General features: G+C 44.5%; 2 protein-coding genes across 2 annotated transcripts; one reads left to right on the top strand and one right to left on the bottom strand.

The window, feature by feature from the left end:
* The first annotated feature begins 109,425 nt into the window (after positions 1–109,425).
* Positions 109,426–111,332, top strand: LOC138672982 (uncharacterized). Its single transcript, XM_069761466.1, has 2 exons — positions 109,426–110,110; positions 110,431–111,332. Exons 1-2 carry the CDS (start codon positions 109,755–109,757, stop codon positions 111,311–111,313), a joined length of 1,239 nt encoding a protein of 412 aa, XP_069617567.1. The 5' UTR covers positions 109,426–109,754; the 3' UTR covers positions 111,314–111,332.
* A 162-nt stretch (positions 111,333–111,494) lies between these two features.
* On the bottom strand, positions 111,495–112,814 carry LOC138672983 (uncharacterized). The gene is made up of 2 exons (XM_069761467.1): positions 112,666–112,814; positions 111,495–112,560 (listed from the first exon to the last, which is right to left on the bottom strand). The coding sequence occupies exons 1-2, from the start codon at positions 112,758–112,760 to the stop codon at positions 111,645–111,647; spliced, it is 1,011 nt and encodes a 336-aa protein (XP_069617568.1). The 5' UTR covers positions 112,761–112,814; the 3' UTR covers positions 111,495–111,644.
* Between the last annotated feature and the right edge of the window lie 31,365 nt (positions 112,815–144,179).

The following is a 144,179-nucleotide window of genomic DNA, read 5'->3' as shown; positions in this document are numbered from 1 at the left end:
TAACATAACAAAAATGTCAATACATTGGTATTGTCAGTGGCAGGCATTGAAGGATGTCAGCGCATAGACTAAACATTGGTGGAGCTGTGAGATAATTTTGCAAGTGGTAGAGCACTGTTTGAGCTGGGGTGGGGGGAAACTGTCTTGTGGCCGGCGGTACAGGCCCAGGGCCCCTCATATTACAACGGTGTGTCTGACGTTGGGTGCGCACCACCACCGCCAGAGACACTTTATTGTACTAGGAGGGACCCAGTGGCAGTGCCGTCGACCAAAAGCGGGCTCACCCACCTCTTCAGACAAACTGCACTCTCACGGGTGCTGCCGCCAAGTGTCGATACCACGGCCCCGTGTGGGGAGTTTGGCCATTTAGTGAGGTGTAAACATGTCGTATGCTGGACAATCAGGTGCAGAAAATTACGAGATTGGAAAAGGCATTCAGAATAGTCCACAGGCAAGACCTTTTCATAGGAAAGCTAGGTGTCAGCCGGGCAAGGTGGGGCAAAAGATTTCGAAATCCAGTTGTGGTTCATTTTAATGAAGGTTAGATCATCTACATTTTGGGTAGCCAGACGAGTCCTTTTTTCTGTTAGTATTGAACCTGCAGCACTGAATACTCTTTCTGATAGGACACTAGCTGCCGGGCAAGCAAGCTCCTGCAATGCATATTCTGCCAATTCTGGCCAGGTGTCTAATTTTGATGCCCAGTAATCAAATGGGAATGACGGTTGAGGGAGAACATCGATAAGGGATGAAAAATAGTTTGTAACCATACTGGACAAATGTTGTCTCCTGTCACTTTGAATTGATGCTGCAGTACCTGTCCTGTCTGCGGTCATAGCAAAATCACTCCACAACCTGGTCAGAAAACCCCTCTGGCCAACGCCACTTCTGAATTCTGCCCCTCTAACTCCTCTGGTCTGCTGGCCCCTGCAGCTCGTGTGAGAACGATCACGGGCGCTGTGTGCAGGGAATGCCAGAAGCAAACGGTCAACAAGAGTTGATTGTTTGGTTGCTAATATTAGTTCCAAGTTCTCATGTGGCATTATATTTTGCAATTTGCCTTTATAGCGAGGATCAAGGAGGCAGGCCAACCAGTAATCGTCATCATTCATCATTTTAGTTATGCGTGTGTCCCTTTTGAGGATACGTAAGGCATAATCCGCCATGTGGGCCAAAGTTCCAGTTCTCAAATCTGCGGTTGTGCTTGGTTGAGGGGCAGTTTCAGGCAAATCCACGTCACTTGTGTCCCTCAAAAAACCAGAACCCGGCCTTGCCGCGCCACCAATTTCCAGTGGCCCCGGAAAAGCTTCCTCATTAAAAATATAATCATCCCCATCATCCTCCTCATCCTCCTCCTCCTCTTCGCCCGCTACCTCGTCCTGTACACTGCCCTGGCCAGACAATGGCTGACTGTCATCAAGGCTTTCCTCTTCCTCAGCTGCAGACGCCTGATCTTTTATGTGCGTCAAACTTTGCATCAGCAGACGCATTAGGGGGATGCTCATGCTTATTATGGCGTTGTCTGCACTAACCAGCCGTGTGCATTCCTCAAAACACTGAAGGACTTGACACATGTCTTGAATCTTCGACCACTGCACACCTGACAACTCCATGTCTGCCATCCTACTGCCTGCCCGTGTATGTGTATCCTCCCACAAAAACATAACAGCCCGCCTCTGTTCACACAGTCTCTGAAGCATGTGCAGTGTTGAGTTCCACCTTGTTGCAACGTCTATGATTAGGCGATGCTGGGGAAGGTTCAAAGAACGCTGATAGGTCTGCATACGGCTGGAGTGTACGGGCGAACGGTGGATATGTGAGCAAAGTCCATGCACTTTGAGGAGCAGGTCGGATAACCCCGGATAACTTTTCAGGAAGCACTGCACCACCAGGTTTAAGGTGTGAGCCAGGCAAGGAATGTGTTTCAGTTGGGAAAGGGAGATGGCAGCCATGAAATTCCTTCCGTTATCACTCACTACCTTGCCTGCCTCAAGATCTACAGTGCCCAGCCACTACTGCGTTTCTTTCTGCAAGAACTCGGACAGAACTTCCGCGGTGTATCTGTTGTCGCCCAAACACTTCATAGCCAATACAGCCTGCTGACGTTTGCCAGTAGCTGCCCCATAATGGGAGACCTGGTGTGCAACAGTGGCAGCTGCGGATGGAGTGGTTGTGCGACTGCGGTCTGTGGATGAGCTCTCGCTTCTGCAGGAGGACGAAGAGGAGGAGGAGGGGGTGCGAACGGCTACAGCCAATTGTTTCCTAGACCGTGGGCTAGGCAGAACTGTCCCAAACTTGCTGTCCCCTGTGGACCCTGCATCCACCACATTTACCCAGTGTGCCGTGATGGACACGTAACGTCCCTGGCCATGCCTACTGGTCCATGCATCTGTTGTCAGGTGCACCTTTGTGCTCACAGATTGCCTGAGTGCATGGACGATGCGCTCTTTAACATGCTGGTGGAGGGCTGGGATGGCTTTTCTGGAAAAAAAGTGTCGACTGGGTAGCTTGTAGCGTGGTACAGCGTAGTCCATCAGGGCTTTGAAAGCTTCGCTTTCAACTAACCGGTAGGGCATCATCTCTAACGAGATTAGTCTAGCTATGTGTGCGTTCAAACCCTGTGTACGCGGATGCGAGGCTAAGTACTTCCTTTTTCTAACCATAGTCTCATGTAGGGTGAGCTGGACTGGAGAGCTGGAGATCGTGGAACTAGCGGGGGTGCCGGTGGACATGGCAGACTGAGAGACGGTGGGAGATGGTATTGTTGCCACCGGTGCCCTAGATGCAGTGTTTCCTACTACGAAACTGGTGATTCCCTGACCCTGACTGCTTTGGCCTGGCAAAGAAACCTGCACAGATACTGCAGGTGGTGCGGAAAATGGTGGCCCTACACTGCCGGAAGGGATGTTGCGTTGCTGACTAGCTTCATTGGCCGAGGGTGCTACAACCTTAAGGGACGTTTGGTAGTTAGTCCAGGCTTGCAAATGCATGGTGGTTAAATGTCTATGCATGCAACTTGTATTGAGACTTTTCAGATTCTGTCCTCTGCTTAAGGTAGTTGAACATTTTTGACAGATGACTTTGCGCTGATCAATTGGATGTTGTTTAAAAAAAATGCCAGACTGCACTCTTTCTAGCATCGGATACCTTTTCAGGCATTGCAGACTGAGCTTTAACCGGATGGCCATGCTGTCCTCCATCAGGTTTTGGCTTTGCCACGCGTTTTGGGCAAGATACGGGCCCAGCAGATGGAACCTGTTGCGATGTTGATGCCTGCTGCGGCCCCTCCTCCTCCGCTTCAGAACTGCTGCCGCCTGCACCCTGTTCCCCCAATGGCTGCCAATCGGGGTCAAGAACTGGGTCATCTATTACCTCTTCTTGTAGCTCGTGTGCAACTTCGTCTGTGTCACCGTGTCGGTCGGTGGTATAGCGTTCGTGATGGGGCAACATAGTCTCATCAGGGTCTGATTCTTGATCAGCACCCTGCGAGGGCAATGTTGTGGTCTGAGTCAAAGGACCAGCATAGTAGTCTGGCTGTGGCTGTGCATCAGTGCACTCCATGTCAGATTCAACTTGTAATGGGCATGGACTGTTAACTGCTTCACTTTCTAAGCCAGGGACGGTATGTGTAAAGAGCTCCATGGAGTAACCCGTTGTGTCGCCTGCTGCATTCTTCTCTGTTGTTGTTTTTGCTGAAGAGGACAAGGAAGCGACTTGTCCCTGACCGTGAACATCCACTAACGACGCGCTGCTTTGACATTTACCAGTTTCACGAGAGGAGGCAAAAGAGCTAGAGGCTGAGTCAGCAAGATAAGCCAAAACTTGCTCTTGCTGCTCCGGCTTTAAAAGCGGTTTTCCTACTCCCAGAAAAGGGAGCATTCGAGGCCTTGTGTAGCCAGACGACGAACCTGGCTCCACAGCTCCAGACTTAGGTGCAATATTTTTTTTCCCACAACCAGCTGATGCTCCACCACTACCACTACCCTCATTACCAGCTGACAATGAATGCCCCCGGCCACGACCTCTTCCACCATACTTCCTCATTGTTTTAAAAACGTAAACAAACTAACGGTTTTTGTTGCTGTCACACAAATTACACGGTGAGCTATAACTTCAGTATGATTTAGCTACCCCTTTACAGGTGAGTGAGACCACAACGAAAATCAGGCACAATGTTACACACTCTGTTGTTGGTGGCAACAAATGAGAGAGATGCCACACACGCAGGACTGTGTTTTTTTAAGGGAGACTTTAGGAAAAAAAAATAATAGAATAAAATGATTTTTTCAGGAAGAATTTAGAAACCAAATAAAATAAAATGATTTTTTCAGGGAGAATTTAGAAAACAAATAAAACAAAAAAAGGCTTTCTATGGCCCACTGAGTGAGAGATGACGCACACAGGAGTCAGGAGTGGCACACAAGCCCAGAGGCCAATATTTATCTCCCACTGATTGATGTAGTGATTTTTTCAGGTAGATTTTGGAACCCAAATCAAGCTAAAGAAAATAATAGGCTTTCTATGGCCCACAATTGGAGAGAGAGAGAGAGATGGCACACCCAGGAGTCAAGACTGGCACACAAGCAGAAAGGGCAATATTAATCTCCCACTGATTTGTTTTTTTTTTGTTTTTTCAGGGAGACTTTAGGAAAAAAAAAATAGAATAAAATGATTTTTTCAGGAAGAATTTAGAAACCAAATAAAATAAAATGATTTTTTCAGGGAGAATTTAGAAAACAAATAAAACAAAAAAAGGCTTTCTATGGCCCACTGAGTGAGAGATGACGCACACAGGAGTCAGGAGTGGCACACAAGCCCAGAGGCCAATATTTATCTCCCACTGATTGATGTAGTGATTTTTTCAGGTAGATTTTGGAACCCAAATTAAGCTAAAAAAATAATAGGCTTTCTATGGCCCACAATTGGAGAGAGAGAGAGAGATGGCACACGCAGGAGTCAAGACTGGCACACAAGCAGAAAGGGCAATATTAATCTCCCACTGATTTGTTTTTTTTTTGTTTTTTCAGGGAGACTTTAGGAAAAAAAATAGAATAAAATGATTTTTTCAGGAAGAATTTAGAAACCAAATAAAATAAAATGATTTTTTCAGGGAGAATTTAGAAAACAAATAAAACAAAAAAAGGCTTTCTATGGCCCACTGAGTGAGAGATGACGCACACAGGAGTCAGGAGTGGCACACAAGCCCAGAGGCCAATATTTATCTCCCACTGATTGATGTAGTGATTTTTTCAGGTAGATTTTGGAACCCAAATCAAGCTAAAAAAATAATAGGCTTTCTATGGCCCACAATTGGAGAGAGAGAGAGAGATGGCACACCCAGGAGTCAAGACTGGCACACAAGCAGAAAGGGCAATATTAATCTCCCACTGATTTGGTTTTTTTTTGTTTTTCTTTCAGGGAGACTTTAGGAAAAAAAAAAAATAGAATAAAATGATTTTTTCAGGAAGAATTTAGAAACCAAAGAAAATAAAATGATTTTTTTCAGGGAGAATTTAGAAAACAAATAAAACAAAAAAAGGCTTTCTATGGCCCACTGAGTGAGAGATGACGCACACAGGAGTCAGGAGTGGCACACAAGCCCAGAGGCCAATATTTATCTCCCACTGATTGATGTAGTGATTTTTTCAGGTAGATTTTGGAACCCAAATCAAGCTAAAAAAAATAATAGGCTTTCTATGGCCCACAATTGGAGAGAGAGAGAGATATGGCATACCCAGGAGTCAAGACTGGCACACAAGCAGAAAGGGCAATATTAATCTCCCACTGATTTGTTTTTTTTTGTTTTTTTTTTCAGGGTGACTTTAGGAAAAAGAAAAATAGAATAAAATGATTTTTTCAGGAAGAATTTAGAAACCAAAGAAAATAAAATGATTTTTTCAGGGAGAATTTAGAAAACAAATAAAACAAAAAAAGGCTTTCTATGGCCCACTGAGTGAGAGATGACGCACACAGGAGTCAGGAGTGGCACACAAGCCCAGAGGCCAATATTTATCTCCCACTGATTGATGTAGTGATTTTTTCAGGTAGATTTTGGAACCCAAATCAAGCTAAAAAAAATAATAGGCTTTCTATGGCCCACAATTGGAGAGAGAGAGAGAGATGGCACACCCAGGAGTCAAGACTGGCACACAAGCAGAAAGGGCAATATTAATCTCCCACTGATTTGTTTTTTTTTTGTTTTTTTTCAGGGAGACTTTAGGAAAAAAAAAATAGAATAAAATGATTTTTTCAGGAAGAATTTAGAAACCAAATAAAATAAAATGATTTTTTCAGGGAGAATTTAGAAAACAAATAAAACAAAAAAAGGCTTTCTATGGCCCACTGAGTGAGAGATGACGCACACAGGAGTCAGGAGTGGCACACAAGCCCAGAGGCCAATATTTATCTCCCACTTTTTTTTTTTGTTCCAGGGAAAATTTATAAACCCAATAAAAAAAATAATAAATAGGCTTTCTATGGCCCACTATCTGAGAGACAGAGAGAGATGGCACGCTTAGGACTGGCACACAAGCCCAAAGGCCAATATTAATCTCCCTTTTTTTTTTAAGGGAGAATTTATAAAACCAAAAAAAAAAAAATAAATAGGCTTTCTATGGCCCACTATTTGTGAGAGAGATGGCACGCTCAGGACTGGCACACAAGCCCAGAGGCCAATATTAATCTCCCACTTTTTTTTTTTTTCCAGGGAAAATTTATCAACCCAATAAAAAAAAAAATAAATAAATAGGCTTTCTATGGCCCACTATCTGAGAGAGAGAGATGGCACGCTTAGGACTGGCACACAAGCCCAAAGGCCAATATTAATCTCCCACTGATTGATTTATTGATTTTTTCAGGTAGAATTTAGAACCCAAATAAAGCAAAAAAAAAAAAAAAAAGGGCTTTCTATGGCCCACTGAGTGAGTGATGATGCACACAGGAGTCAGGAGTGGCACACAAGCCCTGAGGCCAATATTTTTCTCCCACTGATTGATGTAGTGATTTTTTCAGGTAGATTTTAGAACCAAAATCAAGCAAAAAAATAAATAGGCTTTCTATGGCCCACTGAGTGAGTGATGATGCACACAGGAGTCAAGAGTGGCACACAAGCCCTGAGGCCAATATTTTTCTCCCACTGATTGATGTAGTGATTTTTTCAGGTAGATTTTATAACCCAAATCAAGCAAAAAAATAAATAGGCTTTCTATGGCCCACTGAGTGAGAGATGACACAGACAGGGATGGCACTCTAGCAGAAATGTCAATCTTAATCTCCCACAAAAAAAAAAAAAAACAGGGAGTGTCCTTCAATTACTATCTCCCTGCAGTAATCTCAGCCAGGTATGGCAGGCAGCAATAAGGAGTGGACTGATGCACAAATTAAATAAAAAGTGTGTACAAACCAAAAAGATAGCTGTGTAGAAAGGAAGGAACAAGAGGATTTGTGCTTTGAAAAAAGCAGTTGGTTTGCACAGCGGCGTACACACAGCAATGCAGCTATCAGGGAGCCTTCTAGGGCAGCCCAATGAGCTACAGCGCTGAGGGGGGAAAAAAAAAAAATGTAGCTTCCACTGTCCCTGCACACCGAAGGTGGTGTTGGGCAGTGGAAATCGCTACAGCACAAGCGGTTTGGTGGTTAATGGACCCTGCCTAACGCTATCCCTGCTTCTGACGAAGCGGCAGCAACCTCTCCCTAAGCTCAGATCAGCAGCAGTAACATGGCGGTCGGCGGGAACTCCCCTTTATAGCCCCTGTGACGCCGCAGACAGCAAGCCAATCACTGCAATGCCCTTCTCTAAGATGGTGGGGACCAGGACCTATGTCATCACGCTGCCCACACTCTGCGTTTACCTTCATTGGCTGAGAAATGGCGCTTTTCGCGTCATTGAAATGCGACTTTGGCGCGAAAGTCGCGTACCGCATGGCCGACCCCGCACAGGGGTCGGATCGGGTTTCATGAAACCCGACTTTGCCAAAAGTCGGCGACTTTTGAAAATGAACGACCCGTTTCGCTCAACCCTACTGATTATTAACAAAAAACCACAATACTAACAACACTAATATACTTACCAGTGGTGACATTATACACATAGTATCAGTGTACAGGTAATGCAGAGATGACCAGTGACATTATACACAGGAACTTTGTACATAGTATTCAGTATGTAATGTAAGTGTACAGGTAATACAGTGACATTATACACAGGAGTTCTGTATAAAATGTCAGTGTACAGGTAATGCAGTGATCACCAGTGACAATACAGTATATACACAGCTCCTGGTTATATAGTGTACAGGTAAGGCTAGGGTCACATTGAGTTATGTGACCGCGTTAAACAGACTACGTTACACCGCAGCAAAACGCAGTGTAACGTAGTCCGTTAACGCCGCCATTGCCTGTAATGGCGAACGCATCGCTAGCGCATGCCCACATTGGGCGTGCGCTAGTGATGTGCCGTCATTTGAGTGACCGGCCGCGAACGCTGCTTGCAGCATTCGCGGTCCGTTCCTCACTAGCGCAGATCAGGGATCTGCGCTAGAGGGATCGGCTAATGCGATCCCTTTTGGGACATTGCGTTTAGCTCAGTCCGTAGCGCTATGCGCTAAAAGGACTGCCCTAATGCAATGTGACCTTAGCCTAATACAGTGACCACTGGTGACATTATACACCGGAGCTCTGTACAAAGTAAACAGTGTATAGTGTCAGTGTACAGGGTACACACTGTGTCAGGACTCGAACCTAGCAACTCTTGTGCACCAGCTCTTCCCTTTGAGCTATTCAGCTTGCAGGACAGTTCCTTTCTAACCCAGATACCAGTACCTGTGTTGTTCCTGATTGTTTTCACCCTGAGTTCCTGATTGGCTCCATCCTGAATTCCTGATTGCCTCAACCCTGATAAAACACCCTACTTAAACTTGGCATTGCACTTCCTTCCTTGCAAGATTATTGAGCAACCAGCCATTAGTCATTGCATTTCCAATTTTTCCAAAATTTAATATGTACTGTGAGGATAATGTATAATATAAGTTTTAGTTTCCCTTGCCAGCACATATAGGGTGGGCGTTGACCCCCTTCACTCTGTGTTTTGCTTTCTGGAATGTGTGTGTGTGTAGAAAAGGTTTTATTGCTCTGGCTGTAAATTCCAGGATCTGAGCAACTTACTCATCCCTCCTCCCATTTAGAATCAGCTAGAACTGGTCTGATATCTCTCTAAAGGCAGAAAGTTATTTGTCCTCTTATAGTAAGATATTGGGCCACCGATTTGGGCTAGGAAAATAATAAGTCCGTTTTGCGAATCTCCATTGGCAGATCTGTCAGCCACTGTAAGCATGAGCCTCTAATTCCAACAGGGACAGAGTACAGATTTCTCCGGAAACGGGCCTCCCAACAAGCCCGAATTTAGTCTCATTAGAAAGCCAATTTTAAAATAAGCTGAATGCTGGGTGTGTTATGATTCTGACATGTTCGGGAACGAACATACAAGAATTATACGAATTGTTGGAGAAAATTGTACAGCTGAGGAGAGGGGAGGGCGATGTTAACCCAACCCGTTTAGTGATGTCACAAGGCTGCAGCTTTTAAGTGATTACACTTAACCCAGTCTTAGTCTGAGTTTTACTTGAAGAGCTGTTTCTATCCAGACCTCCTGATGCACTGGGACATTTGGGGTTCCGCCTACCAGCATGGTTTTGCCTGAAATGAACTGAGAACATGTGAGTTTTACCTTTTCTCATTTAATCCCGTTATTTTATAATTACCTTGTACATATTTTCAATTGTCTCTTTTGTAACATCTTTATATGCTTTTTTAGAAACACTGCATTAAACTTTCGGAGTAAAATATATAAATTACTAGTTTAGTTCTCCTGTTCTAAAACCTACTCTAAGTCTAAGGGAATTAAGCTACTGTTTTGGGTTAGCTTCGGACCCGTTTAATCGAAGCTGGTGGCAGCATACCGTGTGCTCTGCCTTTGGGAGTCATTGTAGTGATGGCGGCATTGATAATTATTGTTCCTGCCTGAGTGGGAGTAGTTATATCACCTCGCTGCTGCGTGCCCAATAGCCAGAACATAGCAGGCAGCCTTTCTGGTGACTAATTACCCTAGGTGCAGTACCTAATCTGACCTGAGGGTAAGAGGGGCGCCAGAGAGCTGCAAGTTCAAGCAGAACTGTAAAGCGGGATATACATAAATCAATGCAGTTCATGGTATATTGAAGAGCAGTGGGATAACTAAAATAAACCCCTGCTGTAATCTAAGAGGTCAATAGCATTGTGTGTGTTTTTTCATCACATTGTAGCAGTGGAGGGATAACTAAGATAAGCCCCCCTGCACATGTGATAGCCGTCTGTTGGCCTAAAGTCACCCCGATCCGTGACATAGGGGTGACGGTCACGGTGTGTATCTCGTGACATATTGGTGGCAGCGCGGTGGTATCTTAGAGCATTAGTGATTTGGTTTGAGCAATTATTCCTCTCACTTAAAACTTGCAAAGTTCTTGCGAGGATTCTGCGCAAATAAGTTTGGAGAACGAACTCAGTGTTTATTAGTCCTGAGACAATTGTGTGTACTGGTAATTATCCCTTCCCTTTCTCTTCGTTTTTCTATCCTATCTTTTATTTGGCAACCATGGCTGCGAAAGGAGAAACCTGGTACGCCCAGCAGAAGAAGGACACTCTTGCTGGGATATGCACGTACCATGGCCTGAACTCCCATGGAAAGTCCAAGGCTCAAATGGTCGCTGAACTGGTGCAATTTGAAGCAGACCAAGCCAGGCCACAGAGCCCTGAGGCCGCAGAAGCCAGCACGAGCAGAGGTGGTGCTGCCGCAGAGGTTCAACCACTGAATGCCAGCTCTACTTGCAACCAGGGGAGCGCAGATCTCCGCCTGCAGCTGGCTCTGCAACAATGCTCCACAAAAGACACAGAGAGACATCTGCAGCTGGTCCTGCAATTCGAAGAGGCTGAGAGAGCTGAGTGGGAGGCTGAGAGAGCCGAGCGAGAGGCCCAGGCCCAGCGAGCTGAGCACCAAGCCCAGCAAGAACATGAACGGGAGATGCTCCGGCAGGGGGGATGCCCTCCAGCGCCCGGAGCCGTGAGCCCATCAGCGCTCAGATACCGAAGCCCCGACCTGATCACTTTCCTGTTATGGAAAAGGATGGGGAGTTGGACACTTTTCTGCGGGCCTTTGAGAAAGCCTGCAGACAGTACCAGCTGCCTACAGATGAATGGGCACGATACCTGACACCAGGGCTAAGAGGCAAAGCTCTGGAGGCGTTTGCTGCTCTCCCTCAAGAACAAGATGGTGACTATGAGGCCATCAAGCAGGCTCTGATAGCCAAGTACCAGCTTACACTCGAGGTGTACCGTAGAAAGTTCCGGAACCTCCAACGTGGCCCACATGACAGCTATGGCGATGTGGTGCATGGACTCAGGACCCACTTTAACCAGTGGATCCAAGGACTGTCAGTGACCACCTTTGACCAGCTGGGAGACCTGATGATCAAAGACCAGTTTTTACATCTTTGCCCAGCTGAGGTGCGACAGTTCGTGATGGACGGAGAACCCAAAGACGAAAGCAGCGCAGATTGCCGATGCCTATGAGGCCAACCGTAGATCGGAAGTGCGGAAGCCAGTCACCACCAGCTGGAGAGGGGGTAAGCCTGCAACCAACACCAGTACCCCTGCCAGCCAACACACCAGAGGTCCTGTCCCTGTGGCCAACAGCACCAGACCTACCACCGAACCTCGCCAGTGTTTCATCTGCAAGCAGACTGGTCATATCAGTCCCCACTGTCCAGACAAGAAGAAGAACCCCCCAAACAAGGCCCCAGGGCCTAATGCAGCAGTTCTTTTGGTGGATGGGGTGGCTGGGAGGGTGTGTGACAACGTACAGCACGTCACCGTGGGAGGCCATGTCGCTACAGGCCTCAAGGACACCGGGACTGAACGAACCCTCATCCGGCCCAAACTGGCGGCCCCTGAAGAAATCATTCTGGGGAAAACCCTAACTGTCACTGGGATTGGGGGCATCAGCTGTCCCTTGCCAATGGCCCGAATTTATATTGACTGGGGTGCAGGGAGCGGGGTGAAGGAAGTGGGGCTGTCTGAAAATTTGCCCACTGATGTTTTGTTGGGGACTGATTTAGGGAGGATGGTTGCATACTACGTCCCTGATACCCCTCCCCAATCTGCTAATAAGGGTAACATTAACCCTGATGATGATGATGATGGGAAATCGCATGTGTTACCTGACCATGCTTTATCATGTAATGATGCATCTGATAACCATTTTGTCCCTAGGATTGATGGTGAAAATGTTGTACCTGTGCCAACTGAACCTGATAATGATTTTTCTGTGAAAGTTGATGTGTCCATAGGTACAGGAATGCTCAGCCCCGTCACTCTGCGGAGTGAGACGGCTGAGGAACCCCTAGCAGGGGCAAGTGTCGGTGCTACAGGAAATGGGGAGAAGCATCGGAACTGTGAGAAAGCTGATGCCATGAAATTGACCAGTGCCACCAAGGAAGGTAACTGGCCCATAAGTTGCACTGCCCCTGAAGTGTTGAGGGTGGATGGGGAGGTAGCACCCATAGCAGTGTCGGCTGATGGGTCTGTGGAAATCCCCAGGGAGACAGCCTACATAGCTGCTGTCACCCGCAGTCAGAGTGCCCGGAACGCAGATAACTGTCTGCCTTCCAGACCCTCCTCAGTCATCGTTGTGACTGAACCAGAGGTGGACCCAGAGCAGGTCCCAGAGGGTTCCCGTGGGCAAGGGACCCTGACATCGCTTCTGACTTCTCCTAGCCAGGAGTTTCAGGCCGCTCTGCACGCAGATGTGAGCCTAGAGAGTTTGAGACAACTTGCCGAGACACCCACCTCCGTGACTGATAAGGAGAGGGTGTTCTGGGAACGAGGAACGAGGAAGGTTGTACCGGGAGACAGTACCCAGAGAATCACAAAAGGAGTGGTTGAGGGAAATACAGCTGGTCGTCCCGCAGCAATTCCAGGGTGAGTTGTTACGGATTGCCCATGAGATCCCGCTAGCTGGACACTTGGCGATCAGCAAAACTAAGGCCCGGCTGTCTCAACACTTCTATTGGCCTAAGATGGGGACAGATGTGTCAAACTACTGCCGCTCCTGTATCACCTGTCAAAAAGTGGGGAAGGCGGGGCCTGCTCTTAAGGCTCCCCTGATCCCTTTGTCAGTGATAGAGGAGCCTTTCCAGAGGATCGCGGTGGACATTGTGGGCCCGCTAGCCGTCCCCAGCAGCTCTGGAAAGCAATACATCCTTACTGTGGTAGACTACGCTACCCGGTACCCAGAGGCAGTAGCTCTGTTGTCAACTGGGGCAGATAAAGTGGCGGATGCCCTGTTGGCTATCTTTTCACGTGTAGGATTTCCCAGGGAGATGCTTACTGATCAAGGGACCCAATTCATGTCTTGCCTAATGGAGGCTCTCTGTAAGAGAATGCAGGTGAAGCACCTGATATCGAGTGCGTATCACCCACAGACCAATGGCTTGTGTGAATGCTTCAACAGTACCCTCAAGCAGATGCTACGCATGCTGGTTGAGACCCAAGGGTGTGACTGGGAGCGGTACCTCCCACATCTGCTATTCGCTTACTGAGAGGTTCCGCAGGCCTCGACGGGGTTCTCCTCCTTCGAGCTCCTGTATGGCAGGCGAGTCCGGGGACCCCTTGGGTTGGTCAGAGAATCCTGGGAAGAGGAGCTGAACCCTTCTGAAGTGTCCATAGTGGAGTATGTCATGCTCTTCCGTGACAAGATGAAGACTTTGACGCAGTTAGTGCATGACAGCATGACGCAGGCTTAGGCTGACCAGAAGCACTGGTATGACCAGAACGCCCGGGAGCGGACCTACCACGTGGGTCAAAAGGTGTGGGTGCTGGTCCCCGTACCAACAGATAAGCTTCAGGCAGCCTGGGAGGGCCCGTACATCATCCACCAACAGCTCAACCCGGTCACCTACGTGGTCACGCTTGACCACATTCGGGGTAGGCGAAAGGCCTCTCACGTCAACATGATGAAGGCTCATAACGAACGTGAACCTTTCGTCCTACCGGTCTGCAGCTTGCCTGAAGACGGGGAGGAAGACACCCTCCTGGACATGCTGGCCCAAGCCAAGGCCGGTGGGTCCATCGAGGATGTGGAGGTAAGCGCCTCACTAACCGAACCGCAGTGGTCGCAGTTGCGGACCAAGCTGGAACCCTTCCGGGCCGTGTTCTCCAACCGACCTGGAAGGACTGAGTTAGCAGTCCACGAGGTGGACACCGGGAATCATGCCCCACTACGGCGAACACCTTATCGAATCTCCGACCAGGTGCAGCAGGTTATGCACCAGGAGATTGATGAGATGTTACAGCTGGGGGTGATTCGACAGTCAAAGAGTGCGTGGGCCTTACCTGTAGTTCTCGTGCCAAAGAAGGATTGGACCACCCGGTTCTGCGTGGACTGCAGGGGGCTCAACGCCATTGCAGCCTCTGACGGGCACCCAATGCCGCACATTGAGGAGCTGCTTGAGAGGTTAGCTGGTGCAAAATACCTGACAATAATGGATCTGAGTCGAGGATACTGGCAGATTCCCCTGAGCCTCGAGGCACAGGAGAAGTCCGCCTTTATCACACTCTTTGTACTGTATGAGTCCACGGTCATGCTCTTCGGCATGAAGAATGCCCCTGCCACTTTCCAGCGGATGGTCAAACTCCTGCTTCAGGGACTGGAGGAGTACGCAGTGGTGTACTTGGATGACATTGCCATCTTCAGTTCCTCCTGGGAAAAACACCTGCAGCATCTCGAGGAGGTGCTCAGGGGAATTCACCACGCTGGACTGACTATCAAGCCGGGAAAATGCCAGATGTGCATGAGTGAGGTCCACTACCTGGGGTAGGCAGGGCACCATAAAACCAGAGCCTGAGAAAGTGGGAGCGATCGTGAACTGGCCCACCCCCAGGACCAAGAAACAAGTGATGTCCTTCCTGGGCACTGCATGGTACTATAGGCGCTTCGTGCATCACTATAGTAGCCTGGCAAAACCTTTGACGGACCTCACCAGGAAGAAGCTACCCCACATCGTCAACTGGACCAATGGCTGTGAGGGGGCCTTCCAGGCATTGAAAACAGCACTGTGCAACACCCCTGTGTTGAAAGCAGTCGACAGCAGTCGACCGTTCTTGGTACAGACCGACGCCAGCGAGTTTGGCTTTGGTGCTGTGCTCAGCCAGGTTGACTCGGAGGACCAAGAGCACCCCGTGTTGTACCTGAGCCGGAAACTTTTGCCGAGGGAAGTGGCCTGCTCCACCATCAAGAAGGAGTGCCTGGCCATAGTCTGGGCCCTGCAGTGCTAGCAGCCCTACTTGTACGGTCGAACCTTCACTGTGGTGACTGACCACAACCCTCTGCTCTGGCTAAACGCCACGTGTGGAACCAACGGCAGGTTGCGGTGCCTTGCCCTTCAGCATTTTGACTTCACCATTGAACACAAAATGGGGAAGGGAGCATGGCAATGCAGATGGACTGTCCCGCTCGGGTGAACCTGTTGAGGTGCACATGGAGGAGCATCGAGTGGTCCTGCCTCCGTAGCGCACACCAGAAGGGGGAGGTGTGAGGATAATGTATAATATAAGTTTTAGTTTCCCTTGCCAGCACATATAGGGTGGGCATTGACCCCCCTTCACTCTGTGTTTTGCTTTCTGGAATGTGTGTAGAAGAGGTTTTATTGCTCTGGCTGTAAATTCCAGGATCTCGGCAACTCTCCTCTCATTTAGAAACAGCTAGAACTGGTCTGATATCTCTATAAAGGCATAAAGTTCTTTGTCCTCTTATAGTAAGATATTGGGACACCAATTTGGGCTAGGAAAATAATAAGTCCATTTTGCGAATCTCCATGGGCAGATCTGTCAGCCACTGTAAGCATGAGCCTCTAATTCCAGCAGGGACAGAGTACGGATTTCTCCGGAAACGGGCCTCCCAACGAGCCCGAATTTAGTCTCACTAGAAAGCCAATTTTAAAATAAGCTGAATGCTGGGTGTGTTATGATTCTGACATGTTCAGCGATATGCAATTTTATAGGCACTGATGGATAATTCAAAAGAAAGCAAAGAAGGGTCTTAGCCCAAAGACACTTAGCTTCCAGCCAATCGCCCCGACGCGTTTCCCTGTCATACGGTTCATCAGACAGGTCTGTCCATGCATCGGGACACCTGCATCCATGGCATAACTGGTTCTACACCTTGCCTCCTGATGAACCGTATGACGGGGAAACGCGTCGGGGTGATTGGCTGGAAGCTAAGTGCCTTTGGGCTAACACCCTTCTTTGCTTTCTTTTGAATTATCCATCAGTGCCTATAAAATTGCATATATTATAATTTTATATCAGCTTTGATGGACTATTTATCAGTATTTTAACCAGGCTTTAATTGTTTGGTGGTTTGACCTCCCCTTTGTTTATCCTCTATTTCTTCTGGAGTCCTATTGAATATAGGTTTGTGTGTATCTATGAAGTGGCCATCATAGCCAACACATTATAGGATTCTTCATGGCTATATGCAAGTGCAATTTTTTAGCTGTAGCCTTTTTCTGGTTATTAGGAATTTATGCATGGGGGAAGTAAAGTATTTTGTGCATTATAACTTTCTTTTTACCTAGTGCTTTCCTTTCATTTCTTTTATAATGCTTATTGTTTTCCCACCTATAGCTTGATAGGAATTAACAGGGCTAGCTGGGGATAGCCACCGTTGAGTGGGGACGCAAAAAAAATCGCTTCTATCACGGTGCCAACCTCCACTGGCAGGAAGGGACAGCAGCCAAGCGTAGGGATACTGCTAGGTTAGGTGCACGGCTAGATCTATTGTGTTTCACTGGGATTAGGTATTTTAAATGATTACGCTAAATAAAATATTCTTTTAAGGGACTACATGTTACACAGTTGATTATTTTCCCTGACTTTATATTTTTTCTGTGTTCGTATAATATAAATTACTTATGTGGTATTACAGTTGATAAAAGTTCTTATGTGGTAGGGATGTGTGTTGGATAATGTAGGAAAAAATGTTTGGTTCTCCAGTCAGTTCAGATCTATTGAAAGGATCAATAGGTCTTTTCTGTATTGGTGTTTGTAAATAGACATAATGGGGTCATATGCAGTAAGTTGTTTTAAACACGCACATTTTGAGCTAATAGAGAGATGTTTTCAGCTAATGATACTTATCTAGAGTGGAGAGCTGCCACAAAGAGTGTTGCTTGCTATAAAGGATAAAGCCTCTCTGTGCGACAAATGGATAGCCCATTGATTTGTCTGTGGAAGTAATGAAAGAAAATGAGGCACTTGCCACATGGGTTTCCTATAGCTTATGACTAATTGCTGAAGGACTAGAGTACTTGTTATCAGCTTGTTGTCCATGGGACCTTTCTAATAAAAAGAGACTACCAAAGCTGGACATCCTCCTGCATTGACAATGTAGTTTAAAAGTAATAGTATATACAGCTCTGGCAAAAATTAAGAGACCACTGCAAAATGTTCAGTTTGTCTGATTTTTCTCTTTATAGGAATATTTTTTAGTAAAATTTAAATTGTTCTTTTATTCTATAAATGTCTGACAACATGTCTCTGAATTTCTAAGCAATAATTTTTGTATTTTTATTCTGACAAAGAAAAATGGTCAAAATTTAAAAAACAAAACAAAAAAAAAGTGCTTTCAGACCTCAAATAATGCAAACAAAACAAATTCATAATCATTTAGAAACAACAATACTAATGTTGTAACTCAGGAAGAGTTCAGAAATCAATATTTTGTGGAATAACCATGATTTTTAATCACAGTTTTCATGCGTCTTGGCATGCTTTCCACCAGTCTTTCACACTGCTTCTGGCACAAAAATGTAAGCAGTTCTTCTTTGTTTGATGGCTTGTGACTATCCATCATCCTCTTGATTACATTCCAGAGGTTTTCAATGGGGTACAAGTCTGGAGATTGGGCTGCACATGACAGGGTTTTGATGTGGTGGTCTCTTAATTTTTGCCAGAGCTGTATTATATATTCTTTTCTACTATAGCTTCTGTTCAATTCTTAACAATGCAATTCTATATTTTAATGTCTTTTATGTCTCTGTATCAGAATACTTGTCCACTATTTGATCTCCAGTTTTTTCCTTCGCTCCAAAAACTTAAAATAGAGTATTAGATTATAAGCTATGCATATTGAATACAGAGACTGATATAAGTGATGACAATGACAAGCTACGTACATTGAGGACAGGGACTCATATAAGTGATGTTGCCTCTAAATCAGAAACACAAAATAAAAAATTATACCTGATATACTAGAAATGCCAACCCATGTCAACTTCTTTGATAGTTCTTTTGTCTAGCACTTGTCTAAGTTAGTAGTTATACTTGTATTTGCCATTTTAAATTTTGTCATCCGACATTTCAGATAATTACAGTGTAATAACACATTGATTATTGAAACCATAAATACCAGAGATGATTGTGCTGACGTGTAGCAGAAATTGAACCATTAATTTCTGCACTGTGGCTTTTAGGAAGCCTTAAAGAGTACTGTCAGCAAAAACCCACTTATATAAAAAAAAAATGTAATTACGGTCTATGTTTGTTTACTTGTTTTAGATAGATACTGACTTTCAAAGCAGTCAGTTTCTATCTAAGACCTTTTGATTATATACTTATTTTTCAATAGAAGTGTGATAGCATGGCTTCTCATTTATCCCTTCGCACTGCGCATAACATAATTGGCAGTAATCTCTAGTGTTAGGATATGGTTTTGCTTTGTTAAAGGAGTTTTCCCTCCTGGTGGTGCTTCCTTGTCCATAATTGTTACACCCTGGTCTCTGCCCTGATTGGACTAGTCTCACACCATCTAGAACAGAGAGCAGTGTGATAGTGATAGTGAAGTTCTGCAGAGAGGCAAGGAAAAATTTGAGGATGCAGGACAATGGGTATAAGGGCCCAGTGCAGGGGACATAGGAACCCAGGATGGGTGAAAATAGGGGCCCAATATGGGAAACATAGGGGCGCAGGATAGTAAACATAGCTGCACAGGATGGGGAATATAGGGGTCCAGGATGGGGAACGTAGGTGTTCAGAACAGGGGACATAGGAAGCCAGGATGGGAGAAAATAGGGGCCCAATATGGGAAACATAGGGACGCAGGATAGTAAACATAGCTGCCCAGGATGGGGAACATAGGTGTTCAGAACAGGGGACATAGGAAGCCAGGATGGGAGAGAATAGAGGCCCAGTATGGGAAACAGGAGCCCAAGATGGGGGACATAGGTGACCAGAACAGGGGACATGGAGAGTGAAGCTGTGGAGAGCAGGGGAAAGCTATTTGCAGGAGGTGAAGCGATTGTCCCCCGATGCAGTACTTACAGTATCATTCTATCATTTATCATATACATTCTCTCGGCACTAATCAGTGAGATCTCATGATAATTTGTGGGATCTTACTATTTAGTGAATAGAGAAAGTAGAGGGTTTCATATTCATCATATATTGCACTGAAGATGTGGACATTGCTTCACTTATTGAGAAATGTTGTCTCCTCCACTCCACAGCTTCACAAAAGTGAGTGAATTGCCTGCTTGTTAGGGAATTCCCACATGTATTCAGGCTGTCTAGCAGCCACAAATCATGCAGCTGCGCCAACAAAAAGTAAATCTCCGAGCACGCCAAAATACTCTGAGGACACCCGGGCATGCTCGTGAAAACCCGAGCAATGACTATACTCGCTCATCACTAGCTGGAATGTGTAGGGGTACTATGGGGGCCATCATAATGTAGGAGTATCATGTGTGTTGAGGGCTAAGAGGATATCATACTGTGGTACTATATTGAGGGCCATCAAACTGTTGCCATTGTGGGGGCCTCTGTTATGTTTGCTAATGACAGGTGTTATTAAGGCAATCCAGAAACACAGTGTGCTTAGCGATCAGAGCGCACACAGTGATCTGACAAATACCCAAAAATACAAGAACGAGCTCTGAGACGTGGAAACTCTGTAGACTGCACACCTGATCCTATCCTAAACACAACTAAAAGCAGCTGTGGATTGCGCCTAACAACTACCTAGGCAACTCGGCACAGCCTAAGAAACTAGCTAGCCTGAAGATAGAAAAATAGGCCTGACTTGCCCCAGAGAAATTCCCCAAAGGAAAAGGCAGCCCCCCACATATAATGACTGTGAGTAAGATGAAAAGACAAAACGTAGGGATGAAATAGATTCAGCAAAGTGGGGCCCGATATTCTAGGACAGAGCGAGGACAGTAAAGCGAACTTTGCAGTCTACAAAAAACCCTAAAGCAAAACCACGCAAAGGGGGCAAAAAAACCCACCGTGCCGAACTAACGGCACGGCGGTACACCCTTTGCGTCTCAGAGCTTCCAGCAAAACAAAAGACAAGCTGGACAGAAAAAAAGCAACAAAAAAGCAAAAAGCACTTAGCTATACAGAGCAGCAGGTCACAGGAACAATCAGGAGAAGCTCAGATCCAACACTGAAACATTGACAAGGAGCAAGGATAGCAGCATCAGGCGGAGTTAAGTAATGAAGCAGTTAACGAGCTCACCAGAACACCTGAGGGAGGAAGCTCAGAAGCTGCAGTACCACTTGTGACCACAGGAGTGAATTCAGCCACAGAATTCACAACAGTACCCCCCCCTTGAGGAGGGGTCACCGAACCCTCACCAGAGCCCCCAGGCCGACCAGGATGAGCCGCATGAAAGGCACGAACAAGATCGGAAGCATGAACATCAGAGGCAAAAACCCAGGAATTATCTTCCTGAGCATAACCCTTCCATTTAACCAGATATTGGAGTTTCCGTCTAGAAACACGAGAATCCAAAATCTTCTCCACAATATACTCCAATTCCCCCTCCACCAAAACCGGGGCAGGAGGCTCAACAGATGGAACCATAGGTGCCACGTATCTCCGCAACAACGACCTATGGAATACATTATGTATGGAAAAGGAGTCTGGGAGGGTCAAACGAAAAGACACAGGATTGAGAACCTCAGAAATCCTATACGGACCAATAAAACGAGGTTTAAATTTAGGAGAGGAAACCTTCATAGGAATATGACGAGAAGATAACCAAACCAGATCCCCAACACGAAGTCGGGGACCCACACGGCGTCTGCGATTAGCGAAAAGTTGAGCTTTCTCCTGGGACAAGATCAAATTGTCCACTACCTGAGTCCAGATCTGCTGCAACCTATCCACCACAGAATCCACACCAGGACAGTCCGAAGACTCAACCTGTCCTGAAGAGAAACGAAGATGGAACCCAGAATTGCAAAAAAATGGAGAAACCAAGGTAGCCGAGCTGGCCCGATTATTAAGGGCGAACTCAGCCAACGGCAAAAAGGACACCCAATCATCCTGGTCTGCAGAAACAAAACATCTCAGATATGTTTCCAAGGTCTGATTGGTTTGTTCGGTCTGGCCATTAGTCTGAGGATGGAAAGCCGAGGAAAAGGATAGGTCAATGCCCATCCTACCACAAAAGGCTCGCCAAAACCTTGAAACAAACTGGGAACCTCTGTCAGAAACAATATTCTCAGGAATGCCATGCAACCGAACCACATGCTGAAAGAACAAAGGTACCAAATCAGAGGAGGAAGGCAATTTAGCCAAGGGCACCAGATGGACCATTTTAGAAAAGCGATCACAGACCACCCAAATGACTGACATCTTTTGAGAAACGGGAAGGTCAGAAATGAAATCCATCGATATATGTGTCCAAGGCCTCTTTGGGACCGGCAAGGGCAAAAGCAACCCACTGGCACGAGAACAGCAGGGCTTAGCCCTAGCACAAATCCCACAGGACTGCACAAAAGTACGTACATCCCGTGACAGAGATGGCCACCAGAAGGATCTAGCCACTAACTCTCTGGTACCAAAGATTCCAGGATGACCAGCCAACACCGAACAATGAAGTTCAGAGATAAGTTTATTAGTCCACCTATCAGGGACGAACAGTTTCTCTGCTGGACAACGATCAGGTTTATTCGCCTGAAATTTTTGCAGCACCCGCCGCAAATCAGGGGAGATGGCAGACACAATGACTCCTTCCTTGAGGATACCCGCTGGCTCAGATAAACCCGGAGAGTCGGGCACAAAACTCCTAGACAGAGCATCCGCCTTCACATTTTTAGAGCCCGGAAGGTACGAAATCACAAAGTCGAAGCGGGCAAAAAATAACGACCAACGGGCCTGTCTAGGATTCAAGCGCTTGGCAGACTCGAGATAAGTCAAGTTCTTATGATCAGTCAATACCACCACGCGATGCTTAGCTCCTTCAAGCCAATGACGCCACTCCTCGAATGCCCACTTCATGGCCAGCAACTCTCGATTGCCCACATCATAATTACGCTCAGCGGGCGAAAACTTCCTGGAAAAGAAAGCACATGGTTTCATCACTGAGCAATCAGAACCTCTCTGTGACAAAACCGCCCCTGCTCCAATCTCAGAAGCATCAACCTCGACCTGGAACGGAAGAGAAACATCTGGCTGACACAACACAGGGGCAGAACAAAAACGACGCTTCAACTCCTGAAAAGCTTCCACAGCAGCAGAAGACCAATTAACCAAATCAGCACCCTTCTTGGTCAAATCGGTCAATGGTTTGGCAATGCTAGAAAAATTACAGATGAAGCGACAATAAAAATTAGCAAAGCCCAGGAACTTTTGCAGACTTTTCAGAGATGTCGGCTGAATCCAATCCTGGATGGCTTGGACCTTAACTGGATCCATCTCGATAGTAGAAGGGGTAAAGATGAACCCCAAAAATGAAACTTTCTGCACACCGAAGAGACACTTTGATCCCTTCACAAACAAAGAGTTAGCACGCAGGACCTGAAAAACCATTCTGACCTGCTTCACATGAGACTCCCAATCATCTGAGAAGATCAAAATGTCATCCAAGTAAACAATCAGGAATTTATCCAGATACTCACGGAAGATGTCATGCATAAAAGACTGAAACACAGATGGAGCATTGGCAAGTCCGAACGGCATCACTAGATACTCAAAATGACCCTCGGGCGTATTGAATGCAGTTTTCCATTCATCTCCTTGCCTGATTCTCACCAGATTATACGCACCACGAAGATCTATCTTAGTGAACCAACTAGCCCCCTTAATCCGAGCAAACAAGTCAGATAACAATGGCAAGGGATACTGAAATTTAACAGTGATCTTATTAAGAAGGCGGTAATCAATACACGGTCTCAGCGAACCATCCTTCTTGGCTACAAAGAAGAACCCTGCTCCCAGTGGTGATGACGATGGGCGAATATGTCCCTTTTCCAGGGACTCCTTCACATAACTGCGCATAGCGGCGTGTTCGGGCACGGATAAATTAAATAATCGACCTTTAGGGAATTTACTACCAGGAATCAAATTGATAGCACAATCACAATCCCTATGCGGAGGTAGAGCATCGGACTTGGGCTCTTCAAATAATCCTGATAATCAGACAAGAACTCTGGGACCTCAGAAGGGGTGGATGACGAAATCGACAAAAATGGAACATCACCATGTACCCCCTGACAACCCCAGCTGGATACCGACATGGAATTCCAATCCAATACTGGATTATGGGTTTGTAGCCATGGCAACCCCAACACGACCACATCATGCAGATTATGCAACACCAGAAAGCGAATAACTTCCTGATGTGCAGGAGCCATGCACATGGTCAGCTGGGCCCAGTATTGAGGTTTATTCTTGGCCAAAGGTGTAGCATCAATTCCTCTCAATGGAATAGGACACCGCAAAGGCTCCAAGAAAAACCCACAACGTTTAGCATAATCCAAATCCATCAGATTCAGGGCAGCGCCCGAATCCACAAACGCCATGACAGAAAACGACGAAAAAGAGCATATCAAGGTAATGGACAGAAGGAATTTGGACTGTACAGTACCAATGACGGCAGACCTAGCGGACCGCTTAGTGCGCTTAGGACAATCAGAAATAGCATGAGTGGAATCACCACAGTAGAAACACAGACCATTCAGACGTCTGTATTCCTGCCGTTCAACTCTAGTCATAGTCCTATCGCACTGCATAGGCTCAGGTTTCACCTCAGGCAGTACCGCCAAATGGTGCACAGATTTACGCTCGCGCAAGCGTCGACCGATCTGAATGGCCAAAGACAAAGACTCATTCAAACCAGCAGGCATAGGAAATCCCACCATGACATCCTTAAGAGCCTCAGAGAGACCCTTTCTGAACAAAGCTGCCAGCGCAGATTCATTCCACTGAGTGAGTACTGACCATTTCCTAAATTTCTGACAATATACTTCTATATCATCCTGACCCTGGCACAAAGCCAGCAAATTTTTCTCAGCCTGATCCACTCAGCCTGAACATTTCTAAAACAATCCACAGCGAGGAGATTGGAACAAAACAAAATCCTCTAAACTGAATGCTTGCAAACGCCAGAAGCCTGACAAACAAGATGGAAGAACTAGAAGCAGAAATATCTACAGGTAACTTTGACATAGTGGGAATAACCGAGACATGGTTAGATGAAAGCTATGACTGGGCTGTTAACTTACAGGGTTACAGTCTGTTTAGAAAGGATCGTAAAAATCGGAGAGGAGGAGGGGTTTGTCTCTATGTAAAGTCTTGTCTAAAGTCCACTTTAAGGGAGGATATTAGCGAAGGAAATGAGGATGTCGAGTCCATATGGGTCGAAATTCATGGAGGGAAAAATGGTAACAAAATTCTCATTGGGGTCTGTTACAAACCCCCAAATATAACAGAAACCATGGAAAGTCTACTTCTAAAGCAGATAGATGAAGCTGCAACCCATAATGAGGTCCTGGTTATGGGGGACTTTAACTACCCGGATATTAACTGGGAAACAGAAACCTGTGAAACCCTTAAAGGCAACAGGTTTCTGCTAATAACCAAGAAAAATTATCTTTCACAATTGGTGCAGAATCCAACCAGAGGAGCAGCACTTTTAGACCTAATACTATCTAATAGACCTGACAGAATAACAAATCTGCAGGTGGTCGGGCATCTAGGAAATAGCGACCACAATATTGTACAGTTTCACCTGTCTTTCACTAGGGGGACTTGTCAGGGAGTCACAAAAACACTGAACTTTAGGAAGGCAAAGTTTGACCAGCTTAGAGATGCCCTTAATCTGGTAGACTGGGACAATATCCTCAGAAATAAGAATACAGATAATAAATGGAAAATGTTTAAGAACATCCTAAATAGGCACTGTAAGCGGTTTATACCTTGTGGGAATAAAAGGACTAGAAATAGGAAAAACCCAATGTGGCTAAACAAAGAAGTAAGACAGGCAATTAACAGTAAAAAGAAAGCATTTGCACTACTAAAGCAGGATGGCACCATTGAAGCTCTAAAAAACTATAGGGAGAAAAATACTTTATCTAAAAAACTAATTAAAGCTGCCAAAAAGGAAACAGAGAAGCACATTGCTAAGGAGAGTAAAACTAATCCCAAACTGTTCTTCAACTATATCAATAGTAAAAGAATAAAAACTGAAAATGTAGGCCCCTTAAAAAATAGTGAGGAAAGAATGGTTGTAGATGACGAGGAAAAAGCTAACATATTAAACACCTTCTTCTCCACGGTATTCACGGTGGAAAATGAAATGCTAGGTGAAATCCCAAGAAACAATGAAAACCCTATATTGAGGGTCACCAATCTAACCCAAGAAGAGGTGCGAAACCGGCTAAATAAGATTAAAATAGATAAATCTCCGGGTCCGGATGGCATACACCCACGAGTACTAAGAGAACTAAGTAATGTAATAGATAAACCATTATTTCTTATTTTTAGGGACTCTATAGCGACAGGGTCTGTTCCGCAGGATTGGCGCATAGCAAATGTGGTGCCAATATTCAAAAAGGGCTCTAAAAGTGAACCTGGAAATTATAGGCCAGTAAGTCTAACCTCTATTGTTGGTAAAATATTTGAAGGGTTTCTGAGGGATGTTATTCTGGATTATCTCAATGAGAATAACTGTTTAACTCCATATCAGCATGGGTTTATGAGAAATCGCTCCTGTCAAACCAATCTAATCAGTTTTTATGAAGAGGTAAGCTATAGGCTGGACCACGGTGAGTCATTGGACGTGGTATATCTCGATTTTTCCAAAGCGTTTGATACCGTGCCGCACAAGAGGTTGGTACACAAAATGAGAATGCTTGGTCTGGGGGAAAATGTGTGTAAATGGGTTAGTAACTGGCTTAGTGATAGAAAGCAGAGGGTGGTTATAAATGGTATAGTCTCTAACTGGGTCGCTGTGACCAGTGGGGTACCGCAGGGGTCGGTATTGGGACCTGTTCTCTTCAACATATTCATTAATGATCTGGTAGAAGGTTTACACAGTAAAATATCGATATTTGCAGATGATACAAAACTATGTAAAGCAGTTAATACAAGAGAAGATAGTATTCTGCTACAGATGGATCTGGATAAGTTGGAAACTTGGGCTGAAAGGTGGCAGATGAGGTTTAACAATGATAAATGTAAGGTTATACACATGGGAAGAAGGAATCAATGTCACCATTACACACTGAATGGGAAACCACTGGGTAAATCTGACAGGGAGAAGGACTTGGGGATCCTAGTTAATGATAAACTTACCTGGAGCAGCCAGTGCCAGGCAGCAGCTGCCAAGGCAAACAGGATCATGGGGTGCATTAAAAGAGGTCTGGATACACATGATGAGAGCATTATACTGCCTCTGTACAAATCCCTAGTTAGACCGCACATGGAATACTGTGTCCAGTTTTGGGCACCGGTGCTCAGGAAGGATATAATGGAACTAGAGAGAGTACAAAGGAGGGCAACAAAATTAATAAAGGGGATGGGAGAACTACAATACCCAGATAGATTAGCGAAATTAGGATTATTTAGTCTAGAAAAAAGATGACTGAGGGGCGATCTAATAACCATGTATAAGTATATAAGGGGACAATACAAATATCTCGCTGAGGATCTGTTTATACCAAGGAAGGTGACGGGCACAAGGGGGCATTCTTTGCGTCTGGAGGAGAGAAGGTTTTTCCACCAACATAGAAGAGGATTCTTTACTGTTAGGGCAGTGAGAATCTGGAATTGCTTGCCTGAGGAGGTGGTGATGGCGAACTCAGTCGGGGGGTTCAAGAGAGGCCTGGATGTCTTCCTGGAGCAGAACAATATTGTATCATACAATTAGGTTCTGTAGAAGGACGTAGATCTGGGGATTTATTATGATGGAATATAGGCTGAACTGGATGGACAAATGTCTTTTTTCGGCCTTACTAACTATGTTACTATGTTACTATGTTACTGAATTAGGCTCATCGTACAGCAATCCGAGCGCCAGGAAAAACGCATCGACACTACTCAATGCAGGGTCTCCTGGCGCAAGAGAAAATGCCCAGTCTTGAGGGTCGCCGCGCAAAAAAGAAATAATAATCAAAACCTGTTGAATAGGATTACCAGAAGAATGAGGTTTCAAGGCCAGAAATAGCTTACAATTATTTTTGAAACTTAGAAACTTAGTTCTATCTCCAAAAAACAAATCAGGAATAGGAATTCTTGGTTCTAACATAGATTTCTGATCAATAGTATCTTGAATTTTTTGTACATTTATAACGAGATTATCCATTGAAGAGCACAGACCCTGAATATCCATGTCCACACCTGTGTCCAGAATCACCCAAATGTCTAGGGGAAAAAAAAAAGTGAACACAGAGCAGAAAAAAAAAAAAATGATGTCAGAACTTTTTCTTTCCCTCTATTGAGAATCATTAGTCTGGCTCCTTGTACTGTTATGTTTGCTAATGACAGGTGTTATGAAGGCAATCCAGAAACACAGTGTGCTTAGCGATCAGAGCGCACACAGTGATCTGACAAATACCCAAAAATACAAGAACGAGCTCTGAGACGTGGAAACTCTGTAGACTGCACACCTGATCCTATCCTAAACACAACTAACAGCGGCTGTGGATTGCGCCTAACAACTACCTAGGCAACTCGGCACAGCCTAAGAAACTAGCTAGCCTGAAGATAGAAAAATAGGCCTGACTTGCCCCAGAGAAATTCCCCAAAGGAAAAGGCAGCCCCCCACATATAATGACTGTGAGTAAGATGAAAAGACAAAACGTAGGGATGAAATAGATTCAGCAAAGTGGGGCCCGATATTCTAGGACAGAGCGAGGACAGTAAAGCGAACTTTGCAGTCTACAAAAAACCCTAAAGCAAAACCACGCAAAGGGGGCAAAAAAAACCCACCGTGCCGAACTAACGGCACGGCGGTACACCCTTTGCGTCTCAGAGCTTCCAGCAAAACAAAAGACAAGCTGGACAGAAAAAAAGCAACAAAAAAGCAAAAAGCACTTAAGGTACCGTCACACTAGACGATATCGCTAGCGATCCGTGACGTTGCAGCGTCCTCGATAGCGATATCGTCCAGTGTGACAGGCAGCAGCGATCAGGCCCCTGCTGTGCTGTCGCTGGTCGGGGAAGAAAGTCCAGAACTTTATTTGGTCGCTGGACTCCCTGCTGACATCGCTGAATCGGCGTGTGTGACACCGATTCAGCGATGTCTTCACTGGTAACCAGGGTAAACATCGGGTAACTAAGCGCAGGGCCGCGCTTAGTAACCCGATGTTTACCCTGGTTACCAGCGTAAAAAAACAAACAGTACATACTTACATTCAGCTGTCTGTCCCTTGCCGTCTGGTTCCTGCACTGACTGCTGGCCGTAAAGTGAAAGCAGAGCACAGCCACAGCGGTGAGTCACCGCTGTGTGACTCACCGCTGTGTGACTCACCGCTGTGCTGTGCTTTCACTTTCACTTTACGGCCAGCAGTCAGTGCAGGAACCAGACGGCAAGGGACAGACAGCTGAATGTAAGTATGTACTGTTTGTTTTTTTACGCTGGTAACCAGGGTAAACATCGGGTTACTAAGCGCGGCCCTGCGCTTAGTTACCCGATGTTTACCCTGGTTACCGGGGACCTCGGGATCGTTGGTCGCTGGAGAGCGGTCTGTGTGACAGCTCTCCAGCGACCAAACAGCGACGCTGCAGCGATCCGGATCGTTGTCGGTATCGCTGCAGCGTCGCTAAGTGTGACGGTACCTTTAGCTATACAGAGCAGCAGGTCACAGGAACAATCAGGAGAAGCTCAGATCCAACACTGAAACATTGACAAGGAGCAAGGATAGCAGCATCAGGCGGAGTTAAGTAATGAAGCAGTTAACGAGCTCACCAGAACACCTGAGGGAGGAAGCTCAGAAGCTGCAGTACCACTTGTGACCACAGGAGTGAATTCAGCCACAGAATTCACAACAGGCCTCATGTGTGTAGTAGAAATTTGGGGATATCATATTGAGTTTGGGGGAATTGTGGGGGCCTCACATTGCATGTGAGGTCACTGTGGGAACATCTTTCTGTGTGAGGGTCACTGTGGTGGGTTCAGAATGTGAGTGTGGGAACTGTGTGGACATCATACTGTGTTGGAACACTGTGGCAGCATTCAAATTTCTTTGGATTTGTTTTTTTTGTTTTTTTATTTAACGGTTCTGTCTGGTGCAATCCCCATTAGGAAATGTGCTCCACTATTGTTAATGCCATCCAGTGCACATCTTGCCACATGTATGCAGTCCTTGACCAGCCGGTCGAGGGTGCATACTGCTGAGCGAGATGTGAGCACGTTGTGCATTTGGAAGCCCAGATTCTGGATCTAAATGTGCAGCTGGCAACACTGAAATCCATTGACAACATGGAAAGGAGTCTTCTGCTCACTGAGCAGACGCTCAATGGGATAGATGAGGTGGGGGATGGTAGGATGGAGCTGCAGGACAGTGAAGTAGCAAGCTGGGTGACAGTTAGAAGGCCGGGTAGAGGGAAGAGTGCCAGGGAGGCTAGTCCTGATCTGGCACACCCCAATAAGTTTGCTAAGTTAGCAGATGAGGGGGGTGCCAGTACAGGGGTAGCACTGCTGCAGCAAAGCATGTCCTCTGAAAGCCGGAGGAGTGACTGCTACAGTAAGGAGGGAAATAGGAGAGCAGGGCAGGCCAGACAGGTACTGGTAGTGGGGGACTCAATTATTAGGGGAACAGATAGGGCAATCTGCCACAAAGACAGGGATCGTCGAACGGTGTGCTGCCTACCTGGTGCTCGAGTCTGACACATTGCTGATCGGGTGGACAGATTACTGGGAGGGGCTGGTGAGGACCCAGCGGTCATGGTGCACATTGGCACAAATGACAAAGTTAGAAGTAGGTGGAAGGTCCTTAAACATGATTTCAGGGAATTAGGCTGCAAGCCTAAGCAAAAAGCAAGGACCTCCAACGTAGTATTTTCCGAAATACTGCCGGTACCACGTGCCACGCCAGAGAGGCAACGGGAGATTAGGGAGGTTAATAAGTGGCTCAAGAATTGGTGTAGGAAGGAGGGGTTTGGGTTCCTGCAGAACTGGGCCGACTTCTCAGTTGGCTACAGGCTCTACACTAGGGACGGGCTGCACCTCAATGGGGAGGGTACAGCTGTGTTGAGGAGAAAATGGCTAGAAGGTTGGAGGAGTGTTTAAACTAGGGATTGGGGAGAGGGTATTCATTTTATAGGAGGGGAAGATTGTGCAGATAGAGACCTGGGCACAAATAAGGAAGTTGGGAGTGGCGGTGGCATGGGGGGTGGGGTTAGAACAGTTAATAATTTAAGAAAGAATAGAGGTACAGAGAGGAACATCAAGTGTATGTATACTAATGCCAGAAGCCTTGCCAACAAAATGGACGAATTAGAATTAATGTTCTTAGAGCATAATTATGACATGGTGGGGATATCTGAAACGTGGCTGGATGAGAGCTATGACTGGGCTGTTAACTTGCAGGGTTATAGTCTGTTCAGAAATGACCGAATGGATAGGTGAGGGGGAGGGGTGTGTCTATATGTAAAATCATCCTTAAAACCCATCCGGCATGATAATATAGGTGAGTCTAATGAAAATGTAGAGTCCCTGTGAGTGGAGATAAGGGGAGGGGAAAAAATAATAAATTACTGATAGGGGTTTGTTATAAATCTCCAAAAATAATGGAAGCAATTAAGAATATCCTCGTAAAGCAAATAGATGAGGCTGTGACTCAATGGGAAGTCATTTTTATGGGGGACTTCAACTACCCTGAAATAGATTGGGGAATGGAAATCTGCAGTTCCAGCAAAGGTAATTGGTTTTTGACAACTATGAGAGACAATTACCTTTCACAACTGGTTCAGGACCCAACAAGAAGGGGGGCACTGCTAGAACTAATATTAACCAACAGGCCAGACCGCATATCAAATAAAAGGGTAGGGGTCACTTAGGGAATAGTGATCACAAAATAATAAGTTTTCATGTATCCTTTAATAAGATGTGTAGTAGAGGGGTTACAAGGACACTAAACTTCAGGAGGGCAAATTTACAATGGATGACAGAGGATCTTGGTGCAATTAACTGGGACGATATCCTGAGACATAAAAATACACAAAGAAAATGGGAGACATTTATTAGCATCCTGGATAGGACCTGTGCACAGTATATACCGTATGGGAATAAACATACTAGAAATAGGAGGAAACCAATATGGCTAAATAGAGCTGTAAGGGGCGCAATAAGTGACAAAAAGAAAGCATTTAGAGAATTAAAGGAAGTAGGTAGTGATGAGGCATTAAATAAATACAAAAAATTAAATAAATTCTGTAAAAAGCAAATCAAGGCAGCAAAGAGACAGAGAGACTCATTGCCAGAGAGAGTAAAAATTATCCCAAAATATTCTTTAACTACGTAAATAGTAAGAAACTAAAAAATGATAGTGTTGGCCCCTTTAAAAATAGTCTGGGTGAAATGGTGGATAAGGATGAGGAAAAAGCCAATATGCTAAATGACGTTTTTTCATCAGTATTTACACAAGAAAATCCCATGGTAGACAAAATGACTAGTGATAAAAGTTCCCCATTAAATGTCACCTGCTTAACACAGCAGGAAGTACGTCGGCATCTAAAAATCACTAAAATTGACAAATCTCTGGGCCCGGATGGGATACACCCCCGACTACTGCAGGAATTAAGTACAGTCATTGATAGACCATTATTTTTAATCTTTAAAGACTCCATAATAACAGGGTCTGTACCACAGGACTGGCGTATAGCAAATGTGGTGCCAATATTCAAAAAGGGGACAAAAACAGAACTCGGTAATTATAGGCCAGTAAGCTTAACCTCTACTGTGGGTAAAACCCTGGAGGGCATTCTAAGGGATGCTATACTGAAGTATCTGAAGAGGAAGAACCCAGTATCAGCACGGGTTTACTAGGGACCGTTCATGTCAGACTAATCTGATCAGCTTCTATGAAAAGGTTAGTTCCGGACTGGACCAAGGGAACCCAGTGGACATAGTGTATATGGACTTTTTAAAAGCTTTTGATACGGTGCCACATAAAAGGTTGATACATAAAATGATAATAATGGGGATGGGGAAAATATGTGTAAGTGGGTTAAGAGCTGGCTCAGGGATAGGAAACAAAGGGTGGTTATTGATAGAGCCCACTCGGACGGGGTCGCGGTTAGCAGTGGGGTACCACAGGGGTCAGTATTGGGCCCTCTTCTTTTTAACATATTTATTAATGACCTTGTAGGGGGCATTCCGAGCAGAATTTCAATATTTGCAGATGACACTAAACTCTGCAGGGTAATCAATACAGAGGAGGACAATTTTATATTACAGGATGATTTATGTAAACTAGAAGCTTGGGCTGATAAATGGCAAATAGCTTTAATGGGGATAAATGTAGGGTCATGCACTTGGGTAGAAGTAATAAGATGTATAACTATGCGCTTAATTCTAAAACTCTGGGCAAAACCGTCAATGAAAAAGACCTGGGTGTATGGATGGATGACAAACTCATGTTCAGTGGCCAGTGTCAGGCAGCTGCTACAAAGGCAAATAAAATAGTGGGATGCATTAAAAGAGGCATAGATGCTCATGAGGAGAACATAATTTTACCTCTATACAAGTCACTAGTTCGACCACACTTAGAATACTGTGCACAGTTCTGGTCTCCGGTGTATAAGAAAGACATAGCTGAACTGGAGCGGGTGCAGAGAAGAGCGACCAAGGTTATTAGAGGACTGGAGGGTCTGCAATACCAAGATAGGTTATTACACTTGGGGCTATTTAGTTTGGAAAAACGAAGACTAAGGGATGATCTTATTTTAATGTATAAATATATGAGGGGACAGTACAAAGACCTTTCTGATGATCTTTTTAATCATAGACCTGAGACAGGGACAAGGGGGCATCCTCTACGTCTGGAGGAAAGAAGGTTTAGGCATAATAACAGTTGTGGGTTCTTTACTGTAAGAGCAGTGAGACTATGGAACTCTCTGCCGTATGATGTTGTAATGAGTGAATAATTACTTAAATTTAAGAGGCGATTGGATACCTTTCTTGAAAAGTATAATGTTGCAGGGTATATACTAGATTCCTTGATAGGTTGTTGATCCAGGGAACTAGTCTGATTGCCGTATGTGGAGTCAGGAAGGAATTTTTTCCCCAAAGTGGAGCTTACTATTTGCCACATGTGTTTTTTTTGCCTTCCTCTGGATCAACATGTTAGGGCAAGTTAGGTTAGGCTATCGGTTGAACTAGATTGACTTAAAGTCTTCCTTCAACCTTAATAACTATGTTACTATGTTACTATGTTTATTAAGCAAAAGATGTATAACTTCAACCAATTAAACATATTGACTTAAATTGGCATCTTTGATACATAAAACAAATCAAAGTAGGGCAACTAGTCCACAAGAAATGGACAAATTAAAAAGCATATTGATTGATAAGCTTATTATCTTTTCACAAAAAAGGCTAGCAAATGTAAAAAATACAGATGTGTGGAAGTACCCTTAATATGTCCTTTCTCTCATGGGTATTGAAAATATTATTTTTCCTTTCTATCATGGAGTAAAGTTATTTTAAAGTATTGTAGTTTAAGAATAAAAAACTGTTGCTAGTAAATATTTTTTTTCTATTACATTATTTTATTTCACTTGGAAAAATAAGATTTAGAAATTCAATCAAAGCTTGAGTAGCAAAAAGATGCCGCATTGTTAGATTGTGAAAAATCAATAACTATCAAGAAGACATCCCTGCAATGCCACTGTAAGTCAGATAATAGTCAGTCTGTGGACCGAAAATAAGATGCATTGAAAAGTGACATTAATAACCCTCTTGTTACTGAAGGGTCAGCAAATGATCACTTTGCTTTTGCTCTCACACATGTAAATGGAAATCCCACTCTTCGCTATTGTATCATATTTGCTTTCAAGTAAGGTATAACTTATATCACTGCAATCATGATTCTAGAGATCAAAGAAAATCAAAAACTCAGTTGTTTTTTTCCAGACCATTGTTTAGTTGTATATAGTCAGTACATGGCCTACATCAGTTTCATGCCGTGAAAAAGTCTCCAATTAGTAGAGTACAGTGGGGAAAAAAGTATTTAGTCAGCCACTAATTGTGCAAGTTCTCCCACTTAAAAACATGAGAGAGGCCTATAATTGACATGATAGGTAGACCACAACTATGAAAGTCAAAATGAGAAAACGAATCCAGAAAATCACCTTGTCTGATTTGGCAATATTTATTTTGCAAATTATAGTGAAAAATAAGTATTTGGTCATTAACAAAAGTTTTGACTCTCATAGTTGTGGTCTACCTATGATGTCAATTACAGGCCTCTCTCACCTTATAAGTGGGAGAACTTGCACAATTGGTGGCTGACTAAATACTTTTTCCCCCCACTGTATATATAAGAACTACCTACAATGTAGGCATTTATAGTGAACCAGTGTACTAATGTTAGAATTTTAATGTAATTTTTATTACTATGGATCAGGGGCGGATTATCAGAGGGTCAATATGGGCGGTAGCCCAGGGCCCAGTGGTATGGGGGGGCCCTGGGCTACCACACAGATTGACCCTCTGATAATTGTCTGTGAATGCCCGCCGGCCAGTAGCATAGCACAGCACGCCGATATAGGTAAGCTCCACTGTAGTGCAGAGAGACATGATCTCCCTGCACTACAGCTGTCTGTTCTATAGACCGGGACGCTGAATGCCGACCTGGAACTGTACCTCTGCTGCAGGGATCAAACTGCAGACACGCCCACATTGCACGCTGTGTCTGCAGGGGAGACCTCACAGCACAGGGCACCGGCTTCTTCCTGCTGAGAGGAGCAGGAGAAAGTCAGGACGCTGCTTCTTCCCTCCTTGAGCCCTGCATACAGGAGCAGGACAGGAGATAGGACGACGAGGAGCTCAGGCTGCGGGGGCTGGAGGTGACTGCACTGTGCAGTGAGGAGGAGGCAGGACACTGTTCCCCTCCTGACAAGTCCCTGAGGTCTCTTTCAGTCTCCCTCCCTCTCTGTCAGTCTGTCAGTCCCTCTCTGTCAGTCTCTCTCTGTCAGTCTGTCAGTCCCTCTCTGTCAGTCGCTCTCTGTCAGTCTGTCAGTCCCTCTCTGTCAGTCTGTCAGTCCCTCTCTGTCAGTCTGTCAGTCCCTCTCTGTCAGTCCCTCTCTGTCAGTCTGTCAGTCCCTCTCTGTCAGTCTGTCAGTCCCTCTCTGTCAGTCCCTCTCTGTCAGTCTGTCAGTCCCTCTCTGTCAGTCTGTCAGTCCCTCTCTGTCAGTCCCTCTCTGTCAGTCTGTCAGTCCCTCTCTGTCAGTCCCTCTCTGTCAGTCTGTCAGTCCCTCTCTGTCAGTCTGTCAGTCGCTCTCTGTCAGTCACTCTCTGTCAGTCCCTCTCTGTCAGTCTGTCAGTCCCTCTCTGTCAGTCTGTCAGTCCCTCTCTGTCAGTCCCTCTCTGTCAGTCTGTCAGTCCCTCTCTGCTAGTCGCTCTCTGTCAGTCTGTCAGTCACTCTCTGTCAGTCTGTCAGTCGCTCTCTGTCAGTCCCTCTCTGTCAGTCCCTCTCTGTCAGTCTGTCAGTCCCTCTCTGTCAGTCCCTCTCTGTCAGTCTGTCAGTCCCTCTCTGTCAGTCGCTCTCTGTCAGTCTGTCAGTCACTCTCTGTCAGTCTGTCAGTCGCTCTCTGTCAGTCTGTCAGTCGCTCTCTGTCAGTCCCTCTCTGTCAGTCTGTCAGTCCCTCTCTGTCAGTCTGTCAGTCCCTCTCTGTCAGTCCCTCTCTGTCAGTCTGTCAGTCCCTCTCTGTCAGTCTGTCAGTCGCTCTCTGTCAGTCGCTCTCTGTCAGTCACTCTCTGTCAGTCCCTCTCTGTCAGTCTGTCAGTCGCTCTCTGTCAGTCTGTCAGTCGCTCTCTGTCAGTCCATCTCTGTCAGTTTGTCAGTCCCTCTCTGTCAGTCTGTCAGTCCCTCTCTGTCAGTCCCTCTCGGTCAGTCTGTCAGTCCCTCTCGGTCAGTCTGTCAGTCCCTCTCTGTCAGTCGCTCTCTGTCAGTCTGTCAGTCACTCTCTGTCAGTCTGTCAGTCGCTCTCTGTCAGTCTGTCAGTCGCTCTCTGTCAGTCCCTCTCTGTCAGTCTGTCAGTCCCTCTCTGTCAGTCTGTCAGTCCCTCTCTGTCAGTCGCTCTGTCAGTCTGTCATTCCCTCTCTGTAAGTCTGTCAGTCCCTCTCTGTCAGTCTGTCAGTCCCTCTCTGTCAGTCGCTCTCTGTCAGTCTGTCAGTCTGTCAGTCACTCTCTGTCAGTCTGTCAGTCGCTCTCTGTCAGTCTGTCAGTCTGTCAGTCGCTCTCTGTCAGTTGCTCTGTCAGTCTGTCAGTCGCTCTGTGTCAGTCGCTCTCTGTCTCGCTGGAGGACACACTGAGGCAGATTGCTGGAGGACACACTGGGGCAATGCTGGAGAAACTGGGGCAATGCTGGAGACACTGGGGCAATGCTGGAGACACTGGGGCAGATTGCTGGACACACTGGGGCAATGCTGGAGGACACACTGGGGCAGATTGCTGGAGACACTGGGGCAGATTGCTGGAGACACTGGGGCAATGCTGGAGACACTGGGGCAGATTGCTGGACACACTGGGGGCTATGCTGGAGGACACACTGGGGCAGATGATTGCTGGAGACACTGGGGCAATGCTGGAGACACTGGGGCAGATTGCTGGACACACTGGGGCAATGCTGGAGGACACACTGGGGCAGATTGCTGGAGACACTGGGGCAATGCTGGAGACACTGGAGCAATGCTGGAGACACTGGGGCAGATTGCTGGACACACTGGTGGTAATATGCTGGACACACTGGGGCAGATTGCTGGACACACTGGGGCAGATTGCTGGACACACTGTCTAGGGGCAATGCTGGACACACTGGGGCAGATTGCTGGACACACTGGGGGCAATATGCTGGAGTCATACACTGGGGCAGATTGCTGGAGACACTGGGGCAATGCTGGAGACACTGGGGCAATGCTGGAGACACTGGGGCAGATTGCTGGACACACTGGGGGCAATGCTGGAGGACACACTGGGGCAGATGATTGCTGGAGACACTGGGGCAATGCTGGAGACACTGGGGCAGATTGCTGGAGACACTGGAGCAATGTTGGAGACACTGGGGCAGATTGCTGGACACACTGGTGGTAATATGCTGGACACACTGGGGCAGATTGCTGGACACACTCGGGGCAATGCTGGACACACTGGGGCAATATGCTGGACACACTGGGGCAGATTGCAGGACACACTGTCTAGGGGCAATGCTGGACACACTGGGGCAGATTGCTGGACACACTGTCTGGGGGCAGATTTCTGGACACTGGGGCAATATGGACATACTGGGGCAGATTGCTGGACACACTGGGGGTAATATGCTGGACACACTGGGGCAGATTGCTGGACAAACTGGGGGCAGGACTGGAAGCAAGCATGGGCAGAATGTAGACACAGGGCAGAATGAAAGACATGGGGCAGGATTGGATCATGGGGCAGGATTGATACGATGGAGACAGATGGGGCAGGATGGGGAGATCATATGGTGTAGAATGGATACTCATGAGTGCAGGATGGGAGAACATATGGCTGGAGCGAGGAATGAGATACATGGGGCCAGGGTGGGGAATATTATTACCATAGGGGCTAATTAAGGGATATTGTTACTGCAGTGATGTACCGTATTTTCCGCTTTGTAAGACGCACTTTATTTCCCCCAAATTTGGGGGGGAAATGTGGGTGCGTCTAACAAAGCGGATATACCGCTTACCATTACAGGCTGGGAGGAGGGGGTGTCCGCCGCCGCTACCGCCTGCCGCCGCTGTCGTCCGCCGCCACTGCCGGGGTTGTCCGCTGCTGCCCCGGGTGATGCTGAAGGCTCCGGTGCTGCGGGGGGCTCTGGCGACATTTTGTGAAAGACCAGAGCCCCCCGGCAGTTCTTCCATGCGTTCCAGTATGACTAATTCCGGGAAAATGGCCGCCGGAATCTCGGGAGATGAGATTTCAGCGCTGAGATCTCATCTCTCGAGATTCCGGCGGCCATTTTCCCGGAGTTAGTTCCAGTATGACTGACTCCGGGAAAATGGCCGCCGGAATCTCGGGAGATGAGATTTCAGCGCTGAGATCTCATCTCTCGAGATTCCGGCGGCCATTTTCCCGGAATTAGTCATACTGGAACGCATGGAAGAACTGCCGGGGGGCTCTGGTCTTTCACAAAATGTCGCCAGAGCCCCCCGCAGCACCGGAGACAGCCCTACAGCACAGGAGCCCCCTGCAGACCCCTCATCCCAGCCTGCAGCAAAGGAGCCCCCTGCAGACCCCTCATCCCAGGCTGCAGCACAGGAGCCCCCCTGCAGCACAGGAGCCCCCTGCAGACCCCCTCATCCCAGCCTGCAGCAATGCTCCACTCCTGCCTCCGGCAACGAGCCTGGGACCCTGATCCACCACAACCACAACCCCTGGTAAGTAATAAGACGCATGGATTATAAGACGCCCCACCAATTTATTAAAAAATAGTTTTTTCCTATTTTTCTCCTCAAAATTTGGGGTGCGTCTTATAATCCGGAGCGTCTTACAAAGCGAAAAATACGGTATTTATTTTATTTTTTGAGTATACTGTTTTAAATGGGGGGGCGGTCCTGACACTATATCGCCTTTTTTTCTTCATGTGGTGTAATGTAGAAGTTGTGAAAAATTAAGTAATGTGTTCTGCAAGCGGAGCTCGAGATAACTGTGTTATTTCCTGCAGAAACGAGTCCTGGCTGGAAGAAATGATGGTGGTCTGTGCTGGATGAAAGATGAAGGACTTCACCTAGAGACGTCACTGGTGAGTCAGTGTTACCTATACACTGACACTATACACTGTATACTATATACAGAGGTCCTGTGTACAATGTCACCAGTGATCACTGTATTACCTATACATTATATACAGAGCTCCTGTGTATAATACCACCAGTGATCTCTGTATTACCTCTACACAGACACTGCATACTAAGTACAGATCTCCTGTGAATACTGGCACTTATGGTGATAGTATTGTGCTTTTTTTGTTTGTTTTTTTATTACTGATCAGTATTGTAGTATTCAGTCACTATGTGGTGGTAATATGTGGTCTGGAAATGGTGTTGTGGTATTTGTCCATTGTATGTGCTATTTGGTCACCAAGTGGTGGTAATATGTGGTCTTGACATGGTGCGGTGGTATTTGTTCCTTGTATGTGATATTATTCAATCACTGTGGTGGTAATTTGTGGTCTGGTCATGGTTCGGTGGTATTTCTTCCTTGTATGTGATATTATTCGATCACTGTGGTAGTAATTTGTGGTCTGGTCATGGTTTGGTGGTATTTGTTCCATGTATGTGATATTATTCGATCACTGTGGTTGTAATTTGTGGTCTGGTCATGGTTCGGTGGTATTTGTTCCTTGTATGTGATATTATTCGATCACTGTGGTTGTAATTTGTGGTCTGGTCATGGTTCGGTGGTATTTGTTCCTTGTATATGATATTATTGGTCAAAATACACCTAAATTGTATTGCAGATTTTAACAAATATTTAATAGGTTACAGTAGAGTAGGGCCCGGCCATTTTTCTGGAATAATCTGGTTCGGCTATATCATGACCCCGTCACATGACCCCCGTCACATGACCCCCGTCACATGACCCCCGTGACCGGGGGGCCCACAGTGTCTGAACAGCCCGGGGCCCTGGCTACCCTTAATCCACCCCTACTATGGATGGGCGGAGACATGGAAGTTCAGGTTCTGGTACCCGACCCAAACTTTCTTCCAAAGTTCTTTTCTGGTTAGGGATGAGCGAACGTGCTCTGTGATATTCGGATATCACTTGAGCATTTAGGTGCTTGAATGTGCTCATTACTCAGCAAACATTGAGCGGTGCTCGATTTCAAACTTGAATCCTTGCCCCACATGTTTGGTTCCTGTAAGGCCCCTTTCACACATCAGTTTTTTTGCCGTCAGTCACAAACCGTTGGCTGGACGGATCCATTGCAGATTGTGAAAAACTAATGCGACGGATCCATTTTATGGAAGGATCCAACTAGCAGATCTGGGTAATTGGATCGAAGCATGCTCAGTTTAAAAAAACAGAATCCGCCACCGGATTCCATCATATGACGGATCCAGCGCCATAGGCTTCCATTCTAGCAAATGACAAACGGACGATGTCATTGTCCGTTTTTTCGACGAGCACAACAAATTTTACTTTGTCCGTTGTCTCCAGTCGCTGGACAAACATTTTTTCGAAAGATCCGGCGAACGATGGATGAAACGTGAGGCCATCCATCGCAATCCATCGCTAACACAAGTCTATGAGAAAAAAACATCAGGCGGCATCAGTCGCCGGATCCGTTTTTTCAAAATTTGACAGATTGTGACTGATGGCAAAAAACTGATGTGTGAAAGGGGTGTACACAGCTAATAAGCATGTGCGTCATTGTAATGCCGTAGCCATCTTGGTAGTGGCATTACTGTGATTGGCTGGCTGTGTGACATACTGTAATCAAGGGTTATAAAAGAGTTTGCCCAGTTTGGCACACTGACACCATTGCACAGCTCTGTGATAGTTCGTATTGTAGGGAGAGAGTGCTTGTCCTGGCATGTGTGTGCACAGTATAACAAATCAGAGGCCTGTAGTGTTGATGCTGGTGCTGAGGCTGAACCATCATACTAACAGCCCTTCTAAGGGCTAATTGTTTGCTTTGCTGTTTGTATCACATGCATTTTGCATTTAGTCTAGGGAGGGAGAGAAAGTTGCAGGAGCACGGACAGTGGGAGAATACAGTATGTAGACAGGGATTAGGGCTTTGAAGTCACTTGCAAAATATATAGCTGTGGCATTTTTTGTGTGAAAAAATTGAATATAATATGTTATTGTGTGATTAATTGTGTATTATGTGGTTTGTGGTACATTTTGGTGTTATATAACACTCCAAAAAGTGTTGTCATTTTTTGGATTAAATCACCCATAGAGTATTCCATGATCTAAGGTACATTGTTGTGATACAAAACCTCCAAAAGAGTGTTTAATATTTTTGCTTAGTTAAATTTCTCGCCTATATGGTATTCCATGGTCTGTTGCACATTGCTGTAATATCTACCACTCCAACAAAATCATGCAAAAATGTGGCTGGGTTAAATCTCTCACCGATATAGTATTCCGTGGTCTGGGGTGCATTTTTATGATATATAGCACCCAAAAAATAGCGTTTAAAAATGTTGTGGGGTTAAATTTCTCACTCAACCAGTATTCTGTAGTCTGGGGACTACCATGGGGGCTATTATACAGCGTGGGGGTTATTATAATGGTTGATGCATAATATAGGGGCCATCATACGGTGTGAGGGAACTACTGTGGGGGCCATTATACAATGTGGGAGCTAATGTGGGGGCCATTATACAGTTTGAGGGGTACTGTGGAAGGTCCTCATAGAGTGTGAGAATCCTCATAAAATGTGGGAACTATTGTGGGGGGCATTAAACAGTGGGCTACTGTGGGGATCATTATAAAGTGTGAGGCTATTATACACTGTGAGGGCCATTATACAGTGTGGGTGCTACTGTGGGGGTGAATACACAATGTGGAGGCCATCATACAGAGTGAGGACTGCTGTGGGGTTCATTATACTGTGTTTTGATGGTGCAGTGAGGACATCATACTGTGCATAGCAAAGCTGTGGGGACATCATATTGTGTATGGGAAACCTGTGGGTATTAGACTGTGTATAAGGGAGCTGTTGATATCAAACTGTTTATATGGGACCTGTGGACCCATCATACTGTTATAACAGAACTGTGGGGGCATTAAACTGTGCATAGGAGAGCTGTGGGCCCATCATACTGTATATATGGGAGCTGTGAGCTCATCATACTGTGCATAAGGTACCTGTACATGAGGGAACTTTATTAAATGCTAAATAGGTACTTACGTAGCATTATTGTTATAGGGGCACAGCGTATTGTGACTGTCAAAGGTGCACATGGGACATTTTTACTTTCTAGTGGAAAAATGTGGACACTGTTTTCTAAGGCACTTGCACAGGGCATTCATATTATTCTAGGGGCAACTTTACCATGTAGAGGACGCAAAGGAGACATCTTACTTTGTAATGGGCACAATGGTGTGCTTTATTATGTGGGGCAATAAGAGGGGCACAATTGATGGACCAGATGGATGGGCACCGACATCTACTTCAACTTAGATGCCGGTAAGTTGGAGCTGGGAACTGTTATGGACTGGTGTAATTAAAAATGAGCTAGCTGGACACTTTCAGGTTGAAGATGGACTTAAACTCAAATATCAAACCTATTGCTATTGCTTTTTAAAAGATGTTATCTTGAAGCAGTGGAACAAGAAAAAGTCTGCATCTTTAAGAAAAAGAACATGCTTTTTTAATGCAGGACACTTCTTCATTGCATGGAAGTACTCCTTGGCCAGCCAGTAAAGGCCTTACATATGAATGGATAATGAAACAGTGCCCTTCCTCATATAACCTAAACCTTATTGGGAACTTGTGCCCCTTCTAAACTTGAACACCTCTCTGAGCAGTGTCTGGGAGGCTGTGGTTGTTGCTGTCCAAAAAAGTTGATCGTCAACAGGTTAAGAAACTGTTAGACTCCATGGACGGAAGGCTTGTGAATGTTATTAACAAGAAGGGAAGGGGGGGGGTTATAATGGTCACTGATATTTTTAGGAAATGTTGTTTTCTAAATCTTGATTTGTTTGGTTATTGTTGTCACTTTGACAGATTAAAATAAACAATTGAGATTTGAAAATTTTCATTTTTCATTGAGTTGCATAATAATTCTGAACACTAATAGCTGTCCAATCATTATGCAATGTCAAAGAGAAAAATTAAAAATCATAAGTCATCTCCAGAAGGCTACATATCAGCCTCACATTGAATATATGCGATTATTTATAGCTGTGGAAGAGGGAAAGAACTAACACGTCAACCTCCATTGAAGTCGGAATCCACATTGAACATATGGAATTAATTACAGCTGGGGAAGAGAAAAACTAATCATAACTGGGGAAGATTTGTTCTGGGAAAAAAGACACCAAGACTGGGATTCATTTATGCAATGGTGGGGATCTACATTTCCCAGGAATAAACTTCCTCTGATCAAAGCTTGGCTCTAAGACATTTTGGAGCCAGAGATCAGTGATGAATATTGGGGTTTGTATCGATCCGATATTTATGGTAGATATATTTTCAGTGTTGTAGCAAAGGGACAAACAGAACACGTTCACTTACATGTAGATTAAGACCATCAGAACCCCTCCAACTTAATGCTGGACCGATGGATGTTGCTATCTGTGCCATGTTTCATCTTTATAGGCAGGTAAAATCGCAATGAGAAACATGACAACAATATCTATCACTGGTGACTTTCAGGCACAAAGATCTCCTGTAGGCTAGGGATCTCATAAAATTCGAACAAACCCAGCACATCACATAACCAGCCCCCACATCAGCTCACCAAGGGGAGGTATGTGTGTGTAACTTTGATTTAAAAAAAAAACAGAGTTTGGGGTTCATGTAATTTTGTTAGTCCTGGAAGGTACAGCTTGTTGTGGAGTCTGTCTATTTTCCTAACCACTACCTCACTCCGCTAAGCTCTGAGCCATTTCCATGACATCAGGTTTCGGAATATTATTTTGTTCTGCCTTTTATTCTATGTAACTGTATATATCACATTGTTTTGTTCCCATTTTGTATTATGTTTGTATATTTTTTATAAACACTGCCTATCTTTCCAGATTTATTATATAAAATTTAATAGTTCTGTTCCTCTTGCTCTCTAAACCACAAACCTGAAGCTTTACGCTACCTGTAATGAGTGTCCAATCAGCCTGTATAAATGATTAGTGGTGGGTGGCAGCTAGTTGTTTGTTATTGTGGAGTTGGCAGTGACCATACCAGGGTAAATATATTCAAAACATTGGAATCAGAGGTGTATATACCATATGCTCACTGTGAGATTCCCGATAACCGGCCTATTAGTGGAAGCAGTGGAAGCCTTATACATCACTCGGCAGTCAATTGCGTAATTGTCCCGATGATAGGAGACCTCACCTTTATTTTCTTATATTTTCAGGATAATTAACCTTTTGGATTGATGGACAGAACTGTAGTTGTTCAATAATAAACTTAATAATTAAAAATACAAATTGCCTAATAATTGTGCACACAAAGTAGAACGTAAGCTCTTTTGATCAGCTGGGTTGTCTCTCTCCTTTTTCTAACTTTCTCACGCAATTTCAATATTTCCAGATCTGCACAAATTTATTCACAGAAAATCAGATTTTATGTGAAAATCTGGAAAATATGGCAAATTCAAATTTCAAAAGATCTGCTCATCTCTATATCGGAACTTACCATATTTCTCAATTTCCAGCAGCGTGCAATTCTCCTTTTGCCGAACTGCTGTTTTTAGACACTGTAACAGTCCGCGAAACGCCTATAGTCAGTAACACAATATCTGAAGACAAAATAAATAAGCAACTAAGGGGAAGGATCATGTTACGGTCTTTCTGTCTCATCCTGTCTGTGATACTCACGTTCTAAGAAGGGAAAGAGTACAGATACTGTAAGTGTAGGCCAGTGGCGGACACTGACAGCTTTGGGCCCCTGTGCAAGAAATGTGTCTGGGCCCCCCTCCCTGCCCAGCATCATACCTCCCAACTTTTGAAGATGGGAAAGAGGGATAAAGTTTGCGGCGCGCAACACGTGCCGCGGCAAATTTTAGGCCACACCTCTGACCACACCCATTCATAACTAGTCACACCCATATCCACATCCCAACCACAGCCATTTAGCACTGCTGATCACACTGTTTCATAAAGAATAATTATAAACAAAAAAAATGGCCACACAGTGCTCCATACTGTATAATGGCCCCATATGATGCTCAATACTGTATAATGGCCCCATATGATGCTCAATACTGTATAATGGCCACACATGATGCTCCATACTGTATAATGACCGCACATGATGCTCCATACTGTATATTGACTGCACATGATGCTCCATACTGTATATTGGCCGCACATGATGCTCCATACTGTATATTGGCCGCACATGATGCTCCATACTGTATAATGGCCACACATGATGCTCCATACTGTATAATGACTGCACATGATGCTCCATACTGTATAATGGCCGCACATGATGCTCCATACTGTATATTGACCGCACATGATGCTCCATACTGTATATTGACCACACATGATGCTCCATACTGTATATTGACTGCACATGATGCTCCATACTGTATATTGACCGCACATGATGCTCCATACTGTATATTGGCACCACTGTACTATGTGCACATATATAGTGTTACACGCACTGAGCACTGACCAGGCTGCAGGAACTCACATTATAATATATATCTGATATATAATGTGGGATGTCCTGGAGCCGGGCTCAGGGTCACACAGTGCAGGGTGAGGATCACTGTGACTTATTGCTGCAGCTTCAGCTTACATGCAGATCGGGTGACGCTGGAACCGGGACCTTATCTGTCTGTAAGTTTAAGATGGTGCAATAAATCTCAGTACAGAGAGATCTACAGAAAGCAGATAAGAAAGCAGGAATGAGATGAAGCCCTTCACATACCTCCTGCCCCGACCCCATGGCTTTCTAACTTCATCTCCCCTCTCCAGGCCTCCGGCAGAGTGAAACAGGCGCGCAGGTGATGTCAGATCAGCAGACACACAGCCTGCTGTCTGCAATAGGGGGCCGGCACTTGTAAACTGCTGATACAGTGCGGGGCTGCCCTGCACCGATCTACTGCAGCAGCAGAAAGCCGGTCCCCTGTATGCCCCTGCCTGCAAGGGCCCCCCTCCACCTCTGGGCCCCGGTGCGGCTGCACCGGTTGAACCGGCGGTAGGTCCGCCCCTGGTGTAGGCTATAGGTCAAAGAATACTGCATAACATCCTACCTCCAAATTGTAAAAAAAAACACTTGTATACACACGTGGTCAAAATTGTTGGTACCCCTCGTTTAATGACAGAAAAACCCACAATGGTCATAGAAATAACTTGAATCTGAGAAAAGTAATAATAAATAAAAGATCTATGAAAATGAACAAATGACAGTCAGACATTGCTTTTCAACCATGCTTCCACAGAATAAAAAAAAACTCATGAAATAGGCCTGGACAGAAATGATGGTACCCCTGAAAATAATGTGACAAAAGGGACATCTTAAATCAAGGTGTGTCCACTAACTAGCATCACAGGTGTCTACAATCTTGGAATCAGTGAGTGGGCCTGTATATAGGACTACAGATACTCACTGTGCTGTTTGGTGACATGTTGTGTATCACACTCAAAATGGACCAGAGGAAACGAAGGAAAGAGTTGTCTCAGGAGATTAGAAAGAAAATTATAGACAAACATGTTAAAGGTAAAAGTTATAAGACCATCTCCAGGCAGCTTGATGTCCCTGTGACTACAGTTGCACATATTATTCAGAAATTTAAGATCCATGGGACTGTAGCCAACCTCCCTGGATGTGGCAGCAGGAGGAAAATTGATAGCAAATCAAAGAGATAGGTAATACGAATGGTAACAAAAGAGCCCAGAAAAACTTCTAAACATATTAAAGGGGAACTTCAAGCTCAAGGAACATCAGTGTCAGATCGCAACATCCGTCGCTGTATGAGCCAAAGTGGACTTTATGGGAGACGACCAAGGAGGACACCATTGTTGAAAAAAATCATAACTAAAAAAAAGACTGGAATTTGCGAAACTATATGTTGACAAGCCACAAAACTTCTGGGTGAATGTCCTATGGACAAATGAGACAAAAATTGAACTTTTTGGCAAGGCACATCAGCTCTATGTTCACAGATGGAAAAATGAAGCATATCAAGAAAAGAATCTTGTCCCTACTCTGAAACATGGAGGAGGCTCTGTTAGGTTTTGTGGCTGCTTTGCTGCATCTGGCACAGGGTGTCTAGATTCTGTGCAGTGTACAATGAAATCTCAAGACTATCAAGGGATTCTAGAGAGAAATCTGCTGCCCAGTGTCAGAAGGCTTGGTCTCAGTCACAGGTCATGGGTCTTACAACAGGATAGAACAGGTCTCCCCGAGGCCAATCATCTGTGCCTTTATAGCCTTTTTACTAGGCACTGCTCCTAATAGCCAGATTCCTACTCCACACTGATGAGGGGCAAAAACCCCGAAACAGCTGTCTGTGGATGGATACCATGCTTGGCATAGGTGGCTTTTCTTCATAGGATGCTGCCCTTCCCGTGGTTGTTCCTTCCCGGGGAAAGGCCTGGCTATACACTGCTTGCGTCGAGAAACACGTGATGGTGTCTCCGCAGCTTCTTTACATGCATCTGCATATTTCCCATAAGGGATGGGGGCAGTGTTCTGGAATCACTGCGTTGAGAAACACGTGATGGTGTCTCCGCGGTGTTGGATGTTTTGGTCTCCCCGAGGCCAATCATCTGTGCCTTTATAGCCTTTTTACTAGGCACTGCTCCTAATAGCCAGATTCCTACTCCACACTGATGAGGGGCAAAAACCCCAAAACAGCTGTCTGTGGATGGATACCATGCTTGGCATAGGTGGCTTTCCTTCATAGGATGCTGCCCTTCCCGTGGTTGTTCCTTCCCGGGGAAAGGCCTGGCTATTCACTGCTTGCGTCGAGAAACACGTGATGGTGTCTCCACAGCTTCTTTACATGCATCTGCATATTTCCCATAAGGGATGGGGGCAGTGTACTGGAATCACTGCGTTGAGAAACACGTGATGGTGTCTCCGCGGTGTTGGATGTTTTGGTCTCCCCGAGGCCAATCATCTGTGCCTTTACAACAGGATAATGACCTAAAACACAGCTAAAAACACCCAAGAATGGCTAAGAGGAAAACATTGGATTGTTCTGAAGTGGCCTTCTATGAACCCTGACCTAAATCCTATTGAGCATCTTTGGAAAGAACTGAAACATGCCATCTGGAAAAGGCAACATTCAAACACGAGACAACTGGAGCAGTTTGCTCTTGAGGAATGGGCCAAAATACCTGTTGAGACGTGAGAAGTTTCATTGACCGTTACTGGAATTGTTTCATTGCAGTGATTGCCGCAAAAGGTTGTGCAACAAAATATTAAGTTAAGGGGTACCATCATTTCTGTCCAGGCCTATTTCATGAGTTTCATCTTTTTTTATCCTGAGGAAGCATGGTTGAAAAGCAATGTCTGACTTTCATTTGTTCATTTTCATAGATTTTTTATTTATTATTACTTTTGTCAGATTCAAGTTATTTCTATGACCATTGTGGGTTTTTCTGCCATTAAACAAGGGGTACCAACAATATTGACCACATGTGTAGCTGCCAAATCAGAAAAGGTGGAGGTAGTCTAGCTAGGTGGACTAAATAGCTGCATGAGGCAATGGTGCTGTAGACTTGACAGCCTGCTCAGCTGATCAGCTATAAAGGAAAGGACAGATTCAGATGTAAAAGAATAAGTTGTTTACGTTCAGGATAATTTTTACAAATTGATAATTTTACATTTACACCTGAAGGTACATTTATTTGGTTGGATAAGGTTAAACAAACTTATTTAAAGGAATTAAAATATGAACTATGAGGATTAACAGCAAAAAAAACCTATAATCTACATTACACATGGGCAAAGACAGAGGAGAAAGGGGATTTACTGAAGTACAAAAAATCGTGCACTGTATAGATAATGTCAGGTTGAGTTACTGTTATCAAACTTGCACAGATGGCTGGACAAAAGGAGTATGAAAAACTAATTACAGAAGCACCCCGATTCGGAGCAGATGTTGGTAAGAATTTTTTTTATTTATTGAATTATAAATCTGTAGAGGTTTACTTGGCAAGATAAGGATGTTATGCTCTAAACACTTGAATCATTCTACACCACGGATGCCGGCTGAAGTGAAGCAAACTTTATGGCGCTACTAGGATGCTATTTCACTTTAAAAATAACTATTTTTCAATTTTTCTGTTATTTGTATGTTTTCCGGTACCAAAAGCAAGGTGTTTGATGCTTAAAATGGTCTCTAGCAAGTATTAGATAATGTAAAAACTAAACCTGTTGCAGCTTACTTGCTCTCATCAATATTACAGCAAGAGCAAATTGCACTATTCATCTTCTTGTGGAATCATCTCCTGGAGAGCTGGCTAGTTTTAGTTACACATTACATCAATGCACATCCTCATTAAAATAAAAATAATTGTTTTAATTGTGGGGTAATTAGTTGTCACCTGTTGAGTAGAAGGCAACTGATAATGTTTTATTGTTTGATAATAAGCACACAAATCACTAGATTGCATTTTGCTGCGTGGAGTCTCAGTCCATGCAGTGCAAAGAAAGAGCACGGCATTGAAAAACACGGTGAGTAGTATTTTTTTTTGTTGTTTTACCAGTAAGTACTTGTGGCCATCATACTGCATGGGAGTATCTGGGATCATCACACTGTTTGCAGGTCTCTGGGATGACTCATAATACAAGGGCGCTGTTGGTTGCATTATATTGTGTGAGGGGCATTTTACTGTGTGGAGGAATGTAGGGGCATCACATTGAGTGGGGGAGCTATGGTGGCTATTATGCTGTGTGGGTGGTGTTTTGGGTGCCATCATGTGTTGGGGGCCTGTTGGGGCCATCATGCCGTGGAAGCCATAATACTGTGTGTGGTGGGGGATGTAGTGGCCATCATACTGTGTTAAGGAATCATACTCTGTAAGGACTGTGGGGGCCATTATACATTGAAGCGGGATCATACTATGTTTGTGTCATCAAATTGTGTGAGTTCTGTGAGATGCATCATACTGTGTGATGGCTATTGAGTGCATAAGACTGTATGATGAGTTGTGTGGAGTGTCATACTGTGTTGGGGATTACTGTGGGAACTTCATGTGTGTGAGGGAAATGTGGAAGTATCATACCATACATGCAGCAGGTGTAACTGTGGGGGTCCCATAATGAATGTTGGGAAACTGTGGAGACATGATCCTGAGTGGGGGGCACTATTGCTGCATCATACTGTTTGGGGCACATTGGGTGCATCATTCTGTTTTGGGGGCATTGTGAGGACATTATACTACTTTGAGGGCACTGTGATAACATTATACTGTGTTGGGGGCACTGTGGGGCATCATACTTTGCTGTGGGCACTATAGGTTCATCTGTAGGGTACTGCTGTAAAATTCATTGTGGGGGTATTATACAATTTGGGAAGAATTATTGTGGCCACCATAATCTATGAAGGCAATGAAAGAGTACCAAAGAACTTCAATATGTGCAAAAATACAGTGTAAGTGCAGCAATACATGTTCATCTCCGTATCTGTAAATGTTGGGAGGTTTGCCCAACCCTTGCACCTTTTACCATAACCATGTTTAGTCTGTCAAATATTGGTTTTAGAGGGGAAGGGTGCCCAATTAGGACTTTGATAAGAAGCCCTATAGCTTCAATAAAAAAAACCTTCTCGTAGCCTAGAAATTTTGACAATATCTACTGCAAACCTTTTCAAGATGAACCAATGTTAACAGACAGTCCCTAACCTATACTTCTGCCGCCTCACCATCGCCAGAGCTGCCGCCTCGCCATCGCCAGAGCCGCCGCCTCGTCCCTACCTTCTGTCTCTTCCCCACTTTCCCATAGAATGTAAGTCCGCAAGGACAGGGACCTCTCCCCTTTGTACCAGTCTGTCACTGTATACCTGCTTACTGTAATCGATATCTATAACCCTGTATGTAACCCCTTTCTCATGTACAGCCCCATGGAATTAATGGTGCTATATAAATTAATAATAATAATAATAATAATATACTTAAAGGGACTCTGTCACCTGAATTTGGAGGGAACAATCTTCAGCCATAGGGGCGGGGGTTTTCAGATGTTTGATTCACCCTTTCCTTACCCGCTGGCTGCATGCTGGCTGCAATATTGGATTGAAGTTCATTCTCTGTCCTCCATAGTACACGCCTGTGCAAGGCAAGATTGCCTTGTGCAAGGCAAGATTGCCTTGTGCAGGCATGTACTACGGAGGACAGAGAATGAACTTCAATCCAATATTGCAGCCAGCATGCAGCCAGCGGGTAAGGAAAGGGTGAATCAAACACCCGAAAACCCCGCCCCTATGGCTGAAGATTGTTCCCTTCAAATTCAGGTGACAGAGTCCCTTTAAAAGGTCCCCCATGCCCCAGAACCACCAGCTGTTGTGTCTGCATATGTAAATACCCTTCCTAACAGTCCCTTTATTACATTACATACATAATCAGATCTTTAGAAAAAGTATTTCTGAAGTCTGTTTATGATATGTAAATGAGGGCTTGGAATAGTCCATGGGGCGTCAATGTCCCTAGACTAGTTGGCCCACTTAGATGTTATCACTCAGGGGTTAAACACAGTTTTCAGCCTATGGAGAGTTTGAAAAAAATTGATTCTGAAAGAACCATTTAAATACTAGAAAATATACCAAATCATGTAACATTTCTAAAGAAAATATACAAAGTGCAAAAGTCTCTGTACATCTAATGCTGGCTGTAGGAAAGATGTGACTATTGCAGATAGCAACTGACAGATTACTGTTGGACAATTGAAAGAGATGATCCAATCCAGGAGTACAAGAAACAAGCAAAAAAGCGTTGTCACTGAATGAGGACCAACTTTTGTAGTGCAATTTCTGAAACTGTTTATGTTTGTTTAAACTGGTTTAGATATTTCAATTGTTGCTAAGTTCCCTCTAAATAAATGTCAGAAAATTGACATAACAAAATATTCTGTATCTTTATATTTGCAAAATAATTATGTTTTAAAGGGAACCTGTCACCCCGTTTTTTCAGTATGAGATAAAAATACTGTTAAATAGGGCCTGAGCTATAACTCGAAATAACTTACCAAAGTCGCCGTTTTCGCCTGTCAATCAGGCTGGTCTGGTCAGATGGGCGTGGTGACATCGCTGTTTCTTCCCCCAGATCTTGCATATCTTTCTGTTGGTGGCAAAGTGGTGGCATAGTGGTTTGCGCATGCCCAACTTCTGAATCCACTGTGCAGGCGAAGAAAAAACACGCGATCGGCGCTCTTTCCCTGGTGATCGGTGGGGGCAGCCATCTTCCTGAAGCTGCGCGTGCGCATATGGAGTCCTCTGCTGCCCGGGGCTTCAGGAAAATGGCCGCGGGATGCCGCGCGTGCGCAGATGGAGATCGCGGCGGCCATGCGAACTCGGCTTCAGGAAAATGGCCGCCGCGATCTCCATCTGCGCACGCGCGGCATCCCGCGGCCATTTTCCTGAAGCCCCGGGCAGCAGAGTACTCCGTATGCGCACGCGCGACCTTAGGAAGATGGCCGTCCCCACCGATCACCAGGGAAAGAGCGCCGATCGCGTGTTTTATCTTCGCCTGCGGAGTGGATTCAGAAGTTGGGCATGCGCAAATCACTACGCCACCAACGGAAAGATATGTAAGATCTGGGGGAAGAAATAGCGCTGTCACCACGCCCATCTGACCAGACCAGCCTGATTGACAGGCGAAAACGGCGACTTTGGTAAGTTATTTCGACAGCATAGGTGGGGAATCATGGTACACAAAATACACTATAGTAACGCACAGCTCAGGCCCTATTTAACAGTATTTTTATCTCATACTGAAAATACGGGGTGACAGGTTCCCTTTAAAGTACTGAAACTTTTATGCATCAATTATATGCATACCAACTTATATTTCAGTTAATTTCCTTTGGTTTTGCTCTAGGTTTTTACACTCAGTGCAAATAAAGGTGTGACCTCCCTTTTGTTTCAGCTGGACATTACGTTAATGTAGCTTCCCATGGCTGGAAATCTAATTGTTGGGGTCTTGATTCTGCTCGCCCAAGATTGCTGGACACACTGGGGCAGATTGCTGGACACACTGGGGCAGATTGCTGGACACATTGGGGCAGATTGCTGGACACACTGAGGACAATGCTGGAGACACTGGGGCAGATTGCTGGACACACTGGGGGCAATGCTGGAGACAGTGGGGCAGATTGCTGGACACACTGGGGGCAATGCTGGACACACTGGGGCAGATTGCTGGGCACACTGGAGCAATATTGGAGACACTGGGGCAGATTTCTGGACACACTAGGGGCAATATGCTGGAGTCAGACACTGGGGCAGATTGCTGGACATACTGGGGCAGATTACTGGACACACTGGGGGTAATATGCTGGACACACTGAGGCAATATGCTGGACACACTGGGGGCAATATGCTGGACACACTGGGGGCAATAGGCTGGACACACTGGGGCAATATGCTGGACACACTGGGGCAATAAGCTGGAGACACTGGGGCAATATGCTGGAGACACTGGGGGCAACATTCTGGACATTTGGGGGCATAATGCTGGACACACTGGGGGTAATATGCTGGGCACACTGGGGCAGATTGCTGGACACACTGGGGGCAATATGCTGGACACACTGGGGCAGAATGCTGGACACACTGGGGGCAATAAGCTGGAGACACTGGGGGCAATATGCTGGAGACACTGGGGCAATATGCTGGAGACACTGGGGGCAACATGCTGGACATTTTGGGGGCAAAATGCTGGACACACTGGGGCAGATTGCTGGACACACTGGGGCAGATTGCTGGACACACTGGGGCAGATTGCTGGACACACTGGGGGCAATATGCTGGACACACTGGGGCAGAATGCTGGAGACACTGGGGGCAACATGCTGGAGACACTGGGGGCAACATGCTGGACACACTGGGGCAGATTGCTGGACACACTGGGGCAATATGCTGGACACACTAGGGGCGATATGCTGGAGACACTGGGTGTTAGGGGTCGAGTTCCCGCCTCTAAAAAAAATTTATTTGGTGGACTGTAAGGGTTACGGTCCTGAGGATAGGTCCTGGGAGCCTGCTGAGCACATTCATTTGGGCTCTGCAGCTCATTGCTGCCTTCGAACGTAGTGAGGCCCATGGAGGGGGGCCCTGGGGGGGGTAATGTTAGGGGTCGAGTTCCCGCCTCTGCACAGGGGGAATCTCGGGCCATCTCCGCTGCCGTCTCCCATTCTTCTCCTGCCGCAGTGGAGCCTGCTCAGTGAAGAGACGTCAGTCCCAGCGTCTTGCTCAGTCCCACTCTGTACAAAGAGTTACTGCTGCTTTTCCTGCTTCTGCCATTGAAGCCAGTGCTGGGCAGCGGCGAGCAGACACTTCTGGGACTAAGTCCTGCTTTTCTCGTTCTGAGCATGCCCAGAGTAAGATCTCTCAGTGGAGATCGAGGGTCACATGGTCAGATACTGCAGCTAAGTCCATTGGTCCTTTCAGGAAGGTCCTGTAGGTGCTCTGGCTTTGTGGTAGCCTCTCATTGGTCCTTCTAGGAAGGTCCTGCACGTGCTGCAACTATTTAAGACTCCCACGGCCGCACGGCCATGCGCTAGTATTGTTCCATGTTATGTGCTTTGCGCCAGTGTGGTCACGTAAGAGTGTGTTCAGGGACCCGGCTGAAATAAGCCCCTAGTATGCTGGCACCTCCGGCGAGGAGTTTTGTGTGCATGCGTGACCACTGACTGCTCTCTGGGCAGTTAGCCTGTGCCTCTGTGAAGTCTAACAGGGCACAGTGCTTTGCTTTCACGGCTACTCTGTGAATTAACTGAGTTAGTCTATACCACCATATAGTGCCGCCGTTTGCTAGCAGCAGGTTCTCCTGCACGGTGGCCCCCGGGCTGCGAACGCACCAATAACAATAAAAACATCTATATTTACTCGGTGCGTTCCGCTAGCCCTAACACTGGGGCTACATGCTGGACATTTTGGGGGCAAAATTCTGGACACACTGGGGGCAGGATGCTGGACACAATGGGGGCAGGATGCTGGACACATTGGGGGCAGGATGCTGGACACATTGGGGGCAGGATGCTGGACACATTGGGGGCAGAATGCTGGACACATTGGGGGCAGGATGCTGGACACTGGGGGCAGAGATGCTGGACACTGGGGGCAGAGATGCTGGACACTGGAGGCAGAGATGCTGAACACACTGGGGACAGGACTGGAGACGTGGGCAGAATGTAGATACGGGGCATGATTGGAGACACGGGGCAGAATGAAAGACATGGGGCAGGATTGGAGACAGATCGTGCAGGATCATGGGGCAGGATGGATATGATGGAGACTGATGGGGCAGGACGGGGAGATCATATGGGGCAGGATGGATACTCAAGAGGGCTGGATGGGAGAACATGTGGCTGGAGCCAGGAATGAGATACATGGGGCCAGGATGGGGAATATTATTATTACCATAGGGGCTAATTAAGGGATATTATTACGGCAGTGATGTATTTATTTTATTTTTTGAGGACACTGTTTTAAATGGGTGGCGGTCCTGTTACTGTGTAGAGTGACACTATGTCGCCTCTTTCTTCATGTGGTGTAATGTAGAAGTTGGGAAAAATTAAGTAATGTGTTCTACAAGCGGAGCTCGAGATAACTGTTATTTCCTGCAGAGACGAGTCCTGGCTGGATGAAGTGATGGCGGTCTGTGCTGGATGAAAGATGAAGGACTTCACCTAGAGACGTCACTGCTGAGTCAGTGTTACCTATACACTGACACTATACACTATATACTATACACTGAACTGAAGGGTAAATTGACTAGATCAATGGATGTTTGACAGGTTATAGTTTCACACAGCAACTAGTTTTCTGGAATAATCTGGTTCAGGTATATGATTACCCCGTCGAATGACCCCGTCATGACCCCATCCCATGACCCCATCACATGACCGTGGGGCCCACAGTGTCTGAACAGCTCGGGGCCCTGGCTACCCTTAATCCACCCCTGAGGATAACAGACAATACAGATATCCTTTCTCTGCTAAAATAAGCATGCACAGTTGATTCTAGGTTGCATGTTTAAGGGGGCATAATAGTTGCTAACAATTATCTAATGTATTTGGCCAAGCTTGGCATGCTACACAGTGTATTGATACTTACACTTTGGTAAATCTTTTTCTTTAAAAACCTCAGTTAAAGATTGCTTATTCCTGTCTATGATCATACTTCTCTTGCCGGTAAATGTGTGAAAAGATATATGTTTACATATATATTGCTTCATGTGTAATTCTCTGCTATCAATCTTCAGTAAAATTGAGAACCTCATGAATAAAAAGTAGAGTTTAACACATCACCTGAACTCACACAGAAAAGTATTCCTTATAAATGCATTCCCAAGGTATAACAACGCATGTCTGGAGAGAAATATAATGTGGTCGAGTCAAACATCATCTTCATGGGAAGAGATCCACCGACTCTTATAAAAAGACATTTCCTCAAAGGTCCATCCAAGGAATACCATAGTAAGTCTTTGTGAAATATATACAAAGTACAATTTCTGCAAACAGAAGAAATGATGAGAATTAAAAATATGCCAAAAAAGCACAAATTAAAATAAGGGACTACATCACATAAACCAAGGCACATGCACCAGCCCCAGGCCATATACTAAACAGTCATATGCTTGGATATTGTGAATTTAAATAAGGAAGAAGAAGTGATTCTCTGTCATTTCTCCATGTCTATTGATTTACATATGGAGGCAGTGTGCATGATAAAAAAGGAGATTAATATACACAATGCAATTGGTTTAGTAGCATTTTGAATAACCACTGTAAACTAAAGTTACCTTGGGTGTGTATTTTACTGCACTTGTTAATAAATAAAAAAAAGGAATGGGGTCCCCCGTAATTATCACAAACAGCTGAGGGAAAGTCGACAGCTGGGGCTGATGTTAATATTCTGGAAAAGATAAAATATTCATAAAGGTTACCAGACTATTACTATCAGCTCACATGTGTAAACTTAGCCTTTCCTGATGATTAAAATGGGGAACCCCCAAACAATGACATAAGGTCCCTCTATATTCAAAAATCAGCAAAGTTTAGGTGTACTGCGCGGTGTCTCTGTGTGCTGTCCCTCTCCCCCTGCAGAGATGCCAGCATACTCACCGCTGCGGCTCCATCCTGTCCGTTTCCTCCTTCTGGGTCTGCAGCTGCCCCAGGTGCACGCACCGCACACAGGTCCCCGGGCACTGTGCTTCGGGCGTGGGCGCGCACTCACACTTCCCCCTTTCTTAAAGGGTCCAAGCATGTTCTCCAAAAGTGTCCCAGTCAAATAGCTGGAGGAAGCTTACTATTTGAGGCATCTCCTCCAACATGGTGATGCCTGTGCAACATTGTAAGTTTGTTTCCTAACAGTCTTAATAATAATAATCTCTTATATAGCGCCAACATATTCCATAGTGCTTTACAGTTTTTGCATACATTATCAACACTGTCCCCAATGTGGCTCACAATCTAAATTTCCTATCAGTATGTGTTTGGAATGTGGGAGGAAACCGGTGTACCAGGAGGAAACCAACGCAAACATGGGGAGAACATTCAAACTCCTTGCAGATGTTGTCATTGGTGGAATTGGAACCCAGGATTCCAGTGCAGGAAGGCTGCAGTACTAACTACTGAGCCACTGTGCTGTCCTGCTCTTGTTAGTACTCACGTCCCAGTGCTCATATACCCCTACACTTGCCTACCTATCAGCTGTGATCACCAGCCTGTTTATCACCTGTGCCTACCTGCCTGTTCATCAGCTGGTAACGCTGCACCTGCCAGTTCTCATATCTACATCAGCCAGTCCTGCTGAATCTGCCAGTGTTCATCTCTACGTCAGCCAGTTCCGCTGCCCCAACCAGTGCTAATCTTTACATCAGCCAGTCCAGTTGCACAGGCCAGTGCTCATTTCTCCATCAGCTGGACCAGTTGCACCTGTCAGTGCTCATCTCTTCATCAGCTGGTTCAGTTGCATTTGCCAGTGCTCATCTCTCCATCAGCCGGTCCCGCTGCACCTGCCAGGGCTCATCTTTATGTCAGCCGGTCCTGATGCACCTGCCAATGCTCTTCTCTACATCAGCTGGTCCCGCTGTATCTGCCATTGCTCATCTCTACGTCAACCGGTTTGGTTGCATCTGCCAGGGCTCATCTATGCGTCAGTCGGTCCTGTTGCACCTGCCAATGCTCATCTATACATCGCTTGATTCCATTGCACCTGCAAGTGCTAATTTCTACATCTGCCTGTACAGTTGCACCTGCCAGTTTAGTGGGGGACATAAGTATTTGATTCCTTGCTGATTTTGTAAATGTGCCCACTGACAAAAACATGAACAGTCTATAATTTTAAGACTAGGTTAATTTTAACATTGAGAGATAGAATATCAAAAATAAAATCCAGAAAATCACATTGTATAAATTATATAAATTTATTTGCAGTGAGAATTATGTATTTGATCCCACTTGCAAACAAGACTTAATACTTGGTGGCAAAACCCTTGTTGGTAAGCATAGCAATCATATCTTTTTTTGTAGTTGATGATGAGGTTTGCAAACATGTCAGGAGGAATTTTGGTCCACTCCTCTTTGCAGATCATCTGTAAATCAGTAAGATTTTGAGGCTGTCGCTTGGCAACTCGGAGCTTCAACTCCCTCCATAAGTGTTCTATGGGATTAAGGTCTGGAAACTGGATAGGCCACTCCATGACCTTAATGGCTTCTTTTTTAGCCTCTCCTTTGAAGCCTTGGCTGTATGTTTTGGGTCATTGTCTTTCTGGAAGACCCAGGCACGACCCATTTTTATTGTCATGGCGGAGGGAAGGAGGTTATCACTCAGGATTTCACGGTACATGGCTTCATCCATTCTCCCATTGATGCGGTGAAGTCATCCTGTACCCTTAGCAGAGAAACACCCCCAAAACATAATGTTTACACCTCCATGCTTGACAGTGGGGATGGTGTTTTTGGGTAATAGGCAGCATTTCTGTTCCTCCCAACACGGCGAGTTGAGTTAATGCGATAGACCTAAATTTTTGTCTCATCTGACCACAACACCTTCTCCCAATCACTCACAGAATCATCCAAGTGTTCATTGGCAAACTTCAGACAGGCCTGCACATATGCCTTCTTGAGCAGGGGGACTTGGCGGGCACTGCAGGTTTTTAGACCTTTACAGCGTAATGTGTTACCAATTGCTTTCTTGGTGACAGTGGTCCCATCTGCCTTGAGATCATTACCAAGTTCCCCCTGTGTAGTTTTAGGCTGATGTCTCACCTTCCTCATAATCAAGGATACCGCACAAGGTGAAATTTTGCATGGTGCCCCAGATCGAAGTTCATTGACACTCATTTTGTATTTCTTCCATTTTCTTACTATTGCACCAACAGTTGTCTCCTTCTCACACAGCATCTTATTTATGGTTTGGTAGCCCATTCCAGCTTTGTGCAGGTCTAGAATCTTGTTCCTGACATCCTTATAAAGCTCTATGGTCTTGCCCATGTTGTAGAGGTTAGAGTCTGACTGATTAATTGAGTCTATGGACAAGAGTCTTTTATAAAGGTGACTATGTAAGATAGCTATCTTTAATGCAGGTAACGAGTTGATTAGAAGCGTCTAACTGGTCTGTAGAAGCCAGAACGTTTAATGGTTGGTAGGGGATCAAATACTTTTTTCTCACTGCAAAATGCAAATAAATTTATACAATTTATACAATGTGATTTTCTGGATTTCATTTTTGATATTCTATCTCTCAATGTTAAAATTAACCTACCCTTAAAACTATAGACTGTTCATGTCTGTTAATGGGCAAAGTTACAAAATCAGCAAGGGATCAAATACTTATTTCCCCCACTGTATCTCTCTGTCATCCGGTCCCGCGGCACCTGCCAGTGCTCATTTATACGTTAGCCAGTCCTGCTGCACTTGGCAGTGCTCATTTCTACGTCAGCCAGTCCCTCTGCACTTGCCAGTTTCCGCTGTTCTTGACAACCAGCCTAGCTAACTCTGACAGCTGGGGTAGCAGCCCGCATCTGTCAGTTTGGTCTGGCTGGTTACCAAAAATACAGGGGAACACAAGCCATTTTTTTTTTAATTATTTATTTAGAGTATCGGCGGCGCTAGTTCATGAATACGTCCATCAGCCATTGCATAATCTCGCTGCTCTTAGCGGCAGCAGGCGTAGGCTGATGGGAGCAGTAGTCCCATCAGCCGACAGCAGTGACCAGAAGTAAACTCTTTACCTCCCATTTGACAGCATGGGAACCGTGGCTGTCTGACCGATGATAATTATTTTACTGCCGATCAGAGGCAGTGTTTGCCACGCTGTCATGTGTTCATGGTATTTGGGGTGTCGAACCCAAACAGTAACAATGACATCCTGGTGAAGTCCATGCTCGGGGTCCATGCCCAAACAGTTGGTGTTTGGTATCAACCCCAAACTTTACTGTTCAGGTTCGCCCATCTCTAGTTGAGTTCCTTTTTAATCCTGCTGGGATTCCATATGGCTCTAATCTCAGCTGGTGCATCCTGCTGCCACTCCCTTCCTTTATTTAAACTCACTCCTGGCTCCTATGCCAGGTATGCTGACCACTCTGGAGAAGGCCCTGGAGACGTAGCTCCCGTTAAAACTGTGAACTTCCATTTGTTGTTTGATTTCTCCCTGTTTGTCTTCCTCCCTGTGTTTTCTTATTGTAGTAGTGATGTAGTAATGAGACTAGTGTCTTGCAGCCATACTCATTAACCAGGGTTAGCTCAGGGCTAGCAAGGGCTTAGGTACGCGATCGTGCACCGGGGAAGGACCCATCTAAGGATGATAGGGAGCGCAAGGTTCAGTCTCAGGTGAGTTTGTAGGAGTCTTCCCCCTACCTTCTCCCTATCATCAGAGCTCCCTTTACCTTTTTACCAGGGTTTTTTTTACCTCTTTTGAACCACACACCGGGTATTTCCTTGCTCTGGCATGACATCGTTCCACCCCTTGATGCTTTCACTTGCACAGGTTTGGTAATAAGACTTTCTAACCAGACCCAAAATGCAGAGAGCTTTATTTAATAAATGGGACTGGTACTCTATTCCTTTGGAGCACATTAAATCAGATAAGGAGCTGATTTGTTCCCTATTCAGAGGCCTCAGGCCTTTAGGAACATGTTGGTATTGCTACAGATAAGGTTATAAATAATATTCTTTAACAGTTCTAGAGGCATAGGTCTTCCTCACTATTGCTGATAAAAAAGGTTTATTCATATGTAGACGCTCCATGTTTGAGGAAGAACATCTGTACCATGTAGATAAATTATAGTATTCACCTTATCATGTTATGCATTGTCAGAGCATGCTTTATTGCTAAAATATCACACTGCACAAGCAGTGACGTATCACGGGTTGCCAGCACTTGGGGCAAGGCAATTAATTTTTGCCTCTAACCTGAGGAAAATTAATATCCTTTATCCCCAAAGCAAATGTACTGTATTTTAAGAAAATAATGTGGCATTTATAGCTTGCCCATTGACCCTCTTTTATTTTCAGATTTGTGCTGAAATCCAACATAACATTTTACAAATTAAAAAGGGTTGAATTGTATATATATTTAAAGTTACATTTTTGATCTTTTTATGTAACTATTGTATTTCCATTTACAAGATCCTACCCAATATGTAATAGGTGTAATAGTAAAAATATTAGCAAATATCTCCAATTAGAAATGTAGTGTATTTTTTTCATTCACTATCTCTCTATTCTCATGTGCAGGCTTTGCAGGACCTTACGTATTCATGGTTACGACCTTTGATATAATGACAGCTAGTTGCTAGTGGTCGTAACCATGGATACCTAAGGTCCTGCAATGCCTGCACATGAGGAAAGCGATATAGCAAAAAAAACTATATTATATTTCTAATTGGAGGTATTTGCTAATATTATTATTATTACACCTATTGGACTGGAGATGGGAATACCCCTTTAAACTTCTCTCTAATGCTAACCCTAGCTAGGTTTAGAAAAAGTGTGTAAAAATGTAAAATGCTTATCTGCATTGAATCATTTAGCAGTGCAGACAAAAGGGAGGACAAAAATGTTGCATTTAAATAGAATTGAGCAGCTGAGGCAACTGTGACTGCAGCCATCCCGTCCTGTGCTACACCACTGCGCTGTGCATCAAAAGTTTTCATCAACACAGTATTGTCCATGACATTTCATTTAAGGCACACATATGTGGTACCCCAGAAGTCCGGTTGCCACAGCGCCATTGCCTTCCTCAGGGAGGTGACGCCATGCCTGGAAGCAAGACGGGTCTCCTTTCCAGGTAATTTCAGCATACAACACCTTTCCTGACTCCAGACCAGAAGGAGGAGCTCTAACCCAGTTTTCAGGGGAACTTCCCTATAAATTCTGGCCTGGAGGCGAGGTTAGTCAGTTTGAGTCAGAGAGCAGACAGTGAAGGCGGAAGAGGCAAGGACTGAGGAGAATCTGAGGGATAGGAGCTGTGAGTGAGCTCACCCCAGGACTAAGCGCCGAAGACTGGACACTGGAGTCGATGTTTGTGTGGGAACGTCAGGCCCCACAATCAAATCCAGAGGACAGGAGATTGCAGGTCTCCTGGCCCCAGCTGACACCCGAAGGCACAGCAGCAAACAAGAGCCCAGAGTCACCACGAGGGAGTAACACCTGGAACAGGCTCAAGCTGCCTGACATGCGGGAAGTGTTTCACTTAGTGGACAGACTGAGAAAGGGACTTGAGAAGATTTAAAGTATATATCAATATAGTTCTTTGTTCCTGTATTCTATAGGGAAAATAAAAGTTAAATTTTTCTTCCTAGAAAATTACTACAAAATAATGAACAGCCATTACATTAATGTCATTTTAATGTGCTTTAAAAAAATAATAATAATAATAAACATTATAACTCAGCAAGTAACCCAGACACATAGTATTTGATGTACCTGTAATTGCATCAACCCACACAGCACAATGAGCAGAGTATTTATGGTGATGTGTAACTGGTGTAAAAAAAATTCTGATTGGGGCCATATAGACACATATTTTTTCTACTGCTTTTTTTCTGCATGTTTTCTGCAGGTGTTCATGCAACGGGACAATCTTCTTTAATTATTGTGTATTTGCTGAGTTTTTTATGCATTTTCCCTTTAATTTGATGCATTTTGGGTGCAGATTTGAAACAGCATCCTTAATGCATTTTTAATAGTACAAAAAAACTTTGATTTTACACTCAATTATTTTTTAACTGCATTTTTGTAGGCTCAACATAGAAGCTTATAGAGAAAAAAAACGCACCAAAACTGCACTAAGGGCAGGAAATTTCATGAAATCACATCCACTTTGCTTGGGCATTTTGACCGTGTAAATGCTGTTTTTTCTGCTGCTTTCTTTTTGGCACAGAAAGTCTGCTACGTTTAACTGTCTAAGCAAAGTGGATGTGATGACAACTACCCTCATTACTAGTGTTGAGCATTCCGATACCGCAAGTATCGGGTATCGGCCGATATTTGCGGTATCGGAATTCCGATACCGAGATCCGATATTTTTGTGATATCGGGTATCGGTATCGAATCAATAGGGATGTGGAAAATAAAGAATTAAAATAAAAAATATTGATATGCTCACCTCTCCGGCGGCCCCTGGACTTCACGCTGCTATCCGGGAGGCTTCTTTGTTTAAAAAGCGCGCCTTTCGGACCGGTGAATGACGTCCCGGCTTCTGATTGGTCGCGTGCCGCCCATGTGACCGGCACGCGACCAATCAGAGGCCGCGACGTCATTCGCAGGTCCTCAATTCCTAGAATTAGCAGTTTTGTGAATGAGAATGACGTCGCGGCTTCTGATTGGCCGCGTGCCGCCCATGTGACCGGCACGCGGCCAATCAGAAGCCGCGACGTCATTCTCATTCACAAAACTGCTAATTATAGGAATTGAGGACCTGCGAATGACGTCGCGGCCTCTGATTGGTCGCGTGCCGGTCACATGGGCGGCACGCGACCAATCAGAAGCCGGGACGTCATTCACAGGTCCGAAAGGCGCGCTTTTTAAACAAAGAAGCCTCCCGGTTAGCAGTGTGAAGTCCAGGGGCCGCCGGAGAGGTGAGCATATCAATATTTTTTATTTTAATTCTTTATTTTATACATCCTTATGGATCCCAGGGCTTGAAGGAGAGTTTCCTCTCCTTCAGACCCTGGGAACCATGAGAATACCTTCCGATACTTGATGTCCCATTGACTTGTATTGGTATTGGATATCGGTATCGGCGATATCCGATATTTTTCGGGTATCGGCCGATACTATCCGATACCGATACTTTCAAGTATCGGACGGTATCGCTCAACACTACTCATTACGCATCTAAAGGCACTGCTGAACTGTGCAGATTTGGAGCGTTTTTTATCCCTATAGGTTTCTATGCGGATCCGAAAATAAAACGCATGTGAAAAGTTGCAGGTTTTAAGTGCAGAATCAAAGCTTTTCTGTATTGTAAAATTAAAAAATGCTGCTTGACATTTGCACAAAAAAAACCCCGCCTAATAAAGGGAAAGTACATTTAAAAAATTGCAGCAAAAAATACAATAACCAGAGAAGATGGTTGCTGCGTAGTTTGGTGTGAACACCTGCAGAAAAGAAAAAACACAGTATTTATGCAATGTGTGAACATGGCCGTACGGACAGTAAAGAGAAAAATGTTACATAGTGAAGCTTACATAAAAATGAGAAAGTTATGGCTGCTACATGTATGAATGAATGAACAAAAAATAAATCCATATATCCCAACTAGAGATGAACATGACACACACATGACGTCACACCAGCCCTGGCTATTGAAAAGTCACATCAGGGACCACTGACTTGGATTTTGGACCTGGGTCCCGTGAATCCATCTCAGGCCGGTTTCACACGTCAGTGGCTCCAGTACGTGAGATGACAGTTTCCTCACGTACCGGAGACACGTACACACGTAGACACATGTAGAGGCATTAGGTGGCTCTTTAGATTGTCCCAAATCAGATCACAGGTTGAGCGCACAATCCCGGATATGGTTAACATGCCAAGGAGGAACTCAAAATTAATTGAAGAATATTAGTGGCCAGTAGCCAGGAATCTGTTAGCAAAACCATAGTTTGGATGACAAACATTCGCCATCTATTGTAGATTATGTTGATAAATTTAAAAAAATTACATAATGAAGGTAATACAGCACAGATAAACATAAAAAATATGTTTGGTCCAATATAACCCACACCCATTAATGCACCACACAGGTGTCACTTAGAATGTACATTTCACAAAGTGTCCATGTTAAGAGTTTGGTTGTAGGCCCTACTATTTGATTGTTAGTAAGAATACATATCCAAACTGTATGTTTGGCTTTATTTCTATGCCAATAGTTTGGCAGTTACGATTATGGTTATTGTCTAACCTAGTGAACTGGAACATTACTCACTATGATGGTTTGCACGTTATTGGTCACAATATCATGTTTTGCACAAAAATATTACCTCAAGGTGACTAGCAAACACTCCTAAGGAGAAATGCTGAGTTGCATGCAGGTGCCTTGTCTGAGAAGGTAAGGCCGCAAAACATGAAGTAGGTTGTCAAAGTCCGGAATGGAAAGACGTCAAAAAGCAGCAAACTTCACCGGGTATCTGCGAAGTTCATAATACAATTTTGTAAAATGACCATATGCCCCATGCAGCAAGAGTAGAGGGTGAACCCATAGCCTCTTTTGCAGCTGTGGTTCCTCATCAAGCATATAGTGGCGAACCCCAAAGCGACGTGACATGAGCCATGCCAACCACAACAACGCCTCATAGTAAGTACACATATTTGTGACACCCAAGGAGTCCTAACACACACTCCTAAGATGATATGTCATTGTCCAAAAAATTTTAGGAACTGTTTTAAGACATCATCACTAATGGATCACACCTTTGCAAGATCCAAGCCTTTAATTAATGCCTTAACCCCTCATATGGACTGCAAAACCTTTGTGTGTGATACGTATGCAGACGGTCAGCACACGGGATGACACACGGATGGCCTACGTGCACACAAAGGCACATGGACACAGATAGCTCCGGGACCGTTTCTTCACGTACTGGAAAAATCTGGACATTTGAGACTGGCTTTAGATACAATGGGACAGTCCCAGATTTTGGTCTACTGCCTGCACTCTTAGCCACCTAATGAAATGTCTCTCACTGCTACTGCCCCTCTGACAATGCCTCCTGTCATGGTAGAGAGAAATCGCAAATGGGTATGGCTAAGGTGTGGTCAAAATCTGCCATGACGCATGTAGCAAGCTGCATGGTTTGGTCATATTTCTCCACTGTAAAATCTGGGAGGTAAGTACATATATGTAATTTACATACACAGCATTCACTATTTATTACTATACCATTTATCTCCATACTATATTGTTTGTGTATATAACCATTTAAATTATTATAAGGTGCTACACGGACCGTTTACGTTATACACATACCTAATGAGTTTGTACATTAACTTTTTTTAATGTGCCGCCCACATTTTTAATGTAACTTTACATTTACAAATTACATTTATACATATTTATCTTGTGGTTAGTCTTTTTTTCATAGGTTGAAATGCTCCAGTAAATTGATTCCAGTTGGTCAGAACTTACATTTTCAATATAAGTAGCAGGAAATTGTTTTGGTCTGAGGCTGGGAACCTACAGGTTTTCACTAAGCAGTTAATGAGAAGTCCCTGCTGTTCTCCAAGATATAAAATAGTCATTAATTAAGAGAAATGAAGAATGTAAGATATGAATACTTTCACTTTATGAATCAAGTTAAGAGAAGATCTGGTTTGATCAGAATATACAGTTTTGCATTTTACATCAACTTGCAAGGGGGCGGGAGAAGTCTAATCTTGTTATGAGAATGCAAGACAATCCTGAATTGATCTGAGTGAAAACTGCTAGACTGAAGAGCCCAGCTTTTTAGAGGCAGAACTTCAAGGCATTTCCCAAACCCAGCAGAGATACAAATCTTCAAAGGAGTGTAGACCCATTCAGATGTCCAAGATGCTTTGCCATTCATGAAAAGTCAGGTTTCCTCTCATCTACACGACAGTTCCAGAATACTAGAATCTTCTTCTTAACAGAGATCTTTCGTTATATGGTTTGTTTCATCAACATCTAAAAAAGCTTCTCTTTTCTGCATAGAGACTAATAGATCTAAGCTAAAAAAAAATTTGTCTTCGTCAAAAAAAAATTGTCAACCCTTGGTATGAAAGCCTTCTTGTAATAGCTATTATCATACCACTAGAAGAAATTCTGTTCTTGATTCAAAGTGAAGGAATTATTCTTTACAGATGTACCTATTGTGCTTGAACTTTTGCAACATAGTTTCCATTAGGATTCTAGAACCAAGGCGCTTAAAGCATCATTACAGCTATCAACAACTGTGTTATGGAGAGGGAGTTTTATGATTACAAATCCTTGAATAGACTTTCTTCTTACTAAAGATAACATTAAGCAGTTTGTCCTAGCTCCAAATAATTGTTTTCTAAGGACTATTTTATGCTTTATCCCTAAATTTCAATTCACTTAAGTCAAGAAATTCATTTATTACCCGTGTTTGTCGTTAATCCATCTAAGTGCTAATACTCATTTGCGAGAAAAATAGATGAGTGCAATCCGATAAAAAATCGGATTGCACTCTGACCAATGTTATTCAATGGGTTATATCTCCTCTGTGATTTTTTTCTAAGGTGACATCTACTTCCCCTAAATATCACCCCACTTGCCACCGCTACAGGGCAAGTGGAGGCTAAGTACCAGAATTTTCTGGGGAAGCTGACAGCTGATATTTTTAGCCTGGGGGAGCAGTATCCATTAATATCAGCCCACAGCTGTCTGCATAGCCTTTGCTGGTTATAAATTATAGGGGAACCCTACATAATTCTTTTTTATGGCCCCCATTTTAATAGCCAGTAAAGGCTAAGAATACAATTGTGAGCTGATATTAATAGCCTGGGAAGCTCCATTGGTATTACCCCCTTCCTAGGCCATAAAAATGGTCCCCCAGCCATCCGCTTTCCCTCTGCTGGTTAAGAAAATTACGCAGGAGCCCACAACATTTTTTTCAGAAAAATAATCTTTTATTAATTAACCCCTTCACCCCGAAGCCTGTTTTCAACTTCCTGACCAGGCCATTTTTTTCAATTCTGAACACTGTCACTTTATGAGGTCATAACTCTGAAACGCTTCAACTGATCCTGGTGATTCTGAGATTGTTTTCTTGTGACATATTGTACTTTATGATAGTGGTAAAATTTCTTCAATATGACTTGCATTTATTTGTGAAAATAAATTCGCAATTTTCACACTTTTAGTTTTTATGCCCTTAAATTAGAGAGTCATATCACACAAAATAGTTAATAAATAACATTTCCCACATGCCTGCTTTACATCAGCACAATTTTGAAAACATAATTGTTTTGTTAGGAAATTATAAGGGTTAAAAGTTGACAAACGATTTCTCATTTTTCCAACAAAATTTGCAAAAACATTTTTTTAGGGACCAACTCACACTTCAAGTGACTTTGAGGGGCCTACTGTATATGACAGAAAATGCCCAAAAGTGACATAATTGTAAAAACTGCACCCCTCAAGGTACTCAAATCCACATTCGAGAAGTTTTTTAACCCTTCATGAGCTTCGCAGGAATTTTTGGAATGTTTAAAAAAATTAACATTTAACTTTTTTCACAAAAAATTTACTTCAGATCCAATTTGTTTTATTTTACCAAGGGTAACATGAGAAATTGGACTCCAAAAGTTGTTGAGCAATTTGTCCTGAGTACGCTGATACCCCATATGTGGGGGTAAACGACTGTTTGGGAATATGGCAGAGCTTGGAAGGGAAGAAGCGCCGTTTGACTTTTCAATGCAAAATTGGCTGGAATTGAGAACGGACACCATGTCGTGTTTGGAGAGCCCCTGATGTGCCTAAACAGTGGAAACCCCCACCAGTGACACCATTTTGGAAAGTAGACCCCATAAGGAACGTATCTACATGTGTGGTGAGCACTTTGAACCCACAAGTGCTTCACAGAAATTTATAATGTAGTGCCGTAAAAATAAAAAATCATATTTTTTTACAAAAGCAATATTTTTTCCCACATTTTTTTATTTTCCCAAGAGTAACAGGAGAAACTGGATGCCAAAAGTTGTTGTGCAATTTGTCCTGAGTACGCTGATACCCCATATGTGGAGAGGAACCACCGTTTGGGCGCATTGCAGAGCTCGGAAGGGAAGGAGCACAATTTTCGAATGCAGACTTTGATGGAATGGTCTGTGGGCATCACGTTGCGTTTGCAGAACCCCTGATGTACCTAAACAGTAGAAATCCCCCACAAGTGACCCCATGTTGGAAGCTAGAACCCCCAAGGAACTTACCTAGATGTGTTGTGAGAACTTTTAACCCCCAAGTGTTTCACTAAAGTTTATAACGCAGAGCCCTGAAAATAAAACATTACTTTTTTCCGCAAAAATGATTTTTTAGCCCCCAAATTTTTATTTGCACAAGGGTACAAGGAGAAATTGGACCACAAAAGCTGTTGTCCAAATTGTCCTGAGTACGCTGATACACATGGCACATGGCAAAGCTCGGACGGGAAGGAGCACCGTTTTACTTTTTCAACACAGAATGAGCTGGAATTGAGATCGGATGCCATGTCGCATTTGGAGAGCCCCTGATGTGCCTAAACAGTGGAAACCTCCCAATTCTAACTCCAACCCTAACCCCAAGAACACCCCTAACACTAATCCCAACCCTAACCATAACTCTAACCACACCCCTAACCCGAACACACCCTTAACCCTAATCCCAACACTAACCACACCCCTAATCCTAACACACCCCTAACCCCAACACACCTCTAACCCTAATCCCAACCCTAACCACACCCCTAACCCTGACACATCCCAACCCTAATCCAAACCCTAACCCCAACCATAAATGTAATCCAAACCCTAACCCTAACTCAAGCACCAACCCTAACTTTAGCCCCAACCCTAACACTAACTTTAGCCCTGACCCTAACCCTAACTTTAGCCCTGACCCTAACCCTAACTTTAGCCCCAACCCTAACCTTAATGGGAAAATGAAAATAAATAAAAAAAGTTTATTTTATTATTTTTCCCTAATTAAGGCGATGATAAAGGGGGGTTTGATTTACTATTTATAGCAGGTTTTTATAGAGGGTTTTCATGTTTGGCTGCTGTCACACACTAAAAGACGCTTTTTATTGCAAAAAATAGTTTTTGCATCGCCACATTTTGAGAGCTATAATTTATCAATATTTTGGCCCACAGAGTCATGTGAGGTCTTGTTTTTTGCGGGACTAGTTGACATTTTTATTGGTACCATTTTCAGGCACACGACATTTTTGATCACTTTTTATTCCAATTTTTGTGAGGCAGAATGAACAAAAACCAGCAATTCAGGAATTGCTTTTTTTTATACATACCTTTTTTGATACTGTCCCGCGTGTGGTAAAATTGATAAGGCAGCTTTATTCTTCGGGTCAGTATGATTACAGCAATACCTCCCTTACATCTTTTTTTCATATTTTGGCACTTTTACACAAAAACTATTTTATAGAAAAAAATAATTATTTTTTTCTATAAAATAGTTTTTGTGTAAAAGTGCCAAAACATGAAAAAAAGATATATTTTTGCATCCCTTTATTCTGAGAGCTATAACTTTTTTATTTTTCTGCTGATAGATCTGTATAGTGGCTTGTTTTTTGCGGGACAAAACGATGTTTTCAGTGGTATCATTTTTATTTACATGCGTCTTTTTGATCGTGCTTTATTGTACTTTTTGTTCAGCGGTATGATGATAAAGCATTGTTTTTTCCTCTTTTTTTATGGTATTCACTGAAGAGGTTAACAAGTGATAGTTTTATAGAGCAGGTCATTACGGACGCGGCGATATCAAATATGTGTACTTTTATTGTTTTTTTTTTATTTACATAAATAAATGGATTTATTGGGAAAAGCATTTTTTTCTTTATTTGGGGATTTTTTGAAAAAAATATTTTTACACATTCTAATTTTTTTTTAACTTTATAACATTGTCCCGGGTTGGGACATCACTATATCATGTCAGATTGCTGATCTGACACTTTACATAGCACAGTGTCAGATCTGCAATTCAACACTCAGTGAAGAAGGCTTGCCGGTGCATGTTCTCAGCAGGCACTCGCAAGCCACCTCGGACTCGGAAGGACCCCGCGGCCATCTTGGAGTCAAGGTCTCCATGGAGACCGCTGGAACAACGCGATCGCATAGCTTTGTTCCGGTGGGAGAGCTCAGGGAGCCCCCTCCCTGCGCAATTGTTCTCTATGCCGCTGTCAGTACTGACAGCAGCATCAGAGGGGTTAAATTCCCACGATCGGCACTAGCACCCATAGTGGGCATTGCTGCAGGGTGTCAGCTATCACATAGAGCTGACACCCGCACATGATCGCCGCGGCACTCACCGTGAGACCGCGATGACCGTGCCGCCGTACTAATACTGTGGCAGGCAGAAATGCAGTTCCCGCAGCGCAATACTAGTGCGGTGCATGTCGGGAAGGGGTTAAATACATGTACAGTAAGCTGCACACACACTGTACTAATTGTATTTGTCACTGACATCTGTATATCTACCTATTCTATGTGTATTTACTGTATGTAATCCATCTATTCTATGCTGTCGGCTCCTGCTGTGATTTTACACTACGCGGCTGCTGGATTGCCGGCTTTTCATCTATCTATCTAAGTAATATATATATGTGTGTGTCACTGACATCTCTATGTCTATGTATTCAATGTGTATATATCTATTCTATTCTAATTTGTCACTCTGTGATTTTACTGCATGCGTGTGAGTGCTGTGTGATTTTTTTCACATCTGTAGGCTTGCATTGGCGAGTCTCAGCTGAGTCTCGGTGCCAATCACAGCATGCTGTGAATTTACACACACGCCAAAGATGCCTGAGAAAATAAACGCTGTTGTGAGCTGCCTCATAGATTAAGACTGGGCCGAGGGCTGTGCAATGTTTTCTCGCATAGTACTTGGCCTTATTTTCCGGGAGTGTGACTCTGGCCTTACAATACTTACGTCTTCAACATACAAATGGTTGTATTATTGGACCCTAGGACAGGCTTAACTTTTCTAAAGATTCTAGCCCAGTGTTATACAACTCCAGTCCTTAAAGGGAACCTGTAACTCCCAAAATCGCGGGTGAGGTAAGCCCACCGGCATCGGGGGCTTATCTACAGATGAGAAAAAGACGTTAGATTATACTCACCCAGGGGCATTCCCACTGTTGGTCCGAGTCCGGGGCCTCCCATCTTCATCAGATGATGTCCTCTTCGGGTCTTCACGCTGCGGCTCCGGCGCAGGCATACTTTGTCTGCCCTGTTGAGGGCAGAGCAAAGTACTGCAGTGTGCAGGCGCCGGACCTCTCTGACCTTTCCCGGCACCTGCGCACTGCAGTACTTTGCTCTGCCCTCAACAGGGCAGACAAAGTACGCCTGCGCTGGAGCTGCAGCGTGAAGACCAGAAGAGGACATCATCTGATGAAGATGGGAGGCGCCAGACCCAGACCAACAGCGGGACCGCCCCTGGGTGAGTATAATCTAATGTCTTTTTCTCGTCTTTTAGGATACATCGGGGGCTTATCTACAGTATTCCAGAATGCTGTAGATAAGCCCCCGATGCCGGTGGGCTTACCTCACCCGCGATTTTGGGGGTGACAGGTTCCCTTTAAGACCAACTAACAGGTCAGTTTTCAGGATATCCTTAGTATTGCACAGGTGATAATTTAATCACCTGCTCAAACATTAATTCCATCACCTATGCAATACTAAGGAAAACCTGAAAACATGACCTGTTAGTGCGTCTTTAGGACAGGACTTGAGAAACACTGCTCTAGCCAAAAGGATAAGATCATCCTACCATATTTACTTCCACATTATTGGCAGAAGTTCAATATCCACATCATATCATCTTAAATGCCACATTATGGTCACCCTCCTCTGTGTTTGAAAAACTAAACTGTTTTCAATCAATCAGGGAGTACAAATGACGTTGTGAGTTAAAGCTCAGCTGCCCTATAGTACCAGGGGCATGCTGGGCTGTTAGCATTGTGAGTGACAGCCAACCGCTCAATCAGAGGAAGAGGAGTGCTGGGTTGTCAGCATTGTGAATGACAGATCATCTGCCCAATCTTGTCATACCTGCAGGTTTCTTCCTGGTGTCATCGATTCAGGGTGATTACCTAGCTGGCTGGCCATTGTCACACCATTGCCAGTAGTAGCCTTGCTTGGTGGTGTATTTTCTCTGTGTACTGACATTCTGATCTTTGTTGCCAGACCTTGGATTTGCCTATTGACTACTCATTTATATATAGTTTGCCTTTGACATATTCTGACCTTAGTTGCCTGACCCAAGACTTTACCTTTAACTTTTCATTTGTCTTATCCCTTTTATCATTCATGTACGCTCCTGGCATTTGACCTTGGACTTCTTGACTTCCCCACCACATGGCTTGTCCATGAGAAGTAACTCAGCATCACACAAACAATCTTAACATTGAATCTCTATCCCATGATTGGATAATTGCTAGTTGGGCAGTCATAGAGCAGATGTGAGGTGCAAAATATCCCATTCTGTAGTGCCTTCTGACTCGACTAAAGTAAAATTACTTGTAAGAAATTTTCCCTATTCTTCTTACGGTAGTCAATGTATTTCAAATATATAACTGTTAACCAAAATGTTTAAAGAGTTAAATAAAAATAAGCAAAAACAGAAATTGGTAAAGCACAAGGACTGTAGAAATAATGAAAAAGTAATTTGTTTTGCTATTCCAATTATGCTCTTTGTGTGATATTTTATTACCATTATTTTTTCCATCCAGCACAAAAGGCTATTATATGAAACCACCATAATTGTTGAATTTGTACTGCTTAAAGTATTTTTGCATTGAAAAGAAAATTAGATTTATATTTACTCAAATGTTTTGTGAGTTCCAGCTATGTAGATAAAGCAAAATTAAATATTCTGAAAAACAACCTTAACCGCTTCATGACTAAGCACAACTTTTAGTATTTCTGTTTTAGCCTTGATCCTTTGACAACTTTAGCCCCAGTCACTGCCCAAATTTTTCAATTATATTCTAAAGGAATAGTGGAGCAAGCAAATAAATACTACAAAGGTATATATTAGCTTCTAAAGTAAATTTCTACCTTTAAGTAGCATTTTGCTTTACTTTCAGCTAAATATAGTAAAAATGTGTATTAATTTGTTCATATATTATATAGCTAAATTAATGTTGTTATAGTTGTTGAAGTTTTATATTTCTGATATAGCGTTCCAAAATCATTTTCATAGACAAAAGTTTCAAGGATCATAAATCTGGCTACATGAAGCCACCATTATAGTGAATTTACTGCAGGAGTATGGTGTCACAGGGTATTTCCTCAATTATAAGTCTATAACTTAGGCCAGTTTCAATCATGTGTGAAACACGGACATCTCGCATCCAATGATCTGGCATGACTGACGAGTCTCCTGATATGAGTTACGGTAACTGCTTCATTTAAGCCCTTGTTCCTAGCACAGTCCATATTTCATGGATGTGTAAAAATGACCTTCACGACATATGACTGTCATGATCTGTTTCTGGGCTTATTCCTGTCTGCCCTTTCTGCGGGCGGATCATGTCAAGGGTTAACTTTGCTCTGCCTCATTCTGGGTTCAGGTTTGCTATTTAGTTCCCATGAATCTTGCTGGCAGTGTCAGCTATAGTTCTGCCTTCAACATGTGTACCTGACTCTGGAAACCCTTGATTTGTGCTGCTGTGATCCCTGACTTGCCCCGTGTCTGTTGTCTTCCTCTGTCTGCCCATTTCCCTGCGCTTCTATGTTTCTCGGTTATATTATCTGGTTTTGTGACTCGCCTGTATTCGGACTTGTTTTTGCTTTCAGTCTTTGCCTTATCCGCTGCTCCTGACCACGTATACTTCTTACTCCTTTTTGTACTTTGCATCTGAACGGTTTCTGACTTGGCTTGTTTGACCACTCTCTCGCCACTTAGTGGCGCTTGTGCGGCTGCTCTGTGGAGTTTTTTCTGTGTGCGCAGTCTCACTTCACTCCCAAGCTCCCTCTGGTGGAGGTTACGTTACACTGCACTGCAGCAGCTTGACAATGGCATACATTTATGTTATATGTCATGTCCTTGACTTTTATGCGGGCCCCCATGCCAAGCCCTTAACTTTCCCGGCAGATGATGGCTGATTTAATTAATCATCATCTGCCTCTAACAGCACGTGTGGACCAGAGCTCCGGATGCAGCTGTTAACATGTAAAATTACTCGACCCCCTGTTGACATGTGTTAGATGGTCCCAGTCTCAGAGAAAGTTATCAGCAGCACTTAACATGTACCGGCAAGGAGGGAGGGTCATTCCATGTGCCCATCAGCGTGTCAGTGACATGATCGCAGGGCACTGATGAGTTGTCATGACAGTTGGGGGTCTGCTGAAGACCTCTGTAATTGTCATGATGATTTTCCTGCTACAGCCAGCGTTTAGCTGGCATTCATAGGAGATCCTGATTTTAGCTATACATAGCAATGTATCAGAACTGCTATAAATAGAACAAGTGATTAGACGATCGTAGGTTCACTTCCCATAAGAGAACTATTAAATACAGTAAAAAAAAGTTTTTCAAAATGTGAAAAAAGATACAAAAGTTCAAATCATCCCCCTTTGCCCCTTTAAATGCAGCAATACCAAATATGTGTATTTATTTATTTTTTACTGTTTTATTTTTACAGTAACAGTTCTATCAAAATATAAAATAGATTAATCAGATCCGTAAAAAGCATAAGAAAAAAAATTGAATCGCCATAAATAGAGTTTTTTTGCACTCTGTAACATTGCAATAAGAGGTGATCAAAAACATTGTATCTACTTCAAAGTGACATCAGTAAAAATGTCCTCTCAGGGCACAAAAAAAAGCCTCCACACAGCCCCATATCCCAAAATTTTAAATGTTATGGGTCTCAGAAAAGGGCAACACAAGCAAAATTAGTTTTTTTGTTACATTTCAGAATTTTTTTTCACCATTTAATTTAAAAAAAACTATACTTATTTGATATCTGTGTAATAGCCCAGACCTGGAAAATCATATTGCCAGGTCAGTTTTACCATATAATGAACACGGTAAATAAAAAGACCAAAAAACAATTGTGGACTGGTACTTTTTTGCAATTTAAATGCATTTGGATTTTTTTCCCACTTTCCAGTGCATCACATGATAAAATTAATGGTGCATTCAAAAGTACAACTCCTTCTGCAAAAAACAATCCCTCATAATGTTATGTGGATGGAAAAACAAAAAAGTTGTGACTCTTGGAAGAAGCGGAGAAAAAAATAAGCATGAAAAAACGGAAATTGGCCACAGCGTGAAGGGGTTAAACTTATAGACACAGCAAAAAGGAAAGGAAAAAGTTCCAGCACCAGGCGTCTCTTCATAAAATCTTCAGTACTTTAATCTCATGTCAAGAAAAAAAAATCATGTGGGGACGCGTTTCGAACAAAGCTCTTAGTCATAGGCATATGAACAATACATAAAACATCCTTATATACCCATTCCATTAAGTAAAACCATGTACACCTGTTGCTTGACATGATTGGTTTGCATTGTGTATCACAGCTGAGCATCCGCCACGATAATATTGCATTGCCTGCAATAGATGATATTGTAACGGATGCTCAGCTGTGAAATATAACATACACAGATTGTACTAGATGTTATTGTAGTATATGCTCAGCTGTGATACACAGCACAAATAGACTGCAGTTGGTGTCATTGTACCAGATGCTCAGCCGTGACATATATCATATTCAGGTTGTATTGGATATTATTGGATATTATTGTAGCAGATGCTTAGCTGTTATCCACAACACACAGGCTAATCCACAGAGTTGCTATATTGAGTCAGTAGGGATATCTCTCACAAACTTATTTTGTGTGGATAAGGAAGCGATAATCTGAGTAGGCATCGTGATATCTGGTAGGCTGTGTCACATTTGATTTTGTAATGAATCAGGAGCGGACACAGACAGCTTGGGGCCCCTGTACAGAAAATGTGTCTGGGCCCCCCTCCTTTTAAGGCGACAAAGATATATATATATATATATATATATATATATATACACACACACACACACACTAAGGGACTGTGCTATACATAAGTGAGTACACTTTATACTAAGGGACTGGGTTAGGCATAATAATCGACAATAACATCTTCCTCCACCTTCCCCTGTTCCTAAATCCATTATAAATCCCCCTTCCTCCCATCCCAATCCCCCACACCCCTCATTGTCCTCTTCCCCCTCGCATCCCATTATTACCCTCTCCCCACCCCCATTATTGCTTTCTCCTCACCACCCCATTATTGCCCATTCCACCACCTCCATCATTGCCTCCTCCCCATCACCCCATCATTGTCCTTTCCACTGCCACCATCATTGCCTTCTCCCCCACCATGCCATCATTACCCATTCCACCCCTCCATCATTGCCTCCTCCCCCACCACCCCCATTATTGCCCATTCACAACCTCCATCATTTCCTCCTCCTGCACCACCCCCATTATTGCCCATTTACAACCTCCATCATTTCCTCCTCCCTCACCAACCATATCATTGCCCTCTCTGTCAACCCAATCATTGCCTTCTGCCCCATCATTGCCCTCAACCCAATCAATGCCTTCTGCCCCATCACCCCCATCATTGCCATCTCCTCCACCTACACAAAGACACACAGAGCACCATTCACCTCTCTGCACACACACACACACACACACAGCTCCAGTCACTGCTCTGGACACACACACCACTATTCACCTCTCAGCACACACAGCACCAGTCACCGCTCTGCATACACACACCTCACCACACGGTATCCCAAATGATCGCACCATCGCTGGCAGCTTCCTGTCTTGCACAGCCACGGTGCTGAATGATGATGTCATTCGGCCGCTGCTGTGCGAGTCATAACAGCTCCAGATCCAAGCTGGCGGGCATGCTTTGACTTCTGCTCCCTCGGGTATATGGTGCCAGCTTGTGCTCTGTCCCCCAGTTTTACAGCAGACGTCTCGTCCTCATTGCTTCAAATCCGTACACCCCCCACCTCGGGAACGGACGCCGCTCCTCACCTGCACCGGACTGCGCGGCTGGCCCCTGGGGGCCCCAGTTGTGCTTGTGGTTGCCATGGTGTCTGGAGCAGCCACGCAAACAGGCCTCTGAATTTCCTGGGATCTTGTGGCCCCGCCCCCCACAATGTGCAGAGGATTGTGGGAGGATCGTTCAGTCAGCACTCGCACTGCAGCAAGAAAGGCAGGAAGTGAGAGTGAAATGGATCAATTACCTGCAGCTCTGCTCCCATTTTCTGTTGCAGGCAGTGTAGTGCCGGGATTGCTCCCTAGCCGCCGCACATGAGAGCAATCTGGCCAGGGGCCCCTAGGGGCCGGATAAACTGGCCAGATTGTCCTCATTGTTAGCTGCCCTGCAGGGACCCCCTGGAGCCTCTGGGCCGGGGCAGCCGCACCGGTTGAACTGGCGGTATGTCCGCCCATGGGAATGTAAACCAATCATGTCAAGCAGCAGGTGTACATGGTTTTACTTAAAGGAATGGGTATATAAGGATGTTTTATGTATTGTTCTTATGCCTATGCCTATGACTAAGAACTTTGTTCGAAACACGTCATTCGTTTAGGGGCTGCGTCCCCACATGATGTTTTTTTCTTGACATGAGAATAAAGTGCTGAAGATTTTATGAAGAGACGCCTGGTGCTGGAACTTTCTCCTTTCCTTTTTGCTGTTGCTATTGAGTGGTATCCAGCCACTTGTTCCTGGCACCTGTGTTCATTTGGATTCCGGTGAGGCACCACTAATCCCTTTCCCTGCTCCCTGTATGATGTTAAACTTTCACAGTATAGAGATAAATGATTAGAGTATCTTATCTTGTAGTCACCGCTAGACTCTAATGTGTAAATATAAAACTTCAATTTTTATTAAATACATCTAAAATATAACAATATGTGAATAAACACCAACACCAATAAACTAAAATACAGAGGCACCCCGGGGAGGTGCCTGACCCTATATATCCTATCTCGCCCTGTCTGACAGCGGAGGTTGGCACCCTATAACCTGCGCTTTGGTGTCCCCGCTCGTCGGCGGCTCTCCCTTTCTGCCCTATTACACCCGACAAATGGCAGGGGAGTGAACAAAGATACTTAAAGGGTGCATAGGATAGTTAAGGAGAAGTAGGTATGTGCTGCTCGTCTTTCAAATAGTATAGTTGGTTTAGATAGAACTTGTAACCTAGCTAGTACTATAGCTGACTAAGATATTGCTGCTAACCTAGCTAATGCTGCATCTAGGATGTTAAACGGATATCTTCTTGTATGGATACTTATGATTTATTGTGATTTATTCATGTACTCCCGATGAACCTCAGTGGAGGGGAAACGCGTTGAGTGTGTTTTTTGTTGCATTATTGTGGCATGCAGTGTGCATGCATACTGGAGTTTATTGCATTATCTGGGGATGAGTATGTGTTGCTTTTTCTGACCTACTGAGGTTATTTTGATATGGTTGTATCTATTCCCATTGGGTTACTGTTGTAGGATACAACATTAATTGCTGCTATTATACGGATACAGTATTATGTTCCTGAACACGTCATCAATTATATAGGATATCTCTATCTGTGTTGATAAGAGGGTTTATATAGAACATATTTGGTCTAGTCCACCCCCATTTTTCATCTTGGCTTGTGTTTGAGGACTATTTATCATCAGTAGGACTAAGATAAGATAAGTTAAGTCTACTACTATTTTCCATTCTGTTTCTTCTATCTATAGATTTATAACAAACAGATCTCATCTTTTTTTTTTTCTTTTTTTTTTTTTAAATATCTGCTTAAATTATCAGCATTATTACAGTCAGATATTAAGTATTCATACAAGAAGATATCCGTTTAACATCCTAGATGCAGCATTAGCTAGGTTAGCAGCAATATCTTAGTCAGCTATAGTACTAGCTAGGTTACAAGTTCTATCTAAACCAACTATACTATTTGAAAGACAAGCAGCACATACCTACTTCTCCTTAACTATCCTATGCACCCTTTAAGTATCTTTGTTCACTCCCCTGCCATTTGTCGGGTGTAATAGGGCAGAAAGGGAGAGCCGACGACGAGCGGGGACACCAAAGCGCAGGTTATAGAGTGCCAACCTCCGCTGTCAGACAGGGTGAGATAGGATATATAGGGTCAGGCACCTCCCCGGGGTGCCTCTGTATTTTAATTTATTGGTGTTGGTGTTTATTCACATATTGTTATATTTTAGATGTATTTAATAAAAATTGAAGTTTTATATTTACACATTAGAGTCTAGCGGTGACTGTATGATGTTAAACTTATAGACAGTCTGTCAACACAAAATATTCAAAACAAGTCAGGCATTTGCTGCATTCTTGGCATTGCCATGCAGTTCAGAGCATCATCCCAACCTATATATTTTGCATTTATCCCCTTCCCCAACTTTTCCTTGATTAACAGTTTTGGCTTTGCATGATTGAAAGAAGAGTAAATATAGATTAGATAGATAGATAGATAGATAGATAGATAGATAGATAGATAGATAGATAGATAGATAGATAGATAGATAGATAATAAAAATAAGTATGTGGGGGTACAAGTTACACTGAACTGCTGGGCCATTTTAATGATGCACCATGTACCTGTACTTGGTTTGAACAGTTATTTTGGTTTAAAAGCAAGTCAATCCACCATTGATTTATTGGTATTATAAACATGTTAATTAACAATATGAACACACAGTCTGATCTGCCACCAAAATGGTAGAGGGCAGGAAGTGCTGCACATATTGATATATAGGTTTGTAGAACCTATATGACTTGACTTTATTGAAATCTCTGCTAGTTTTGGGCTCATTAGTCAAGGTGGGTTCACTAATCGCTAATTAGGACCTCCCACTTTAATGCTAAATCCAGGATGAGCAAGGATTGCAATTATTGATACCCAAGTTCAGGCGGTTTCTCACAATCCAAGTACACGTCATGGTATGGATGCGACTTCCAGAAATGCCACTGGTCTCCCAACTCAACAACTTCATATATGGCAAGGCAGGTCCATAAATTGCAGTCCATACACAGGCTGTGAAACTTGCATGCGAGAAATCCACTTTGCACTGATTTTTTTTTTTCCATAAATCTATATTATTAATCCATACATTTCTTATGACAATGTCACAAGGTGCTGGGAGATTGCACGGCATATCCAAGCTAAACATGTTCTCTTTAAAACTGCACATAAATATGAATCAATGAAATCATAAGTCCCTATTTTTTATAAAATATCAAGGGTCTTCCTTGTGTATTTTCATGAGAACATGATCTTAATACTAGGGTTGAGCGAAACGGGTCGAACATTTTCAAAAGTCGCCGACTTTTGGCTAAGTCGGGGTTTCATGAAACCCGATCCGACCCCTGTGCGGGGTCGGCCATGCGGTACGCGACTTTCGCGCCAAAGTCGCGTTTCAATGACGCGAAAAGCGCCATTTCTCAGCCAATGAAGGTAAACGCAGAGTGTGGGCAGCGTGATGACATAGGTCCTGGTCCCCACCATCTTAGAGAAGGGCATTGCAGTGATTGGCTTGCTGTCTGCGACGTCACAGGGGCTATAAAGAGGCGTTCCCGCCGACCGCCATCTTACTGCTGCTGATCTGAGCTTAGGGAGAGGTTGCTGCCGCTTTGTCAGAAGCAGGGATAGCGTTAGGCAGGGTCCATTAACCACAAAACCGCTTGTGCTGCAGCGATTTGCACTGTCCAACACCACCCTCGGTGTGCAGGGACAGTGGAATTTTTTTTTTTTTTTTTTTTCCCCTCAGCGCTGTAGCTCATTGGGCTGCCCTAGAAGGCTCCCTGATAGCTGCATTGCTGTGTGTACGCCGCTGTGCAAACCAACTGCTTTTTTCAAAGCACAAATCCTCTTGTTCCTTCCTTTCTGCACAGCTATCTTTTTTGTTTGTCCACACTTTTTATTTCATTTGTGCATCAGTCCACTCCTTATTGCTGCCTGCCATACCTGGCTGAGATTACTGCAGGCAGGGAGATAGTAGCTGCCTGCCATACCTGGCTGAGATTACTGCAGGCAGGGAGATAGTAATTGTAGGACATTCCCTGTTTTTTTTTTTTTTTTTTTTTTGGTGGGAGATTAAGATTGGCAATTTGGCATTTCTGCTAGAGTGCCATCCCTGTGTGTGCCATCTCTCTCACATAGTGGGCCATAGAAAGCCTTTTCATTTTTCTGTATTTTTTTTTGTGGGGTGTATAAATTCTCCCTGATAAAAATACAGTGGGAGATTAATATTGGCCTTTGGGCTTGTGTGCCAGTCCTGAGTGTGCCATCTCTCTCACAAATAGTGGGCCATAGAAAGCCTATTTTATTTTTTTTTGGGTTTTATAAATTCTCCCTGAAAAAAAGGGAGATTAATATTGGCCTCTGGGCTTCTGTGCCAGTCCTGAGCGTGCCATCTGTGCCAGTCCTGAGCGTCCCATCTCTCTCACAAATAGTGGGCCATAGAAAGCCTATTTAATTTTTTTTTTGGTTTTATAAATTTTCCCTGAAAAAAGGGAGATTAATATTGGCCTCTGGGCTTGTGTGCCAGTTGTGAGCGTGCCATCTGTGCCAGTCCTGAGCGTGCCATCTCTCTCACAAATAGTGGGCCATAGAAAGCCTATTTAATTTTTTTTTTGGTTTTATAAATTTTCCCTGAAAAAAGGGAGATTAATATTGGCCTCTGGGCTTGTGTGCCAGTTGTGAGCGTGCCATCTGTGCCAGTCCTGAGCGTGCCATCTCTCTCACAAATAGTGGGCCATAGAAAGCCTATTTAAATATTTTTTTGGTTTTATAAATTCTCCCAGAAAAAAAGGGAGATTAATATTGGCCTCTGGGCTTCTGTGCCAGTTGTGAGCGTGCCATCTGTGCCAGTCCTGAGCGTGCCATCTCTCTCACAAATAGTGGGCCATAGAAAGCCTATTTAAATATTTTTTTGGTTTTATAAATTCTCCCAGAAAAAAAGGGAGATTAATATTGGCCTCTGGGCTTCTGTGCCAGTCCTGAGCGTGCCATCTGTGCCAGTCCTGAGCGTCCCATCTCTCTCACAAATAGTGGGCCATAGAAAGCCTATTTTATTTTTTTTTTGGGTTTCAGAAATTCTCCCTGGAAAAAAAAAGGGAGATTAATATTGCCCTTTGGGCTTGTGTGCCAGTACTAAGCGTTCCATCTCTCTCTCTCTCTCAGTCAGTGGGCCATAGAACGCATATTTTTGGTTTTATTTGTTTTCTAAATTCTCCCTGAAAAAATCATTTTATTTTATTTGGTTTCTAAATTCTTCCTGATAAAATCATATTTTTTTTATTATTTTTATTTCTAAAGTCTCCCTGAAAAAAAAAAAAAAAAAAAACAACCAAAAAAACAGTGGGAGATTAATATTGGCCTTTCTGCTTGTGTGCCAGTCTTGACTCCTGGGTGTGCCATCTCTCTCTCTCTCTCTCTCTCTCTCTCTCTCTCTCTCTCTCTCTCCAATTGTGGTCCATAGAAAGCCTATATTTTTTTTCCTTGATTTGGGTTCTAAAATCTACCAGAGAAAATAACTACATCAATCATTGGTAGAAAAATATTGGCCTCTGGGTTTGTGTGCCACTCCTGACTCCTGTGTGCGTCATCTCTCAGTCAGTGGGCCATAGAACGCCTATTTTTGGTTTTATTTGTTTTCTAAATTCTCCCTGAAAAAATTATTTTATTTTATTTGGTTTCTAAATTCTTCCTGATAAAGTCATATTTTTTTTATTATTTTTTTTTCTAAAGTCTCCCTGAAAAAAAAAAAAAAAAACAGTGGGAGATTAATATTGGCCTTTCTGCTTGTGTGCCAGTCTTGACTCCTGGGTGCGTCATCTCTCAGTCAGTGGGCCATAGAACGCCTATTTTTGGTTTTATTTGTTTTATAAATTCTCCCTGAAAAAATCATTTTATTTTATTTGGTTTCTAAATTCTTCCTGATAAAATCATATTTTTTTTATTATTTTTTTTTCTAAAGTCTCCCTGAAAAAAAAAAAAAAAAAACAACCAAAAAAAACAGTGGGAGATTAATATTGGCCTTTCTGCTTGTGTGCCAGTCTTGACTCCTGGGTGCGTCATCTCTCAGTCAGTGGGCCATAGAACGCCTATTTTTGGTTTTATTTGTTTTCTAAATTCTCCCTGAAAAAATCATTTTATTTTATTTGGTTTCTAAATTCTTCCTGATAAAATCATATTTTTTTTATTATTTTTTTTTCTAAAGTCTCCCTGAAAAAAAAAAAAAAAAAAACAACCAAAAAAAACAGTGGGAGATTAATATTGGCCTTTCTGCTTGTGTGCCAGTCTTGACTCCTGGGTGCGTCATCTCTCAGTCAGTGGGCCATAGAACGCCTATTTTTGGTTTTATTTGTTTTCTAAATTCTCCCTGAAAAAATCATTTTATTTTATTTGGTTTCTAAATTCTTCCTGATAAAATCATATTTTTTTTATTATTTTTTTTTCTAAAGTCTCCCTGAAAAAAAAAAAAAAAAAAACAACCAAAAAAAACAGTGGGAGATTAATATTGGCCTTTCTGCTTGTGTGCCAGTCTTGACTCCTGGGTGTGCCATCTCTCTCTCTCTCTCTCTCCAATTGTGGTCCATAGAAAGCCTACATTTTTTTTCCTTGATTTGGGTTCCAAAATCTACCAGAGAAAATAACTCCATCAATCATTGGTAGAAAAATATTGGCCTCTGGGCTTGTGTGCCACTCCTGATTCCTGTGTGCGTCATCTCTCACTCAGTGGCCCATAGAAAGCATATAGTTTGTTACATTTGTTTTCTAAATTCTCCCTGCAAAAATCTATTTTTTTTTTTTTGGGGGGTTTCTAAAGTGTTCCTGAAAAAAATAAAAATAAAAAAAAAATAATAGTGTGACATTAATATTAACATTTGTGCTTCAGTGACAGTCCTGCGTGTGGGGCATCTCTCTAATTTGCAGCCACCAAAAAAAGAGTGTGTAACATTGGGCCTGATTTTCGCTGTGGTCTCACCAACCTGTAAAGGGGTAGCTAAATCATACAGAAGTTATAGCTCACCGTGTAAGTTGTGTGACTGCAACAAATAACGTTAGTTTGGTTACGTTTTTAAAACAATGAGGAAGTCTAGTGGAAGAGGTCGTGGCCGGGGGCGTTCATTGTCAGCTGGTAATGAGGGTAGTGGTAGTGGTGGAGCATCAGGTGGTCGTGGGGGAAAAAATATTGCACCTAAGTCTGGAGCTGTGGAGCCAGGTTCGTCGTCCGGCTACACAAGGCCTCGAACGCTCCCTTTTCTGGGATTAGGAAAACCGCTTTTAAAGCCGGAGCAGCAAGAGCAAGTTTTGGCTTATCTTGCTGACTCAGCCTCTAGCTCTTTTGCCTCATCTCGTGAAACTGGTAAAAGTAAAAGCAGCGCGTCGTTAGTGGATGTTCACGGTCAGGGACAAGTCACTTCCTTGTCCTCTTCAGCAAAAACAACAACAGAGAAGAATGCAGCAGGCGACACAACGGGTTACTCCATGGAGCTCTTTACACATACCGTCCCTGGCTTAGAAAGTGAAGCAGTTAACAGTCCATGCCCATTACAAATTGAATCTGACATGGAGTGCACTGACGCACAGCCACAGCCAGACTACTATGCTGGTCCTTTGACTCAGACCACAACATTGCCCTCGCAGGGTGCTGATCAAGAATCAGACCCTGATGAGACTATGTTGCCCCATCACGAACGCTATACCACCGAACGACACGGTGACACAGACGAAGTTGCGCAGGAGGTACAAGAAGAGTTATTAGATGACCCAGTTCTTGACCCCGATTGGCAGCCATTGGGGGAACAGGGTGCAGGCGGCAGCAGTTCTGAAGCAGAGGAGGAGGAGGGGCCGCAGCAGGCATCAACATCGCCACAGGTTCCATCTGCCGGGCCCGTATCTTGCCCAAAACGCGTGGCAAAGCCAAAACCTGGTGGAGGACAGCGTGGCCATCCGGTTAAAGCTCAGTCTGCAATGCCTGAAAAGGTATCCGATGCTAGAAAGAGTGCAGTCTGGCATTTTTTTAAACAACATCCAATTGATCAGCGCAAAGTCATCTGTCAAAAATGTTCTACTTCCTTAAGCAGAGGTCAGAATCTGAAAAGTCTCAATACTAGTTGCATGCATAGACATTTAACCACCATGCATTTGAAAGCTTGGACTAACTACCAAACGTCCCTTAAGGTTGTTGCACCCTCGGCCAATGAAGCTAGTCATCAACGCAACATCCCTTCCGGCAGTGTAGGACCACCATTTAGCGCACCACCTGCTGTATCTGTGCAGGTATCTTTGCCAGGCCAAAGCAGTCAGGGTCAGGGAATCACCAGTTTCGTAGTAGGAAACACTGCATCTAGGGCACCGGCGGCAACAATACCATCTCCCACCGTCTCTCAGTCTGCCATGTCCACCGGCACCCCCGCTAGTTCCACGATCTCCAGCTCTCCAGTCCAGCTCACCCTACATGAGACTATGGTTAGAAAAAGGAAATACTTAGCCTCGCATCCGCGTACACAGGGTTTGAACGCCCACATAGCTAGACTAATCTCGTTAGAGATGATGCCCTACCGGTTAGTTGAAAGCGAAGCTTTCAAAGACCTGATGGACTACGCTGTACCACGCTACGAGCTACCCAGTCGACACTTTTTTTCCAGAAAAGCCATCCCAGCCCTCCACCAGCATGTTAAAGAGCGCATCGTCCATGCACTCAGGCAATCTGTGAGCACAAAGGTGCACCTGACAACAGATGCATGGACCAGTAGGCATGGCCAGGGACGTTACGTGTCCATCACGGCACACTGGGTAAATGTGGTGGATTCAGGGTCCACAGGGGACAGCAAGTTTGGGACAGTTCTGCCTAGCCCACGGTCTAGTAAACAGTTGTCTGTAGCCGTTCGCACCCCCTCCTCCTCCTCCTCCTCGTCCTCCTGCAGAAGCAAGAGCTCGTCCACAGACCGCAGTCGCACAAACACTCCATCCGCACCTGCCACTGTTGCACACCAGGTCTCCCATTATGGGGCAGCTACTGGCATACGTCAGCAGGCTGTATTGGCTATGAAGTGTTTGGGCGACAATAGACACACCGCGGAAGTTCTGTCCGAGTTCTTGCAGCAAGAAACGCAGTCGTGGCTGGGCACTGTAGATCTTGAGGCAGGCAAGGTAGTGAGTGATAACGGAAGGAATTTCATGGCTGCCATCTCCCTTTCCCAACTGAAACACATTCCTTGCCTGGCTCACACCTTAAACCTGGTGGTGCAGTGCTTCCTGAAAAGTTATCCGGGGTTATCCGACCTGCTCCTCAAAGTGCGTGGACTTTGCGCACATATCCGCCGTTCGCCTGTACACTCCAGCCGTATGCAGACCTATCAGCGTTCTTTGAACCTTCCCCAGCATCGCCTAATCATAGACGTTGCAACAAGGTGGAACTCAACACTGCACATGCTTCAGAGACTGTGCGAACAGAGGCGGGCTGTTATGTTTTTGTGGGAGGATACACATACACGGGCAGGCAGTAGGATGGCAGACATGGAGTTGTCAGGTGTGCAGTGGTCGAAGATTCAAGACATGTGTCAAGTCCTTCAGTGTTTTGAGGAATGCACACGGCTGGTTAGTGCAGACAACGCCATAATAAGCATGAGCATCCCCCTAATGCGTCTGCTGATGCAAAGTTTGACGCACATAAAGGATCAGGCGTCTGCACCAGAGGAAGAGGAAAGCCTTGATGACAGTCAGCGATTGTCTGGTCAGGGCAGTGTACATGACGAGGTACCGGGCGAAGAGGAGGTGGAGGATGAGGAGGATGATGGGGATGAGTATATTTTTAATGAGGAAGCTTTCCCGGGGGCACGGGAAATTGGTGGCGTGGCAAGGCCGGGTTCTGGTTTTTTGAGGGACACAAGTGACGTAGATTTGCCTGCAACTGCCCCTCAACCAAGCACAACCGCAGATTTGACAACGGGAACTTTGGCCCACATGGCGGATTATGCCTTGCGTATCCTCAAAAGGGACACACGCATTACAAAAATGATGAACGATGACGATTACTGGTTGGCCTGCCTCCTTGATCCTCGCTATAAAGGCAAATTGCAAAATATTATGCCACATGAGAACTTGGAACTAATATTAGCAACAAAACAATCAACTCTTGTTGACCGTTTGCTTCTGGCATTCCCTGCACACAGCGCCCGTGATCGTTCTCACACGAGCTCCAGGGGCCAGCAGACCAGAGGTGTTAGAGGGGCAGAAATCAGAAGTGGCGTTGGACAGAGGGGTTTTCTGACCAGGTTGTGGAGTGATTTTTCTATGACCGCAGACAGGACAGGTACTGCAGCATCAATTCAAAGTGACAGGAGACAACATTTGTCCAGTATGGTTACAAACTATTTTTCATCCCTTATCGACGTTCTCCCTCAACCGTCATTCCCATTTGATTACTGGGCATCCAAATTAGACACCTGGCCAGAATTGGCAGAATATGCATTGCAGGAGCTTGCTTGCCCGGCAGCTAGTGTCCTATCAGAAAGAGTATTCAGTGCTGCAGGTTCAATACTAACAGAAAAAAGGACTCGTCTGGCTACCCAAAATGTAGATGATCTAACCTTCATTAAAATGAACCACAACTGGATTTCAAAATCTTTTGCCCCACCCTGCCCGGCTGACACCTAGCTTTCCTATGAAAAGGTCTTGCCTGTGGACTATTCTGAATGACTTTTCCAATCTCGTAATTTTCTTCACCTGATTGTCCAGCATACGACATGTTTCCACCTCACGAAATGGCCAAACTCCCCACACGGGGCCGTGCTATCGCCACTTTGCGCTTGGACCCTTGAGAGTGCTGTTTGTCTGAAGAGGTGGGTGTGGCCGCTTTTGGTCGACGGCACTGCCACTGGGTCCCTCATAGTACAATAAAGTGTCTCTGGCGGTGGTGGTGCGCACCCAACGTCAGACACACCGTTGTAATATGAGGGGCCCTGTGCCTGTACCGCCGGCCACAAGACAGTTCCCCCCCCCAGCTCAAACAGTGCTCTACCACTAGCAAAATTATCTCTCACAGCTTCACCAATGTGTAGTCTAGCCGCTGACATCCTTCAATGCCTGGCACTGACAATACCATTGTTTTGACATTTTTGTTATGTTAGGCCTTCGAAGCCTGTCTGCGGTCCCTTCTTTCTACAACTACTACACTGACCAGGCCACTGCTGGCCGTGTTACCCTGGAACCAATTTAAAAGTGCCTACAGTCAGCCCAATTTTGTTATGTTAGGCCTTCGAAGACTGTCTGCCGTCACTCCTTCCACTAGACTTCCACTGACCATACACTGCTGCCCATGTACCCCTGGAACCAATTTAAAGTGCCTACAGCCAGCCCAATTTTGTTATGTTAGGCCTTCGAAGCCTGTCTGCGGTCACTCCTTCCACTAGACTTCCACTGACCAGACCACTGCTGCCCGTGTACCCCTGGAACCAATTTAAAAGTGCCTACAGCCATGTGTTATTATTTTAGGCCTTCGATGCCTGTCTGCGGTCACTCCTTCCACTAGGCCTCCACTGACCACACCACTGCTGCCCGTGTACCCCTGGAACCAATTTAAAATTGCCTACAGCCAGCCCAATTTTTTTATTTTAGGCCTTCGATGCCTGTCTGCGGTCCATTCTTTCAACTACTACTACACTGACCAGGTCACTGCTGCCCGTGTACCCCTGGAACCAATTTAAAATTGCCTACAGCCAGCCCAATTTTTTTATTTTAGGCCTTCGATGCCTGTCTGCGGTCCATTCTTTCAACTACTACTACACTGACCAGGTCACTGCTGCCCGTGTACCCCTGGAACCAATTTAAAATTGCCTACAGCCAGCCCAATTTTTTTATTTTAGGCCTTCGATGCCTGTCTGCGGTCCATTCTTTCAACTACTACTACACTGACCAGGTCACTGCTGCCCGTGTACCCCTGGAACCAATTTAAAATTGCCTACAGCCAGCCCAATTTTTTTATTTTAGGCCTTCGATGCCTGTCTGCGGTCCATTCTTTCAACTACTACTACACTGACCAGGTCACTGCTGCCCGTGTACCCCTGGAACCAATTTAAAATTGCCTACAGCCATGTGTTATTATTTTAGGCCTTCGATGCCTGTCTGCGGTCACTCCTTCCACTAGGCCTCCACTGACCACACCACTGCTGTCCGTGTACCCCTGGAACCAATTTAAAATTGCCTACAGCCATGTGTTATTATTTTAGGCCTTCGATGCCTGTCTGCGGTCACTCCTTCCACTAGACTTCCACTGACCAGACCACTGCTGCCCGTGTACCCCTGGAACCAATTTAAAAGTGCCTACAGCCAGCCCAAGTTTGTTATGTTAGGCCTTCGATGCCTGTCTGCGGTCCATTCTTTCAACTACTACTACACTGACCAGGTCACTGCTGCCCGTGTACCCCTGGAACCAATTTAAAATTGCCTACAGCCAGCCCAATTTTTTTATTTTAGGCCTTCGATGCCTGTCTGCGGTCCATTCTTTCAACTACTACTACACTGACCAGGTCACTGCTGCCCGTGTACCCCTGGAACCAATTTAAAATTGCCTACAGCCATGTGTTATTATTTTAGGCCTTCGATGCCTGTCTGCGGTCACTCCTTCCACTAGGCCTCCACTGACCACACCACTGCTGCCCGTGTACCCCTGGAACCAATTTAAAATTGCCTACAGCCAGCCCAATTTTTTTATTTTAGGCCTTCGATGCCTGTCTGCGGTCCATTCTTTCAACTACTACTACACTGACCAGGTCACTGCTGCCCGTGTACCCCTGGAACCAATTTAAAATTGCCTACAGCCAGCCCAATTTTTTTATTTTAGGCCTTCGATGCCTGTCTGCGGTCCATTCTTTCAACTACTACTACACTGACCAGGTCACTGCTGCCCGTGTACCCCTGGAACCAATTTAAAAGTGCCTACAGCCAGCCCAAGTTTGTTATGTTAGGCCTTCGATGCCTGTCTGCGGTCCATTCTTTCAACTACTACTACACTGACCAGGTCACTGCTGCCCGTGTACCCCTGGAACCAATTTAAAATTGCCTACAGCCAGCCCAATTTTTTTATTTTAGGCCTTCGATGCCTGTCTGCGGTCCATTCTTTCAACTACTACTACACTGACCAGGTCACTGCTGCCCGTGTACCCCTGGAACCAATTTAAAATTGCCTACAGCCATGTGTTATTATTTTAGGCCTTCGATGCCTGTCTGCGGTCACTCCTTCCACTAGGCCTCCACTGACCACACCACTGCTGTCCGTGTACCCCTGGAACCAATTTAAAATTGCCTACAGCCATGTGTTATTATTTTAGGCCTTCGATGCCTGTCTGCGGTCACTCCTTCCACTAGGCCTCCACTGACCACACCACTGCTGTCCGTGTACCCCTGGAACCAATTTAAAATTGCCTACAGCCATGTGTTATTATTTTAGGCCTTCGATGCCTGTCTGCGGTCCATTCTTTCAACTACTACTACACTGACCAGGGCACTGCTGGCCGTGTACCCCTGGAACCAACATCAGAAAATATAAAAATAAGTATTTTGCTTATAAAAAAGAAAATACTGGTGAGATATCAAATGCAGACATTTTAACATTAAAAACAAACACACAACTCTAATCTGGTACAGTACTAAAAATGGCCACCAGCTACAATTACTTTCTCCTGCAAGTAGTTAACTGAAAGTTTTTTTAAATTGAAAACACACATATGGCATCCACCGAGTGTTGTCCTGTCGCGTCTTCTTTATATTATTGCCGAGAAGATGCAAAATAATGAAAATAATAAAATCATTAATTACCAAAATAATAGAGAAAGTCAACACCACATTGCAAATAAACATTCATTCCAAATAAAGAAGCAGGGCGCGTCCGAGGGTGAGTATATACCTAATAAGAATATAATCACCCTCGGACGCGCAATGCTTATTTCCAACAGCCTTCCTTCCTAAGAATCAGCCCTTCCGTCGTGTAGAGAGACGTTGTGTTACACTCCAAGGTGTTCCCCAGGTTGCCTTTCCTGAGCTTCGATCTTCCGGCTCTCGTTTAGTAGTTCTTGGAAACTACTCTGCATTAGGCCTTCAAATTGGGTATGGGGTGTAGAGAGATGGTGTGTTCCACTCCAAGGTGTTCCCCAGGTTGCCTTTCCTGAGCTTCGATCTTCCGGCTCTCGTTTAGTAGTTGTTGGAAACTACGCTGCATTAGGCCTTCAAATTGGGTATGGGGTGTAGCGAGAGGGTGTGTTACACTCCAAGGTGTTCCCCAGGTTGCCTTTCCTGAGCTTCGATCTTCCGGCTCTCGTTTAGTAGTTCTTGGAAACTACACTGCATTAGGCCTTCAAATTGGGTATGGGGTGTAGAGAGAGGGTGTGTTACACTCTAAGGTGTTCCCCAGGTTTCCTTGCCATTGCTTCGGTCTTCCGACTCTCGTTTAGTAGTTGTAGAAAAGTACACTGCATTAGGCCATACAAAATGGGTATGGGGTGGAGAGAGATGGTGTGTTACACTCCAAGGTGTTCCCCAGGTTGCCTTTCCTGAGCTTCTATCTTCAGGCTCTCATTAAATTGTGGTTAAATGGAACAACTGCATTTGGCGTACTAGTTGGTTTGGGGCCTACTATCGGTGTCTGCCACTCCTTGCTGTTCTCCTCCACTGAACAAAGCTGTGCCGCCTGTTTACTACGGTTGCCAATTTTGAACTGCATTTCGACTACTTACTGATTTGGCCCTACTCTCTGTGTCAGCCTCTCATTCCAGTTGTCCTCCACTGCAATGCCCCCTGGTTATTCCTGTGTTACCAATTTTGAACTGCATTTAGCCCACTTTCTTCTTTGGGCCTATATCTGTGTTTCCACTTCATCGTGCCCATTGCCCAGCCAGTGATAGATGAGTCTGCTGGTACATTGACCCATAACGCAACATTCCCCGTGCACGCTACACAACAACATTGTGACCCTGCTGAAAGTCAGGTTGCTCTTCCCGCATACCATACCACCTTACACGGGGACAAAGAGGAAGGTGCAGATGAAAGTGCAGGTTCCTTCATCAGGTGGGGGGAGGAATACTAGTTGGCGACGTCACTGGCACAGGGCCTCTCATAGTACGCAAAAGTGTTGCTGCCGGTGGGAGGCGCCCCCGCCGTGCAAACACACCGCTGTACTTTGAGGGGCCCTGTGCCAGTGCCAATGCCAACGAGTGGGCCCCCCCTGCTTGCTCAGGTTCACAGCACTTGCAAAGTTGAAATACTTACCTCTCCCTGCTCCACTGCCGTGACGTGGTCCAGATTTCCTGGGCCCACTAATTACTTGAACCAGCCCTACCCCCCACAACTTTAGCCAAATGACCCCCAATTTCAAATGCCTTCCAATTATTATAAGGTAAATTACGCTTGACAAGCTTCATTAAGAAGAATGGATGGTTTTGACATTAAAATGGCCACTCTAGGTGTTTTCCTGGCCCCCACTCACTGCCGACTATGCTGCCCCATTGACTTGCATTGGGTTTCGTGTTTCGGTCGATCCCGACTTTACGTCATAATCGGCCGATTTCACTCGACCCGACTTTGGACATAGTCGGGTTTCGCAAAACCCGGCTCGACTCTAAAAAGGTCAAGGTCGCTCAACTCTACTTAATACAATTGTCTATTCCACTTCAGAGTTACACTTTTTATACAGAATTTGTATGCATGTTGCTGCTTTTGCTGTCAAGGTCTTTTTTTTTTCCTTTCCACGGTGTCTGTAATTTTCATATTTATATTGCTGCACGGATGATGTTTTCCTGCAATAGAGGTTGCTAAGCAACTTCTCCAGAGCAACTGAAAAGGTTTCTTTATAGAAAAGTAAGTCTAAATTATAAATGCGCTTTACATTTCCTACTTCAAGCACATTCCCTTGGGGTCATGTCTTGTGTCAATGATGTCTGCTCCCAATGAATTTTCCATTGATAGCATTGTCAAGAGTATTATTGATGTGGTTTCAAAATTTCACCTTATTTTTATATAATTCAAGCTATTTGAGGAGTATAAAGTGAGAATGAAAAAAAGGTATAAACAATTCCTTATTTCACCTGACTCTGGTGTGTCTAGCACTCTAAATATTGGTGTGTAAGCCAGACATATCTAGAATAAATTACATTGAATTTAAGAGTCAGTGATACACTAATGGTTTCCGGACAAAGACCTAACAGTAGGTGATCCCGCAAATGGACTTCTGTACATCATTGTGTTCATGTGGGCACTGGGGCTGTGCCTTGAGTGTTCATCAAGGGAGTTTGTAGTTGAATGAAAAAAAAAGGTCAGAGGAGCGCTAGAAACTCAAGGACACAGGTCTATTAAATGATTCCACAACGCGTTTCGACGGTAACCCCGTCTTCATTAGGTGGAGATTTCATCAACGGAGTTTGGCTTAGCTAAGAGCCAAGCTCCTGCAGTAACAACCAGGCCCATGCCCCGCGTGAGAGGACTGAGGCTGGAGGTTGAAATAGCAAAGAATGATCACCTAGTCAGCCAAGCATAGTTGCCTATTAGACCTGGTATATGCATGGACTCACAAGCCTCCTCTCAATGTAGAAGCTTGAGCAGATGACCGTATTTGCAGTCCAAGTGCGAGCTGACAAAACATGGGATCGCACTCAGACCAATGTAATTCTATGAGGCCATTCACATGTCTCGTTTAATCCAAGGTCTATCCAAGGAAAAAATTTGAGCATACACAATTTGCATCCAATATTTAGATCGCACTTAGCCATTCATGCCTATGGGTCCGTTTTAAACATTGGACTGCACATGGACTGACAGAACAGAGAAGATTTTTTCCATCTTCTCCTTATCCAAGAAAATTGTATCACACTATGATCAAAGTCTGATCAGGGTGTGATTTGCATAATCGGAACAATTTTCTCATAAAAATACGTCATGTGACCCTAGTCCAATGTTTCCCAAACTCCAGTCCTCGCGGCTTCCCAAAAGATTATGATTTCAGAATCTCCATAGTGTTGCCCAGCTAATGGACTTGTTACCAAGGCAGCAGAAATTTCCAGAGGTTCTCGACTGTGCATGATCTATTGGAGGCCGCGAATACGAGAGCTTTGGAAACACTGCCCTAGGCTAACACTGATAGCCTGCAATTCATGAATATTGCAGGGTATTTGACCACTGATCACTGATCACATTATAAAGTTCAAGTTCAAAAGAGGGACAATGTAAAAAAAAAAGGGGAAATAACACACAAAATAAATGAAGAAATCATGGAAAAATGTTTCTACAATAATTATACATTCTTTTAAGTAAAAAAAATAAAATAAAATGAACAAAAAAGTACACATATTTGATATTTCCATATACTGAACAACCTGATTTATAAAACTGTCACATTGCATATCTCCTACAGTTAACATCTTAAGAAAATTTTAAGAAAATAAATGAAAATGGAAAACAGCAAAAACTCTTGTTTTTTTTCCTTATATCAATGCTCAAAAAAGTGGAATAAAAGATGACAAAAAATTGTGTAAAGAAAAATAATATCACTGAAAACAAATTTGTCCCACAAAAAAATCAAGTTCTCACATGATTCTGTCAGCAGAAAAATAAAAAAGTCATAGCTATCAGAATATGGCGGTGCAATAATAAACTATTTTTCTAAAAAAAAATTATTCATAGTACAAAAGTGGCAAAATATAAAACACTCTATAAATGGTAAATAAATGCGGTATATATGGTCTGGTGATACAGAATTTATTCTTAATTAGTGATGAGCGAGTATGCTCATTACTCGAGTTTCTCCGAACATGCTCGGGTTGTCTCCGAGTATTTCAGCGTGCTCGGAGATTTAGTTTATATCGACGCAGCTGCATGATTTGCAGCTGCTGTACAGCTTGAATACATATGGGGATTGCTTGTTTGTTAGGCAATCCCCATATGTATTCAAGCTGTCTAGCAGCCGCAAATCGTGCAGCTGCATCGACATAAACTAAATCTCCGAGCACGCTGAAATACTCGGAGACCACCCGAGCATGCTCAGAGAAACTCGAGTAACGAACATACTCGCTCATCTCTATTCTTAATTAGACCAGACTTATTTTTCTTCTGTGGGTCAAGAGACATAGACCAATGTTCATATGAGCCTAAATGTTGACTCTTGAATTGATTATTTTGCTGCTATCCTTGGAGGACAAGGACACTGGGTAATTGAACTATTGATGTTTGCTAATATGTTGATTACCCATTGTACCAGGCCATGAAGTATGTTGACCTGAAAACATAGTTTATCCTTCAATGGGATATCGTGTCCAACCCCTTGCTCAATGCAGCACAGGATTCACTAAACCATCTCAGACAGATGTCTGTCCAGCCTCTGTTTGAAGACTTCCATTGAAGGAGAACTCATCACCTCTCGTGGCAGACTATTTGTTACAGGTTTACTGCGAAACAGAGGAGCTAGGAGATTGCAGCATCTGATTTCACCTACTCCTGCACTGATTTAGAAGCACTTCACCTTCATATCGGTGTAAGTTTCTTTTAGCAGTGAAGGGGTTAATCTGCTCAATTGAGAGCTCCTGGAAGCTTTCCTGCGTTAAGGCTCAGCTGTGCGTTGTTAGCCACTCCCATCTTGAATATAATCTGGTCGCTGGCTAGCACTCATTGTCAGCGCAAACCTTTGCTGCATGGCTGGATGTTATATTATTGGAGAAGGCATTTGGTGGATTTATCTGTGACTGATGCTAGGTTTTGGGTGTATGATAATTCCTACGTAATAGAGTGCAGGGTTGAGTATGTCACCACAGAACAGACAGACCAACTGTTGAGGGGAATTTATTAACAGGAGTAAGATTCTCCTCGCAGGGAGAAAACCGGGGGTTAATAGAGACAAATCAAACAGTAAACAGTTAAGCGGAATCAAAAGGGTTAACGAGTGTTCTTGTAACTTATCAGTCCAGGGGGGTCCTGACTGGAGGGTCTTTATTCCAACGTGGGTACAGTCACCAGCAGGGCTTGAGATCCTAAAGTCTCTTCTCTGTCTCCCGGAAACTCCAGGGTTAAGCCTCTGCAGCCTGTTCTCCCTGTGCAGCTGGAAGCAGGAAGTCACACAGCCACTCTGCTGTGAGTCTCTGGAATAGGCTGACAGTCTCTCTCCCTGCAACACGAACACACACACTGAGCAGTTTCCTTAGTCACACTCAGGGGTCCTGGCTTGTCAGTGCGGTCACCCGGGCTGCGGACTCAGGTCACTGTAAGGGAATACGTCGTCTCTGATTATGGAGGCTTCCAGTCCCCACGCTGTCCCCTCTGTCTGGCGCGCTCTGCTCTTCCGCACTTTTCTGACCACACCCCCGTCTCTTCCTCCCTGCCCCAGCCGTCACATGGCCCCTTCTGTCCAGGGCAGAAAGTCTTCCCCCCGACAACCCAGCTGTCTGACTAAGTGGTTCCAAGTAAGGAGCAGGAAAAGGAACCTCCTTACACCTATACTTTGGTTTAACCCCATCCTCCACTCCCCAGTGCATTCCTCTGTTGCATGTGTGAGTATATTTTATGTTTGGTATTTTACGTTACCCCTGTTCATTTTACCTTGTTAATCTGGTTGGTGAATTACGTTACACTGCTACTCCCCTCTTCCCTGGGTGTCATGACACTATTCCACTCATTGATCACCCTCACTGTCAAAAAGCTTTTTCTAATATCGAATCTGTATCTTTTCCTTTTCAGTTTCATTCCATTGCTTCTCGTGTTTCCATGTGCAAATGAGAATAAGTATGATCTCTCTACACTGTGACAGCCCTTCAGATATTTGTAGATGGCTATTAAGTCTCCTCTTAGCTTCTTTTTTTGCAAGCTAAATATTCCCAGATTCTTTAATTGTTCCTCATAGGACATAATTTACAGTCTGTGCACCATCCTGGTATCTCTGCCCTGAACTTGCTCCAGTTTTTCAATGTCTTTTTTAAAATATGATGCCCAGAACTGGACACAGTATTCCAGATGAGGCCTGGCAAAAGAGGAGTAGATTGGGATAATGACTTCATGTGATCTAGACTCTATGCTTCTCTTAATACATGCCATAACTGAGTTTGCCATTTTTTTCTGCTGTATCACACTGTTGACCCATGTGCAGTCTGTGATCTATTAGTATACCCAAGTCTTTTTCACAATTACTGTTGCTTAGTTCTGTTCATCCAATTCTGCAGATGTAATTTTCATTGTTCTTGCCAAGATGTATAATCTTGCACTTCTCCCTGTTAAATACCATTGTTCAAGCTTATCTAGATCCTTCTGAGTCCTTTCTCTGTCTTCTCTAGTGTTAGGCTGCTTGCACACATCAGTTTTTTGCCATCAGGCACAATCCGGGAAAGTTTGAAAAAAAATTGCCGCTGGATACATTTTTTTCTCATAGACTTGTATTAGTGACGGATAGCCTCTCGTTTCATCAGTCGTTCACTGGAACAGTAGGAAATTGTTTGTCTGGCTGTTGGAGAAAACGGACATAGTAACGCTTTTTGTGTCTGTCGAAAAAACGCACAGCGACGAATCTGGCGCCATCCGGCCTTTGCTAGAATGGATTTCAAAAACCTGACCTGCACATCCAAACATAGACTGAGTGTGAACAGGTGCTGAACCCAGAGTCGCCAACTCGTATATAGTTAAATAAATAGGGCAGCACACTGCAGCGCCAAAACATGCAAACTTGAAAAAACGAAATTTGAACTGCATTACTGCACTAGAAATATGAAAAATGAGAGCTTTTAGCGCACAAAAATGGCCAATTTTATGTGTACCTCGTAGCCACGTTAAGGCATCTCTCTTATACGAGGTCCTACGCTTAACCTACCTCACTGAGAATAAACGTCTCCATCTGAATGGGTACATGTAAAAACCTCTTCTTGGACTCAAATTCTCTCTCTATGTGGAGGGGTATTGGACCTACTATAATTAAAACACCTGAAGCTAGGAGGCGGGGAGTGCACGATCAGAAGGCCAGAGAATACATTTCAAAAACCTGACCTGCACATCCAAACATAGACTGAGTGTGAACAGGTTTTTTGTGCGCTAAAAGCTCTCATTTTTCATATTTCTAGTGCATATACGAGTTGGCGACTCTGGGTTCAGCACCTGTTCACACTCAGTCTATGTTTGGATGTGCAGGTCAGGTTTTTGAAATGTATTCTCTGGCCTTCTGATCGTGCACTCCCCGCCTCCTAGCTTCAGGTGTTTTAATTATAGTAGGTCCAATACGCCTCCACATAGAGAGAGAATTTGAGTCCAAGAAGAGGTTTTTACATGTACCCATTCAGATGGAGACGTTTATTCTCAGTGAGGTAGGTTAAGCGTAGGACCTTGTATAAGAGAGATGCCTTAACGTGGCTACGAGGTACACATAAAATTGGCCATTTTTGTGCGCTAAAAGCTCTCATTTTTCATATTTCTAGTGCAGTAATGCAGTTCAAATTTCGTTTTTTCAAGTTTGCATGTTTTGGCGCTGCAGTGTGCTGCCCTATTTATTTAACTATATACGAGTTGGCGACTCTGGGTTCAGCACCTGTTCACACTCAGTCTATGTTTGGATGTGCAGGTCAGGTTTTTGAAATGTATTCTCTGGCCTTCTGATCGTGCACTCCCCGCCTCCTAGCTTCAGGTGTTTTAATTATAGTAGGTCCAATACCCCTCCACATAGAGAGAGAATTTGAGTCCAAGAAGAGGTTTTTACATGTACCCATTCAGATGGAGACGTTTATTCTCAGTGAGGTAGGTTAAGCGTAGGACCTCGTATAAGAGAGATGCCTTAACGTGGCTACGAGGTACACATAAAATTGGCCATTTTTGTGCGCTAAAAGCTCTCATTTTTCATATTTCTAGTGCAGTAATGCAGTTCAAATTTCGTTTTTTCAAGTTTGCATGTTTTGGCGCTGCAGTGTGCTGCCCTATTTATTTAACTATATACGAGTTGGCGACTCTGGGTTCAGCACCTGTTCACACTCAGTCTATGTTTGGATGTGCAGGTCAGGTTTTTGAAATGTATTCTCTGGCCTTCTGATCGTGCACTCCCCGCCTCCTAGCTTCAGGTGTTTTAATTATAGTAGGTCCAATACCCCTCCACATAGAGAGAGAATTTGAGTCCAAGAAGAGGTTTTTACATGTACCCATTCAGATGGAGACGTTTATTCTCAGTGAGGTAGGTTAAGCGTAGGACCTCGTATAAGAGAGATGCCTTAACGTGGCTACGAGGTACACATAAAATTGGCCATTTTTGTGCGCTAAAAGCTCTCATTTTTCATATTTCTAGTGCAGTAATGCAGTTCAAATTTCGTTTTTTCAAGTTTGCATGTTTTGGCGCTGCAGTGTGCTGCCCTATTTATTTAACTATATACGAGTTGGCGACTCTGGGTTCAGCACCTGTTCACACTCAGTCTATGTTTGGATGTGCAGGTCAGGTTTTTGAAATGTATTCTCTGGCCTTCTGATCGTGCACTCCCCGCCTCCTAGCTTCAGGTGTTTTAATTATAGTAGGTCCAATACCCCTCCACATAGAGAGAGAATTTGAGTCCAAGAAGAGGTTTTTACATGTACCCATTCAGATGGAGACGTTTATTCTCAGTGAGGTAGGTTAAGCGTAGGACCTCGTATAAGAGAGATGCCTTAACGTGGCTACGAGGTACACATAAAATTGGCCATTTTTGTGCGCTAAAAGCTCTCATTTTTCATATTTCTAGTGCAGTAATGCAGTTCAAATTTCGTTTTTTCAAGTTTGCATGTTTTTGCACTGCAGTGTGCTGCCCTATTTATTTAACTATATACGAGTTGGCGACTCTGGGTTCAGCACCTGTTCACACTCAGTCTATGTTTGGATGTGCAGGTCAGGTTTTTGAAATGTATTCTCTGGCCTTCTGATCGTGCACTCCCCGCCTCCTAGCTTCAGGTGTTTTAATTATAGTAGGTCCAATACCCCTCCACATAGAGAGAGAATTTGAGTCCAAGAAGAGGTTTTTACATGTACCCATTCAGATGGAGACGTTTATTCTCAGTGAGGTAGGTTAAGCGTAGGACCTCGTATAAGAGAGATGCCTTAACGTGGCTACGAGGTACACATAAAATTGGCCATTTTTGTGCGCTAAAAGCTCTCATTTTTCATATTTCTAGTGCAGTAATGCAGTTCAAATTTCGTTTTTTCAAGTTTGCATGTTTTGGCGCTGCAGTGTGCTGCCCTATTTATTTAACTATATACGAGTTGGCGACTCTGGGTTCAGCACCTGTTCACACTCAGTCTATGTTTGGATGTGCAGGTCAGGTTTTGAAATGTATTCTCTAGCCTTCTGATCGTGCACTCCCCGCCTCCTAGCTTCAGGTGTTTTAATTATAGTAGGTCCAATAGCCCTCCACATAGAGAGAGAATTTGAGTCCAAGAAGAGGTTTTTACATGTACCCATTCAGATGGAGACGTTTATTCTCAGTGAGGTAGGTTAAGCGTAGGACCTCGTATAAGAGAGATGCCTTAACGTGGCTACGAGGTACACATAAAATTGGCCATTTTTGTGCGCTAAAAGCTCTCATTTTTCATATTTCTAGTGCAGTAATGCAGTTCAAATTTCGTTTTTTCAAGTTTGCATGTTTTGGCACTGCAGTGTGCTGCCCTATTTATTTAACTATATACGAGTTGGCGACTCTGGGTTCAGCACCTGTTCACACTCAGTCTATGTTTGGATGTGCAGGTCAGGTTTTTGAAATGTATTCTCTGGCCTTCTGATCGTGCACTCCCCGCCTCCTAGCTTCAGGTGTTTTAATTATAGTAGGTCCAATACCCCTCCACATAGAGAGAGAATTTGAGTCCAAGAAGAGGTTTTTACATGTACCCATTCAGATGGAGACGTTTATTCTCAGTGAGGTAGGTTAAGCGTAGGACCTCGTATAAGAGAGATGCCTTAACGTGGCTACGAGGTACACATAAAATTGGCCATTTTTGTGCGCTAAAAGCTCTCATTTTTCATATTTCTAGTGCAGTAATGCAGTTCAAATTTCGTTTTTTCAAGTTTGCATGTTTTGGCGCTGCAGTGTGCTGCCCTATTTATTTAACTATATACGAGTTGGCGACTCTGGGTTCAGCACCTGTTCACACTCAGTCTATGTTTGGATGTGCAGGTCAGGTTTTTGAAATGTATTCTCTGGCCTTCTGATCGTGCACTCCCCGCCTCCTAGCTTCAGGTGTTTTAATTATAGTAGGTCCAATACCCCTCCACATAGAGAGAGAATTTGAGTCCAAGAAGAGGTTTTTACATGTACCCATTCAGATGGAGACGTTTATTCTCAGTGAGGTAGGTTAAGCGTAGGACCTCGTATAAGAGAGATGCCTTAACGGGGCTACGAGGTACACATAAAATTGGCCATTTTTGTGCGCTAAAAGCTCTCATTTTTCATATTTCTAGTGCAGTAATGCAGTTCAAATTTCGTTTTTTCAAGTTTGCATGTTTTGGCGCTGCAGTGTGCTGCCCTATTTATTTAACTATTTTGCTAGAATGGAAGCCTACGGCGCCGGATCCGTCCACTGATGGAATCCAGCAACGGATTCTGTTTTTTTAAAATGACCATGCTCAGACTTTTTCTTTTTCCATTCTGGTCTCTCTTTCTCTCTCTCTCTCTTCCCCAGGATCCAAAATAGCCGGAGGATCTGAATAGTCAGATCCGGCAAAAAAACTGAGACGTCGCATCAGTTTTTCACAATCTGTGACTGATCCGTTTTTTGCAAAATTCGCCGGATTGAGCCTGACGGCAAAAAATTGATGTGTGAAAGCAGCCTTACCTATCCTATCCTATCCTATGTCACGGTGGCTGCGACCCAGTCCGTGGCCCTGAGCATCAACGTTAAAAGGGAAAGGTCTTTAAAGGGAATAAAGTTTATGTTCGTGACGCCACCTGTGGTATTCAGTCTGTGGGGACCGACGGGGCTTTAAGGGGTCCTCTGGGGTGATGTTATGGCAGCTAGATGGCATTACTTCCCACAGGTGAAGTATATCCCCAGGGCTCCCGTGGTATAGATGGAAGATGGTGAATGGCGCAGTAAGGAACGAGGACACAGGTTTGCAGTCTCTTTACCTTGTTTACTGAAGACTTCAGGCAGCCACAGTCCAGGGCACCAGATCACAGGGCAGGCAGGGTCCAGCCGGCTGGGGGCAAGTCTGGAGTCCCCTTGTCTAGGTGGAAATCAAAGCCTTCCTCTAGCACCATGGTGTTGTAATCCCTTACTGCCTATGGCTTCAGATAAGGTCCTCACAGATGTTCTCTCTCTCTGTCCCCCGTAAAGATAGGACATAACCCGTATGACTGGAGACTTGAGTCTGTTTATAGGGACTCTAGCACGCCCCGGGCTCTAAAGGTGTCACTGTGTCTCCTGGGTATTAAGGCGTACAGGTAACATGACGTTCAGCTGTCCTGCCGGTCTTTGATGAAAGTCGTAGAGGGCCTTACAACCTCGGTGTTCTGGCTATTGGTCTCTGCGCCTCAGAAGGAGGCAGCCTGCTTGTGGCTGGTCTCCTGCTGGTATCCTCTCCTGTGCTTCGCTCTCCTACATGCTCACTGCAATGTATTCGGCTTTATGTATGTCTCTTTCCAGGAGCTGCAGCACTGTGGCTACACAGCTCCGTAAACCCTCCTCTGCCTCAGACTGATCCAGTCTGTTTCCTGGCAAAAACTGTTTTCTTTCTTTCCCTCCAAAACTACCTTACATATGGGGAGTCACCTAGTAAATAGGATCAAAAGCTCCCCCTGGTGGCCTGGAGTGTGAATGTATTGCATGCTTGTGTTTACCTGGTGACAGTTATCCCTTCTTGCCTCCAAACATAACATCACCTCCCCGTGAGGAAAGCAATGCTACTGTGACGACCAGGACCCTGGGGCGCCACATATGCATGGCTCAGCGTCCCCCCATACTCCTCCTCCTATGCATGGCTCAGCGTCCTCCCACTTCTATGCATAGCTCGGCATCCTCCTCCTCCTATGCATGGCTCAGCTTCCTTCCCATCCTCCCTTTTTAGCCATGCTCAACATCCTCCCAGTCCTCCCCTTCTATGCATAGCTCTGCATCCTCTCTCGTCCTCCCCGTTCTCCCCATTCTTCCCCTTCCTCCCCATCATACTCACCCTCCTCCCGCAGTCCGGCACATGCCTGCATCTCCGTTGTCTGGCACCGGCAGCTCTCTTCTCCTCTGCTAAGCAGTCACGTGGTACTGTTCATTAAGGTAATGAATATGCGCTCCATGCCTATAAGAGTGGAGACACGTACATATTCATTACCTTAATGAGCGGTAACAACGTGACTGCTGAGCAGAGGAGAGGAGAGCTGCCAGCGCGGGAAAATGGAGATGCAGGGACGAAGATGCAGTAACGGAAGGTGAGTATGATGTCACACCCGCCGGCTTCTGCCGCTGCTCCCCCTCCCCCGCTGGCTTTCTGGGACCATGACTTGTGTATAATTCGAGGGGGGCGTTTTCAGTACAAAAAAATGTGCCGAAAATCTCGGTTTATACACGAGTATATACGGTATATAAGGATAACCAAAGGAGGATTACAATGATTGCAATCTGGACTACAGCCCGATGCCTGTTATGGACCTGGTGGTTAGGAGCACCCGACACGACCTGATAGTTAAACTCACACAGGACAAGCTCTGGTATGTGGGAGCTCTGCTGACCGCAGGCCCTAATCCTATCACAACAACTAGAAATAGCCGTGGAGCATTCCTGACTCTCCCTAGACGCCTCTTCAGAGCCTAAGAGCTAGCTAGCCCTAGAGATAGAAAATAAAGCCTACCTTGCCTCAGAGAAATTCCCCAAAGGAAAAGGCAGCCCCCCACATATATTGACTGTGAGTAAAGATGAAAGTCACAAACACAGAAATGAAACAGGTTTCAGCAAAGGGAGGCCAGACTTACTAAACAGACAGAGGATAGAAAAGGTATCTTTGCGGTCAGCACAAAAAACTACAAAACACCACGCAGAGTGTGCAAAAAGACCTCCGCACCGACTAACGGTGCGGAGATGCCACTCTGCATCCCAGAGCTTCCAGCTAGCAAGACAAATTCATGATAACCAGCTGGACAAGGAAACAATGAACAAATAATAACAATCAGGAACTTAGCTTCTGCTGGAGAAGACAGGTCACCAGAAAGATCCAAGAGCGAACTGAACTAATGCAGGAACATTGACAGCTGGCATGGAGTAGCGATCTGAGTGGAGTTAAATAGAGCAGCCAACCAAAGGAAAAACCAAGTCACCTGTGTAAGGAACCTCAGAAGCAGCAGCTTCACTCACAGCCACCAGAGGGAGTCCATGGACAGAACTCGCCGAAGTACCATTCACGACCACAGGAGGGAGTTCGACAACAGAATTCACAACAGTACCCCCCCCCTTGAGGAGGGGTCACCGAACCCTCACCAGAGCCCCCAGGCCGATCAGGATGAGCCAAATGAAAGGCACGAACTAGATCGGCAGTATGAACATCAGAGGCAAAAACCCAGGAATTATCTTCCTGACCATAACCCTTCCACTTGACCAGGTACTGGAGTTTCCGTCTCGAAACACGAGAATCCAAAATCTTCTCCACCACATACTCCAACTCCCCCTCGACCAACACCGGGGCAGGAGGATCAACGGAGGGAACCATAGGCGCCACGTATCTCCGCAGCAATGACCTATGGAACACATTATGAATGGCAAAAGAAGCTGGAAGGTCCAAACGAAATGACACAGGATTAAGAACTTCAGAAATCTTATATGGCCCAATGAAACGAGGCTTAAACTTAGGAGAGGAAACCTTCATAGGAACATGACGCGATGACAACCAAACCAAATCCCCAACACGAAGTCAGGGACCAACACAGCGCCGGCGGTTAGCGAAACGTTGAGCCTTCTCCTGGGACAATGTCAAATTGTCCACCACATGAGTCCAAATCTGCTGCAACCTGTCAACCACCGTATCCACACCAGGACAGTCCGAAGGCTCAACCTGCCCTGAAGAGAAACGAGGATGGAAACCAGAATTACAGAAAAAAGGAGAAACTAAAGTAGCCGAGCTGGCCCGATTATTAAGGGCGAACTCAGCCAAAGGCAAGAAGGACACCCAATCATCCTGATCAGCAGAAACAAAGCATCTCAGATATGTTTCCAAAGTCTGATTAGTTCGTTCGGTTTGGCCATTAGTCTGAGGATGGAAAGCCGAAGAAAAAGACAAATCAATGCTCATCTTAGCACAAAAGGACCGCCAAAACCTCGAAACAAACTGGGAACTTCTGTCCGAGACGATGTTCTCCGGAATGCCATGCAAACGAACCACATGCTGGAAAAACAATGACATCAAATCAGAGGAGGAAGGCAATTTAGACAAGGGTACCAAATGGACCATCTTAGAGAAGCGATCACAAACCACCCAAATGACCGACATCCTTTGAGAAACAGGGAGATCAGAAATAAAATCCATGGAAATATGCGTCCAGGGCCTCTTTGGGACCGGCAAGGGCAAAAGCAACCCACTGGCACGAGAACAGCAGGGCTTAGCCCGAGCACAAGTCCCACAGGACTGCACAAAAGAATGCACATCCCGTGACAAAGAAGGCCACCAAAAGGATCTAGCCACCAAATCTCTGGTACCAAAGATTCCAGGATGACCAGCCAACACCGAACAATGAACCTCAGAGATAACTCTACTAGTCCATCTATCAGGGACAAACAGTTTACAATTATTTTTGAAATTCAAGAACTTAGATCTATCCCCAGAAAATAAATCAGGAATAGGAATTCTAGGCTCTAACATAGGATTCTGAACCACAAAATCTTGAATGTTTTGTACCCTTGCAGTGAGATGATCCACACAAGAGGACAGACCTTGAATGTCCATATCTACACCTGTGTCCTGAACCACCCAAAGGTTTAGGGGAAAAGGAAGACAAAACACAGTGCAAAGAAAAAAAAATGGTCTCAGAACTTCTCTTATCCCTCTATTGAGATGCATTAATACTTTGGGCCAGCTGTACTGTTATGGACCTGGTGGTTAGGAGCACCCGGCACTACCTGATAGTTAAAGTCACGCAGGACAAGCTCTGGGATGTGGGAGCTCTGCTGACCGCAGGCCCTAATCCTATCACAACAACTAGAAATAGCCGTGGAGCGTTCCTGACTCTCCCTAGACGCCTCTTCAGAGCCTAAGAGCTAGCTAGCCCTAGAGATAGAAAATAAAGCCTACCTTGCCTCAGAGAAATTCCCCAAAGGAAAAGGCAGCCCCCCACATATATTGACTGTGAGTAAAGATGAAAGTCACAAACACAGAAATGAAACAGGTTTCAGCAAAGGGAGGCCAGACTTACTAAACAGACAGAGGATAGAAAAGGTATCTTTGCGGTCAGCACAAAAAACTACAAAACACCACGCAGAGTGTGCAAAAAGACCTTTCGCACCGACTAACGGTGCGGAGATGCCACTCTGCATCCCAGAGCTTCCAGCTAGCAAGACAAAATCATGATAACCAGCTGGACAAGGAAACAATGAACAAATAATAACAATCAGGAACTTAGCTTCTGCTGGAGAAGACAGGTCACCAGAAAGATCCAAGAGCGAACTGAACTAATGCAGGAACATTGACAGCTGGCATGGAGTAACGATCTGAGTGGAGTTAAATAGAGCAGCCTACCAAAGGATAAACCACGTCACCTGTGTAAGGAACCTCAGAAGCAGCAGCAGATTAGAGACCACTTTTTTGTTATATATATAATTCCACATGTGTTAGTTCATAGTTTTGATGCCTTCAGTGTGAATTTATAATTTTCATAGTCATGAAAATACAGAAAAATCTTTAAATGAGAAGGTGTGTCCAAACTATTGGTCTGTACTGAATATATATTTCTTTTTTCCTAAAATACAAAGAAAATGTGTCACCTTAATTTTATGCCTTTTAGAGATCATTTCATCTTCAACTTGCTTAACTGTTTACAATAACAGTCATTTTGACCAGGGGTGCCCAAACTTTTACATGCCACTGTGTAAGGTATCTCTTTGTTGTGACTGGTTTAAACTTAATGAACGGAGTAATAAATTAAAAAAGCAAGATTTGCTCTAAAAATAAATAATAACAATAATTTTTATTTATGTCATGATTAAGAACTCATTGTCCCAAACTCATTGACTTTTAATTGTATTATGTATATCTTTATTGGATTATGTATTACATAGCTATACCATATATAACTCATAATCCAATAAACATAGTACATGTTTACACCTATTACAGTACTTGTAACTAATGGATCTCTTCATTATTCTGGTTAAGTACTTGTAACTGGAAGAGGTGTACACATAAGTATTTGAAGTGCTTTCGTTGGACATTTGAAGTGATTTCGTTGGACATTTTTGATAATTAAATATTACATGTTGCAGATATTTCCTACAAGTAAACTGACAATTCGGATATTTATATACACAGCATGGAAAATCTACTTGTGAAATCCAATGCTATGCATAAAGTAAAGTGTGCTGCTATTCTGCAATTAAACCCATGTCAAAACTTTTAAAATACAGGACGGAGGTATGCAGGTACGCAATCAGAATTTTTTCTACATATCTGTGAGTACAGATCACTGGTAATTATGATCTTAATAAGCTGTTACAATTCGATCGTTGTCCTCAGTAATCCATATATAGAGAAAGAATTAAATACACAATGCTCTGTACTAGTCATGGTACAAAAATAATTAGTAAATATATATAAGGCACTAAAAGAAAAAAAGATTACAGATGTAACCTGTTGAATAACATTCTTACAGTTTCAGTTAGGCCACTTTCACACTAGCGTTAACTGCAATCCGTCCCAAAAACGTCTTTTTCCCGAAAAAACGGATGCGTCAAAAAACTGCAAAACGTATGCAACGAATACAGCATTTCGACGGATCCGTCGCAAAACCGTCGCAAATCCGATAAACGGTTCCGTTGAAATGCTGGATGCGTTGCATACGTTGCATACGTTTTTTCCATCCGTTGCATACGTTTTTACGACGGATCCGTTTTTAAAATGGGAGGCACCAAAATTTGATTGGCTACTGGAAACTAGGGAAATCTATATACTGACTGTATTTACAGCACATCTTTGAGGGTTTTAGTTTAGTGGCAATGATGGATGGTGTAATTGGGAGGATTTCGAGTTTGGTTACTGAAGTTATATTTGAGACGAATCGCCTGGATATCATAGTGCGGGAGAAGGAGGCGGCAGCAGAAAGACGGATGATGCAACGGAGAAGGCGACGATTCTGGATACATCCAATCAATGAGCTGCGGATGACCAGGGGTGTCCAGTCCACTCTCTATCTGGAGTTGCGGTGCAACCCCCAAAAATTCTTTAGTTATGTACGGATGAGGATGGAACATTTCGATTATTTGGTTGGAAAAATAGAGGATGTCATCCAAAGGCAGGACACAAGGATGAGGCTTGCCATCACACCGGCGGAGCGGCTCATGGTGACACTGCGGTAAGCATTTTTTCTTTATGTCATTGCTCATATTGAATGTGAGTACATGCTGCAGAGAATACTGCGCTGACACATTGCGCCGCATTTACTGTAGCATGTCATTTGTTGGTTTATGTGAGGCCATTCCACTTGTTTTTTTTTCTTGTGTCATTGGTCATATTGAATGTTATTACATGCTGCAGAGAATACTGCGCTGACACATTGTGCCGCATTTACTGTAGCATGTAATTTGTTGGTTTATTTGAGGCCATTCCACTTGTTTTTCTTGGTTGATGGTCTGTGCAATTTTTTTTTACATTTTTTTTTATTTTTCCCTGCAGCTTCCTAGCTACGGGTGAGTCTTTGACTTCACTCCATTTCCAATTCCGGCTGGGGATTTCCACTATTGGCGGAATTGTGAAGGACACATGTCGTGCGATTTGGGACACTTTACAGCTGGAGTATATCCCACAACCAACAATGGAAATCTGGATGAGAAGTTCCGAACAATTTGAGCGAATGTGTAATTTTCCAAATTGTGTTGGTGCTGTGGACGGCAAACACATTAGGATTGCAAAACCGGCAGGAACAGGATCAGAGTACTATAACTATAAAAAATACTTCTCAATTGTACTCATGGCTATTGCTGACGCCAACTGCCGATTCCTTGCTGTGGATATAGGAGCGTATGGCCGGTCCAACGACTCCCAAGTGTTTAAAAACTCTCCGATGGGTCGCTGCCTGTATGGAGATACATACAATTTCCCGCCAGCAAGACCGCTCCCAGGAACCAGTGAACCAGCCTTGCCCTATGTGTGTGTAGGTGATGAAGCCTTTCAACTGTCGCCGCACCTACTGAAACCATACAGCAGCCGTGAATTACACCGCACCAAGCGGGTATTTAATTACCGTCTTACCAGAGCAAGAAGAGTGGTAGAGTGCTCTTTCGGTATTTTGACAGCAAAGTGGAGAGTTCTGCTGACAGCAATAAAACTGGATACAAAAACTGTAGACGATGTTGTCAAGGCATGTGTGGTGCTCCATAATTTTGTTATTTCAAAGGAGCCCGTTACCTTGGATGACGAACAATTGGAGACATCCTTGTGGGATTACCGCAGTGCCTCTGTTCGCTCCACCGGTTCTGTTACTAGGATGAGGGAACAGTTTGCTGAATATTTTTTGTCACCTGTTGGGCGGATTCCATGGCAAGACATAATTGTGTGACTTTTTTTTAATTTTTTTTCCCAAAATTTTTTGGTAGCAACTGCCACAAAAAAAAAAAAAAAAAAAAAAGAGTGTGTGTGGTTTGCTTGCTAATATAATATAAAACCATTTTGTTAAACCTTGAAAACGTCTGGTGTTTCTTTTCACTTAACCTTTCATATTTACCTTAATTAATGAACACACACACACAGTAGATTGTAAACCAGAATTATGTTTATTTCAAAAAATATATTTTTTGTGGGTAATTTTCCCACACTATTTTTTTTTTTGGTAATTTAAAGAACCTTTTTTTTTTTGGCAAAAAAAAACTATGTACAAGTACATTCCAGGTTCACAGGTCCTGGTATTGTTGGGTGGAGTAACTATGGGAGGAGGGGCTGGAAGGTTGGACCACGTCGGTAGGTGGGATTGGGGAAACCCTACCTGTTGCGTCTGTAGTGGAAGGGGGGGGGAAAACAGGAGGCTGACCAGAGGGGTGTTGTGTTGGGGTAGGTGGAAAACTTACTGGGGAAGTAAAGCTGGGCAAAGATGAAGAAAACACGGGTGAATACATTTGGGTTGTGGGCCGGGTTGGGTATTGGTAGTGATGTTGATATTGAGAGTGATGTGGATATTGGGACTGGCGGTGATATTGTGGGGCATGGTGTTGAAATTGGGACTGGGATGTGTGGGGAGGTGTGGGGGTAGATTGGGGTTCGTTAATTACCTTCAGCAGAGCGTTATGGCAGCTATTCATTACCCGCATCTGCTGATCAAAAGAAAGCTTTTCCATGCTCCTGAGCATGGACTGAAAAAAAAGATTGGCTGGAGCTTGACTTACATCTAAATGCAGTCTATCCAAGCGACTGCTGATTTCATGGTGGTTTTCACTCATGCGTGATTGCATCATGCTGAAACCAGCAGTCACTTGTTCTCCCAAAATTTTAAATGAATTTTGGAAGCCTGCATTTAGATGCAAGAACTCAGGAGCATAGCTCCTTTCCTGACCCCTCTGACGCTGCCGCCATGAACCTACCGGTGGTGTAGAGGTGGCAGGGTCAGAGGGGTGGGGTAAAGGGAACGCTATCTGTTGACCATCAGATGCGAGTAAGGAAGGCTGCACTCCACTGGTAGAGGCGGATGAAGTGGAGGGGACAGAGGGGTGAGAGGTGTGGGGCCTACCGACGTGGTCCCCGGTGGCGGACTCAGGAGGGATCGCTTCAGAGGGTGCAGAGGTAGATGCAGGCGCACGGTGGCTGGAGTAGGTGCTGTGAAAGAAAAAAAAATAAGTTAATATATTGATATGAAAAAGGCCGGACTGAAACAAAAGTTTTGTGATTAGACAGGTTCTTACTGTGATGTTGAATACTTACACTCTACTCAGCATGGTTTCCCTCAGGAAGGAGAGGTTCGGGCCATATCTGTACCTCCTCTTCTTCCTTGCTGCTGAGCCACTCGGGGCCTGCATCTCCTCGTTAAACTCCCTCTTAAAGCGATCCCTCAATGACCGCCACCGCTTCCTAACCTTGCAACCTGTGAAGACAGGAATGAAGAAAAAAAAAAAAATATTCGTAAATGCAAGACATTACATTTAGCTCAAAACATCACTGAAAAGTGAATACTTACATAGTTTGCTCTGCTGCTGTGGAAGAAGGTCCTCCCACCTCGCAAAGATGTTCCGGCATACTTCCAACCAGAGCCGACGGGTGACACTGGTATCAGCATGCCTGCGGTCAGCCATGTTCCACAGTGGCTCCCGTTCACGAACCTCCTCGATGAGGGCTTCAATATCGATATCTGAATCGTATTCGGGAGCACACTGTGAAGCCTGTTAGAACAAAAAAAAAAAAAAAGAATTAAAAATTAGTAGACTGAAAGCAAAAAATTAACAATTGAAGCCCCACAAAAAACCGACTCACTGATGGCCGACCGCGGCGTCGAGTCCGCCGACTCTGGGAGCGCCTGGGAGAACCTTCATGCTGTGCTGGACGTTCAGCAGCACCAGCAGCAGCAGCAGCAGGAGACTGAAATAAAGGATAAAAAAATTAGCTTTAATGTATGTATATGTTTTCTGTGTTATGTTATATATGAAATTCTGTTTTGTGTACGGTGCAGTGTGATGTGTGAAGCAAGTGTTTCACCACTACTTACACTTGGTTCCTCCTCCACTTCGATGTCTCCACCCGTCTCGGTCCCTTCCGACAGCTCCTCATCGGATTCTGATTCCTGTTTAAACATAATAAATGCATGTAGTGACTCAAAATGATGTAAATTTTAAAAAAAAACCAAAAAAATTTTTTTTACTTACCGATACCTGCTGTTGCTGTGGAGGAGGGCTGCCGGAAGAGGACATTGTGTGGCTGTGGTCCAGGTGGCTGTGGTCCTGGTAGGTCTGTAAGTTAAAAGACACTTGCAATCTGCTCTACACATTGAAGTAGCAGATTTGGAGTCTTCAAAACTTACTTTTCAGATTTTCTGGATGTGGGCCAGGTGGCTGTGGTCCAGGTGGCTGTGGTCCAGGTGGCTGTGGTCCAGGTGGCTGTGGTCCTGGTAGGTCTGTAAGTTAAAAGACACTTGCAATCTGCTCTACACATTGAAGTAGCAGATTTGGGGTCTTCAAAACTTACTTTTCAGATTTTCTGGATGTGGGCCAGGTGGCTGTGGTCCAGGTGGCTGTGGTCCAGGTGGCTGTGGTCAAGGTGGCTGTGGTCAAGGTGGCTGTGGTCCAGGTGGCTGTGGTCCAGGTGGCTGTGGTCCAGGTGGCTGTGGTCCTGGTAGGTCTGTAAGTTAAAAGACACTTGCAATCTGCTCTACACATTGAAGTAGCAGATTTGGAGTCTTCAAAACTTACTTTTCAGATTTTCTGGATGTGGGCCAGGTGGCTGTGGTCCAGGTGGCTGTGGTCCAGGTGGCTGTGGTCAAGGTGGCTGTGGTCAAGGTGGCTGTGGTCCAGGTGGCTGTGGTCCAGGTGGCTGTGGTCCAGGTGGCTGTGGTCCTGGTAGGTCTGTAAGTTAAAAGACACTTGCAATCTGCTCTACACATTGAAGTAGCAGATTTGGAGTCTTCAAAACTTACTTTTCAGATTTTCTGGATGTGGGCCAGGTGGCTGTGGTCCAGGTGGCTGTGGTCCAGGTGGCTGTGGTCAAGGTGGCTGTGGTCCAGGTGGCTGTGGTCCAGGTGGCTGTGGTCCAGGTGGCTGTGGTCCTGGTAGGTCTGTAAGTTAAAAGACACTTGCAATCTGCTCTACACATTGAAGTAGCAGATTTGGAGTCTTCAAAACTTACTTTTCAGATTTTCTGGATGTGGGCCAGGTGGCTGTGGTCCAGGTGGCTTATGCCGGTCAGTGTGGTCCCTACTCTATCTGCAATATAATAAGTATAATGGATTGAAAGTTAGACCAAAGCAGAAATAGGTAATGTTTACCACTAAACACCATGTTAAAATGAGAAAAATATGTGAACACCCAAACCCAAAAACTGGTGCACGTTATACCATTCTTTTCCATGTCCCAAAAACAAAAAAAGGTAAACTGTGAGACACCTTTAAAAATATTTTTATGTTTTAAAAAAAAAACAATTACCTCCCCGAAATAAAATTTCAAAGGATAACCTTTATTAAAAAATGACCACTCAAACAACTCTGTATTGCATGTGTAACCATTGGTACATACACCTGATTTAAATTTACCTTTAAGAAATTATACTACGGACAATTTTTTAAGAAACATTTTATTAATATATAATTTTTTTCTTTTTTTTTTTTTTTAAATCACAATGGAGCAGAAATGCTCTTTATTTTAAAATACAAGTACATCGAATGGGAATGGTTAAGTAAATTTAAAAAAAAAAAATATAACCTCAAGCTGCAGACCATTAGACTTTGCAATAATACATCCATTTTAATAAACAAAAAAAAAAAAAGGTGCACAAAACACTATACTAAAGGTACTGTCACACTAGACGATATCGCTAGCGATCTGTGACGTTGCAGCGTCCTCACTAGCGATATCGTCCAGTGTGACACGCAGCAGCGATCAGGCCCCTGCTGTGATGTCGCTGGTCGGGGAATAAAGTCCAGAACTTTATTTGGTCGCTGGACTCCCCGCAGACATCGCTGAATCGGCGTGTGTGACACCGATTCAGCGATGTCTTTGCTGGTAACCAGGGTAAACATCGGGTAACTAAGCGCAGGGCCGCGCTTAGTAACCCGATGTTTACCCTGGTTACCAGCGTAAAAAAACAAACAGTACATACTTACATTCAGCTGTCTGTCCCCTGCCGTCTGGTTCCTGCACTGACTGCTGGCCGGAAAGTGAAAGTGAAAGCACAGCACAGCGGTGAGTCACACAGCGATGACTCACCGCTGTGGCTGTGCTCTGCTTTCACTCTACGGCCAGCATTCAGTGCAGTAACCAGACGGCAGGGGACAGACAGCTGAATGTAAGTATGTACTGTTTGTTTTTTTACGCTGGTAACCAGGGTAAACATCGGGTTACTAAGCGCGGCCCTGCGCTTAGTTACCCGATGTTTACCCTGGTTTACCGGGGACCTCTGGATCGTTGGTCGCTGGAGAGCGGTCTTTGTGACAGCTCTCCAGCGACCAAACAGCGACGCTGCAGCGATCCGGATCGTTGTCGGTATCGCTGCAGCGTCGCTAAGTGTGACGGTACCTTAAAGGTACCGTCACACTGAACGATATCGCTAGCAAACCGTGACGTTGCAGCGTCCTGGTTAGCGATATCGTTCAGTTTGACACACAGCGGCGATCAGAATCCTGCTGTGATGTCATTGGTCGCTGCAGAAAGTCCAGAACTTTATTTCGTTGCTGGACTTTATGTAGACATCGCTGAATCGCCGTGTGTGACGCCAATTAAGCGATTTGTTCACTGGTAACTAGGGTAAACATCAGGTTACTAAGCGCGGCTCTGCACTTATTAACCCGATGTTTACCCTGGTTAACAGTGTAAAAGTAAGAAAAAACACAAACACTTCATACTTATGTTCCGCTGTCTGTCCCTCGGCGTTCTGCTTCTCTGCCCTGTATAAGCACAGCGGCCGGAAAGCAGAGTGGTGACGTCACCGCTCTGCTCTGCTTTACGGCTGGCTGGCGCTCACAATGCAGAGAAGCACAGCACGGGGACAGACAGCGGATATTTTTTTTTTTACCTTTTTTTTTTTTACTTTTACACTGGTAACCATGGTAAACATCGGGTTACTAAGCGCGGCTATGCACTTAGTAACCCCATGTTTACCCTGGTTACTGGCATCGTTGGTTGCTGGAGAGCTGTCTGTGTAACAGCTCTCCAGCGACCAAACAGCGACGCTGCAGTGATCCGGATTATTGTCGGTATTGCTGCAGCGTCACTCAGTGTGACGGTACCTTAATTAGTAAATACATCAAAAATCAATATTAACCAATATGGCATTGACAAATGCACATGCAACCAACAAGACGCACACAAACATACCTGCAAGCCGAGTCATAACGCAAGCATAACACATGAACAGTCGCAATATTGACGAAGGCATAATAAGGTGCAGGCACGTGAACACATACATACAAAAGCACACAGCAGTACAAAAATAAACACACACACCCACACACACACACACACACGGCCATCAGTCCTCCGGCTGGAGCTTGATATCTTCACAGTGGCAGGCCTCACGGTGGATCTGGACTGTAGCATGGCAATGGCTGTTGCAGGATGACGGCAGGCCTCAGGTTGGATTCAGGTTTTATAAGCTCTTGCTATAGTCAGTACGTCATACACAAATGCGCACACACACACACACACACAAATGGCAATATACTCACACTGTTGTAGTGTGTCTGGTCCTTGCTGCCAGGCTGGGCTCTTGGTGTCCGGCTGGGCTCTTGGTGTCCGGCAGGGCTCTTGGGGTCCAGGCTGGGCTCTTGGGGTCCGGCTGGGCTCTTGGTGTCCGGCAGGGCTCTTGGGGTCCAGGCTGGGCTCTTGGGGTCCGGCTGGGCTCTTGGTGTCCAGGCTGGGCTCTTGGTGTCCGGCAGGGCTCTTGGGGTCCAGGCTGGGCTCTTGGGGTCCGGCTGGGCTCTTGGTGTCCGGCAGGGCTCTTGGGGTCCAGGCTGGGCTCTTGGGGTCCGGCTGGGCTCTTGGTGTCCAGGCTGGGCTCTTGGTGTCCGGCTGGCTGGAGGCTTCTTCTTCTCTCTGAGTCTTGCTGGCATATGTGGGGGTTGAAGGCCCAGACCAGGTTTATATAGATTTGGGGATGTCTGGCCATTTAGATAAAAACACCTGTTTCTGAGCATGCTCAGTAGAAAAAAACGTATTGCAGCGCTGCATTGCGTCGTACGACGTGTCTCGACGCATCCGTCGCTCATAGACTTTCATTCTAGCAAAAGACGCATGCCGACGAATGCGCCGAGACACGTTTTATTGGCGGAGACAAAAAACGTTACAATCTTCTTTTTTCCAGACGACGTGTCGCCTCTTTTCGACGCATCCGTCGAAAGACGTATACCGACGAATGCAAATCCGTCGCAATACGTCGCCAATACAAGTCTATGGGGAAAAAACGTATGCAGCAAAATATTTTGCTGCATACGTTTTTTCTGCAAAACGACGCATTTTAACGTATTGCAGTTAACGCTAGTGTGAAAGTAGCCTTACTATACTGCACATTGAAAAATAATGGAAAAAAATTATTCTAAACTATTCTAAAACAGTCCAAGAACAAAAAAAGGCTTCATCTTCTTCTACTGAACTAAAAATCTAGTTATGAGTCAAGGGAATAAAACTAATAAAACTAGACGTCATAATTCTCCTAGGGTTCAAAACTGGGCAGTCAACTTCATAATCCGCACTCTGTAATGTGACCTGTAACTTTTATATTATATAAGCTGTGATGTGATTCTTAATGGGAAATCATTTTTATGTGCTCCATGAATTTGTTTCTGTCAGTGCAGCAAAGCTTTGGCTGGGTATAATTAGATAAATTTTTTTATTAATAAAAGTTATAACACACTTGTTTATGCATCTTCCATTCTGCCTGGAGGCTTACTGTACAAGTCTTCCCCAGTGGCAATCTTTCATGCTTCAATGGTGTATCTGTCCCATGATCATAACAAGTCATCATTATGACTTGAAAAATTATTTCTTAAGGATTTAAATGTCACAAAATTTGTGATGAACACATCCTCCTCCTATTAACCCTTCCTGTACAATTAAACATAAAAATAATTATCCGTAGTGTAAAAAGTCATATGAAGCCTCCCATTTTTTAGGAACTAGGGTTTAGATGGGTATTTGCAATGTTTTAAAAATCAAAATAACATTTAAGTCAGACAAGTTAGGTCAAATGAAGGTCGTCTGTCAGCACAAAATGACTGCTCAAACCAAGCACAAATATTGTTTGCACCTTCCCTCCTACTTGTTTTGCATCTATCTCAGCCCTATACTGCTTTCCAGTAAAGCCCCAAAACTGCCAATAAGCAAAGAAGAACAAGTATTTTTTTTAATGTTTACTTATATAGCACCATCTGTAGCGCTTTACAGATATTGTCATCACTGTCCCCTTTGGGGCTAACATTTTTTATTCCCTATCTGTATGTCTTTAGAATGTAGAAGGAAACCAGAGTACCTGGAGGAAGCCCACACAAATATGGGGAGAACATACAAACTCCTTGCAGATGTTGCGCTTGGTGGGATTTGAACCCAAGACCCCAGTGCTGCAAAGCAACAATGCTTATCACTGAGCCACCGTGCTGTAAAAAAGTGTATTGAGCTACTCAGCCACACCACTAAGGTGTATGTGGGGTAGGTGGTAATGTTGCTGAAAGTTCTACTGAACAAACACCACCTCGTCCTAGCCAAAGACAACTGACAACTTCTGCTACTGGATGGGCTACTCGACTCCCTTTCTTTGGCAGCCGCACAGTGGGATGGCTTGTAGATGAGGACCAAAAAGAGCATGTGTTCCAGTGGATGGCAAACCCTGCATCAAGTGGTCTCTACTCCTCTTGGTCCACCTTAACATTACACATAATACAGTTCTCAGAGGTGGCATTATCCTTTTCATCTCCTGACTTTTGCACGCTCATCACCTCTTCCTCCTCGTCCTCCTCCATTTGTTCCTCGGCTACTGCACCTTCACTAAACAGCTTGCCTGGTACCATGAGCCTCACTCGATCGCTGTAATCCACCCTACCATGGCATCCTCTTGTTCAGCGACAATTCGAAAATTAGAGATATTGTTATCCCTTCAGCATCCTGCACTGGGACAACCAGCTCTTCCCGGAGACTATTTAAAGTGTGATCCAGAATGTAGATGTCTGAAATAGTTATGCTGATGATGGCATCTTCAGTGGTAACAATCTTAGTAGCAATTTCAAAACTATGCAGAAGGGTGCAGAGGTCCTTCATCCGCACCCATTCCACAAGCCTGATTTACACCAAGTCTCTACTGCGTTGGCCTAGGCTATGCAAAATGACAAACTGCATTAGGGCTTGTTCCTGCTGCCACAGTCGTTGCAAAGTGTGCAGAATGGAATTCCACCTTGTCAGCACATCGCATATCAACCTGCTAACCAGTAACTCGAAAGACCTCAGTAGCAATGCAAGTCGATTACCTGCGGGTACGAATGGCAGAAGTGAGCACACAGTGACCGTGCTTTCTGCAGCAGCGCATCCAGGTCGGGATCATGGCGGATAAATTGCTGTACCACCAGTTTTAGAACGTGAGCCATGCAAGACACGTATGTGAGGTTGCCCCTGGGTAGGGCCATCACCAGGTTCGCACTGTTACTGTACATGGCCTTCCCTGCCTTCTGGTTCAGAGGAGAGAGCAATTGCTCTAACTCGGCCTGGAAAGCTGTCCACAACTCTTGAGCTGTGTGACTGCGATCTCCAAGGCATATCAATTTAAACACTACCTGACTGCGGTGAGCCCTGGGTGCCCAGTATAGAGGTGGAGGAGATTCACTCTGCACTGTTGGAATGTGTGTCTCACTAAGGGAAGGGTTGAGGGTGTAGATGGAGGCCCTAGATGAGGTGGAGAAGGCAGAAGCAGTAGAGTAAGTGTTAGATACAGAGGTTTGTCCCGCAAGCCTTGGGGATTCCAAGACTTTGTGCCTAGTGACACCTTGGTGTCTTGTGGTTTAGAGATTGAGACAAATGGTACAGTATGGAGATAGATGGGCCAGGAAAATGGGCAGGATGGAGACAGATGGTGCAAAATGGAGACACATGGTGCAGGATCATGGGGCAGGATGGAGAAAGATGGGGCAGGATGGAGACAGATGAGCAGGAATATGGGCAGGATGGAGACCAGGCTCGTACGGGCCCACCGGAGAACTGGAGGATTCTCCGGTGGGCCCAGGCACTGACACCTGCTGGCATACTGGCCAGCAGCTGCCTAAGGCCCTCACTGCTCTATGGGCCCCCAACCAGTGGCTCTGGGGCCACTGAGTCAAGGGAACCCGCCCTGTGACAGTGGAGCAGCAGCGGGTGACAGGAAGCCACGCCTGTCCCCGCTGCTAAGGAGAAATTAATATTCACGCTTCTCCACACCCCCATGAGTTTGGAGAGGAGTGAATAGCATTTCACTTTAATAGCGGGCAGTGTTAGCCGCAGGCTGCAGCTAACTCTGCCCGCATGTGAAGCCCCACCATCACCACACCACTCTCTCACACTCAAACACAAAGCACCATATCGCACCACATACACACACGCATTCAGACAGACACACAGCACCACTCACCTCTCACAGCACATCCCGGCGTCCTGCCCGGCGCTTCCTGTCTGAAACAAAGCAGCTGGATGATATCATTCAGCACGCTGCTGTTTCAGACAGAAAGCTGCCAGCAAGGAAGAGGCTGCCGCAATGTGCTTCAAGAGGTGAGTGTTGCTGAGTGTCTGTTTGCGTGCGTGTGTGTGCGTGTGTGTATGTGGTGCGATGTGGTGCTTTGTGTGTGAGTGTGAGAGAGTGGTGCGGTGGTGTGTGTGTATGTGGTGCGGTGCTTTGTGTGTGTGAGAAAGAGTGATGCAGTGCTGTGTGTGTGTGTGTGTGTGTGTGTGAAGTGGAGATTGGCAATGATGGGGTGGTGGGGAAGGAGGCCATGATGGAGGTGATGAAATGGCAATGATGGGGTATTGAAATGGGCAATGATGGAGGTGGTGGGGGAGAAAGCAATGATGGAGGTGGTGTAAAGGACAATGATGGTAGTGGTGGAAAAGACAATGGTGGTGGTGGAATGGGCTATGATGGGGGTGGTGGGGGAGAAGGCAATGATGGAGGTGGTGGAAAGGGCAATGATAGGGGTGGTGGGGGAGAAGGCAATGATGGGGGTGGAGGGGGAGAACAATGATGGAGATAGAGAGGGGCTGCATCATACCCTATGAGGGGGCTGCATTATACTCTATGAGGAGGCTAGATCATATTCTGTGGGGGAATGCCTTATTCTCTCTCAGAGAGCTACATTATATTCTGTGGTTGGGCTGCATTATTCTCTTAGGGGACTACATTATGTTCTGGGTGGCTACATCCTACTATATGAAGGGGAGCAGCATTATGCCCTATGAGGGGGCTACAGTGTACTCTATGGGGTGTCTGCATTGTACTATATGGGGGGCTGCATTATACCCTATGAGGGTTCTACATTATATTCTATGGTGGGGACTGCATATTATACCTTATGAGGGGTTGCATTATATTTTGTGGGGAGCTGCATTATATTCTATGAGATGGGCTGCATTATATTATATGAGAGTGGGCTGCATTATATTCTATGAGAGAGGGCTGCATTATATTCTTTGTTGGGGGCTACATTATTTTATGATGGGCTGCATTATATTCTATGAGGGAGGCTATGTTATATTCTATAAGGGAGGCTACATTATATTCTATGAGGGAGGCTACATTGTATTCTATGAGGGGGCTACATTATATTCTATGAGGGGGCTATATTATATTCTATGAGGAGGCTACATTATATTTTATGAGGGGGGCTACCTCAACCCCTGCTACATAATTAAGATGTGTACTACCTTATATTATACCCTGAAATTAGCGTCTTTTACCACACAATTGGTGGTCTTGTATTTATTTCTATGTAGCTACATAGTGGGCCCCAAGAATAATTTTCTCCGGTGGGCCCAAGGTGCTCCAGTCTGACGCTGATGGACACACATGGTGCAGGATCATGGAGCAGGATGGATACAATAGAGACACATGGGGCAGGATCATGGGACACATGGGGCAGGATCATGGGACAGATGGGGCAGGATCATGGGACATATGGGGCAGAATGGAGACAGATGGGGCAGAATGGAGACAGATGCTGCAGAATGGGGAGATCATATGGGGCAAGATGGGATATCACATGGAAGCAGAATGGATACTCATGAGGGCAGGATGGGAGAACATATGGATGGAACCAGGAATGAGACACAAGGGGGCCAAAATGGGGGATATTATTACTATAGGAGCTAATTAAGGGACATTATTACTGCAGTAATGTATTTTATTTATTGAGGATACTGTTTTAAATGGGGGGGTCCTGTTACTGTGCAGAGCAACACTATGTTGCCCTTTTTTCTTCATCTGGTAATGTGCTCTGCAAGTGGTGCTCTAGATAACTATATTATTTCCTGCAGAAACAAGTCCTGGCTGGAAAAAAGTGATGGCGGTCTGTGCTGGATGAAGATGAAAAGCTAAGATGAAACACTTCACCTACAGATGTCACTGGTGAGTCAGTAGTATTACATGTACACGCACACTATACACTGTATATTATATTCAGAGCTCATGTGTACAATGTCACCAGTGATCACTGTATTATTTGTACACTGACACTGTATACAGGGCTTCAGTGTATAATGTCACCGGTGACATTAAGATCTCCTGTGTATAAAGGGACTTATGGTGATATTAGTATTGTGGGTTTTTATATTAATGATCAGTATAGTAGTATTCGGTCACTATGTGGTGATAATATGTGGTCTGGTCATGGTGTGGTGGTATTTGCCCCTTGTATGTGATACTATTGATCATTTTGAAAATTGAAAAATAAATATAAATATACCTAAATTGTATTGGATACTTGAGCAAATGTTTAATAAGTTACAGTGGAGTAGAGCCCAGCAAAAAGAGTCTACCCTGTCGTGGTGGTGGACTAAAAATATTATGGCCAAAATTAAAGCTTATGTGATCTGGTGATGGGAACTGTTAACGTGTGATAGATGAGGATGTGGTGCAAAAGTGGAGTTTTTCCAAGAGAGGGCGGTGGGACTCTGGACGGTTTGAGGGGTGGTGTCTGGGCAGAGTCTTAAGGTGGCCCCAAAATTTTTGCCAGTATGGGGCCCTGAAATTCCTAGTGGCAGCCCAGCCCCTGGCCATGCTTGCTCGTCCAGGTGTCAGTGGTGAAATGCACCATGGCAGGCATTAAATGTCTGCAAAATGCTGGTGTAGCACAGGCACATCTTTCTTATAGAAGTAATGGTGACTGGGTAACTGGTACTGAGGGACTGGGATGAGCATCAACTTTCAGAAAGCATCTGTATACAGCAGGTGGAAAGGCAGCATTTCCGTGGCCAATAGATTGGAGTTGGTGAAGTTCAAGTTCTTAGCTTTGGTATGTGAAGGAAACAATCTTTTACATAACCACAACTGCAGGACCGGGGGCTGGCTGCGGCCCCGAGAGAGGATGTAGTAGGGTGAACACAACAAACTGCTGGACTGTGAATGAGTTGTAGGTGGAAATGTTATTGTGGGTTGAGAAACATGTAATGTACTCGGTGTCTGAGATCGGTCAAAAACAGCAGGAAACAAATGGAGGTTCTGCGGCTGGATACCTGTATGAAAACACTTGATATGGTGACGGAGGATTAAGAAGCAGTAGATGCGGTTGATTTGCCAGCCGATGATTTGCAAAGTCCGCTAGGCCACATTTTAGGGCAGTGAGATTCCCAGACTAACACATGTCGATTGCACTTGTGCCGGTTCATGCATACAGTTGTCAAATTATTGCCTCTTCTGAGTCTTTTTTTACAAAGTTAGCAGATAACGTAAGTTGGGTCATTCTTTTCAGTCTCAGAAAAGGCCCAGGCTAGGAAACTCTAGCTGCCCATGCAAACTGCAGACCCGTGACAGCTGCTGGCCACAGCCAGAGTTGTGGCTGAGGATGTAGTGTTTGTCGTGGTTGCATCACTCCGTTTCTGTGCAGGAAGCTGCAACATAACCTTCTCATCTTCCTCCTCCTCCTCCACCTTATCTGCTGAGCTACTCAGCCGCGTACCTCTGGGTTGACACCAAGTTGGATTTACAACTTCATTGTCATCCTCTGTGTTCTCCCACACTTCTCCCTGAGAGTCACCCTCCTCCTCTTCATGACCTGACATCACAGTACAATCCACTTGAGCCTCAGCTATCGGAGTCTCATCAGGATCACCTCCAGCCCTGGAGGATAACTTCGAGTGACAAGGGGCTGGATTCTGCTCAGACCCTGCGTCGTCCGGCCTCAGATGCAAGTGAAAAAAATTTGGGGCATCAGTTCAGATGCTTTCCTCCTCTTGAGTTTGTGAATCTTTGGAGCAGACGTCTGACGCCCATGAAAAAGAATGTGTGAACAGCTCTGCAGCGGTTGGAGAGTTGGGATGCGGGGAAAATCGAGGAAGAGAGGACACTTGATGCAGCGCTTGACATCCACTGGATCACATGCTCTTTCAGGCCCTCATCTACAAGGTGTTTCACTGTGCGACTGCCAAAGAAAGGTAGTCGAGTAGCGCGTCCAGTAACAGAAGTTGTCAGTTGTCTTTGGCTAGGACGAGGTGGTGTTTGGTTAGTAACCAACCATCATTCCACAATACTTCTGCATGATCAGCTCTACCCTTACCTACTGTATCCACACCCATCCCTTATAGACTGTGAGCCCTCATGGCTAGGGTCGTCTCTCCTCCTGTATTTGTCAGTGACTTGCATTGTTTAAGACTACTTGTTTTTATTATGTATACCCCTTTTCAAATGTAAAGCGCCATGGAATAAATGTTGCGATATTACAATAAATAATAATAATAATACTGCTGAGCGGCTGCCAAAGAAGGGGAGTCGAGTAGCCCGTCCATTAACAGAAGTTGTTACAATACTGCACAATTATATTATTTATCCTCTGGGAAAATTGAGGCTACTTTAGTGGTGTATGGAAATAATTTTTAGAAATGTGGAGACTCCAAGTTGTATCTCCGTCTAGTCCTTTGCCTTGTAGTGGAAGCAATGTCAGAGCCCCATTATACTATTTCTACTCTGGGGAAATTGATACCACTTTAGTGGGGTCTGCCCCTAATTTTTAGAAATGTTTGCACTCCAAGTTGTGTCTCCTTCATGTGTGTTGCCTGTAGCAGTAGGGCTCCCAGACCAGCAGGTCTGCACTTGCATTCAGTCAACATCCTGTGTTACTATCCTTAAATTTTTCTAGAAATATTAGTCTATGAAAATGATGTTTATGCCACCTGAGTGTGGCTGAGCAAAAAAGCAGTTTCAGCTGTTACATGAGGTATCAGGGCTACCAGCACAGCAGGCCTAAACTGGTGTTTAGCCCACGTCTTAATTTGAACTTGAATTCAAAGCTATAAATGCTGGCTCTGATCCTGGCTCATATATGGCCCATGCCTGACTGCTGCTGTGCCACTATAAAATTTCTACTGTGGGTCATTTGATGCCACTTTTCCTGGTGTCTGCCCCTAATTTTTGCTGGGTGTCCTTCATGTGTGTTCCCTGAATTTGGCAGGGCTCTCAGAGCACCAGGCCTCACCTGTCACTCATCCACCTGTTGCTGATCAATGTTTAAACTATAAATGCTGGTCCAAGCCCTGTCTCATACCCTGTCCCATGCATCCATGCTGAGTGTGATGTGCTGCTGCAGTGCAGTATAGAGCAATCTCCACCAGGGGGTGCTGGCTAAGGAAAGGAGGTTGCACACACAGCACAGCAACACTGAACAACAACACAGGTGTCACAGGTAATGAAAGGGACATGAAACAAGCCAAGGTCATACACGGAGATAGCGGCGCGGTACAGAAGGGGCAAGCAGAGAATCGTCGGGGACAAGCAAGACGTCAGAACCTACCGGGAACGTGGTAACCAAAACGTGAGACGGAGACGGAGTCGGGGTACAGGCCAAAGGTCAGAACAAGTCATAAACGGGTGTAGGCAGTCAGAGGCAAACAGGGACACAATAACAGGGATCAGGTCAGGAACTCAAACCTAGCAGCATGAACTATAGCTGACACTGGCCCAATGGCTACAGAGGACTTAAATAGTTCAGCCAGCTCCAGGGTGAGGCAGAGAGGATTAACTCCCACATGACCAGTCCAGAGACAAGAGAGCTGAACATAATCTCAGAACTGGATCATGCCACTGAGCATTTATACTATTTTTACTTTGGGTCAATTGAAGCCACTTTTCCTGGTGTCTGCCCCCTTTTTAAGCTATTTAGACAACTTTTTGGGCCCCTGAAGGTGTTGTCTATGCGTTTGCTTTTGCCTCTCATTTAATTCATTGGGGTTCGGTGAACTGCGACAAACTGTTCAGAGAACTGTTTGGCGAGCACAGGACGTTGGCTAATCTGAACCGAACCCTGAAAGGTTCTGTCACTTGTGGACGGCACGACACACAATGGGATGCTAAAGGGGTGAGGAAGGCCCTACCAATAGGGAAACGAGGAAGGGTCACCTCCTGCTCAAACCTGTGCCTGACCCTGCACTCTGCAAACGCCCTAAGTGGGTCCCAACTGACTACTTCCCTGGACTGCCAATTTATGACAACGTTGTGTTTCTTCAGCCTGGGAAGGCCTAGGATGATGGGAGTTGGCATACTACCCAAGATGTAGCACGACAGGGACTCTTCATGAAGAAACCCTATATGCAGGTTAATATTATCTACGACTTGGGTCACCCTTCCCTGGCTGAGAGGAACAGAGTCAATTAATTGAACACTAATGAGCCTCGCTGGCGTCCTACCCATCAGACCATGAGTCTGAACAAAGTAAGAATCCACCAAATTGACTCCAGCTCCACTATCCACAAGCACCGGCATAGACTCAGTTACCCCACCAAACACCACTTCAGCATGAATGGTACACTGAGATGAAAAGATGGAGGAAATATACACACCTTGGTCACCTCCCACCACATGACCAGGGGGACACGGCTTTTGAGATGGTGAACATACTTTGGCACGAGCTGGGCAGACATTGATGCAATGACCCATAAGGTCACAGTAGAAATATGCCCCCATACCACGGTGAACCACAGGGAACCCTGTTTAAGAAGAGACTCCTCCCCCTGCATAGGTTCATCCATCTGCACCAGTGTGTCCTCCTTCCTATAAAGAACAATAGGGGGAAGATTTGGTGTATGTCTCTCCCTGAGGCATCTATCCACCCAGATAACAATGGCCATGGCGGCTTCCAAAGACCCAGGAGTAGTGTACTGCATCAGAGTATCCTGTTGCCTAGGTGACAGACCCTGACAGAAATGACTCCTAAGAGCAGGGTCGTTCCACTGCATGTCAGTGGCCCATCTCCTAAACTTTGAGCAGTAGTCCTCAGCCAGCCAGCCCCCCTGTTTGATTTTAAGGAGTTTAGATGCCATCAGGATACCCATACACCAGCGCCAATGCCGCAAAAAACTCGTCCACCGACGCAAAGATGGTGAATCGGTCTGCAGGGAGAAGGCCCAGGATTGGGGATCACCCTTAAGAAGTGAGAGCGGAGCTGAAATATAGCTTACAGGCCTCCTGAAAAAAACAAAAATGTATCTCTCCCTCCAGAGAACCTGTCAGGGAGAGATATCTTGCGTTCTGGTTAAGCCTGCACATGAGCCAAGACCCAGAACGCCGACAACTGCTGAAGCTCCTGCACCACCTGACACTGCAGCTCCTTATCCTTATCAGTGAGGGTCTGGATCAGCTGAGCTGTGCTTGGGCCATCAGTTCACCGGAAAAAATTATCGGCTGGTGATAATGTCACAATATATATAGCGACCCCATGGGGGTGTCGGTCAGCGGACGGCACAACACATAATGGAATGGTAAAGGGGTGAGGAAGGCCCTACCAATAGGGAAATGAGGAATGGTCACCTCCTGCTCAAACCGGAGCACTGACCTTGCACTCCCCTAACGCCATAAATGGGTCATTTCCCCCACTGCCATCAGGAACCTCGTCCCTCGCTGTCACCTCACACTGCCCTGGCTAGTGTACTGGTCGGCAAGGGCGCTAGCCTCACCACTGCAGATAGTACAACACATGGGACAGTGACAAACACGAGAGAGATGGGGTAATAACACAACTTAGCTTTACAACTTCCTCTGCTGCAAAGCAATGCACAGCAGAATAAAGGCACCAGGATCACAAACTCCCAAACCCAGCTGATAAACCACAGCAGCCAACAAGCTCCTTACTCCAGGCTTGGTCACTGTAGATTGCTCTATCACCAACAGTCAGCTGATGCATCAGGTGACCATTTAAAGGATGGTGGGAGTGGTCACCAGCCATACCAGCTGACCTAACAACTCTGCAGTTACAACAGATTGCCAGTGAGGGAAACTGATATTAACCCCCGTTGGTCCAGAAAGGAAAAAAGCTTTGTTTAAATCATAGTGGAATCAGAGCTGCCATGAATCCAAAAATGGATTTTGACAGGTTCACTCATTTCTATTTATAAGGCAATAATCCCTGACTAGATGTCTGTCATACGCTATACCTCCTGCCACACCTCACGCTACACGTGGCAGCAACAAACTCTGGAGTAACACAAGTAAAACTGCCAGCTTGTTGTTGTAGTTCACAGAACTGAAAATGTGGTTGAATCCTTGACTATTATGCAGGTATAATTCTGTCCCTCTTTCAGCAGCACCTCTCCCTGCTCTGCTTGTTTCTGTAGAGTGTGCCGAGAATGGCATCACTGGTCTGATAAAGACCTGATGACGCTATTGCAGCGCCCCAGAGTCCTGGTTCGTTGCAGTAATGTTGTTCTGCCACTAGGGGGAGTGATGTTACGTCTGAAGGCAATGAAGGAGATCTTCTCATCAGGTAACACAATGCATGCAACATGTTCACACTCCAGACCAGAAGGGGGAGCTCTAAGCCTGTTTAAGGAGAACTCCCCTATATAACATCCTGATCTGGAGGGAAAGGGAGTTCAAAGTTCAGTTCCTGTCAGGAAGACAGAGGGAGAGGACGGAGTCCTGGAGCCTGAAGTGCTGCAGCTCCAGAAGGAAGACACTAAGCGAACATATTGCAGAGAGTGTGCAGGAAAGCAGAGCACAGGAGAGGAATATCAGAGGGAGATCAGCCAGGAGCAAGCTGCCTCCTTCTGAAGCGTAGTACCGGTAGCCAGCATACCGAGGGAGTAAGGATTCTATGCTTTACTTCAGAGACTGGCAAGACAGTTAATTTGCACGTTGGCTGCCCGACCATATACCCAGGAGGCACGGTGGCAACTTGTGGGGGCCGGGGCATCTCTGGAGTCCCTATAAAAAGCCTCAGGCCATCAGTCATACAGGTTTGTCCTATCCTATCCATCAGGGGGACAGAGAGGAAGAGACATTGCATCTACAATAGTTGTGAGGACCTCACCGAGAAGCTCAGCAGGGAGGAACTACAACACTCAGGCGCTAGAGGAAGGCTACTGATTTCCACCTGGATAAGGGGACTCTGGATTTGCCTTCAGACCGTCCGGACTCTGCCTGCCCCGTGATCTGGTGCCCTGGACTGTGGATGCTGAAGCCTTCAGTAAAGGTAAAGAGACTGCAACCTTGTGTCCTCATTATTCCCTGCGTCTTACATCATCCACCATCCACCATCTACACTCTGGGAAGCCCTGGGGATACACTTCACCTGTGGGAAGGTATACCATCTAGCTGCCATAACATCACCCCAGCGGACCCCTAAGCAGCGTCGGTCACCCTGACCGAATACCACAGGTGGCATCACGAACATTATCCCTTTCAAGACCTTTCCACCACAATACATTAACGGACCTCCCGAGGGCCACGGACCCGGTCAGCCACCGTGACATCCCCATTGACTACAGAAGGGCCCGGTACCAAGTACCCCACAACCCCTGGGGGCACTCCACTATGTGGCCAGCCAATCACAGTAATATCACGACCAAGATGGCTACGGCAGTACAGTTCCTGTCAGGCAATCCCCACATGTTCATTGGCTGTCTTAAATGTTCCAAACATGGGGGGCTCCCGCTCAAACATTACAAAAATACTGACCGGGTAACGATCATCCAGAGCACATAGGTTACGAGTAGTGGCGAGTACATTCGCTCATCACTAGTAGCTTTAAATATGAGAAGATGTGGCTTAGTTGCACAGACTCAGCTCTGCTTTAAATGTATGCATTGTTGATATAGTGTTATTGGTAGACATATGAAGGGTGAGTCATTACCTTTATGCGGACAAATTCACTCAAATGAAAAATCGGTAATTAACAGCTTTAAGTATAATCGCCTACTAAGTAAATACACTTCATGGAACATAGACTTGCACACATTTTCAGAGCAGCACATAAATAGCAGGATGTCCGTAAGAACATTAGGCACAAGCACAGTACATTGAGCAGTACGTGATAAGTGTGCAGCAAATTGTATGTGAAAATCTACATTACTGTAATTTGAGGCTGACCTTTTTGAAGATGTGCAGAGCAAATTATACTGTCAAAAAAAGATTGCAATAATTTTAAATAAAATGTCTCGAAAAGTGATGAAATGAAAAATTATTAAAAACGGTACTTTAGCAAAATATTCTGCTGTAAATGTATTTGACCAGGAAAATTCCAATCAGTTTTTTTTCCTACTTTTATAATAACTTAATGTAAACAACTGTCATAAAATTAAAAGAAAATTTTGAAAATCATGACGCACTTGGCATTTCCCTCCTGGCTTTCTCCATAAATGCAACATTATAAACAACTTTCATAGCCTGTTTACAGCTAGGCTGTGGAGCTACGCCATCTTGCTCTTGGTGTCTGAAGCACATAGTAATTATTGCTATCAGGATTTGCAGTGAATAAGCATAAAGATATGCCATAGACCAAATCTTTTTAGAAATCACCAAAAGCATAAAGAGACTGACAAAGGCCGGGTCCGATGGCTTATGTTCTCCCATGCGAGAGAATCAGGCCGATTATGCTAATGGCACTTGGCTCAAACTATGTCAGAATTTAATCCTAGCGTCACCTTAGTGTGATCCGATTCTCTCGCATGAGAAGACCCGCAGCACAGGTGAGGAGAAAATGGAGAATTTAATTGCCTGTGTCTGCGCAAATCAGACTGCACTTTAATGTCTTCCAAGTGCAGCTCGATGTTTTACACGCACCCAGAAACTTGCATGGGTGAGTGTGCTCTGATCTACGAAGCCAAATGTTTTTTCATGCAGAATCTGCATGAATAAAAAAAATCGCACATCTGATTGCCCCATAGTATAACATTGGGCCAAGTGCTATCCGATAAAACATGGGATAGACTCGGCTGTGTTACACACTTGTGTGAGTGAGCCAAAAGATGTATTCTTGAGTGCAGGGCCGGCGTCAGCACCCGGCGTACCCGGGCAAGTGCCGGGGCCCTGGCGAGACGGGGGGGCCCATTTAAGGTAGTAGCAGTACAGACATGGACGGTACTACACTGATGACCTGGAGCCGGGGGGCCCCCGCAGCCAGACTACATCCGGCTGTGCTGTGTGTGTATTAAAAGATCAGCTGAGCTCCGTGATCTCCGTCTCCCAGCCAGGAGACTCGGAGGCGGAGCCATCCCTGGCAGCAGGCGCGGCACAGAGCTCTCTCTGTGACTGAGTTTCGCTGCGCAGGTGCTGGAATACTCACCACACCGTCACCATGGATATGAAGAGTCACTTCCGCGCCGGCGGTCGTCTGTGTCGTCACTTCCAGGTGAGCTCAGGCGCTCAGCGATCGTCCACTGTCCAGCCAGGTCCAGCGCCAAGCAGGAAGACGATGACAAGCACGAGCAGCCAGCAGTCAGTGAACGGTGCACCCGGGCCGTCCCTGTACAAAGTGAGTGACGGTGAAAGCAGTGAGTCTTCCTTCCAAGTTCCAGGATGGTCCCAAAGCAGTGCGGGGGATGCAGCCTGGGAGGACAAGGTGCGACTGTACGGGGCCACCACAGACCTACAGTATGGCATCTGAGTGATGCTGGGTGTGGGTGGGACTTATAGACTATATACTACATGACTGGCTGTGCTATACTGTATACTATATGGATGTGTTATATACTCCGTGGGCTGTGCTATATACTACGTGGGCTGTGCTGTACACTATGTGGGCTGTGCTATACACTACGTGGCTCTGCTATACACTACGTGGCTGTGCTATCTATATACTACGTGGCTGTGCTATATACTTTGTGGGCTGTGCTATGCACTACGTGGGCTGTGCTATGCACTACGTGGGCTGTGCTATGCACTACTTGGGCTGTGCTATGCACTACGTGGGCTGTGCTATGCACTACGTGGGCTGTGCTATACACTACATGGGCTGTGCTATACACTATGTGGGCTGTGCTATACACTATGTGGCTGTGCTATTTATATACTACGTGGCTGTGCTATATACTTCGTGGGCTGTGTTATACGCTATGTGGGCTGTTATACACTACGTGGGCTGTTATACACTACATGGGCTGTACTATATACTACGTGGGCTGTTATACACTACGTGGGCTTTGCTATATACTACGTGGCTGTGCTATATACTACGTGGGTTGTGTTATATGCTATGTGGTCTGTTATACACTACGTGGCTGTGCTATATACTATGTGGGCTGTTATACACTACGTGGGCTGTGCTATATGCTACGTGGGCTGTGCTATATGCTACGTGGCTGTGCTATATGCTACATGGCTGTGCTATATGCTACGTGGGCTGTGCTATATGCTACGTGGGCTGTGCTATATGCTACGTGGCTGTGCTATATGCTACGTGGCTGTGCTATATTTCTCTCCTGTATCTGTGCATTATGAATCATGGTATGTGTTAGAGGGGGGGGCCCACTGAGACTCTTTCGCCCGGGGCCCTCAGAAACCTGGAGCCGGCCCTGCTTGAGTGGCAGTGGAAATGTTATAAACCTATTGCTAATTGTATTGTTTTTGCCATTTTAAGTGCATTGTTTTAAAGTGTAAATGCCCTTTTGAAAATGGAAGTTTTTGATCAGTAAGGTTACCAACTATGAAATCAAGGTAGTAGAAGTCCTCAGCTAAGTGCTACTTTCCTCCAAGAATTCAGCATCAATTCATCATGGCAGTTTCACCAGCTTTCTGACATGGAACTTCTTGAAATCATTCTTCTAGATGTGCCGAACAGTCTGAGAATGATTTCATCACAAAAAAAAACAACCCCAATCCTCTGCAGTCTAATCCCTCTACTTCCTGCAAAGTTATTTTCTCTCATGAATGCCCCAACAGACTGGAAGAATGATTGTTAAAAAAAAAGGAAAAAAGCAGAGCACTGCCGTGAGTCCTGTGTCATGCCAAAAGTACAGCATCCTAAGACTATTCATGTGTGGGTTTGCGCTTTATATCCAAGGAAGTGGGCTCACTCCCATTTTTATCTAAGAACACTACCGTGAATAAAAAATAGGATCTAAACATCCTCCAAGAGCAACTTCTCCCAATGATCCAGGAGCAATTTGGTAATGGAGCACAACGTCACAAGACAAGAGTAATAACATTTTGGGTCTATGGCCACAAAACTCTCTCGATCTAAATGCCATTGAGAACCTATGGCCAATCCTCAAAAAGTGGGTATACGAACAAAAACACAGAAATTGTGATAAATTCCAAGCACTGACAAGATAAGACTCTATTGCATTCACTGAAGATTTGGCCCCAAAACTGCTATCCAACAACCCAGGTCAAATTGCAGAAAAATAAGGATTAACATAAATACTGAATCCGTGCATAAACATGATGTATTTGTCAAAAAGTATAAAAATGTATGAAATGCTTATAATTGTACTTCAGTACCATAGAAACATTGGACTAAATACACTGAGGCAGCAAATTTTGTGAAAACCAAAATTTGTGTCAGTGGCAAAACTTTTGGCCATGACTGTAATATATTCATCCATGGGACATTACCTGGTACCGAAGGAATGAGCGCGTTAAGGACCTTCGATGACGTCGCGGCTTGTGATTGGTCGCGTGAGCGGTCACATGACGCTACCGCGACCAATCACAAGCCGCGACGTCATCGAAGGTCATTAACGCGCTCATTCTTAGGAAGGGAATCATGGCGGTTGCAGCGGTGACAACCAGGGCACGTCCGAGGGTAAGTATATCAATATTTTTTATTTTTATTCTTTATTTTACACATGAATATGGATCCCAGGGCCTGAAGGAGAGTTTCTTCTCCTTCAGACCCTGGGAACCATAGAGGAATACCATCCAATATTTGTGTCCCATTGACTTGTATTGGTATCGGGTATCGGTATCGGCGATATCCGATATTTTTCGGATATCGGCCGATACCATCCGATACCGATACTTTCAAATATCGGACGGTATCGCTCAACACTAATAATTACTAATATATGCTGGGCCCCTGGAAAACGTTTGAAGTCTAAATTTAGGGACCCTTTTACAATTTTTTAAAGGATGTTCCACCTCGGTATAAGGGTCTGGGTCCATCATCCTATTCTCTACTTGTAGTGATATTAAATTTAATAGAGACACACATCAATATTGAATAGAATTGACCTGGCAGTAAGGGGGTTGTTAGAAGTCCAGGCAATGAGGAGTTCTCTCCTTCTGATCCAGTCCTATCCAAATCTACTAACATTGCTGTGTCAACAGACATCCAAAGTTGAATAGAATGTTTCAGTTTCTAATAATCAATTTTTATTGGCACCAAAATATGTACACCACACGTAGGATCTTCTTTCCCTGTAAATTCTTCCATGACTACTGACTTCTTTCTACATTGCGGCTTCCTACAAACTATAGGTCCCAAAGTGTGTGTTGCTATCTCTATTATCTACCACAAAGGGAAAGGATGCAGAGAGCTAATAGTATCAGCACTAAGAAGTAGTCTTCTATCGGATCTATGGCAGAAGCAATGGACAGTCAGCTAGTTATAGGAGTTGCACAGGCTTTACAGCAGCACAATCCTAAGAAATGTTTATTGAAGGTTACGTAGAAAGTTATTTAGCTTTGCACTTGTGCAACAAATAAACAATAAAAAATGAATGAAAAAATACTTTTAAAATGTTATTGATGCTTCAGTCTAAACTACACTGTAATACACAGCAGCATATTTATTATGGTATTTTGTATCTGTCACTTGGTCCTTATCCAGCATTTAACATTAAATAAAAATTAATGTCACTGTTGTGATGTGAATGGCATTTCTTTTGCATAAAAATCGAGTACTCATGAGAAGTACAGATGTTATGCAGGGCTTTTAGATAATTCACACAGAATACTGCTGACAAACAGAAGGCTCTTTGAGATGCTAGAAATCAAATGACATTTTCACTCACGCAAAATCATAATTCAAGACAGCATTGAGCTATGCAGAATGTTTTGGATGCAGTAAATACACACTGAAAGATGGGAAGAGACAAGCCATATTCTGGCAGATAATGACAACGGTTTATTAAAGATTACGTAACCTATTAAAGGTTTAATCCCAAGATTGTAAATTATTACCTATTCACAGGAAATGCCCCATCAAAATGTAGCGCTAGCCATGCACGCATGCCACTGATCCATTCATTTTGAGTAGAACTGCTGGAGAAAACCAAATGATAATAATAATCTTTATTTGTATATAGCGCTAACATATTACGCAGCGCTTTACAGGTTGCACACATTATCATCACTGTCCCCAATGGGGTTCACAATCTAAATTCCCTATCAGTATGTCTTTGGAATGTGGGAGGAAACCGGAGTACCCGGAGGAAACCCACGCAAACACGGAGAGAACATACAAACTCTTTGCAGATGTTGTCCTTGGTGGGATTCAAACCCAGGACTCCAGCGCTGCAAGGCTGCAGTGCTAACCACTAAGCCACCATGCTGCCGAATGATGAACTCAACTATCTCCAGCAGTCCCATCATCAATGAATGGAGTCGAGAAGCACATGTTGGACCAATACTTGAATTGGGTGGGGAATATCAGAGCCCCTGCTTAACCATTAACACTAATTTTAATTGCAAGAAAAACAAACACAAATTGCCTTGCACCTCACAAAACATTTTTTAGTGCATCCAGATCTCTATGGCTACTTTCACACTAGCGTTAACTGCAATCCGTCACAATGCGTCGTTTTGCAGAAAAAACGCATCCTGCAAAAGTGTTTGCAGGATGCGTTTTTTCTCCATTGACTAACATTACGCGACGCATTGCGACGGATTGCCACACGTCGCAACCGTCGCGCGACGGTTGCGCCGTGTTGTGGCGGACCGTTGGCCGCAAAAAACGTTCCATGTAACATTTTTTGCAGCCGACGGATCGTCTTTTCCGACCGCGCATGCGCGGCCGGAACTCCGCTCCCACCTCCCCGCACCTCACAATGGGGCAGCGGATGTGCCGCTGTGCGGCGGAGACAACGCTAGCGTCAGTAACCTCGGCCCGACGCACTGCGACGGGCCGAGCCCGACGCTAGTGTGAAAGAAGCCTAAGATCCACATTCGACTATAACAAAGTCTAATATCTTTAGAAGCTATTTCATTCTCAGATGAACAGCCATTACTTGACCAAAATTTTCTTTGTTTCTCACATATTACAGCCTCAAGAGTACAGAAAGCTTCCTGAAATTACTGAAATACTGGATACAAACTTTGTCATTTTATCCTTAGCTTTATCACTAACTCTTTTTTTCTCTTTAACTATGTTTTTAGACTAAAGATGTCATAAGATAATGTTCAGATAATCTACACATTTTTTACAGCTTCATTTAAATTAAATTAAAGCCTAAACACAATATCTCACATGTGAGCACCTCTTTCACACACATTTCCAGAACCTCAGCAACTTTTTATAAAATTAGCTGAGTGGAAACAGTTAAATCTATCACAGGAGATGGACCTCTTTGACCTCTTACTGTGGGACCACATACAAGCTGAAGCTACACTAAAAGATCAACTAAAACTTTAATAGGTTTCCCTAGCACATCTTGACCATCAGTAACACCAACATCAGATATATTAACATTGTTATGGGCGAATATACTCGTTACTCGAGATTTCCCGGGCACGCTCGGGGGTCCTCTGAGTATTTTTTTAGTGCTCGGAGATTTAGTTTTCATCACCGCAGCTGAATGATTTACATTTGATAGCCAGTATAAGTACATGTGGAGGTTGCCTGGTTGCTAGGGAATCCCCACATGTAATCAAGCAGGCTAAGAGATGTTTATCATTCAGCTGCGGTGATGAAAACTAAATCTCCCAGCACTAAAAAATACTCGGAGGACACCGAGCGTGCTTGGGAAATCTCGAGTAACGAGCATATTCGCTCATCACTAGTAGACACCAATCTGCTGCTTTACTGGCTTCTTCCTGCACTTCATGCTTCCTCCTTCCTTCTGCTTATGCTCATAGAATAAGCAAGACAACTCCCTGCTCTTCACGTACTGCCTGAAGGTGATGGGGAAATTTTATGTCTTCTTGAAATGTTGCTTAGCAACGATTCTATTCCGAAATGTCATATGAATGGTCTGCCTCTTCCTCCTATGCTGTGACAGGCTCAGCAATGAAATGCTAGACCACCCTTCTCTACACCATTACTCAGCACAATTTGCAGCTCCTCCAGGAGATTCCCCCATCTTTTCCATAATGGTGGTCCAACATTGATGTTTTACCGATGCACTCCTCCTCCCAATAATGCTCAACTCAACAGGGACAAGCAGCAGCCAGGCTACAAACTGCTTGTGTAATACACCGGATGGACGCAAAGTCGATCTTTTAAGCCGCTACCATGGCTGGTCTAGAGCAGAAGGCTATTCAACAAATCAGCGGATGGCAGAATTTTACCAGACCATGAATATGCTCGTCTGTACACTGGTGTGGGATTTCCATGGATACTAATCCTGTGAGCTGATAGCAAGGCAAGAGTTGTTAATCATGAGAGAGTGGGTGCATAAATGATATAAGAAGAAAGAATTAGCAAGAAGAAAACAGAAGTGCAGTGAGCAGGTGAGAAAGGAAGAAAAGAATGAAAGAACAAGGGGTGAGGGCGGCATGGAAATAATACAGCCAGAAAGTGCCACTTTGTCAAATCTGGGCAAAAATAAAAGGTGCGAGAATGCCATAACTCATAAAATTTTAGCGCAGCCTCGCACTACACCATATTTGTTGTTGTAATCCTTATCTTTAATTATATTGCTACCTATGCTGCAGTTTCATCTTATAGTCATTACCTTGTAGAGGCCTAACTAATTTTGTACTGAGCACTAGGAATTCTAGTTATACTCCTGGGATACATTATACTGAGTACCGTACATACAGCTCCATAGTATAGACCAGAGGTCCCCAAAGTTTCTGACCTTGAGAGCCACATTCAGCTCTGAGAGATGGTCACAAGCCACATCCAGCCTTGAGAGAGGGTCCCGAGCCACATTCATTTCCCACACCCTCACAATAGTGGCAACCAAAGCCCCAATTACAGGCATAATGGTAACCAAAGCTTTTCCACAAAAATCAGCCCAAAGCAGTATACTAAGATCTAGGGGTTCCCACAATACCCTCCATTCAGTATTCTCCTATAAAGCACTTCCAAGACACTGTCACATCCTGCTTCAAGTGCCCCTCTGACAGGTCTCCAGCGTACCATACTTAAATCATCTCAAAGCTCCTAAAACCAGTGTATGTGCATCCAGATCCGCTCTTTTGTGCAGGGCTGCTCACAAAATTCACCATTTTCAGATGTGCTCTTCATATCTGTTTGTTCAAAGATAATGCACCAAGCTGGCAGACAGTCGCGAGCCACAATTAATGGGACCGAGAGCCACATGTGGCTCCTGAGCTACAGGTTGGGGACCCCTGGTATAGACCCCCAAGGACTCTGTTTACCATTATACAGGCCATTTGTATAATGCCTCATTAAGGAAGCAAACCTGATGCAAAACCATCAGATATTGTAAAGTCCTTTACGACTTTAGACGTATCCATACGTCCAGGTTGCCTGGTACTTAACGACCTTGGACGTATGGATCCATTCTGGCGATTTTGCACCCAGAGGCTGTGCGCACGTGATCGCTGCTGGGTGTCAGCTGATTCTGACAGCTGACATCTGGCTTTCAGATGCACTCTCTGCACTTTAACCCCTAAATGCAGCGATCGCTGTAATCGCAGCAATTAGCGAGCAGGCAGAGGGAAGAAAGCCCCTTTGCCCTAGGATTTGCTACCCCACGACATTATCGCGGGGGCCCGATCGTTGCCATGGTGACCCGATGTCGTCATGACGATATCCGGGCCACCAGACACAAATAAGTTAGTTAGATCATGTGCACTGCATGATCTAACTAACTTGTGTCTGCATCACTGACAGTTATAAGGTATATCAATGCTCCTGCTTTTTCTCTTTGTGCTAGCGGTGATCGTAGTTCAGGGGCCCGATCGCTGCAGCTGATTCTTCCTTGCTTCTCAGCATGAACAGTCTTATGATGCCACTGTTCATGATAAAGAGCACGTCGCACAGGTGGATTACTGCGTGAGACACTATAGAATCCAGACATCCCTCCCTCCAGCCATACCTCACCCATTAATCCATCTCTCATCCATCCACCCATTCATCCATCCATTCCTCATCCATCCATCCCTCCCTAATCCAGCTATCCCTTCATCCATTCTTCATTCATCCATCCATGTCTCTTCCAGCCATCCCTCCTTTCCCCATCCATCCAGCCATACCTCCATACATCCCTCCATCCATCCCTCATTCATCCAGCCTTCCTTCCACCCATTCATCCCTCCAGACATCCTCGTATCCATCCCTCACCCATCCATCCCTCATCCATCAAAACATCCATCCCTCATCCAGTCAGTCAGCCATCCATCCATCCATCCCACGGAGCCTCAGTGACTGGCGGTAACCTGATGACATCACCACTAGTCACTGATGCTGTATTCTCAGCAACTCATTCTTCCAGCGTTTCTCAGCCTGGATGGTTGCATCTTGGCACCTTCCAGGTTGAAAACTGTTTATCTCCAGACATGGATTATGGCGTGGGACAGAACGTCAGACAGGAGAGCGATATGGTTGTTTTTTTATTTTTAGTTTTGCACATGACAGAGTGGCAAACATTGGATGTTCGGGTCCCACATTCAAGTGAATGTGGTCCAGGTTTGGTTCAGCTACTGTACTAGTACCCAAATCCAATTTTTTTTTAAATGTTCGGTCAAACCTGCCGGACCTGAACATCCAGGGATCCACCCATCTCTAATTTGTATCCATTTCCCAGTGTGAAAATGTTAAATCTGGGGCTAAAACTAAATTTTGGTGGTAAAAATGTAATTATTTTTTTCTTCATTGCCCAATGGTATAACATTTTGTGACCTACCTATGGTGTCAAAATGATCACTGCACCCTTAGATGAATCATTGAGAGGTGTAGTTTGTAAAATGGGGTCTCTTATTGGAGGTTCTGCTGTTCTGGCACCTGAGGAGATCTGCCAATCTGACATGGCATACTCAAACTAGTAAAGCAAAACGTGAACTCCAATATTGCACTTCTTCCCTTCTGAGCTTTGCATTGTGCCTCAAAAGTAGTTTTGACCACATATGGGGTATTGGTGTACTCAGGAGAAATAGCAAACACATTCTGGGGCCTGTTTTCTCCTGTTATCCTTGTGAAAATAAAAAATGTGGTGCTAAGAAACATTTCAATGGAGAAATGCAAGATTCTACATCTGGGCAAGAAAAACAAAAATTACATCTATAGAATGGGAAGACTAGAACTAAGTAACAGCCCGTATGAAATAGAGTTGGGTATTCTAATAGATCACAGACTGCATATGAGTCAACAGTGTGATGCAGCATCAAAAAAAGCAAACAGAGTTCTCAGATGTATTAAGAGAAGCATAGAGTCAGATTACATGAAGTAACGATCCTTGGTCAAGCCTCATCTGGAATACTGTGTCCAGTTTTGGGCACCACATTTTAAAAAAGACATTGAAAAATTGGAGCAAGTTCAGAGAAGAGCTACCAGCATGGTGAGCTAACTGCAAAGTAAGTCCAACAATGAACAGTTAAAGGATCTGGGAATGTTTAACTTGCAAAAAAGAAGGCTAAGAGGAGACTTAATACCGGTCTACAAATATCTGAAGGGATCTCACAGTGTAGAGGATCATCATTATTCTCATTTTCACATGGAAACATGAGAAGCAATGGAATGAAACTCAAAGAGAGAAGATACAGATTAAATATTAGAAAAAACGTTCAATGGAAGTCTTCAAACAGAGGCTGTACAGACATCTGTCTGATATGGTTTAGTGAATCCTGCATTGAAAATGAGGTTGGACACGATGACTCTTGAGGTCCCTTCCAACTCTAACAATTCTATGATTTTTGTGGGAGAAATTTTATTTTTCTATTTTCACGGCTCTACCTTATAAACTTCTGCGAAACAGCTGGGGGTTCAAGGTGCTCACCACATTTCTAGATACAGTTGTGTTCAAAAGTTTACATACCCTGGCAGAATTTTTGCTTTCTTGGCCTTTTTTCAGAGAATATGAATGATAACACCAAAACTTTTTCTCCACTCATGGTTAATAGTTGGGTAAAGCCATTTATTGTCAAACTACTGTGTTTTCTCTTTTTAAATCATAATGACAACCGATAACTACTCGCTCTATAAAACTGTCCCACTAGTTAACCCCTTCAGTGAACACCGTAAAAAAATAAAAGAAAGGCAAAAAACAATGCTTTGTCATCATACTGCTAAACAAAAGGTGCAATAAAACACGATCAAAAAGACGAATGGAATTAAAAATGGTAATGCTAAAAACATCATTTTGTCCTGCAAAAAACAGAGCTGTATGACAGCTTATCAGCAGAAAAATAAAAAAAGTTATAGCTCTCAGAATAAAGCAGTGCAAAATTTTTTTTTTTTCTATAAAATAGTTTTCATTGTGTAAAAGAGACAAAACATAAAAAAATATAAATTGGGTATCGATGTAATCGTACTGACCTGAAGAATAAAGCTGCCTTACCAATTTTACCACATGCAGAACGGTATAAAAAAATCGGAATAGAAAACAATAAAAAAAGTTATGTACCCGAAAATGGTACCAATAAAAACATCAGCTCGTCCCACAAAAAAACAAGCCATAGCATGACTCTGTCAGCCGAAATATAGAAAAATTATAGCTCTCAAAATATGGTGATGCAAAAACTATTTTTTGCAATAAAAGCGTCTTTTAGTGTGTGACAGCAGCCAAACATAAAAACTGATATAAATCTGGTATTGCTGTAATCGCACCGACCCGAAGAATAAAGTTGCCTAATCACTTATAACACACGAGGAACGGCGAAAAAATTAATTAAACCAATTCTTCACAAGCTGTCGATTTTTTTCATTCTGCCTCCCAAAGATCCCAGTAAGGCTTGGCGCCCATTTATCCTGCTCTGTCCACTGAGTGCTTACACCAGGGTTCCCTCATAAATCTCTGAAATACATGATTCAGATGGAACCTCTGGTGGAAGATTCCCTACAATGAGGCAGATTGAGGCACTGCGGGCGCCATAGGAATTGTGATCTGGTGGTGTCCGTCTTTTTAGGATTGCAAGAAATGGCATGGTCCACAGTTTTGTGCACTTCTGAAAAGGACACACAGAGACCAGATGAAGTCCAGAGTAACTCTGCTGACTCATTATAGTGAATGGATCTATCGGGGATTTCATCTGTCACGTCACTTGGAGATTTAGATGGAAACCCCGATGTAAGTGCTCAGCGTAGAACGCCAGATAACTGTGAACACACAGTGGAAACGGAAAGTATTCGTGCCCCTTTAAATTTTTCACTCTTTGTTTCATTGCAGCCATCCAGTAAATAAAAAAAAAGTTAATTTTTTCTCAGTAATGTACACTCTGCACCCCATCTTGTCTGAAAAAAAACAGAAATGTAGAAATTTTTGCTAATTTATTAAAAAAGAAAAACTGAAATATCACATGGTCAGAAGTATTCAGACCCTTTGCTCAGTATTGAGTAGAAGCACCCTTTTGAGCTAGAACAGCCACGAGTCTTCTTGGGAATGATGCAACAAGTTTTTTACACCTGGATTTGGGGATCCTCTGCCATCCTTCCTTGCAGATCCTCTCCAGTTCCATCAGGTTGGATGGTAAACATTGGTGGACAGCCATTTTCAGGTCTCTCCAGAGATGCTCAATTGGGTTTAGGTCAGAGCTCTGCCTGGGCCAGTCAAGAATGGTCATAGAGTTGTTCTGAAGCCACTCCTTTGTTATTTTAGCTGTGTGCTTAGGGGTCATTGTCTGCTTGGAAGGTGAACCTTCGGCCAAGTCTGAAGTCCAGAGCACTCTGGAATAGGTTTTCAAACAGGATATCTCTGTACTTGACTGCATTCATCTTTCCTTCAATGGCAACCAGTAAACCTGTCCCTGCAGCTGAAAACACCACCATAGCATGATGCTTCTACCACCATGTTTCACTGTTGAGATTGTATTGGGCAGGTGATGAGCAGTGCCTGGTTTCTCCACACACACCGCTTAGAATTATCACCAAAAATGTCTATCTTTGTCTCACCTGACCATAGAATCTTATTTCTCAAAGTCTGGGAGTCCTTCATGTGTTTTTTAGCAAACTCTATGCGGGCTTTCATATTTCTTACTCCGAGGAGAGGTTTCCTTTAGGCCACTCTGCCATAAAGGCCCAACTGGTG

This window comes from Ranitomeya imitator, chromosome 3, assembly GCF_032444005.1.
Source record: "Ranitomeya imitator isolate aRanImi1 chromosome 3, aRanImi1.pri, whole genome shotgun sequence".
NCBI classification, from domain to species: domain Eukaryota; kingdom Metazoa; phylum Chordata; class Amphibia; order Anura; family Dendrobatidae; genus Ranitomeya; species Ranitomeya imitator.
Note: the sequence above shows the minus strand (reverse complement) of the source record. Positions and strands in the feature narration are given on the sequence as shown.

Bases quoted from the DNA above. Each gene is read 5' to 3' on its own strand.
- LOC138672982 (XM_069761466.1), top strand. From the start codon at position 109,755: ATGATGGATGGTGTAATTGGGAGGATTTCGAGTTTGGTTACTGAAGTT. The intron at 110,111-110,430 runs GTAAGCATTTTT...TTTTCCCTGCAG, and splicing joins CGGCTCATGGTGACACTGCG to CTTCCTAGCTACGGGTGAGT.
- LOC138672983 (XM_069761467.1), bottom strand. From the start codon at position 112,760: ATGCAGGCCCCGAGTGGCTCAGCAGCAAGGAAGAAGAGGAGGTACAGA. The intron at 112,561-112,665 runs GTAAGTATTCAA...TTTCTTTCACAG, and splicing joins GAAACCATGCTGAGTAGAGT to CACCTACTCCAGCCACCGTG.